Source organism: Ischnura elegans, chromosome 1 (assembly GCF_921293095.1).
Source record: "Ischnura elegans chromosome 1, ioIscEleg1.1, whole genome shotgun sequence".
Lineage (NCBI taxonomy): Eukaryota > Metazoa > Arthropoda > Insecta > Odonata > Coenagrionidae > Ischnura > Ischnura elegans.
This window is the reverse complement of record NC_060246.1, coordinates 132373827-132490061: the sequence shown is the minus strand read 5'-3', so window position 1 is coordinate 132490061 and position 116235 is coordinate 132373827. Positions and strand designations below refer to the sequence as shown.

The following is a 116235-nucleotide window of genomic DNA, read 5'->3' as shown; positions in this document are numbered from 1 at the left end:
AGAAGACTTTCGTTGTCTTTTATTTTTCCCTTCCACTTTCTGCACTATTTTATTAAATAGTGATTTCGGGTCCAATTGGATAGGATTGAACGACCCTATTGTAATCGATGACCTGTTCACAATTCATTGATGTGAAAGTTCACCATCAAGAGAAGTGCTAGTGACAACAATTGCAGTAAGTTGGAAATGTAAAGCAAACACAGTAGTTAGATTTCCACCCGAAGTGGCGTAGCGTTTAATCGCGCGGAAGCTGCGTGGGGTGGGCGGGCTAATTTTAGATTGGAAGGCTGTCGTCCTAAAAATACGGGAGAACAAAATTCAACTCCGTTCGGGGCGGAACTCTCCGATGATCCTGATCCCCACGTTACAGCTTTAATGTTTCCTAGTTATCTCTATCATCTTACATTTTAGTCTCTGCAGAAGAAGAGAGGAATAAGAGTTTAGCACCCGTGGCCAACCTATTTCGTGAGTTAACGTTTCAATAACAGCATAGATTACTGTAGTATCTTACTAACTATGGACGAAAGTTAACGGGTGCTCTGTTTTGATTTTAAACTAACCATAACAGTAGAAAATTTGAGGTGAAAACTGAGCGTACACCTGCAATTGTATATGGTGTTTATTCCTCATTGGTACATAGCTGGTTCGGCAGGCGGGGTGATGAAATAGCAGGAAAACGAAAGAATTTTCTGCAATATTCCAGTTATCCAGTAATTCCGCTTTCTTTACCTAATAAAGGAAAATAGTATAACGCGAGACCATCCCCCGAGCATAGTAAGTTATAAACGCTGTACGTGATGTTCAATCACTTTCATGCTCGGTCGTATCCAGCCTTAATTAATAAACTGACAAACATTAAATGCCCGATTATTTCGAGGCATTATGCCCTTCATAAATGTAAAAGCGAGGCGACTGAATTATGAATGAGACGTGCTTCCTCAAACAGCGCCCGTGTTAACATACGCAGTTTAAAGTATTTCAAATCATGGCGCGGCGGCAAGGGGGAATGGCGATATACGTAATTAAGCTGTACCTCAGATTGACACATTTGCCTCTCTTTCGGGGTATTGACTATTGAAATATACATCCAATATAAGTCCAAAAATGCGTCTCTGCATTCGCTACGTTTTCTATTCGATTTTTATTCTGTCATTGGGATTACTCCGGTTGCATAAAAAAATAAAATCAGGCGTAACGGCCACACCTCGCAAAAAAAGTGATTTTTTAAAGGTATTTACCAATTAAAATGAAATGAAAGCGTACATATCTTCGGTGTCTGAAATAATTTTTTCAAAGGAAATTTTTATCGATAGAATTGTGTGCGTGCATGAATTGACCAAGGAAAATTTCTTATTTTTGCTACTCGCCCCTGGATTTTAGGCAAAGTGCACTCGAGGGCGTGAATTCTCCAAATGTGTCGGCAGTCAGGAAATCGGCTAAAATTAATGAATATTATTTTCTGGAAATTTTTAGCAGAATAGAAAATGAAGAAAAACTATGAGACACATGTGCAGACACTGAAGTATCTCAAGTTTAACAGGATATGGTTGCTTAGAAGCAAAATTTGTCTGGACCAAATATCAACGAGCTTGAGCTAAGTACTGAATAAATGACGTCATCATTTAAGGGAATACATACTAAAGTGGCATACTATACACTAGTTTTCTAAAGATTCAATATGTTGTGTGGATAATTAATACAAAGGAAAAATGAAGGGAGAATTAAATATGAGGATTCACAGTTGGAAAAAAGAAAGAGGATTTAGTGACAAATGGAAAGAAATTGTATGATGGTTTGGGGACCAATACGGCCAGAGAATAATATTGCTGTGCTGTGTTTTATGTAAACATGAATTATATTTTTCTTGGGCAAATATCACATTATAACGTAATCATCAACATATAACAATCCAGAGATAGGTTTTATCCAGATAGGTTTTATGCAATTCAATTCTGGTTATTTATATGTATGTATTTCTGCATATAAAAATATAATTGGCAGTTATGTGAGAAATGGTATTTTACTTACAGGTAAAGATGTCCACTGATCAGCTAACCACTGGAAACTCAACTCCACAATCTAACATGCAGGTGTCAATTATTGAAACAAATAAAAACAGTAATTTAGGAAAAGTGGAGGGACAAGAGACTGCAGATCAGCATGAACTCATGAAGAAGCTTCAGGACCAACTTGTTCAGGTAATTTTGACAAAATTTTCCTTGGAAAAGGAATGCCATCTCGTGTATTGAAGCTGATGAATCTTTGAAAGTAAGGCTTTTTCAGGCAAGAGCTGAAAATGAGTCTCAAAAGAGGATTATGGAGTCTCACCTAATTCAGTTTCAAAAGGATAGGGATTCATGGCTGATTCGAGAGAAAGAAATGCTGGATGGGACTTCTTCACCAGCAGTTATGTTAAAGGAGGTTGGTGTAATATAATTATTCTTCCATTTCTCATGAATGACACACTTAATTAATTTTCAAATCATACTGAATATAAATCTGACAATAGAATAATGAAGAATATTTGAGAGACCCTGAATAAAACAATCACATATGAAGCTGTACATGAAGTACTTCTACCAACACCTTTACATCCCAAGAAATCTGAGGCATAAAAGAAAGCGCTAAGAAATCTCATTGTTTTTCTTTTCTAGCATCAACATATGATGTACCCCATCATACTGAAGAGCTTCAAATAATTTTATCTGTATACTGATAAAACTATTAATTTTATTTATGCAAATATCTAAAAATATTAGTAGGTACCTATACCACTCGGATTGAATAAATGTATTTGTAAAAATTCCTTCTATTGCTAGGGAGAACAAAGAGATGTCCAACAACTTGAATCTGCCTTAAAAAGCAACCAGGAGGAATTAAAAAATATCAAGGAAGACTTACAAAAGGCACAAGATAAGATTAAATCACTTGAATTATCATCAAAAGACTCAGGGAATACTGGAAGAGACCATAAACAAGGAAAACGACAAGGAGACAAGAATCCTCCCCCACCACCTCCTTCCGGTACAGAAGTAGAACAAGGTCTACGAAAAGATGTTGAAAAATTACGTGCTGCACTAACTACAGCAGTAGCACGCCTAAAAGACAAGACAATGCAAGCAACTTCCTTGGAACAACAAAATGTGCAGCTTCGAGCTCAGGTAAGTTGAAATGTAATGAATAGTAGCATGTTAGAATAAATTACAGAGTAACAATATCCATAATTTATCTAGAGGATAACTCAAATCAGCCGTATTTTATACTAAGACAAGCAATGATCTTATTGTCTCATGATGATTTTTCCTGATTTGGCATATGGGGAGGAACCCATGAACGAACCAGTTTGCTGGTGTGTTGTTATAACAAGGGAATACTTAATGGAAACAGACAGTAGCATTATTTGCAGTGATATTACAACTTGCTTATATATATTTTGCATTCATGAATAATTTTATTGATAAGAAAGTAAGTCTAAACGAATTGGGTGATTTACGAGTGAATTTAAAGCTCTGGAAATGGATTTCACCTCCAGCATTAGCTGCAAAATAAATGAAAACTTACCCCTTTACGTATCCCTTATCTCCTTAAATGAAGCATTAGCTACAATAGTATGAAAAATGTGAATGTTGCTTGAATTTCCCTGTTTGCAAGACTATAGAAAATTTGTAAGTCCCCATACTGCAGTGAAAACGGCACCGCACAATTTGTGGGAATACTTTTGAGTTTGACTATATGTACTTTTATCCTAACAAGATATATGAAGTCAAAAATATTATTTTAAAAAAATTAATAATTAAAAGACACCAAATAAGAGGAAGAATCACAGAGTGATGTAAAAGTTTTTGAGCACTAACCTACCCTACATATTTGCTTTTATTGTGTTTATGTATGTCTCACAAGCATTTTGCAAATTTCTTGTGATTCTATTGACTTATTTTCATTTAAGGGTAAAAATAAATATTAAGATTAATTTTTATTATCGCTGTCATTTAAACCATGAAGATCATAGCAAAGAAAAATGGCTATCATATATTGCTGGATCAAGGAGGGAAGAGGGGTGACCATCCCCCCCAGAACTTCGTAATAGAAAAAAATAATAGTTAATATGATATGCTTTCTTTCTAAGTTTTCACTTCACCAGTTATGGTATGCATTTTGGAAATTTGTGTGAGTTTGTTTGGAAATTCCATGTGTTTTTCTGAGGAGATTTATCCTTATTTTTTTAATGTGCAAACAATTAAGTCATCTTATACATTAGTGATTTCCCCAGCCTCGAAAACAATGTTTTTTCATATATGTGTCTTTGCATATAGTACATAGTATGTATACACAGTTGAATTAACATATAACGCATTGATTTTCTCATTTACACAGGTTATTTCTCTAAAAGAGGTGACCAGTATAACAAAAGATCTCCTGGGAATTCGAAATTCTGAAGTGGAACATCTTCGAGGGGAAATGGAGGCTGTGGAGGCAAAAATTCAGGCAGAAAGAGATCAGCGAGCCCAAGCCATCGAGCGAGTGGAGAGGGCAACACAATTAAATGCCAGTTTAAAGCGAGAATATGAAATTCAATTGAGCACTTTCAAGAAACTTCGTTCAAAATATGAAGAAAAGGTGAGGCTACTATTTTATCTTATATCCTACACTCTTAGAATGAACATTCCAAAGAACCAGCTAAATGTAGAAAATAATGCCAAGATGAATTTTTAAGTGACCCCCACATTACTAATATGAAGCAACAGTTAATGCTATTTGCAAATGCAATTGAAATACCTTAACCCTTTCACTGCTGCTCACACTCTTGAAACTTACCCATCACGTGTGGCGAAAGCACTGAGTGAAGGCAGGGATAAAGAAAAGGTATATTCAAGGTACCTATGCAGCCTGCTGTGTGAACGTACCAGGTATGTTCATGGCAGCGAAAGGGTTAAAATTTTTGAAAAAACATTTTTATGATCATCACACTCATTTTCTGAGAATATATATTCATAAACTATGGAATGGGAAATTTATGGATTGAAATTTCCAATTATAGATTAACCAATTATCAAACTTCTTTCTTCTTGGTAAACAGGATTTTGATTACGGAATGGACCTAAAATGAATTAACATCACTGACATGTAAAAATGACTATCTCATGTGTTAAAATAAAAATTATGACAATTTAGTTTGGAATTAATTTGTGCTACAGATATTAAAGATTTTAAACTAAATGAATAAGAATAAAATGAAATCATAATTCACTGAAGAGTCCAAAAGAGCAATATCATACTCTATTAAAATGTTTACTGTGAAATTAATGCTTGATTTCCAGATAGTATGTTATTCATTTATGCATTCAAACATTTTAGGTCATTAACAAACCCTTGAATTTTCACTTTCAGGTTGAATTACTAGCATCTGAAAATCGAAGATTGGTAGCGGAAGCTATGGCAGAAGGCAGACCTGGAGTGGTGTTGGATGTTGGGCCCCTCACTATAGACGATGAAGAAATGCCTCAGCACTGATTTAAACCCATATCTTCCTTGTTATTATAAGAAACCCCAACACAGAGAAAGGTATTAATGTTTTTCAGGGAATAATAAATTTTTTTAACAGTATATCCCACTTTAAATGTTGATATCTATGTATTATATATAAGGTGAGAGTGATATAAAGGATATTGCCATTTCATGAACTGAGAGCTATAGCAATGAAATTAACCCATTTGTAAAATGATGGGTTTTTCAGACTATATAAGTATGTTCAAACCAGGGGTGCCTAGTTATAAAAATATTGGGGGCCCATACTCTTGCCCCAGGAAATTTTATAAATAGTGAGTTTTAAAGTTTTTAAAAGCATTTTAGAAGAGTCATATGATCAACATTATAACCCTGAAAACTCGACTCTCGATAACTGGACCCTCTGGAGAAAACCAACAAGCCTGACATTTTTTCTTCACCACATAACAAATTTTTGAGAGGGCTCAGGCACCCTCAGGCCCAATGGAGTCCGCACCACTGGTATAAACTAACATTTACTTTTGCCCCCATAGGCAGCTTGGTTTAGTATCTGAATCTGATTTTATCCATTTTCATTTAATGTTTACTCCTCCTATATAGCTTTTTCACATAGCCAAAACTCATATGATAAAATCGAAAGATGATCCACAACTCGCAGCAAAAATTTCCTGTAACTATTGACAGACTTTAAAAATTTAGGTGTACTAGGAGGAGGACCACTTTTGCCATCTGTCTTAATCATGTTAAGAGGAATAAAAAGATATGGCACAAAACTCCATCTATAAGCATCCAAAATACTTTTTACACACATACGCATGGCTTAGGTTGTGGTACAGACGCAATGACCTAGAGTTATTCTCAGTTACTCAACAATTAATTGCCAACAAAGGAAAATCAAGTCCATCTAGGAGCTAGACAAAAATAACTTATACTTCCAGATTTCTCGTTTATAAGAAGCGCATTGGAACCCAGAGACAATGAGTTTATCACACACCTCCACACATTGACTTCTAGCATAATAATGGCAGCCATTGCACCACCCTTCAACTAGTCTTAGGCAAGCAAATTAATCCACTACACAATAAAAATGTTAGCTCCCAAAGGCTTCCACATGAGCCAGCTATCAAAGAAAGTGTTCCACACTCAATCTGTTCATGGAATTGGATGTATATCTATGGACCTAAAACATATGTAGTTCGGATGTCATTCAAGAAAATTAATGTTTCTCATTTCAAGATGCCAATAGTGGATCTTAACTAAACACGGAGTTTGAATTTCTCTGAAAAATACTGAAAAATGTAGTCATTGCTGAAATCAATTAATGAAGATTCACAAAATAGAATGGGCAGGGTGAGATCTAAGGCCTCAATCATGAAACAGAAAATGGTCTCCAATAGCAGCAACGTAGGGATTTTGTCATAAGTACAAAAGTATGTTGGTTTGCTGGAATGGGAGAATTCGCAATAGTGACCAACCGAAGCCTCTCAACTGGAAACCCTTTACAAGCACTCACTCAAATTGATAAAAATTTTGTTAGTGGGACGATCAGACCCTCAACTGTGATGAGAAGGAAATCTTTGATTTCGCAACTGGTCCACTTTTCTGGCCTAGGATTACCTAACTATTGCTCGTGCCTGAGCATTTTCTGCCTGATTATTGTTAGATTATTCTTGTCTTTTATTATCTCACTTTCATAGACTCAAAACACGACAGCAATCCGATCATCTAATAAACAAATAAATATAAACAACAAAACAAAAATCACGTGAATGCAAAACATTACCAATGTGACCAACACATACAAATGAACCCTTGTATTTAACAATTATAGAACAAGGAGTGAGTGTGGTATGTACAAGTGTGCGTGTTCATCAGTGATATCTCAACCAGAGCAACCTTAGCGAGACCCCTTGCAAAGTTTCCTTTACTTTGAGTGAATGTCTATTTCTCAACCAAAGCAAACTTAGCAAGGTCCCTTCAACCCTCTCAGAGTTTCCCTTGCGTTGAGTGAGTGTATGTGTCTCTCAACTGAAGAAACCTTAGCCAGGTACCTTCAACCCTCGCAAAGGTTTCCCCCGAGTTGAGTGTGGGTTTGTAAAGGGTTTCGGGTTGAGAGGCTGGGGTTGGTCTCCACTGTGAATTCTTCCATTCCAGCAAAGCAACACAGTATTTGTTTTGTACCTGTGGCATGATTCCTATATATGTTACAGCCATTGAAGATTGTTTCATGTTTAAAGAATCACAAGCACTGTCAAAACTGATGAATTTGTGTGCAGTAACCTGTAAGGTGCAAATCTAAATGCACTCACAACAAAATTCACTGCGAAATAATTATTTGACTCAACCAGTAGCAGATATACAATCTCCCAATTGCCGTTTAGGTATTCCACAACTAACACTGCCTAGTCATCGTAATTCCAAACAAATTTTATATGAGGTGGTTCACTGGACAAGGAGTTCAAGTCTCAAGACAACATTGTGGCACAGGAGATAACGCCACTCTAATTAAGCCACTATTGGAGACAGTTAATCATACTTAGCCATAACTGAATGGCATACATTTTCCAAATTGTCTCATGAAATTCAACAAGAAAATGATGGCATGATGACTCCATGGATAACCTGGTGCATCAGGCCACCAATCTGGAATTACACATCAAACCCTAGTCAAGTCAAATTATTTTCTTCACAGAAAATACTATCCTAACAATACTTATCATGCAGATTCAATGGTAACCATGGTGCACATATACTCCATAATTTATCTCTAAAATCTACTCATCTAGTAGCCCAACAATGCGAATCCACTCAGCTGGCAGTAGCCGGAGCATAAACGCTCACCTCTAATTCTCCAAGCTTCGGCAGCTGAGCAGATTCGTTTTGTTGGGCTACTAGATGAGCGGATTTGAATCGGTGGGCGATTGTTGAGAATTTGTGCAGTGGAGGTATCGAAATAGCGGCTGAAGTATGCACGAGCTTATGCCAGATAGTTGAACCTGTTGGCACAAAGAGACTCACAGGTGAAAATTGATGATACTCAAGTGATAAAGACAATTATGTTAAAAAACTTTCCTTGTTATAAACCATAATTTACAATTCGAAGTACACAATTTGTACATTTATCTTACAATTTCACTTGCCAATTCTTAGGCAAAAATATACCAACAATTCAACAACAACTGGGGATGAACAGAGTGGAGATTTGCGCATAAACAAGAATGGATAAATTAATTCATGGTGCTATGTACTATTTCAGCTCGATTAAACATTTTTGGTATTTCCTCGACAGAAGTGGTAAAAGGCCATTTGACCAGTGCTTTCTTTCAGCATTTGTGGCAAAAATAATCACTTCACCATCAAAAAAATACCAAACTAACAATTAAATTCCTCACTCAGTCAAGGTAACAATCTCGATTAGATTTAAGTTAAAGGTTCTTTTTTTCAAGCAACAGTGAATCTTTATTTTTACCATATGGTTTAACCATCAACAGATTAATGTAGCACCACATTATAGGAAAGAGGATGCAAAGAACAATGATTCAACCAAACTACAAAATGTAACTGATTATGTAATAATTTTCATGCTGGTTATTAACACGCTGGATATCAGCACTCAACGAAAGTAAAATGTGACTTTTACTGATACACTGTGATAGGTAATTTTAGAGGGTGAATCATTGCAGTCCACAACTTCTTACTGAATAGGATGCTATTGACTAAAAAAAAGAAATAATGCCATAAGATTGAATACTCAGGTTTACACAGAGCATCAAGTAACAACAACACTTTACGGGGTCATTAAACTGACCCAATATTACTCTGAACTCCCTTGCCCTATCAAAAAAAAGAGCTCTCAGGGTTACATTAATTTAAAAACCTCCATTATTTTCTCTCCCCACACTCTCTCAATTCATTTTAACATTTCCATTCACATATGAAAAACTGGCAGTATGATAGAATGAATATTTGGCATTTGTGTTTGGCTGACCTGCAGACCAGTCCTTAGCTGAGTAGAATTTTGATGGATAAATCAACAGATACTTGAAACAGCCTGCCTAATGCATGAAAACAGATGACTACAATTTTTAAGTACACCACAATCTGAAAACTGCACTCTTGACGAGATTAATTCTCAATAGTGGTGTTTCTGCATAACCAACGATCTTCTCACATTTCCATCGGCAGACTGGGATATGTAATCTAAGTATCATTATTGGCTGTAAATGAGTTGCTCTATTAGATTGGGACAGACTTCTCAAATTGGTAATTTTTTGAATGATAACCGTTGGTTAACAAATATCCCAAAACCCAGTCTACAACCATGTTAGTCTCCTGACCTTCAAAAAAACTCAATTCCCATCATCTCAACATAAGCAATCAAACGGTCAAACTCTATTGTTGCACTCAACAGACCCTTTAAAAATTCAGAGTCCAGCACAAATGCACTTGCTCATGTACATACACACAATCACACAAACATCCACAATTACACTCATTATACGCATTCATTCAGTCACGCAAAACAAATACTCTCACATCAACCTATTTTCCCCTCACTTCAGAGAGGGGTTAATAAAAAGGTGTCATACTTTACAAGGTTTCAATGGAATATGCATTCTGGGCACTTAGTAGTAGTGGCAATTTTTAACATCTTGCTAATTATCAGCATATTACAGAATCCTGAGTTCATATGACAATAATCATCATTCTTTCATCATAATTTGTAAACTGACTCTGAATAATAGTTTCTCTGTCACACACAGTTTTCGGTCATGGTATACACTAAAAAAATTTTCAGCTCCTTCAGTAGGGTATTTTTTTGCACCCATTATGTGCAATTATTATTGTTGATTCAGCGCACAGATATGCTGTCCTTGCAGAACTGTCTCAGCTCAAAATATTTCTTTTCTGGAAGAAAAAATAGAAATTTTGTAAGCATTTCATATAATAATCAAGGAGTAATACAATATATATATTACATTATTTGCCCTATGAGTAAATACATGAAATAAATTAGTACAAATCACAGTATAGATCTGTTCTAACAAGTACTTTGGGTTAGTTATGAAAATATGACCCCTGGCACATCTCTCATAATAATACAAACTCATTTTAGTCACGTTCATCAGAATTCACTTTTTCATGAATTTATTAAGTACTTAATGGATCAAGAGGAAGAAAATATGAGATTTTAAGAGCAAGTATGACAGTTAATGCATTAAAAATTCAATATGATGCTTACAAATGATAAAAATTTAATCCCAGTCAACCCACAGTTTTAAAATAGGTTCAACTTATGATAGGTTTGGCTCACGACCTCAGCTGACACTTAAAAAGCTAGAAGTTATACAGCTATGTAATTCTACACGTTGTTTGCTCACAAAAAAAACATGCACAGTGCTTCTATGCTAACATGCTTGTACAGTAACCTTTATTGAACCAATACAGAAACATGCACACAGAAAAAACATATTTAAATAATGTCTCCAGATGGCAGTTAAAAAATAAATTTACCTAAAAGAGAATTCAATCAGCATGAGATCTGAGTTCCTCTGGTGTAAGGCAAAACCAATCTGAATTCGTGATCACATTTGCTTTCCCATTATCAGTCAGTGGCTTATCTGGCTCTGTTGATCAACGCTTTTGATTCACACCAGCCTTGGCTGTGGAATAGAAAAACTTCCATCTTCCTGAAGCATACGTCTATTCCTTGAAAGAATAAAATAAGGAAAAAAACACACTTTTTTAGTGTTAGCTAACACAAACTATAACTTAACTACCCATTTTTTTTGGTTGCATTTTTAGGAAGGATGTGGCTGATTTGATCCATTTTCAAATGCTGTACAACCAAATGTTTCATGAAAAATTTAGCTAATTTTAGACGCAGCCCAAGGAAGAATGTTTGGGAAATGTGAGTGTTTCCCTTTTCCTTTTCAGCCCTTTTCCTTGAGTTATGACCCCAACAGTATGGACATAAAAAATATTGATGAATAATTTATAGTAAAGGTTTTTTTATTTTAATAAAAATAAAATTTTAAATAAAAAAATTTAAAATAAAATTTTATATTTTAAAGGTGAGACAGGAATTCAAAAACTTGACCTACCCAAGATTCAATGAGATTCAACATTCAGAACCAAGAATTGATACATACACATTACAGAATTAATACACATACATAATTTTTAACTGCATTTTAAAGCACTCCTTAAAGAAATGATTTAGTGCATATCAAATAAAGACTGTGCTACAGAAAATCTTGAGAATTATGACTTTCGGTGAAATATCAACCTTTATTACTGCGTTTAGAATACTGCATAGTGACTTAGTCGAAACAGTCCAGAAAATTGTGACTTTTCCAACTATCTTGCCACCAGCACACTGGTGATCCCATTCAGAATAGCAGCCATGGTAATGCGCATTGGAGCAAAATGATATAAACACCAATGTAAGAAATTTACAGTGACAACGTCTTTTACGTCAACTTGATTGAAGCAAACAGAAACTTACCAAATGTTCACACCAGCACCTCCATTTTATTCCCTTTCCGAAATATTTTTATTTGCCCTGGTTGTACCTCGGGCAGCCCCATGCACTTGAAGCTGAATAGTACAGTCTGCTGTCCAAAATTGGCTTCAAACCTAAAGCAAATATAGAATAATAACAATTATTCATTCATGGGAAAACACTATAAATGATGATTTTAAGTCAGGCATTTGATTCAAGGAGACTCACTCTGTACTGATGTTAACCTCTGGTGGTTTCCCCATTGCATTCTGTACCACTAAAAAGAGCTTAGTCACTATTTCTATCACATGTCCAGTCTGGAACACGAAGTCACCTTTTTTCTTGCCCATGTCACTCTGAAATAGGCATCCAGGAATGTTTTGGCTGCTCATCACTTCAGTAGCGGGGCTACTCTGCAAGCACACAACGAGAGGGAAAGCCGCAAGGGGTGCAAGGTAAGAAGCAGTAGCCTACCAAAAATACACGATTAACTCTAGCAGCATCTAAGTCTTGATTACAATGACAGCTTCCCTTCATGGTGCTTTAACAAAGACAAAGTACTTCAACTGAAAACTACCTTGGCAAATCTGACTACAAACACTACCACAAATACACAAATAGTGAAATTGTATTAGAGTTCATGTAAAGGAGGTAATATGCAGGCAAATTTGGTGAAAAAACTTCATTTAACTCTGCGATGCAATTTAAAAAAGTTCATGTTTGGTTACATACAATTAAATAATAAATAACATAAAAAAGTACGCAACAATCTGTGCTTTATGACATAAACTTACATTGATTTTTACCCATCAAATTCTTCAATAACAATTACAGATATAAAATTTAATAATGCTTCAAATGTAAGCACTATAATGTTGTTTGAATAAGATTCAATATATAATCAGAGGATGGAATCCAGAGTATACTTATTTGTATTTTGCAGAGCAAATCAGATGTGGAAACTGATTTAATGAGCATGATCAAGTCGTAACTTGATCATGTACCATAATTTTATTTAAAAACTATTAAAAAGTCATTCAGGGATGACAGCAAGAATAATTCAATAGATGAGTAAATTAGGGCTTCTTAGGTACCATAATCTCAACATAAAAAGATCTGCAATCAGAAATTATGAGCTAGAAAGACAGATCAAAAGAGCATAAAGGGGAAGAAAAAAGAGCCCGGAAGAATAGAAGATTTGAAGACCTAATGAGTTTTAGCAAAATGGAATGAGCAATCCTGAGGCATATATCAAACCATGAGTAAACACAGAGGTTTTTAGAAAAACCAATGAAAGAGAAGTACCTAGTTGATTGAGTAAATTTATACGAGGACACTATTAGCAAATGGAAGATGGCTCAGAATGGATCTATTAGTTTGCAATGTTTTGGAAATACCATTCTTTAAAACTAAAATACATAGGAAGTGTGCAGAAATGGGCTAGTCCAACATCAATTTTTAATACTGAAATACCAGAACTGGCTTCGGTGGTGGCAGGGTAAAGTCCTTGCCTTGCAAACCGAAGAGCACAGGTTCTAGTTCTGCCTAGGTGAATTGCCCCTATCCAGAGTATGTGTGTTGGAGATCTTCCTATGTTGTTGCTCATCAAATTCCCTGCTGTAAATGCCTTAAATTCACTGTTTTCAGGGCGGTGAAGATGAATTAAATAATAAATAAATAAAATTCTAATGAAATTTTCCTAGTTCAATGGCCAATATGTATTTTTCTCTTTCATTGGCCACTCATATCCTATTCATGAACTCAGTAATAACATAGAAATTCTCAATACTTTCACATATCAGGCCCACAAAAGGTATTGACATCACTATAGCCTGTTCCTACAAAACATAAAAAGTAAATTCACAGGACATGAGATTCTAGATACAACAATAGGTCAGATTAACAGCAACAAGATTCTAGCACACTGATGGGATGAGCCACTGATGAGCACAGTTTAAGTACAGCAATACAATTTACACCAGTATCAATAATTAACAGATACAGCAAAAAGACAAACCAACATTTTAGCACAAAATAATTAGCTATCAGGTATTGAATACAATTAAATACTCTACTCGAAATACCACATTACAGCGTTATTCAAACTAGCAATACTCTTTTATGGAATAGCTACTTATTATGCTTAATAAATACGCAACTGCCCTAAATGTAAGAAAACAATACCAAGATATTTAAAAATGAAATATCAGGCCAAAAGTAAAACATGATACATTCACAATTTATGCTATGGAAATGACATATAATTAGATAATTTATGTAGGTATCACAGTGGATGGAATTATTTTAATAAGAATATACTATTATTTTGATACTGAAAACATTTCACACTGCTCATTATATGTACTTACTGCTCTAACATGAAAAACTGCAACATCATCCAGAAAAGGACTCAAGGAGAGTCTGTAAATTTCAGCAGCAGGCACTCTATACTTTACTTGCAAAGTTCTTTGGTCTAAAATCAACATGGAGCTGGTGGAGAGGACAAACAAGATTGGCACAAACTGGAAGAAGAAAAAAGATTGAAGAATAAGTCAATACATACAGGAATATTCAAGTCATGTAAATGAACTTAAATAATTATTAAACAACTATGCAGTTTGATATTATGAATTTCAAATCCGCTACAGGATTGGTGGTAAAATCCACATTAATAGCCCTGGGAAAAAACTATTCCTGCCGCCTCACCATGCAACTTTTTGACCCAATAGTTGAGTTGCTATTCCGGAAAAGTTTTCAACAAATGATGTTACAGGCTATGCATCACTGTTGCATTGACTTCCTATGCTGTCAGAATCCTATTGGGTTTCAGCACACATATTACATGGTTAATATTTCAGTGAGAAGAGTGAGGTTAACTTTTAAAATGGCTTTGAAATATATATTTTATTTTGAATGCAGATTATCAGCAATTGGAGATATTTTCATTAGTAAATTATTTGTTTCAAGAAAAATCAGTTTGACTTAAATTGATTCATTCATTTTTAAGTTTTCACAGAAGAGCACATAATAATCTGCATTCTTATAAAACGAAATCATTCGAAGCCTCACTGTGATCAGCTAACCATCAAATATGTTTCTTTTACTAAGCCCTCCTTAATTACCACTTCGTTATGTACACTCTTGATAAGTTGCTAAGATTTGGAAGAACCTGAGAACTGACATGGTTCCCATGCTCTCTGGACCCAAGCATTTGGGGCCATAGCTGGTTCAACATGAATCATGTACCAGAAGAATAACCCTATGCCAGGTACACCTTGTGAGTTGACGAGGCAGATCCAGACCACACTCATTGTGAGTAACTGGCATAGCAGTTTCATATAAATTTACATCACAGGAAACTGTTTTTTAAAACGAATTTTGGGAATTAAATGATAATAACTACTTCAAATTTGTTAATAGTGACATAACCAAGAAATACACAAGTATTCCGCACGGAGAGAGGATTTTGCCACTAGGATCGCGTCAAAACCCAGCAACTAAAATTTGATCACTCAGATGGAATTAATGATTCGATTTCCAGCTCAAAATAACTAGTACATAGAGCACACATAATTTGAAATACACAGAGCCAGACATAGAGGAAGCACATCCGAGATTAATGTGCACACAAAAGGGTTTAAGAACTTACTTTCCCACTAGATCTTGTAATTTTGTGGATAATGTCTGCAAACACAACATACTGGTCATTTGTTTCCACACATATTTTCTTCCATTGCACATTTTGCCGTAATCTGACATAATCCCCAAGAAATGGATGAGATACGCTATAGAAAGAATAAAGAATAATTACAAAGTAAGAACAAAAGTTACAGATGAAAATGCACTGGCATTGACACAAACATATATAACTCTAAAAATGTTTAGTGAAGAATAACATATTTCCAGGGTAAATTAATTCAACAAAGGAAATAGGTTACATTAGCACTGTGAATCACGTTCCACTGTTGATGATGGGCACTTATAGCACCAAACTTTAAAACCAACTAAAACTGAAAAAGACTTTCAAACAATGTAGTAATGAAGGGTAACCCTAGTAACTGAGATATGGACGTGATACTCAAAAACATAAACCCCACACAATCAATAGCTGCTAAATATGAAGTTATTTATAGACTTTGGCTATTATATTTCTCTTAAAATTTCTGATGAATACTTGCAAAAAGTCTACAAAGGTGGTAGAGTTGAATCATGAAATTTGATAAAACCTAGTACTGTTGAAAAATAAATTATGCTCAGACCCTTGGAATATCTAAAATCACATAAAATGGAGCCCATACATAAAGAAGTTGAGGAAGCTTACTCTCTAATGACCAAACTTCGCCATACATGAGCCCGCTCTGGTGAACTTTTAATTGAACTTCAAACCAAGCTTACAACAGTAACATGTATTGTGTTAACAAAGTTATAACCATGTACAGGAAGGGAAAAAATGTTAGAAAGCATTAAGAAAATGAGCTACTATCCAAATTGACTGAGAAAACTACTACCTTCCTCTGTACCAGAGCCTGTCACCTCTGCCCACTTCTAAAGAATTCTTAGCCAGAGAATCTCAAATGAACATACCAATTCAACAATGTATTTCCTCGTTAATATAGTAAGCAGGTAAAGGTTTTTTTTGTCTCCTATTCATACATTCATGAAATTCATCAGTTTCATTATGAAATTTTAACCGTAATTTAGAATGTACATAGGAGATATTTTCTGAGACATGCCATTGGAGAGATGAGATCGTCTTCCTCCTTGGGCAATCCTTCTGTTCAAATACTCTAGAACTTTTGAAATTGTGGTCAAACTTATTGTGGGGATACTGAAGTCTCATAAATTGGAAGTAAGAATCAACCTAATATAGATATAATATATTAAATTAATTGCTCTCATGACTTGCGGGTTTCCACTTCATTTTTTAAGCTAAATGATGCCCTGAAGATGCCATCGGGTTTGCCAGAGAAACTGTCATTATCAGACAAGATACAATGTCATAGAAACCTGGAAATTATGAAAGAATCTATTTCTCATTGTAGAGGCCCTTGCAACTAATAAATTAGTTACCTATTAACGCTAAACTCTGCTCTGAATGTAATACCTAGAGTTCTTCCAGTCAAGATCATGAAAAACATCTCCAAAAATTGGCAAATGACATAATCCATAATAAGTAATTTTGCTATCAATGGACTTATGAGCCCTCCTAAATCACATTCCAACATGGGTGGGTACCTAGTGGCCACTAGAAACCACAGTAATACAGCGCTTGAGGCTCAGTTGCTGGAAAATTACTCGGTTGAGTCAAGGAAGAGTGCCTCCTCCATCATCTCATTGGTTTGCTTCCACCTCTTCTCCTGAGCCTCTAACCCCTTCACAGAATCTTTCTCTCTCAATCCACAATTTCTAAGAGAAGATACCCCTAGCTCAAGATGCGGAAGTTTAGCACTTACTATTCCGAATGTCAAAAAAATTATCTGTGGTTGACTTACTACCCTAAGAACTTGTTCTTATAGCCTGAGAAGAGGAATTTAGATGCTAAGGATAGATTTCTGCTCGTTCATTCGTGCACGACGATTATGTACACTACACATTGCATTTTAATCATCATCATCATCATCGAAACTAGCCACCAATAAGCCCCCACATTAAGCTTTTTCTTTGGCAATTTCAAGAAGTGAAGGAGGGGAAGGAGGCACGAGGTTCAACTGGAGATGAGTGAAACACAGAATGGGAGGGGAGAAAAAAACGGATCAGAGCTGTTGTAGCACAGAGAGGGGAAGGAAGAGGGTTGAATGGAAAAGTCAACATTGACTTGGATTTCGGTACAAGCAACATGGAGCTGAGGTTGGGAAATGGGAAGAGGGATTTCAGGGAGGAGTTTCCTTTTATTTGGAGCAACTTAAACACAGGATTGTCAAATCATGACAGATTTTTTGATAACCTCCAAAAGTCACTTTCAATCAACGAATCAATTTTCTCCCAATTATTTAATCTACCTGATAAAGTGATGAGTGAAATCTTGTTCTTTTTTTGCGACATTGGCCTTATTCATCTGGTCATCTACGACCATTAAAATGTCTAATTTCATTTTTCACCGTAACACTTTTCTTCCTCTATTATCTCCATTGTACTCATTATCACAAGACCATCAATACAGCTTAGATGACATTGAAATACATCTCGCCATGAGACCAACTTCATTATAAGTGGGACTCATTTCGTTATGCCTTAGTTAGAAGTGGAATTTTACGCAAGGCAAAAAGGCCTTTTGCGATGAGGAACAGCTTTCACTTCATTCAATGCTGAACATCTTTTTGCGTGGTTCATTGTAAGTGGGCTCCATTACATGCATAGTATCAAATGCCACATTATGACTAGAGTTTAAATTGTTAACATTAAAAGCTGAACAATTTACATTAAGCTATAAAGAAATTGCAGGCCTAAACTTACCTTCTAGGATAAGATGCCTTACGATCCTTGAATATAATACTAGCCGTGACCTTTTCCCTCATTCTGTTTCTTGCTGTTTGGTCAAATTTTAATCTGTATTTGTGACACTGAAATAAATTAAGAAATATTATAAAGCCAAAATATTTATGTGGAATTACACATGAGGGGTTTTACTCAACATTTACTCTGACAAAATGATACTATGAGAAAGTTTAAAACAACACTTAAAACACTCTGAGAAAGTTTTTGTCACATTAAACAGCATGAAGAGATAGTTTATAATCATTAGTATTGCCATACTTTTTATGTAAATTAAGATCATATAATGAAGGAATAAAGTCTTTTGTATATAATTATCGATAAATGGAAGTTTAAAGAAGTTAATGATTTTTTAGTGCAAAATCATTCAACTATTCATGGAAAAAATCAACCTACCTATTACATACCTATTTCTATCCGTAAATTAAAAACTTTATTGTATACTAAAGCGAATCTGTTCTATTCACTGATATTGCCCTCAATAGCAGATACAGACAATAGTTTATTGATTTAACTTAAAAATGGAAGGAGAAAGTATCCATATTCTAAAGGATGAAACATGAACACATTACATTGTTGCCTGATTGCAACTACTAAAGAAAGCATAAAATTACTGACTAAATCCCTGGGTACATGCACCCTTAATAAAAAATTCCAAACACATTTTTAAAAGATGAAAAATTTCATACCCTCCATTTGTGATGAACTCTTCTTAGAAGTAAGCTGGCATCTGCCAAACGACGTTGATGACTATGGGGCCAATCTCTACTTATCGGAGAATCAGAGGGCAGCTGGCATGATAATGTCAAAAGGAACTGCCTCCTCTTGAACCAAAAATATGAATTGAATTAGAATCATGAAATTATACTCCAAGTTAGAATTATTCTTAACTTAATCTAAACTCTTAATTACACCATTCATTAATAAATTCTTACCTTCCAAGATAGGTAGTGTTTTTGTATCACAGTCACAGCCCATTCCACTTGTTTTCTGTGTTTTAAAATTCTGTACTCCTCTCTTGCCTATTAATTAAAAGTAATTACATTTGTTAAAAATAAGAAAATCATTTCAAACACTGAGCTAGAAGCATCAAGTCAGATACTGCCCATAATTAGATGTGAATATGATGAGCTAGCAACTGTAGCCTTTTTTTGTGGTGATTTATATATATTAATGAAAAAAATTGAATAAAATGGAGCAGTTGAACTCCAACACCAGAACTTCATATAAATGAAGAATATTTTTGAAAAAAAATTGATAGCATAATAAAATGATAAACAGGGTTCCAGCCACAAAAATATAGCATTACATTAACAAAAATTTTGATACCAGTTCATCTATTTACATTTTACCAGATTCAAGAAAAACTCCTGCAATATTTGGATTAGGAAATTGTCTAAAATAACTCCAATAACTTATTTTTGGCTCCATGAATATCTTAAGGGGCCCTGAGAATATACTGTTTCATTAATCATGACTCATAAAACCACACCCAAAAAAGGCATTAAAAACAAGCCACAAAAACAAAAAATAGCCACAATTTAAAAAAATGGTGGCATTTTCACCAATTACATGGGTTGAAGTGAATTGTAAACCTCACCACTGTCACCGTATGGACATGATATCTAACACAAATCTTGGGCAAAAATTTGATAAAAGAAGAATTGTTCAACATATAAAGTTTGCCCTCCCTCATCCACCTCCTATGGGGGTGGGATGAAGATGCTTGGAGCAACATTGTAATGATATGCCCACTGAGAAATTGTATTTAATTTAATTTTTTTCCGTTACAACCACAACATTTTTTTTGCTGTAACAAAAGGATAATCAATCTCAGATGGATCTTTTTTCCATAAATATTATTACATATTTATCTTGGTAGGAGGTGGATATTCTGATTTCAAAATATGCATACTAATAGGTAATATTATCACAAATCAGCTGGAAATGTATTTGAAATCAACACTACCTATCTATGAGTGAAAAATGTGATTTCAATGGGTGATCAGTCAAATAACTTAGTTTGATACATTCTTCCAGCTTTGACTGCCAGATACTTGGAACAAATTCCAAAATTCACTCCAATACTATTTGTAATTTTACAAAAATTCAAGAAAGTTAAACCTGGAAAATGGGAGATATGAATAAAGGTGAAATTTACTGGTGTAAAAATACATCCTTCCCAATTAAAAATTAATTAGAGCATTCTACCATTTATCAGACCTTAATTAGTGCTATGACCTTTTTACATGTTAATTTTAACCACATAATGAGGTGATTCTAAAAAAGCTATTATTTACAAGAAAATCCTTTTGTCACAAATAACCAGGAAAAATATTTTGGTGAAGTTTAACAGAACACAGGTCAGCAACATTTTAAATGATAACTTCTCATACATTACTAGCAATACCATTAAATAAATATGGAATACATTAATTTAACAATAAGTATATGTTAATAGCTATCAAACAAACTACTGACCAAAATACAAAATTTAGCAATAATTGAACAATATAGTATAATTAATGCATACATGAGCATAAAAGAGACTGCAAAGCATACCATAAATAAAGTAATATGACCATAATTTTTTTAAAAACTACATGGTTGATTTCCATCATAAAAAAATTGGTGCAGTAAATAAACCAAAATAAGTGGTTAGTATAGGCCTAGATTTAATGCTGCAAGCAAAGATGACAAGTGTATTTGACAACAACATGATAAAGTTACGAACACTTAATATTTTAAATGTTCTGTGGACAAGATATCACTTGAGTGCATGATGTATGTTTTAACACCGCAAACTGGTTACCAATGATTACAACAATATTATACATATACAATACCTAGCCACAAAGCAATTTTTAATTTTAGATATCAGCTAAGACATTCTAATTAAAATGATCATTTTGGAAGTTTGATACAATATCGCTAGCATTAAACCTTAACCCACAAAAACCAGAGGGCTAAGCAATAAACAGTAAACACATTATACGAGGGCAATAATGCAACAATACTGTTACGTACCACTCTGCATAGACACCATAAGTTCTTTTTCCCTTTGATGTAGTTTCCAAAGTGGCATTCCTAATTTCAGTCATACCAAATAAAAACATAACATTACATAGTTTACCTAAGCACAAAACAAGACCCAGTTCAATTGAAAATCTAAATAATTCAGATATAGGTTAATAGAGAGTAATGGACCTTTAAGACACTATAAACAGATGGAATTTTGAATAAATGTGATTTTTGCTGGACAAATGTAGACTTATTAATAGCTAAATGATATACCTAAATGATATACAGTAAAACCTCTTTACATCGTAATGGAGGGGGCCAAAATTTGGGCAATTTGATGTATGGAGGTTCACTATAGAGAGGTTTTTGTGATAGGCACCATTTTATTAATAAACCATAATATTAATATATTTAAACATATATGCGTGCATTAGTGAACATATATATACAATTCAAGGATTACACAAAGGTAAAAGTAACTTGTTCAAGAGGGCTTTTTAGGAAAGAAATTAGTTATTGGGTTTGCTTAAACCTTTTTTAAAATCTCTTTCGATATAATGTTTTCAATTCTATTGAATACAATCATATTATGATCGCATTCCTCCATGCTTAATAAAAACCATTCAATTACGTCCAATGAATCCTCAACCTCTTTTTTTGGTGGGAACTGTAACTGATTCCTCATTACCAACATCTTCCTCTAAATCCATCTCTTCCTGTATCCTGCAATATATATACATCTTCACCCATGTCTTCCAACTCATGTGGGGAAGATATGAATAAATCATTATCAACATTTACAAAGTCTTCAAATGTTGAATTTGTGTCAACTATTTTGTTGATTTTATCGTACTCTGTAGGTTCATTCTCAAATATCTCACTTTCCTCATGTTTGCTACCACCCGTAATCCCAGCCTTGGTGAAGCATTTCTCAAAAATTGAAGATATTAATTCCTTCCACGAAAGGCACAGCCTGTGCATGGTCTGAAGGATGTTCCATGAGCACTTTCAATGTCGTTTTCACTATTCACTCTCCATAAAAAATAAATCACTAGCTGTTTTCGATAATGCCTTTTGACCAAAGAATTAATTCCCTGGTCTAAGGGTAAAGTACACAACTTCTATATTTCTTAACATAATTCCTTCATCCTCTTATTTCACTGCCCGCATTTTTTATTTGTGCAGCCTAGATATACAGTTTCTTCTGTTTTTCCTTGGTTGTTTAAAATAGATGTCAGGGTGAATGATGGTATTCCAAAGGTCACTGCTACATCTTTCTTCTGCCTGCCCTCGTCGATGGCTCGGAAAATTCCTCGGAATGTGGTAATGTCAAGCAGCCGCTTTGTTTTATTTGTCGAATCCATCATCAGCTTATAATTAATTAGGTAATTTTCGTATGTTTTCATAATTTATGGCAAATAATTGAAAATATTCCTAATAATATATTTTAGAAAATTGATTTATCATTCTTATAACGTATGCCTTGTTAAAGATTATAAAAAATAAATAAACACGTGACTATTGCAAAAAATAAACAAGAAATTGAGCGTGATTTTGAAAATTTCGTCGAATTCCCTTTCTCTAAAATACAATGCTCGTAGAGTTCTGTAGAAAAACTCTGTCGAGGGCACAAAGAAATGTTAGGTTGGCAAAACGACATGATTTTCCAGTGAGAATGCTGGGCGAACTACTTCAGGTTGCGGCGGCGACGGTAAAAAATTTCATTGCCCTACCGCATATCAGCTAATTAGCTGTCTCCTTCACCTAACACTGTCGCGCATGGATTGATGTTCGTTCAGTATTGCTAGAAATTGACATCCCGGACTCCCGATGGAAGAGTCAGATTTCGCGGCATAAATACGCAGGCAAGACATATGACTGTCGCTAAGCGCAATAACTTTTAAACTACGATCGTTACCGAAAGCATCGAAAAAATTACCAAGGCGGTAGTAAGAAAGTGCTACACCGGGAAATATGGGAATTAAATAATTGCAAAACTGTATTTGATTTATTTCAAGTCGCGGAAAATTCATGAAATATTTTCATTTTAGAAGCGGAAGTAGCAATGCGGTCGAGTAATTCTGTCTCCATGGATGGAAGTGAAGTTAGTTGAAATACTTCCGTCAGTAAGTGATTATAGGCTGCGCTGGTCGCCTCTTTTATTAATAGAACATAGTATGTAGGCACTTACAAGAAAATAAAGCCATCAGTAAAAGAAAGCGAGTGCTATCGCGCGATTTTGAGCATGATTCGAGAGAAAGCAATGCGTTCTGTCGTCATTTACTGTCACTTGAAATGATTAGGATAGTTCATTGCCTTTTTCTTATTTACTGTTAGGTATGCTCTCATATGGAACAAAATGGCACAAGCTAATGGTTAATGTGAAAATTACAGTATAGTAAAGGTGTAAAAGAAAAGAATAAGCATGAAACATTTATCGCTGAAAATGTCATTCCATGTTCGTTATCGCGGCTGCATTAATGGTCTTTAGTTGTCTCGGTATGAAATGCGGAGGTAGTTAGGCTGCCTGGGGGTGTCTCGTTGCTATGATATATAGAGGTTTTACGATATGAAGAGGTTCACTATAAAGAGGTTTGCCTATAAATTTACATGTAAATCTGACGGGACCAGAGGGTTGGTACGATGTATAGAGGTTTACGATGTAAAGAGGTTCACTACATAGAGGTTTTACTGTACATGGTAATACTAGAAGATTTATTTTGATAGCAGGAGAGGCTTTTACTCCTTAAAAAAGCAGGTTAACTGTTTTATGAAATGTAGTAAATGCAAGGTGTTGTAATGGTAATGCTTTCCAATCCCTCTAAGAAATTATGTCTTATTTCCTACAGCAATAAAATTGAGGAGACAGTTAGAGGGATTTCAAGTCTCTCCAAATTTCAGGAATATACAGTCTAATGTGTGTCCAATCCAATGAATCTTCAGAACCTTTATTCAACTGAGCCCCCATGTAATTTTTCCTGCCTGCTGCCTTGGGTGCAAGGGCTGTTTGCTCTCAAAATCAACCTCAAACCTTAAAAATTAGTAAATACATATAATTTTTCCATAAAAGTACTTAATGCAACAGAATGGAGAAAAGGATAAGGCTTCATAACCAATTTTAAAATGATAGTTTAAGTACATTTATCATCACATTTTACTAAAGTTAGAGTGATTGCATAGAATTGGAAGACGAGAAAATGAACAACAATAGAGATATTTTAATAAGATAATTATCCTTTTCTACAGTTCCTTGAAATGGTAGGATACTTATTTAAGCCCAATCACATACCATAGTTTACCAAAATTCAGAATTAGGCATTATTTTTAAGGCTTCAATAGAACACACAAACAATGTGCTAATGATGAACGATGCATTATTTTTCCTTAAACTAGGGAATTAATTATAGAAAAAGTGTCACAGCTTAGCTTGGGTATTCCTAAAGTTAAGAAGAAGGGGAGCTTAATGTAATATGAAAACATGATTCAGGAAAATGGGCAAATGCAAGGGATGTTGATGCCAATTCCAGGAGAGCAAACAAGGGGAGGAATTTCCATTTATGGTGGTGTTTTTGTGTCTTAAATAGTGCTGTACACTTAATTTTTTCTTTTATTTTGGTTGATGTAACAATTAAAAAGCATTTATAATTTTCATTATTTCAAGCAACCAGGGAAAAAGTGGGTTGCACGGTGTCACACATTGACTTCTTCCTCCTGTGCCACCAGTTCTCAAAGGTCATATCATTATTCCTAAATAATAGCCAGTTATACTAATATTCCTTAACAATGACTATTTTCATCAAATGGTAAAAGTTAAATATTTCTAGAAAAATTATAAAAAAACAGTGAGAACATTCAATGACAGATTACTGGCCAATTATGGCATTCATGCAAATAAGGAAAGAAAATCCAAAGTTTACCCTCCAACTTCTCCAAGCAGATGCAATAACAGTCTGACTGTGCTTCATCAAGAGGAACTGTCTTCTTCTCCTCCAACCTCTCCAAACCTTTTGTAACGATGTTGCCAAGTCTTCCAAGCGCTCTTTCCTGAACTCCTCCAATTCGAACACCTAAAAATGACATGGACCAGTACAAATGATTTGAGTAGATGTCAAAAGGAAAAATTCTACCCACTTTTCATTTTCAATTTCCTTGCCTTTCCCCAGAGTTCCAGTCAGATATTCTAAAATTCCTGACTTATTATACATGGAAAGCAATCAAACATGGTGATTTTATGAAAAAATACAGCAAGGCATACTGCGAACTTATGTCATGAAGTAGTAGCAGTAGTAGAAAATAAAATATTTTCAGATAAATTTCTGTCTTTCTTCTAAGCATCTGATGGCAAAATCATTTCCATGGCAATAACCTGATTTACCCGAAATTCCATGATATCAAGTCATGATATTTACATGACTTCCCTCACCACCATGAACCCTGATACAGAAAACATCCCTTGTTTACTTCCATTGGAAAAAGATAGGAGCTAAAATAATGCAATATACATATATCGGAGTTTTTGCACCATTATAATTTCACGATTTTTATTTATGTGCATGTGCTCAAACTATTTTATCACTTTAAAAATTCATTAGTGATTATCCTGAAATATGAAAGGCCAAGTTTTTAAAGGGAATTTACCACTACTGTTTTCGTAAAGCATCGAATTCCAAAACCAAAAATTATAATAAAATAAACTACAAGAGCTCTGTAGGAAGTGAACTTTCAACAATTACCAAACCCAAATTAGTTCTCAAATAATCATTTTATACTTTATATCCTGGAATGATGTGACCCTGCATACAAATATGCGGAGCAGAGTTGCCGACACTCGTATTATATTTACCTATTCAACTTAGCACTACACGTTAGGGCTCCTAGATTATGGTAAATAAAAGCTTCACTTAGCGGTATGAAAATGGACCAAAATTCAGTATATAAAGTCGGTAAAAAGATCTATTTTGCGATAAGAGCGGTAAAAAAAAAATCGTTGATTACAACATCCTTTTTCAAGAACAAAAATAAACTTTTATTGAGCCAAAAGCTCTTTGCCCTGAATATTTCTGAACCATTTGGCATCGTTGTTTATGTTACGGGAGCAAAGACCACATTCACATAATGCTCTAGTAAGTGGTGCAATAAGATGTGAGATATTTGAAACAATATTATAAAATTTGCATGCCGCAGACAATGCTAATTTGGACCATATGGACACATTTTCTTCTAAGCACCCTCTTGTTAATTAAAAGAGGGTTAACTGAAATTTTTACCAAATAAAATTTACATCAGCTTTGTTGAGCACATTAATACTTTACGTCATCACGGGTGAAAACAGCTCATTTGGAGAATATCTATAGAATTTAATTTTAAAGTCTGGTGTGGTACAATGCTATTGGGTTGAATTCACTAGTGTCAGCCTTTTCGAGGTGAAAATCCAAAGACATGACATGGAGTATGCCTTTGGTACATAAGTTTTTTGCAGTTCACAGAGGCACACAATGATGAGCATAGAATAACAGAATATCCATAAGAAAATTTATAAATCTCAAAGTGGTACTCACAGTTCTTGGGCATCTAATGAACAGCTTCGTGCGACCAAAAGCAAACTCTGACGCTGAAATAGGTAGAGTTCTCAGCAAATATGAAACACCTTCAGCAGCAGCACCACGCCAGCATGGCCAAGTATGAATAGACAACATCTTATAGCGCTGAAGGAATGACTCATAATTCTCACGATAACAGAAGCCCCACCTCCGTATTCTTGCAGTTTCAACCAACCTGCAATGATCAAATGAACTAATTAGAAAACACTAGACAAATCAAACTCATGGCACACATGCAGTATTCTTTCTTTCATGCAGAAAACTATGTTTTAGCATTCATATAAGAAAGCCATAATCTGATTATAATTCCCAATATGTAAAATTCACAAGTTTTAATGTAAGATATTAAGCCACTCATGACTGACTGTTTTTAATGCCCACCAAAGGCTTTTCCATTGGAAAATAGGTTCCTAATTTGAATTTTGTTCAATCAATATGGTAGGGAAAGTAAAATTCTTATAAAAGTGAATTATAATAGAGTAAAAGACAGTTTACAACTTAACTGTCTAAGAAATAACCAACATATTGCATCCAAAATAGACAATATTAGCTACACCATCTGAACTTACCCTAAATACCTAACTTGGTGAAGTACCAAAGCCATTTCAAATATTCGTGGTTGCTTCAATTCATTTGGTTTAATACACCTAATGTAATGAGGGTTTTTAGACTGGAGGTTGTTTATAAGTGCACCCATTGACACTTTAAACTGTGTTCCAGCAGTAGCAGGCCTCTTGAATGTAGTGCGCTTGGGGTTTCCTGAAGAATAGCAAAAATTCTAGATAAAAATTGAACTTAGACTGAACTAGAGAATGCAACTAAGAACAATAATTTCAAAATATTTTTGTATTCTAAATAGAATTTTACCATGATTTCATTAAACTGTGATTTTTATAAGTTAAAAATACATTTATTAAGTCCATTATATAATTATACACTTACCCATAAAAATAATAATTCATAAGAATTATCAAATATAATCATAAAAAATGCACATAATCAATAAATTTAATTAAAAATCAACATTAGATAAATGAAATGTGGAAATTATTTCCTTATCAGATTATTACCTTCAGGGAACAATACTTTGAGCAATGGATGTTCACACCGGTACATGGCAAGGGAAATGTCTCTGTGAATAATATCATTATTCTTGTCCACAAATCCAGATACATTGTATGTCACAGTTCCAGCATAGTGCTTCAATCTATTCAAAAGAAAGCATTTAGAAGAAATCACTTTTGAGAATAAATTGAATGGATAAACAAAATAAGTGTTCTTAAATTCAACTTATTTCAAAATAAACAACTAACAGGGCAAATTTACATATATGTATAATAAATATTTAATTAAATGTAATTTAATTTACTTCATTAAATCTGGAGAGACACGGTTATACCAGTATTACCTGTTAAAATTGATTGTTAGAGGCGTAACTTGGTGAAAGCGATTCATAATTAACATTAAAAAGAAGAACTTTGTGCTTTCACATTAACATTTATTCACGACCATGGTTTCAACGTTAGACGTCATCATCAGGTCTTTTCTCGCGGTCCGTAATCTTATTTCATCTGCTTTGGTGCGATACAATCCACCCTTTCAGCGATATTGTCTTTGCGCAGAGGCATGAAACGAGGGAATGGCATTTCAAGAGTGTAAGGACCAGTAAGGATAGTGAAGCCTTTCCAGCGATAGTGATGATGACGTCTAACATTGAAACCATGGTCGTGAATAAATATTAATGTGAAAGCACAAAGTTCTTCTTTTTAATGTTAAGTATTACCTGTGTTTAAAGTGAATCATTACCTACATTGAGGATTGCATAACTTGCTTTCCTGGAATCCAGAGTCATAATGTAGTAAGAAAATCGCTTATGATTCATCCATGTACTATGCACAGATGTACCACGAAACTTTGTGCTTTGCTCAAAGACACCTTTTTCTGTTACAGGTGACAGCTCTTTACAGTCAGGTACCTCATAATATTCTAAACGAGTAAAGGGTTTGGAATGTTTCTCAAACCAATTCATCACTTGACCAACATTATTGGATAATTTCCATATGTTTGGCTCTACCAGCTTGAGTTCGTCTGCTGATTCTCAAATGTTATCATTTCCAGAGGCAAAAAATTTTTTTGGAGCGTTTGCCATGGTCAATCATTTAAAATTCAAAATCAAGTAACATTTAGAGTTGCCATTATTGAGTAACTGTCTCTTCTCATTGGAATAGTAAAATTATGAAATCAATTACAAAAGATTCCCCTTTTTCCAAGACAGATATTTTGATTGATTAGAAAAATCTGAAAGTTTTAGAGCTTCTCACTAAAAGTAAGTTTCTTATCATTGTGATGGCCAAAAATTAGCTCAACAGCTTACTCTTATTTCAGAGTGAGAAGGTGTGCCATAAATGCAAATCCTACTATGACATGATGGGTCAGAGGCATGAAGTTTTGAGAGTTTCTTTCTGAATACAAAATGCCAAAAGAAATAAATGTCTTACTCAAAAAATATCCAAAATCAACTCAAAGAGTTTTGAAGGAAAGACGGATATTTTCTTTAACATTTTTACAAATAAATTAAGTTTCAAGAATGTACAGGCAAACCAATATTCTCTCATAAGTGACACGAAAAATGTGTCAAGTATCTTATGCTTCATTCACACAGAATAAATCTAAAGGAAATCAGTGCAATTATTTATATAAAATTAATGACCATTATTTCATGCAATTACTTCTCACCTGAAGCAATTATATGGCAAAGTGCTTCTATTTTCACTTTTTACAAAATTTCTGTGGTGCTGAGGAGCAGCTTCAAAGTGGGTGTGGCCAGCATAAGCATGTGCAATTCGAGCTAGAAAAGCTTCATCTAGTGACGGGAAGACAACTTGAGTACCAGTTTCCAGGCATTCTGCACCCCTTAAGCACTCTTCATCCAGGATGGATAAAATACCATGATTGTTCTGAATAAGTGAAAACATCCACATTTTAGAAGTGCAAAAATTCCAAAGAAAGACCAATTATAAAAATATTTGATTTGAAGTAACAATTAGTTAGATGCTCGCTGAAAACAAAAGATTGTACAATAAATTTTATGTGTTATAAAAAAATTACATGCAGGGAATATTCAAAGTATGCAGTGAATATAAAATTGAATTTTGAGTAAAGCTCTCATTCATGACTTATACGAGGGAAAACTTAAAAAGTAAGGTCTCCAATTTTTTTCATTGTTTATGACATTTATTTATATTGTCGGATAAATCATTGGAAAGGTCATGGCTTCAGCTATTTTTTGATGTAGTCACCCTGGTGCTCCATGAATTTTCTCATAATCACAATGAAATTTTGGATGCCATCGTCACAACAGCTTCTGTCCGCATAGCGAAAATAGGTGTTGATCTCCTCAAGCACCTAGTCACCAACTTCATCCCCCCTTGGTGTTTCTCCAGAGCAAGAAAAATGTGGAAATCGAAATCACTATGTGATAGAGTGCAAATAAGCACCTCTTTCCTCTTCAAAATGGTGCACAACTTCTTCCGCAGATTCCATGCTCTACACCTGGTGGTCTTTAGTGAGCTGTTAGGGGACCCACCCGGCAGTGTACGTTTGCGTGGCCGGAGAGGAACTTGTGGCACCACTGATGAATGTTTTCAACATCCATACATCTTTCACTGTAAACTTCAACCAATCGACGATAAATGTCGATAGGTGCCCCCTTTTTCCCAGTCAAAAATCGTATGACAGACCGCATTTCACATCTGGATGGAGACGTGAGGGGAAGCTCCATGGAGACAGCTGCAGCGCCAACAATGAGCGGTCGACAATAATTCGCAGCACTCAAGAGAAGTAGTGGAAGAAGTAAGGAACATGGTGGTGTTGTCAGATTGCGCGTAGCACTTCAAGTGGCCACACAACAACTTAGGAGACCTCATTTTTAAATTTACCCTCGTATTAACACAACAGCTGTGTAATTATTTACACTCATCCGTTCAAATAAAGTACTTGAGTATAATAATGACTGACTATGAAATGAGACTAGTAAAGTACTTTGGGTACAGCTTGGTTTGGAGGAGCACATGTGCAGTGCTTGAAAAGTGAATTCAGGAGCTATTTATTGCTGAATAAAAGATACCACATCACTATTAGCGCAAAACCATGGGCAAAAAGTATAGAAGACAAATTCACGGGCTGAGTAGTACAAGATGGTAGAATTTCAGCCTCGGTCTAAAGAAGATCTCTTTTAATGTTTTGGGTGTTTGATACAAGTTAAATCATGGGTAATATTTGACAGCTGAAAATTATATTATCAAAATTCAATGAATGTAACATTTACAGACATACAAACATACTGACATGATTAAAAGCAAATGTAAGTCACACGCATTGATTAAAAATGGAGATTGAAGAGACATTGCTGCATTGCCCAAGGGCAAAGCAGCTACTTGTGGGCCTTTGGAGCTTTTTTCTGTTATCTCCATGAAGTATACAGGAAAGAAAATATATGAATTAAATGTGAGTGCAAGTCTCAAGCTAAAAATTAAATTGTCAAGAAAAACAACTTAAGTTAATTGATTGTCAACCCCTTCCACTTTTTGTGCCACCTATATTAATACATATTGGGCCCCAAGCATATTAATTCACAACTAAACACAGGTATCATCATGTATCCAATAAAATATAAGTATAAGATGAGTTGGGGATTTGAACAAGAGGATTTAAATAAATTCCTAGTTACCTTTTCTATTAATTCACACACAGCTGAACTGCTCGCAAAGTCCACATGCTTCCATTCAAGTCCTTCTCGCACATATTCTTCCTGCTCTTCTCTCAAAGTCCACTCAGACACAACTTGTTGCAATTTCTCATTACAAAAATTAATAATAAATTGTTCAAAGCTGTTCTGTTCCAGCATTTCAAAACCATAAATGTCTAACAAACTGAGAATTCTTCTTTTACCATACCAACCAACCTGAAGAAAGGATTAAGTTGTATGCATTAGAGCTACGACATCAATGAAAAAGGACATCAAAAATTCTTATAAGGCAATATTTGCAACTGAAATTCTGTCCATTTTAGCAGGTTGATAACTGAGATTGCATGTGTGTATTACTACCACCTACAAATTTTAGTTGAACAAATCAATATGAAGTGGAGAAATTGAGCACTTAATGATGAAACAGACTAACTCATATGTATATCTTTCTGCAGGATTAAGAGAATGGAGGTAGAGAGCACTATGTGTAATATTTCAAAGCCTGCCATGTGAATGGCTGTGAAACATGTATGAATTTCCATGAGAAAAAAATTATCCATGACTGGGAATCGAACCAATGACCTTTGGCTTTCCAAGCCACTGTGCAGACCACTAGATGATCCAAATTACTTATCTCCCATGGCAATTTTTCCCAAAACTCAAAGGTCCGTGGACCGATTCCTGGTCCAGGGGAATTTTTTCTCATGGATATTCATGTACACAGAGAGCACTGTTAGAGAAGCTTCTATTGAGTTTTCACTACACACCAAGGGGATTGAGTTGTTTCACAAGGTGTGGAAATTAATGTTCTCAAGCAATTTAAGGAATAAAAAAATGAATCAAAGCAAATCCTTACCTTAGTCCCTTCATTGACGCGATTCACAAGCCAGGTGAAGAGACGACTATACAAGGCTTTACAAAGGGAATCCCTAGATGCAGTGGCTTCCACCGCACTTAAGTCAGCTATTAATGAGGTATCTGCTAATTGTTGTGGCTGGGATGTTTGCCCAGACACGTGATGATGGCTGAGGGAATGGAGGGAATGATGGCACTCCTTGCCCAGGCGTCTTGATGTCAACATGCTACTCACTAGGCCTTGGTCCGCACCGACTAACTCACACACTTCATACACCTCTGAAGGAGAAAATATGAGATAGGTGTAAATAGTCACAAAGATTAGATAGTAAACCAATAGAAATTTCCAACATTTGAGAATAATTTTTGATTACTTTCTCTTATTTTTAAGGCACATAAAATAATAAATAAAGGTTGCAGTTCTCTTGAATCTCAGATTTTTATCACATCATCAAAGGGCTTAATAATAAAACTGGGGACAATGCCAACTTGTACCAGGGATCAACATGCAAAAGTATCCCAGCAGAAAAGAGAAGTGCATTTTTTCTACATAGTCAAATAGTTACATGAAATGCAGCCGATGATAAATTGAAGGACAAATTGATTTTGTTTATGCATGTTATGAGAAGGCATATTACTTTGATTTTTATTTAATAAATAATAACATTTTATGACTTAAAATATGAGATGCCTCTCCTCACTTCTATGGGAATATGATGTAATAGAATTAAAATGAAATTAATACTTTCATTGTCATTGATACATAACATGCCATCAATCATGTATCTTCTTATATACATTGAGAGTTATAACCAAATTTTACCTAAAAACTGTAAAATTGACAGTGCTTAAATCAAAATGATTTTGATAGTGCAAACAGCAAGTCACTTCTAAACATCCAAATCTGACTGGGAAACTTAGCAAAATTTTAGCAATAACGTACTCAAGACCAACATTTTAAATACACAATTATTCCAGAAATACGTTTTGACAATAATTGGCTTCGGTGATTTTATTTTTGTGGATAATGCAGTAACATTACATAAAAGGTATAACCACACACACACACACCAATGTTCACAATAACACATTCCAAAATCTTGACTGATTAAAAATATTTGCAATGGAAGCACAAACATGGATCATATCATTTTAAGCATAGCAAATTAAACACTAAGTTAAAACAAAATGAAACAAAGATCTAATTACTAAATATTTTTTTAAAGCTGATTGGCTTCAGTGCAGTCATGCCATGAGAAAACAAATAATCAGGAATAAATAAAATCAGCAAATCAAAATGTTATAAAAAGAGCGAAAAACAAGATGAGATGTGAAATGAATTAAGGTGATCGTACCTCGTTCTGAATCATCACAACCTGCCCCCTGAGCCCTGGAGAGCAGGTGGGGAGGGAGGTGATGAGGGGAACCCCTCTCCCCGTCCCCTGAGCATGCTTTGGTCCCTGAGGAAGGTGGAGGAGTTGGCCCAACCACCACAGACATTGTGCGTTGCTTCAGAGTGCCACTAAGCTCACCATACTCTGTACCCAAGAGGTGGCAAACATCATACAGCTCTGGAAGGAATACCCAAAAGTTGGATCCTTCCTCACTACTCAGCATAAGCTTTCTCGTGTAAGGTGGATTCATATATTTTCGGGGCAAATCATTTTTAATTTCTGACTTACATCCCCTTCTCATTCAGAAAAGTTAACTTTTTAGGATAATCGAAATTCTTTTTCACAGCAATATGGTTTCAATGCCTATTCATTAATGATATCAATCCATTCAAATATTTAGTAATCATACCTTGAATCACACTACCTGACTTTGAGCCAGCTTTTCAGCTACTAAAAATGAGCCATACCTCGCAACATTAAAAAACATTGGCCTTTCTTTTTTCCACCAGTTTTTAGAGAAAAAATTTAGCCATTAAAACCATCATGGAAACAAATATAGGACTAAAAGGAATTTCAAGACAGTTTCATGATAACTTGTTCCTTCAATACCATCTTTATTGTACAATACTTCTCATTCATATGGCAATGAAATGTTTGACATAAACATTTTCAGGGCTGTATCCAAAAATGTGACAAAATATGGCATGAAATAAAGAATCTACTATGATAGATTTTGTAGATGGCTGGCCAAAAGAAAAGTAACACCAAGAATAAGGAATCAAAATCATTAAAAATGTATTGATTACAGATTTATTTTCTTAACTTCCAGCAATAGATGCTAATGAATGATCATCTAGAACCGGTGAAACAATTTTTAACAGACGATAAAATAGAATCTGTCAAATTTATGGCTTTCTACAATTTTTAATTAAGCACAGATACACCTCAGCTTACAAAAAAGTTACAATCTAAATATTTGGAGCAAAACTGATCTCTTCATAAGCCAGGTATGACAACTGTCCAGTACCTATAGCTATTAAGGCCTGTAACAGCCTAGTATCAAAAGATTAAGTTGCTAAAAGAGAGTTTTTAATGCTAACTTTCTTCATGTGCAAGGAAATTTGAAGTATAATCATCAGATATACGTCTTGAATTAAGATAATTTGTTATAAATTAAAGCATAATAACAACCTTTGAATACTACCTACGGCTTATGTTTTCTACTCTCCTGGTTAGTTATCCTTTTATCACAACAAAGTCTATGCACCAAAGTTCGCGAATAATTTACATTCTTCGATGCTGGTCCTATCAATTGTAATTAGTGCCAATAGATATTGAATGACAGATGCTAAGAAAGTATCAAAATGTATCCAATAATTCCCAACGTGAAGATTTGGATGAGGAATTTAGTAACAGTAATTTCTAAATGAACCTACTCATGAAAAAATGTCAACATTGACTTACTTCAATGGAGGGCCTGCCATTGAAAGATTTTTTTATAAGAAGGTTGAACACATTGAACAGATTACTTTTCTGAAGCAAGAAGAGGGAAATGACTCTTGGAAAAAAGCTTCCTTTAATTAGTGCATGTTTTACCAACTGACAACATTTGTTAATCAATTTACACACACACACACATTATGATGTAAAAGAAAATGACATTCCTTCATGTGACGATTTCATAAATTAATGAGGAATTTTGAATGAATTAATAAATGAGTGAAGTTCCACATAAAAAAACTGAATATCAGCCTCAAAATTTAATGCACGACAATGGAAATTTCCCCTAAAGATTAATAATGAAATCATGAAATAACACATGCAATTCAAGCAAACTGAATTTGTTTGGTTAAAGTGCAGCCACTAAGTATAGTTATTTTCTCAGAATGTCTATCAAAACAAAATGTGGGAACAGAAAGACAAAATTATGCTATAAATATGAAAACTCAGGGACACACTCACCATATTCATTGCTAATTGTACACCCCTCAGTGCCATCAATGTTGTTTGTAGGGATAAAAACAATATTACCTAGCTTAAGTACACAGGCTACTATTTGAAAGACATTGATTACTTCTTCTAGGGAAAATCCAAGTGTTTCAAGGGCCTTCTGGAAATATCAAAAGAGAAATTTCATCTTTTAGAAACTTCTGTGCAATAAATCACAATTATAAATTAATGAGAAATTAGCTGGCAAAATGATGTATTTGACATAAATATTTTCAGGGCAGATTGGTGCCTCTTGGTCAAATAAAAAAAGGCCACACATTCATGGATTTTATTGCACAAAAAGTAATATATATACATATGTATATACATATAAGCAAAATAACTATGCTATTTTGCTGCAATAACCCTTTAGTGATCAGTATGAATATAAAAACTAATAAGCACACATTTTTGACATAGATCACCTTGTCTATCAAATTGGTATGGTAAAGCCTATCTAAGGTGACCATCTCAATGACCAAAATATGGTTGCCACTCAAGGAAATTACCAATTTACAAAGAATGAGAAATTTGTACCACAGCATAAAGAAAAATTCGTTAAGTATACAACAAATGCTCAATATTCAACATAGTTTCAATAACCACATGTTGGTACTGCACTATATAAAATTATGTAATGCAAACTCAGGATGTATTAATTTAAATTCTACATTTAGCTTCCATCACATCAAATTCAAACCTATGCTCTTTTTCTAGGAAAAAAGATACAATTCTAAGACAATGTATGGGACCAAAATAATAGTCACTTAAATGAAAATCACACAGAAAAATACTATGCGAATATTGCTAGGCATGTACCTTGGTTACTTGGAAATCCCTTCGGTCATCAACTGTTTCCAATTGAAGGGCACGGCTGCTATGAAGAAAGGCATAGTTATCGACATTCCTCTGAAGTTTCAGTGATTCTAAAATAAGAAGGGGGTGGAAAGTTACAATTACAATGTCGCAATTATATTTTTAATTAATAGAAAAACAATGCATAAAAAATTACATCTGCAATATAAAATTGAGAGTATCTATGGCAATTTTACGCAGTTTTAATGGGACTCAAAAAATGATTTAAATTAACATATCATCATATGGAGATTGATCAAGCTATAGAGGTTGAGAATTTGGTTGCATGCTCATAAATTGTACTCAATTCATTTATATCCAAAAGCATTCACCTTAAGTTCACGACATTGATAGCAATTACATACATGAAATTTGAAATCAATTCTGCCATCCAAGTAGACACTCTGCATTGACATAATTTTATAAATGTAAATTTCATTCCAATTTTTCACTAAAAAAAGATTTTATCATTCAAAGATTATGCTTGGAGGTTAGGCTACGACCTATGAAAATAATATCCACAGAAAGCTTGATTACGATAAATCTGTCACAGTTTTTGATCCAAGAACAAGGAGTTGCAAAAACAGTTTAAGTAGAATTACAATAGATAATACCCTCAAGTCATATTTTTCAGCCATAAATGAAAGAGAATAGGAAATATTCTGACTTACTCAGTAGTTGAATGTCAGCACCTGTGAGTAGTTGGTAGAAAATGTGGAAGTTTCTTTCTCCCTGTGCTTGTTTTGTCACTCGCGACTGCAAAAAGAAAATAATTTTTTTTAGGATTTCAAACAGTAGCTAAAATTAATCAGGGAAATTTAACATGCCAAATTTTCACAGTAATGTCATATCACTTGTCACAAAATTTCATTGATTATATGGCAAGCAATCAGAGGATGGATATAAAAATGTCACTTCACAAATAGGCTTACTATACCAGATTTTTCATAAGGGTAACAGGAATAAAATCACCACAGCTCACACAGTAATTTTTATGTTTCCTCCTTCAAGTATCCATATCTATGTATTAATTAATGTAAAAAAATAAAAGTAACCAACATGGTCAGAGAGCCAATGCCATATATGTATGTGAAATATCTGATCATAAACTTATCAAAAATTATTTTATTTCATCCCTTTCCTCACCAAATATTAGCTTTAAATAAAAGTGATATGCCCCATATAATGTTTACATTATAGTTCAATGCATGGAAATGTGCAAAACATAAAGTTGTGTCGCACTATGAATTGGATTGTGATCATGCTTAGAGACTAACTAAAAATACATTAAGGAAAACTGAATATTTATACCTATATTCAACCTCTAATGGTATTAAAGAAGTTGAGAGATCATTAGGGATAATTTCATATAACTGGTTTGAGTTTCTAAGAGCCTGAGTTCAAATCACACGAGGGAAAGAAACTTTTCAGAAGTAACACGATCCTTACTTGAGCGGCCACAATGAGTTGCTGATGATCAGAACTAGTGACCTGCATCTAAATGCAAAATTCAGTTAAATGTCACACTCTGCTCAGGTACCAATGGGCAACATATAAATCGAAAAAGTTCCATTTCTCCCTCCAATAGCTGGAGGTGAGGACCAAAGGTGTATGTGGGTGCAGTGTTGGTCTCTTGCCACTATTTCCCTGAACTATGCTACCCTATTTCTGGAGGATTCCCTTCCCTAACAATGTCAATGTGAAAGGTAATCGCTTGATTGGTAAACGGTTGACAGGGGCAAATGATTGAGGACATGTGTTAACACAGGCAATGAATGGAGATGAGCAGATGAAACCCAGGTGTTGCCGACTCCTGGCAGGTCTCTATTCAAGGATACGATACATGTGTGGATAGCTTGTCAGTTTTTTTCAATTTTACCTCCTGTTTGAAGTAGGATAATGCTAATACTTATTTCACCCTCAGCTCAAAATCCGATCTCCTTTTATTTATTACACTGTTATAAAAGAATTCACAAGGAGGAGGATTTAAGCAAACTTTGACATAAGAAGAATAGTTTACTAACTGAAAATTAATCCTTATTAATAAAACGGTGCTCACCTTTTCCAGGAGGTCTGGTTGGAATAGAGAGGGAAGAATAATTTAACAGTGGAAATAAATATATTGTTAGTTGATAAATACTAATAAGAAAAGAAAAGCAATAAAAGTTTTCCAAAGATAGATCACTCAATCAAAGTTAATTCAGTCAAAACATTGGCATTTAAAGTTGTTCTGATTTTTAAAATTTATTTTAACTTTCGCCACTTATCAGAAAACCATTAAAACTCAATTATAAAATGAGAGTCCTTTTTATTGTATGCAAGAGCAAGATGGGGAATATAATTGCTTAAAGAAAGTAAAAAATACATCCCATACATTTATATAAGTCAACACACAATACAAATGAAGAATGAGGCCCATGGCTGAATTGATAAAGGCATTAATCATTAAAGTAAACGGTTTACTCCATTATTTTATGGGATATTGTGAGTGGAAAGACTGACAAATTTGCTTTCCGAGTAAATTAGCAATCGTTAAAAAAATTTAACAATGAAAAGTTAGCAATTTCAATAATATTAAGGAAAAAAATTATATACTGTTGAGGCAATAACATTTACTGAAAATACCGAGGATGTGAAATTTCACTCCACACATTCATATTTATGTGACTTTGGAAGCTACCAGTATTTAATGTATAATTCATTAAATATACTTACAATTTGTTATCGTCCCACCTAAAGGTTCTCCCTTGAAGTCAAATTCTACATCTAGGCACTTTCCCTGCAAAGATAATTAAATTTCATTTCAAATACGAATAAATTTTATTTTCACATGCTCATCATTAAATGAATAATTTTAAATTAAAAATATTTTTAACACATAAGGCATATCTGTAATAAGAATATACTAAGTATTACGGAATTTATTAAGGAATTACGAAGGTATATTAAGGTCTAATTTCAAGGTAATAGAAAATACTGCAGTAGCATTGATTCATGAAAACAGGTGTCACATTGAAAATGTTGCCATAGATAAAATTCTTTCAGATGAAAATATTTCCAAGTATGTTAAATATTGTGGTCAAAATCTATTTGTGTTCTGGCTTTTACAATCAATGCTATAAAAATAAAGGTATTGTCTCAACTTGCTCGGCAACACAAACACAGAGGGTCCAAGTTCATTTATCCTACAATAACGGCAACTCGCACAAGACGCGCACGTTGCCCCTACGCTCACATTCAGGATAACTAAGGGAACGGAGGTGAAGGGTAACAAAATGAGGAAGTATGTGATTGGAATACCAAGGAAAAGAAAAAGATGCGATAGTGACAGCTTTCAACCATAAATACTCAAAGTTATTGATAACTATTTGCAGCATAATCAATAACTTACTTATAGCAATACCAGCACCATTGTCAAATAAGCTCAATAAATAACCGAACGAAAAATCGCCATAAAAAGGAGTCCAAAAAGAAAAATTTTGCTGTTAATTGATCCGAACCTCGAATGAAAGCAACAGAAAACCACCCGTCCATTTGGGTTCTGGATTGTCATACTTCGCATTTATAAAATATTTCAATTTTCCCCATTAATAACGATACAGTAGGATAGGAAAAATATGATATTTTCAAAATGTAATTAATTTTCAGTAAATAATACTTCTTGCATGTGAAGGGCAATTTTTAGCCTACTCAGAGCATGGTAGCCAACTTGAAAAAACACTTGATCAGGGACACTATACATTTTTATGGGAAAACAAATTCACTTTTTCTAAGTTTTCCACGAAAAGCTGAGAAAATTATTTTATGAATACGCGAGTTCCTAAAAATTGCAATACGGTTGACATGCCATTACATAAATTATCGCAGTTTCAATAATTTATTTTTCAAATTCATGACTCATATACTGAGCGGGTAAAAACATTTCCTTCCGCACTCATCAATAAGATTTTCTACAATGATACTCATTACGAGTCACCTGTGCTGCCTTATCTTGTCCGTGACCTATGCGTTGCCATTTCCCCAAGAGTGCCACGGCTTCACTTCAAGAGCTATTCATAACGAAAAAAATGGCTCAGCAGATATCGCAGCATACTTTCGAAGTAACTAACGTCAGAAAGAAAAATACGAATTGCCATACGAAAACGACTATTAACTTTTTTCAAATAATTCCATTTGCTTTAAAGAAGCAAAAAAACGTATATTTCATAGTAAATAAAGCAATTATCAATCACTATGGGCACTATGGACAAAAACTTTACTAGCAAGGAAAACTTTCATCGAGAATCAGTTAAAAATAAATAGATTAAAATAAATAAATTCGTCTCAAGCGCTGCAGATATAGCAGTGTCTGTCGAATCTAAATGCCAATCAGGCTATTTGAAAATAATACACATGGGAAAAATCATAATGATCCAGGGTTAATTTAAAAAGTTGTAGGATAGGTTTAGTAAAGTGTTTCTGATCAATATACTGTCATACTATCTTAATAGTAAACATTTACTACACATACTCTTTTTCAAATGAGGTTCCAAATTAAGGATTTTTTTCAAAGCCAACAGTAACACACCTTTACCAAATAAGGTGTACTTCAGTTAATAATAACATGGAGCTGGTACTTAGAAAAAAGTCAAGTTAATAAACATTTTGAAGCTCACTCTATAAAAGACAGGAATAGAACGTAATTTAATAAACAATCTGCCTGAAAACACCCACTCGCATGAAGAGTTCGATAGCGGAAAAGGAAGTCGCGATTAAGAGTACTGAGCGAGATAATATTAAAAGGGCATATTCACAGAGGGATAAATTAATATATTTGATCATTCACCACATGAAAATCCAAGTTTTTCAATTGTACGAGCCTATAAATTACCCAACAGATGTAAATTTTACTTAATCAGAAAAGATGATGAAGACGCTTAAAGAGGTTCGCACTAAAACATAAATAAAATAATGTACGTATTTTGAAAAAGTATTTACTTTCAAAAATGACATTAGACACAAACTTTAGTGGGCACAGAATGTGGAATCTTCTGCTCATTTGTCATTGAAGTAATATTTTTTTCTCGGGAAGATTCACCCGAACGCAGTGATTCCAATGTGTTTTGGAAAGCAATTACTTGTTGATGAGCAAAAACTATTAAGGCAACTTTACAACGTTTTATTTTCACTTTTTTTCTATATGACAACACTTACATATTTTTACTTTTCTAAACTAATATTATAACTAAAAACATATAAGAACATTATATTGTAATTTTATTACCGTTCTTCATTTCTCGAACAAGTATTTTCATAAAAGCCTTTACAAACACTAGGATTTTCAAATAAAGTTCCCAGAAAATGTAGCGCGGCCCAATGGCTGTGGTAACATCAAGAGAGAAATTTTCCGTAATTTCTTGAAATTGAAAATCCGTTTGTTTCTCGAAGGGTTTTCTTAAGAGCTGATACTTTTTCGCCAACATGGGTTTTATCAGCATTACAGAAAACGCGAGGATCACAATATGGTTTCCAAGAAAAAAAATCGATCAAAAAACACGAAATGGAATTTCCATTTCGAAAATTGAAATCAAATGCGATCAACGGAGGCGATTCAGAACTCGTGAATCAATGGAACTATTCAGTGGAAGGGTTCACGTTCGCACGGCCCATGGAACTGTTCGTTGTGAAGCTATTCAAGGAACCTATGGAGCAGAATAAAAAACACGGAAAACTTCACAAAGTGCCTCCGAATTAAAGGCTATGAGTAAGCGGATATGAAGAGAAGAGGCAACAGCTCTTAACGTAAAAGATCCAAACATCAAGTCAACAGAAAGATAGGCCAATAATGAAATCCGTTTGCAGGTGTAAAAGAGAGGAAAGAGAACAAGCCAACGACGAGAGGAAACGTAAAATGAAACCGCAGACGACAATGATCAAATAGCAGACCCCCTGAGAGGATATAGTGAACTTCTTAATGAAGAGCGCGAGAAGAAAGGAATATCACATTGAGAACTCTAAGAGGAGGACAAATGGAGCTTAATAAGGGAAGAACTGAGCCGATGCAAATGAGAGGTATGCTTGGATGGCGGCGAAACGGTGACTTGACGAAAGATCGAGAAAGCAAACGGGAAAATCGGGAGGAGGTGGATGGTAAGAGGCTCCTTTCTCGTCACCATAGAGCTCCATTAGTGGATTAAAACGATGAAGCCGACAAGAAGGTGGAAGAAAATCGTCTATGCAGTGTGTGCCATAAGTTGCAGTTTCATGTTAACAGAGTTTAGAAATAAATCAAAATAAAAAAAACTTGAGCTGTTTTTCAGAGTTAGTACTGAAATTAGGAAAAGGCAGTGGAAGGTGGCGAAATTACCAGACATCCGGAGAAAAAAAGAGTTTAATTTTCACTTCGAAAACTATGTTTGAGCATTCCTTCGGTTTTACTGTGTTTTTTTAGAAACCATAACTGTTTATTATAAGCTAAACACATTTTTTATACACATTTTTCACGCGGTACTAAGTGAAACAATTTTTTTCTGCTTTATCTATACGCACTTGAAAGACCGACGTTTTTCTTCTCCCGTAAATACGCTACAGCTCAAGTGAGCTTCGAGGGATATCTATAAACTGCTAAAAACATCGCCACTTTCAATTGACTCAAAACATGGTTCAATACACTTTAATGTCAGTTACTCGGTCCATCATAAGGAACAAGACAGTTCATACCAGTATAAGCGTATCATCACACAGAATACCGAAGAACAAGACAGTTCCGACTTAAATCCTTCACGCTCTGGGGATAAGATGCAAGACTCGCTCAGCAGTTGCTTAGCCAACGAAAATTAATGAAGTACCTACAGTAGGTCGTGGAGACTGGGTCGTGGTTGGGTGAGGGGGATGAAGTTGATAGCACTCGGGTGGAAACGCAGAACGTGAGGGATAGAGATTAGGCGGGGGCGGAGAGGTGGCGAACCTGAATAGAGGTGGCCTTACGCGGGAGAAGAACCGCCCAGGAGCGGAGTGTAATGGTGCCGGGGGAAATAATTATGGGATCGAAGCGAGTTCATGTTTCTCGCCGCGACAGCAAAGAGCCGGATTCTCGTCACCATGCGTGAATCGTACAGAGACGCAAGAGACAGCTTTCGGTATTATTCGCCAAAGGTATAACTCTCCGACCACCCATGCCACCATGATGTACCCATGAACCATCAAAAGCGGATATCAATTTTGGGAGGTCCACCTAGATCATTATGATTCTGCCATCAGAAAAAGTGATAATTAGGATAAGGCAAATAAGTCAAATAAAAGTTCAAATGAAATTATCCAATAATGAAAAATTGCGATACGGTCAAGCTTGATTAGATATTGCCGGCGTAGGTGACGGTGGGCTAAAATCCTCGTCTACCAAACCGAAGGTCGAAGGTTTGAGGCCCGCCAGGGTAGGATGCCATATGTAGGGCACGGTTGTTTGTGATCGTATGAAGGTGTTTCAAGTTATATTCCTCCGCTGTAAAGGCCTTGAATGAGCTGTTTAGGGGGGATGAAGATAAATTTACAAAAATAAACAACGGTTTCGAATCCATGTTGCGTGATCAGTTTACAAAAGATGCCAACTTGAATAATAATCTTAAAGAAATGAGACCCTATAACCAAAACGGTTTTAAATATTATGCTTTTCTCACGATAGACAGTGTTGCAAAGCCTAAATATCACAAATTAAGCGAAGTTAGCTCTTATTCATCGATGCTTTCCCGCAGAAGTCGTTATAAGTTACCCTATGGAGAGTAAATTTTTGAAATTCCTGGGAGCGAAAGCAATTCGGAATACACTCCTAAGATGAGGCGTTAGATGAAGAGGTTGAGACATTTTATAGGGCAAATTTATAAATGTTTTCATATAGGCGCTATTCATAATTCACTGAGGAGCCAAATAGGATCGGGGGAGGGGGTGGGACGAGTTATCTAAGTCCCATGTGAGGGGGTGAGGGATTGGAGCGACGTCTAATAAAAATGGCCAAAAATGACTTATCTTTATTGAAAGTTTATCAACAACCCATTTTACACGTTTTTCTGAGAAAAGTCTACGCTGTCAACTGTAGTTGTAAATCTGTAGTGGGGGACGGGAGGGCTTTAGGTGAAGGCTATGATAGGGGTTGAAGATGATAGGGATCTAATAGAGGCTTACTTTTGTCCAAGTGGATTATAATCAGCCACTGACAGATAGCCACTACCTAGGAGTGAATTCAGCGAGTCCACAATCGGCCACTGCACACCAATCAATTTCTAATCTGCTTTGTAAGAATCAGTGCTTCAGGCCACGAGGGTTAGGATTCGGGCAAAAGAGTAAGAAAGAGGGAGAGAAGCCCGCCGGCGGTATTTTCGAGCAATCAACGAAAGACAAGCGGATGACGAAACAACATCCTAGTTAATGGGGGAGGAGGTATTGTACGCAAATTCAGACCGCTCGCACCCTAGACTTAACGTACATGAACCAACGCAACTCCGGGTGTAAAAAATCTGCCTTAAAATAAAACTGATGGTTTTAAAATCCCTTCCATTTCCGGTGTAGTGATTAAATAGTTTCAAAATGAGAAATTTATTATCTTTTTCAAGTAGCAATAGCTTAAGGCGTTACTTGATGGAACTCCTTCATGAATATCAGGAAAGAATAAAACTTTGCTACTTCCACGATACTTAATTCATTTGCAACCGCTTTCGATACAGCGTACCATATTCTGGCACCACAGGATACACTGTATCCAAACCGGTCGCAAGTGAATAAATTGTTGGGAAAGTAGCAAAGTTTTATTCTTTTCTGATTGTTTTTTTAATTAGCACTAACTATAGTACAGTAAACGGGAGACATGCAGTTAGGTGCCAGTAAAAACGTTTAAAAAATCGGTTAATAAGGCTTTTTAAAGTGCAATCCACCCTAACTTAGTTAGAAAGTAGTTATAGAATTTCAGATGCCTACAAAGTATGCTAGTAATTTACTAGGGATGAAGTTATTACTAAAACTAACTACATAATATAGACACCAGCAGGGTATCAATATCTATAGAGTTGTCTAAAATAAGAACTTTTTCGCCTTGTTTTTATCTTCGCTGATGACCCTATATCATGCACGAGGTTATCCAGGGCGTGTACAAAAATCACGTACAGTGTGACTGTTAAGCTCATCTAACTCCTCATGACAGCAATGAAATTTCTTTTAGAGACCCGAATATTTCCTAAGCATATGTGTAGTTATTTATAATAACCTCAAATAATAAAACTAATATAAAGTGACTAATGCAATAAGTTATTTGCTGTAGATAATGATTGATCTCTGTGACGCTGAGAACTAGCAACGGATAAAAAAGACTAACACATAGAATAAGAAATATTATTAGTCGTATTCGCAAAATCAAACAGGAAAAATTAACCGATACTAAAATATAAACCGACTGCCACTACTGCGAATAGTAACCAAAAACAAGCATGAAGCTCCAACTTCCGATACATATCATAAATCTATCTTCAGACCACCCTTGAGCAAATATTGTCGATGGATGTCAAACAGAGGAGCAAGATTTATTTGCAAAGCAAACAAACAAACATAGTTAGCATACCAAATGAATCAAGGTTAGAGTATACAATGAAAGCATACACAGCAGAAAGGCAACAGAAAATTTCACTCACGTCAAAGTAAGAATTTTTGCAACTGAGCAAAGATCTCAAAACCGTCCTTAAACTTGAGATTTCACATTATTTATTCTCCATGGGTACGCATATAAATTCCTCAGGTGTTATCAATGACTATATCATGAATATTTTATGATGATAATGAAATATATATCATGAAAATTTTTGTTCGTTGAATAGCCAATAAAAGCTATTTTTTTACATCTTAAACTAATAATGACACACATTTATTTTATAACATAAATACTACGAATTATTTATGTAAGTTTATAAACAATTGCACCCAAGCATCAATTTAAAGGTAGATGCACCTCAAACGAAAGTTTCGAAATTAGGATATTTCTCATCTCATCAACATAGTTTTCATTTGGACCGAATTTTCCCTCATACCTCACATTTTGCATACTACCCACCTTTTTCCGATTTCAACTCAGCCGATTCATAGGAAATATGCCGTAATTCGACCATATATTCGTATTGCATTCATTTACTGAAACATACTGCTGTAACAAATTATTCAACTATACGGGATGCACCAGAAATTGAAGTCATGACTTCCAAAATAAGAATTATTTGTTTCTAGGAGATTTTACTCGATCGATTTTAAGATCTAATTTTCAACCAGATTTTATGCCTTTTATGGATCACAAGCTTTTCCCTACTATAACTCATATGCTTCCCGGATAACATGCCGTCATTCCAAAGCCTATTCAAATTGCACACAGGAAATTCTATTCCCAAGAACTCAATAAATCAGTTCGTCCGACTACTCATCAATAATTCATAAATAAGGTTGTCGGTTTCCAATTTAGAGAAATTCCCTAGCTTCACTAACCTTTCCAGTACATAGATTTCATCTCACATCCAAAATCGATAGCATCTTCTTCCGATTTCTGTTACAGAAAAACTCGCATATGACGAACTTCATCGGACCATGGTTCTATTTTGTTATAAACGGGATTTCGTTATATCCATAAATTCACCACAGGATTCCCGGCTAATATTCCGTAAATTTTCTTTATTAAGAAAAACAACAGATCCATAACAATTTACCATCGTTCCTCCCTTTCCATCAAACGAATGTAGAGGGGAAATTTTCGAGATTAACAGTAGAACTATGTGGTGATGGCTACTCATGAGAAAAGCTTATGATAAAGAAAGGAACGATTAAGTAGCAAAGATGGCCGCCATTTCTTTACAAAAGAGGAAATAATTCCCCAAAGAACCAAATAATAGTTCGTAATAGTGGGGGTTCCGTATCATCCGAGCTCGTTATATGCGGAGAAATTATATCATAGGCGATCATTGGAAAGTCCAAGGGACCGGGGATTCACCTCGTTATAGGGGAGATTACGTTAAATGCGTGATCGTTATAAACGACTGCGTTTTATAGAAAAATGTATCATCATTCCCACATCAATTCGCGCAGGGATGTTTCGTAGGGGGAGGAGGCTACCAGGGAGTTAACTGCTCGGCGGACCCCGTCGAGATTGGAGTGGGGATTTAGAGTCGTCGTCGATGTATCCGCATTCTCCCCGCCTCAAGTTTCGTCCGACGAGGGCGCGTTGCCTCTCTCATTCTGAGAGAGATAGAGAGAGAGGGAGGAGGGAGTGGGATGAGAGAGCACATCCGCTGCGGGTTCAGGAGCCAAGTAGCACGCTCCGCCTCTCAAGACTCCGCTGATCTGCTCGGCCGAGCGTCTCGGGTTGCTTCAACCAGCCTCCCTCCCTGCATCATCGTGCTAATCCATTCCCCCCTTGCTCTCCCATTCCCTTTTGCCTCGTAACCCCCTCATCATCGGGAAAACCCATCGCATGCCACCTAAATGCATCAGGTGCCACTGGGAAGTCTTACCTAATTACCGAGAGAGAGGATGGTATCATTTCTTAGTCATCGCCCTCGATGAATGAGGCACTTAACCGATCGACGTGGAGTGCTTAGCTGAGCTGAGGAAGGGTGCACGAGGCAGAATGCACGGCAACATCAGCGACAGATCGAGGTGGGGAGTTTGGAAATATTTACCGAACGCGTAAATACACCAAGCAACAAATTTATCAAAAATGTCTGTAAACAGGTAGACAGAACTGGTTTCTGTTTGACTGGACAGCAAGAACATAGAAAAGAGTGGCTACACAACAACAATAACGGTATTTGCGTGTATTAAGATGGTAACTGATGCAATACACAGAGTACGAAAAACGAAAAATTAGAATTGTCTAATTTAAACAACAGTATCAGGATCTAATGAGAAAAATTGGCTTAATAAAAGTAAATTTAACATGTGTATAAGTACTATTAGGAAAGATATTTTTTTCAAAATATGAGCACTAAAACCATACTGCATGAAGGCCATGGCTTCGATTTTTATGATACTTAATCTACCGGACACGAGATTTTTTAGCTTTAACTTCAGCATAATAGATATGCTCATTCAGAGCAACATCAAGTCTTTGGTGATGGCTACGTAAATACGTTTGGTGCCAATGGGATTCACTATCCCGTAACATGTCGAGAAGTACTTATACAAGAGTGAATATGGGCTGAAGGGAGCATAATGAGTTCCCCTAAATATTTCCTCCAGTTCGGTGCTCATATAAACGGTCAACCACTAACGATCATCCCTGGCACTCCTATCAACGTTATCCGAGATTGGAATAAGGCCTCAGATTTCTCGAGCCTCGATAATGACGCAATTTTATGCCTCATCCCTGAGATGTTCAAATTATACCTCTATTAGAGAATTCTGCCAAGCCTGTATCGCGGAATACCCCAAACAGTCCAGACCGGAAATCTACAGTCCTTCCTGAATAAGGTTCCTGATTAAAATGAGTTTTCAAACTCGGTAGGAGCGGTTTTATTTCTCTGAAACTCCCCGAACTAAATGGAGAGCTTAGCAGAGAACTCAAGGGTACCACTCCATCTATAGTATGGCACAAAATCCGTGCCAAGTGGAAAAATTGGCTAACACCAAGCTGGAAATGATGTCAGGTCCATGCACCCAGGATCATCCTCCACTCTTCTTGCGTAAAAATGCCATTACAAAAACTATTCTTAAGATAATTTCCTAATGACTACAAAAATGAATTTATTCGCGTACACTGAGCAAAGATGCTCAACACATCCCAAAAAGTAAATTTGCACGATAATGAATATGGTAATCGGTACAAATTCCGTCGATCATTTTCACAGTTAAGGTTTCTATACGTATTTAAGAAAATATACTACCGATCTTCATAGGTACCCTCATAATGAGACATTGTGCCGAAACCGTGGTTAGTAAAAAACAAGAGTGGGATGTACGAAGTGAAGTTTCTTTCCTTATTCGACCATACTGTACGAATAACATAAGCCAATGCGCTTCCTCTGACTTGTGGATCAATGGCAACGTAGAGCGGATGTTTTGATGTTGCGTACCACAATTTTCTACAAAATTTCTGAGTGAAATATGGTAGGTAACAATGAAATATGGCAAAGATCGCTCACTCTATACTTTTTCTGTACCAATAAAAACATTGATTGTTGCAAACAATTTAAATTGTAATCATATTTCAACGCAGAAGATACTAAAAAAACTTTATTTTGCACACAAAGCTAATTACTCAGTAATAAAAGTGTAGTTAATAAATTCCGGTACGGTTATGGGATCAGTGAGGCATGTTTAGCATCCATGTCTCGGCCAGCCATGGGGTAAAATATTGGAAATTTAATGAAAGAGGTAAGATATTGGCACTAATATATTGGAAATACATTCAGTCTTGAATGATCGGTGGCGAACATGAGGTTGGTCATCCTTTTCCTTCCTTTCAAAATGAGACCTTAACGAGGTCGTCGTCAAGTGGATTATCGTGGTGGTGGACGGAAAGGGAAAAATTCCAGGAGATTATGGAAAAAAGCTTGTCTCCGTTAATTTACCCAGCGACGACAGAATATTTTGTTGCGCCATTTTAATAATGTAAGCATCAACCTTTTCATTCACTAAAATTATCACAAGCTGAAGGGGTGGGAGCAGAAAATAATACCACCTAAAAATTTCGTACCGATGGCAAAGTAATCGCACAAAACGGCAATAGACACATGGTGCTATTTCCTTTTAGCGTAATATGGACAATGATGTTTTTATTATGATTATACGGACAAGTATATTTACAAAGATTATAATATAGAGTAGTTTCAGTTTTAGAGCAACTGATATCCGAGTGAGACATCTTTCGTACTGTCCTACGGCACAAATATATACAGAGGGGACATTAGGTGGCTGTACCATAGGTTTCTCTGTAATGAAAAATGCGCACGGCGGCCATATTGAAAATAAGTAAAATTATGCTGTAAATTCAAACCAAGTAGTGCTAACGACTTACCATCCACCGAAAAAAGAGGGTTTAAAATTCAAAGTAGCCTAATTATTTCTTTACTAATATAGATAGAGCAAGGAACGCCAAATCGCACGCACAAATCCGGCAATTATTATGTAAATAACTGACAGTTTTGTTTTCTAAATCCGACCGACGACATCGAATCACACATTCCTTGGACCTGCGCCAATACCACAAGTTCTTATTAAACTTTTTCGACAATTTCATTTCGCATGAAAATAATACTCGAATATAAGTTTAGTTTCTTCGATCAGCAATGTAACTCAGAAAAAATATGAAATTACTTACCTTACAGGGTCTTTAGGGAAACTGAAGAAACTCAACTTTGCTTCCGTCATGCCCGCATTGTTTTTGCAGTTAATGGCTGAAAACCAAGCAAAACCTTTTCTTCTCGTCTTATTTTCCACTTCCTTCATTTTCCACGTTTCTTTAAAACACTAGCACACTACGTGAAAGTATTGAAGAGTGGAGGTATAAAAAAAAATTTGTGCGACAACACTCCACGCCAAGCGCGAATGATAGCAACGATAGCAACCAAATAGCAACTCAAGCCACGTTTCCTTATTTAGAACATGGTGAAATGCGCAATGAGCTGATTACCGCCTTCAGCCGTTTTGTCCTCTCTGTAGGGCCCTCAGAGTAATTACTCTGAGGTAGGGCCTACGGAGGGAGCTACGGTTCAATTTGTGTCCTGATAATAAAGATGTCACTTATAACATTGCACGCAATTGTTGTACGTACTAAAAATGAGATGAAGACATTAAGGTGATGGAGAACAACTTATCACTAGGAATAAATTTATACAAAAACATTTTCTGTGAAAGTATTAACTCTCAACTAATTTCATGACTCATGTTTGCGCAAAGACGAAAAAATACGTTTTGTAAAAAACTTTTTCGACCACTTACTCTGCTGTCTCATTCCTCCTCTGACATCCTCAGGGTGAGCGATACTGATGACTTTTCGCTTTTTATCGCTTTTTATCTTTATCGTTCTCATTAGGAATGATTTCACGCATGACTTTTCTGGCGCTGCTTTTTTAGTCCATGCATCACTGCCGTAAAGAGACGTACTATTTTCTATTATATTTTTCTGCTAGAAAAATCTCTTTAATACATCACTTTCTACGTTCTGGTCCCAGGAAATTATATTATCCTCTCAAGCCTCGCACTTTGATCCAGGAATAAGATAAAAATCTCTCAGAAGCCTTATTCGCGAGAAATTTTTATCAGGAAAAAACAGAACGTTTTGGGAGATAACAGTTTTCGACGAGTTTTCTAAGCTTGGGATCATCATTTTTCATTCCCAAAGTGGCCGCGGCTTTTCATATTTCATCGTTTTCTTCTCTCTCCTGCCCGCTCATTCTTCCCTCTCACGCAGCGGTGACGCTACTTCCTCGCCTCGGATCGCTATCCCATTTCGCACTCCCTCACATATTTTTTCTTCAATTTTTTGCGCGATTTTCTCGAGCCGGCCTTGCGTGAGCGGAGAAGTCCGTGCTCGCGGGGCGAAGCCAGTGCGCCTGCGCAACGGCAACACTACTACGAGCGTGGAGGAGGGGGGAGGGGTTGGCTGTAGTCAATGGTTACGGGGTACGAGGGGTGGAGTGGAAAGGAGAGCAAGACAGGAGGGACAGGGGAGGTAATCGTGCGGTGGTGGTCACGGTTGAATGAAAATACTTCAGCCACGATACTAATTTCTATCCGTAGAGTAAATATATACGGAGACCGCGGGACTTTTACCCTACGCATTAGTTTTTAGCATACGTTTATGCACTCTTCATTGCTCAAAAAGAGTGAGGCAGAGCGCATCACAAATACGACTATTTTCGTGCCATTTCATGTCGAGCCCTTCACCAGCTTTTACGGCACCATACTCACAAGCGTCTCAGTTTGATAAGAAAATTTCCAATTTTCAGTCAAGATAGTAAATATTTTGTAGCATTTCTGGGAGTTAATGAATGAAGCCTGAATCACACGGTAATTTTTTTCGTTCCTCAATTTTATAGCTCAAGCGATAGGTTTTTCAGGGATAAAAAAAAAGAACCCAGGACCCATCATTTTCTGAATCACACGGTCATTCCCACCATCCCTTTTTCCATCGCTTTTTCCGTATTAACAGCAGTCATTCAATCAAAAGCCAAGCGTGGCGTTACAAACCTCTTTAGCGCCCGTACGTTCTGATTGGCTCAAGGACGGCGCTAGCGATGGTACATCGAAGGAAAAAGGGATGGAATTGCCATCTCTCGAGCCATCGCGGAAAATGATCGCGTGAAAGCGCCATTTTTTCTGCTGGACCGGTCCCTCGGAAGGGATGGAAAAAATTATCGCGTTATTCAGGCGTAAGTCTTAGCAAAGAATAGAACTGCTGGAATGGCATCACATTAATCCGGGTTCATCGATATTTGACATTATCTTTAGATGCCGTTTTTAGCTCTTCATAAAATCACCACTCTGCTTGGTTTGTCATTACCCGAACTACAAAGGATCGCTTGGTATGAGGTTCTATTCTAAAAAACGAAATGTAGATACAACTCTCGCTATACGAGCCCATCACCATGGGGTTTCCCGCCAGTATTCAGAGAGGCAACTGGTTGTTTAGGCGATTTTCATCAAGAAATAGCTCGGCAAACACGAAAAGGCTAGCAGGGGAATATGTATTTCGACATAGTACAAGGGCATTGGGAAAGAAAGCCAACGGTTATCATCGGTGCATATAAGAGAAAGTATCAATGGGAGCCATGTTTTTGATGTCGCATCGAAATAACAATGTACCTACTTCGCTAAATGGCCTCACGGAAAAAAGATGACACTCCATCCAAAAGTCTTTACAACGACCGTGTTTTAAACCTGACTGAATGAGTGAAATGTCAGAATTGCAACTGCCATACAGGCTCAATTGTTCTCTTGTTAAAATAATGCGTTCAATTAAAAGGGTAGCAATACATTACTATTTCGTATCCTCAAAAATCTGGAGGAATGATCGACAGATTGTAAAAAGTAAAAACAGCCGAGATTTGAAATTAGTGGTGATCACCAGCGTAGCTCAATCATAGTCCCGAAGGAGTACGTAAGTCATTATGAATGCGGCGGGGGAGGAAAATGACTAAAAGAAATCGATGAGAATAAGTATGGAATTAGGCATTTGCCTTTCAGGTATTCACAATATGCTATGCAATTTATGAATGTACAATTCACTTCACCTCATAAAAGGGTAACACAAAGCTAAGCGAGCTAAAAATACGAATAATGAACGCCGCGGTTCAGTATAAATGGAAAAATGCAATAAGATACAATTGGAAATTTTAGAACTACCGTAAAAATTAACTACCACATATCAAAAATCAAACGCTTAATCATTATTTATTATAAAATAAACATATTAGCATAGGACCCAGCGATTACCTCTAAAATGAACACGGAGAACGAAGCAAGTAAAAAATTGGAATCGGACATGAAAGTTAGACAACTGTACGGACGTAAGCAACTGCTCATTGCAATGTTGGCAAGGATGGCAAAAATCACCCAAACGGAACTTTTTAACAAGACGAATGTCTAAATCGCCTTCAAATGAATGTTGATAGAAAGGGTAAATACTCTCGGTTGCATCATGTGTATGTGAACGCTCGAAAGGTCACGAAAATACACTTTGTTCACTCCACACTAACAGTATTCCGTCATCCGAATTTGAAGAATATTATTTCAAAGACTACTCATTCAATTTTAAAATAAATTCACCTACTCGGTGATTCAATCCGAATTTTGGTGGAGGGTCTCATAGGCGGATCAATGGGGGGGGGGCACGGGGGCACGTGCACCCCCCAGACCCTCAAAAATATCCAAGATTTTTAATACGGTCCCATTATCATTGCGTTCATTTTTTATTACGAGATATCCTTGTTCCCCCCCCCAGAAAGAAATCCTGGATCCGCCCCTGGAGGGTCTGACTCACCTCAGACCAAGGCACAGGCGTGAGACACCACATATTTAGAATAGAGCCGGCCCCCTTCCCTGATACACCACACGCTTTTAAGATCCGTGATTGCAGGTGTCATAAAGCTTCACACGTTCGTCAACTGGAGACCCTTCGGCGAGAGCTCTAGGAAATTACTGTTAACACTTAAAAAGCTTTCATGCAACCCGAACACACATAAATAAACTGCCTTTGATTATATGTAATTGATATCGATATAAAATATCTTCGAGATATTCATCTCAAAAGTAGGATGACGGAATTGGATCTGAGGTTTCCGCGGCGTTTCTCCGCATTGATAACGGTTGTCGGACGTTCCTCCAAAGTAGTGTAGTCTAAAGTCGCCCTTAGACAAGACTACGCGGAGGAACACCCGAAAGCCGTTACCAATGTAGGATGAGAGAATTTTAGACGGAAAGTAATGTTCTTCTTTCCTTCAAAATTGGCCAACATGAAAGCTCTAAGGAATTAAGCAAAACTTTTCCGGACTGCTCATTGTTTTTACTGGGAACATCAACAAAGCGTTTCCATGAAATAGCATCGTCATTCGGTCGTCTAGATACATACCTATTATATGCATAATTAGGTCGATATCTAATCGACATGTTTCTACGCATTGAAATGCGCAGTGAATTTTCGGAATTACAACCAGTGGACATTACAGAAAAGTTTTTATTTAATTTATTCAACATGTTTATCCACCACATATCGTCCAACACAGTCGAACGACAGTTCGATCGCATGCATACATCCCTCATGAATCTCAGAGGCTAATATCACATAGCTCTTGAGCGAGTCATGGAATGCGAAACGAAGTTGAGTCCCCTGCATAGAGCCGACCTACTTCGGATTCGTGCGCCAAATTTAATTCCTCCAGCATCTCGCATGGTTCTCGAGATAGAGAGAAAGAGAGTGAGCAAAGAGGCGGGATTTCTCGCGGCACACACGGTGGAGCGAATGGAAAACCGCGCGGCACTTACTCCTCGCGGCAGCGGATATGCTCGAGATCAAGGCAAGGGACTGGAAAGAGAGACGACGGCAGTTGCTTAGCCCACCGTTGTTTTCGCGACGACAAAGACGCCGAAACAAGTGCGGCACTTGAGATGCGAGGAATGAGAGCGAGCGAGAGAGACGGTTGTGAGGCAATCGGCAGAGGAGCGCGGCCACGCGGCTGGCGCGGCCACTAGAGGCTTCATTACCGAAGGCATTATGAGGGTGGAAGGCGGGCGGACGGCGGGACGGGGTCCACGGAGCGGCAAACGGACCCGCCTGCTCGCGCAGACAAAATGAAGGAAGGCCGAGGAATGGACGCCTACCTCGGTGAATTATTATAAAGCCATAGCGACTAGGGAACCTCTCCACATGATATGCGGTCTAGTTGCTTCACTAACTGCCGTATGCAGAACAGCGAATGATTGAATGTAGTGAGTTATTATGACTAACAATTAAAAGGCTTACTTATTATAAGATTTTAAGGCGGTATCGAGCAAAAAAATGTTTCTACGCGTATGAAGGATTTTCGAAAAGCGCGTGCAGCCACTCCACCTCACAACACTCAAGGATGAATGAAAGAAACTAGAGTTAAAAAATTAAAAATCCTACACTGTCTTCCATTTATTTATGCCCCAAATGGAGGAAAATATTGGCTGCAACAAATAAAAGCCATTATAATAATAAGAAAATATTGGGTTAGTTTAAAGAAAATGTACAAAAAATACAACGCTTCTCTGATAAAGGCAAGGGTATTTTTTTAAAGCAACACGGAACATTAAGGACTCCTGGAAAAACATGCTAAAATGCCACTTGAAAACCGATGCCATTAACAGGTGGAATACGCAGGAGTCGCACGAAAGGATGTTTTGGAGTTGAATGGATTTTATTACACCTTACCGAAACACGGAATATAATACTACGACAAACTTATGGCTTTGTATATGGAATATAATTACCTAACCAAATATCCTCCACAGACAGAAGCTCAAAGCGATAAATAAACAAGTATTCGAAGCAGACTATTCTTAAGCTTTACCCAATTAAGATTATAGTTACTCATTAGCTTAGCTCAAAGGAGTATGAAATCTTCTGCATTACAAAATACAGGACTGCCGGGCATGTAATGCCACATAGCAGTTCAAAGAGCTTCATTGTACAGCAATAGATAAAAACTACAAGAGGAAAAATAACAGAAACAACGAGAGTTAATATATTAATAAGTTACTATGTTCTAAAAAATCATTTCCATAATTAAATCAATTAATCACAAACGCCCGCTTTACTCTCCAGCAAGATAAAAGACATGATCCCGTAATGTTTTCTTTTTCTAATTTTTAGCGGCATTAATCTAGCATGTTTACGCTAATTTATACACCGATAAGTGACTTGTGATTTTCTCTATCTAGCATTATTCGTTGTCTCCCTCACTTGTTTCAAAATGCAAAAGTAATGCATGGCAACCGAAAGCGCCAACTACACCCATGAAATGCACGCGTTTATTGATTAGTCCAATGAATACCTCAAGAATAATACGTGTGGAGTTTAGAACGTCGAATAAAACCCATTCCCATTGAAATCTACGCTGGCACGCGGAAAAATTGAAAACTAATTGGGAAATTTCATGAGGAGTGAACTTAGCAGGAAAGGCTGACAAGTCAACCACAAACTTCGATATCCAACGAATGAGAGGATTTGAAGGGCGAGTCACCGATATCGATATGGAGCTTCACGCGACTTAGTGATATACGGGAACTATCTTTTCAACAACTCTTAATACTTCTATGTCCAACCGAAACGATAAGAAAGTGAGGGTTTAAATAGACTATCAGGCTAAGAATCCGTTTTTATTCACACACACAAAAATTATTGGATGAAGTACACCAATAAGCCAGCAATTATTGAATTCGGCGTCAAACGATATCTCAACAGTAAGCCTGTTAAATATCGTAATAATGAAAAGTTACAATTTTCTGCACAAGAAAATTTATTCTGACCATGGCTTCAATGTGTTGATACAACGCCGTGGAGAGATGATAGGCGTTAGAATCAATACAGAAATTCTAGTCGAAATAAATAACTGTTCTTTGAAGATCCACGTTTTCCCTCCATGAATTGCTACACTACCTGACATAATTGTAAAAATATCTCAAAACTTAGGCTCCCCCTGAAAAAATAGTAATATCCATATCAACTATCAAACTAATTTTTTATTACCACTGTAAATATTCTACAAGTAAACGAAAGTTTTCTCTTCCAACTAGAGATTTTGGTGAGCTACCCATAATTATGGTTGCGAAAATTTCAAGTATGCACTAGAACAGAAACCTCAATCTCTTTCATACAGACCAAGGCATAAAAATGAAGCTCCTGCCTGTAATTTTTTATATCAATTACCATGCTTTCTTGTGACATCCATGAGACAGAAATTCCTTCAGTATAAAATTACATATTTCTTTTGAAAGACTGGATAGAAAAAAGATAAGATCATGTACTCACGAATCTCGAAGAATTGTCGTTCCGGTACGTTTTGGCGTTTCCAAAAGCTGAAAATGAGTGAAAAAAAACATTTAGAAATATGGATATGACTTGATTCACGAGATAATTAAAATGTATACTAAATAATATAACATCAATGATGAATATAATAACTAGAAAAGGGTTTACACATTTGAGATATCGTTGGCTTGGCACTTCTCAGAAAAAGTTCACTAAAAATTAGTAAAATAATGCCTATCACAACATTTCTCAACAGCGGCCAGATAAAACTTACTACTCAGCATTATAAAACTTATTAAATAGATATTTTGTAGTTATAGATATTAGGAAAAAATAGATCATCATGAAAAAGGGCACTGCAACATCCAATAAGGCATTTCAGGCGACCCTTTTCAACCCAAAAATTATATAGATACAATGCAAACACGCCTATGATTACCGACTAATTTGGGATCATGTACCAAAACGCAATTCACAACGATCAAGCCAGTACTCTCATAGTTCATCGAAATATCACTTAACTCAGACGGATTGCATAGAACAGCGCCAAGATTACGAATATCCCAAAGCACCGAAAAATCATTTCAAAATGATGCGATACGAGTGATAAAAATGGTAAAAATGATAAAAGTTTCAAATAGCATTTGAGAATCTAGGACAGGTATATAGAGAAGACCACATGGATAGACAATCAACTTGACAATCAAATTTTATGTACAACTCATGCACTTTCGATGCTTACGGAGAATTTTCTTAGACGATGGGTAAAGAGAGCTTTGCTGGAAGATTATGGAACAGGGTTACGATGACTGCATACTGATTGAGGTAACGGATGTCAGGCAGAGGTGAGACTTATCCCAAGTAGAAAGGCACAACATAAAACTTGACAGATTGGCGAGAGGGTAGTATTAAAAGGACCAAAACTAGTTTAGCTCGCTTTCTTAAAAAGAAATATCATTAGGCTAAATTTTCCAAATCAAAATTGTATGAGGTAAGATATATAAGCTTTGTGGAAAAAAACTTTGTGTGTCGGGGGGTAGAAAGAGTGTATATGTGAAATTAAGAGTGAAACCTAAAATTTTGAGCGCCAAAATGATGTAAAATGAATTTCCAGGTATGTCATTTTTCAAAAATTTTCCCGAATCTATTGCCTAGGGGGGGATGGTTTGCCCCTGCTCTCCCAAAACATATCCCTAGATACGCCACTGCTGGGGATTATACTCCCCCACTAAATCCATCACAGCAAATGCGGTACGACATTTGACAGAAAGTAGCGCCTAATCCTGCATGCTAACAGATAGACGCGGAAAAGTTTTCAAGACAACGACTGCCATCTTAAGAAACTCAGAAGAACAATCAAAGGTTGATAAAACGAGCGATTGAAGTGAATTATGAAGAACAAATAAGTCATCAACTAAAACAACGGTGTGCTAACTAGCTGGCCTGAAACCAATCCAAACACAGCTCTGCCTTCGTTAGTGGTGATTCCATGGAGATGATTGATACTTCAGAACGGATGTCAAAAAAGCATTAAAATGTACTCAATAATAATATTTTCCGGGCATCAAAGACGTTAAGTACTCTCAAAAAGCATCAAAACTAGTTTGGAGTATTAATGATTAAAATATGGAGAGTTAAATACGAAATATTTTCAATCAAATTGATCAGTGCAAAAGATCGATTTTTTATGAAAGGAGAGTGATCACATTTTGAAATTCAGGAGTAATTTGAAAAACAATTATTACGAACAGTTGTTTGGCCAAAGAAGACTGTAAGAGTGAAAAACAGGTATGGTAAATATACTCAATCACTTCCGAGGAAAAAATATACCTTACAAAAGAATTGAGATAGGTGCATAAGATTCATTTTCACCGAAATCTCTCACAATACATAAAATGAAGGAGAAATTGAGAGGAAGTTGTAGATTCAGATCGCCATGAGGCGTTGAAGATAGCTTTAAATAAAAGCATATTGTACGTATGGCACAATTACGGGACGGAATGTGGCGAAACAATTAAATGCAGGCATTGTTGTTTAGTCAAATGAATGTCTTGGCAGAGAATAGGCGTGGTCGGTCAAGCTAAAATAATTGGAGAAGTTAGGATGAAAATAGTGAAAAGACGAACTAATGAGGTAAAATAAAAGATTAAGTTACAATCCTTGAAAGAATGGGGTCGCCAGTCCCCGCTATTCCACGCATTTAAATGCAGAGGAATATCCCGTAGCTTTTTTGCTTTAACTACTCTACGGACAGGGGTGCGCAGAGTTATTATGAAAAAATATGAAGAAATGGGGGAATGTATACGGTGCTGAATGCAAGGCACCATAAATAAGCATGCCAAGCAGAGGGCAGCGTTGAAAATTCATGAATAAAAAACAAGATCTCTAGGGAAAGGCAACTACTCAAATATAGAGTTTTAAACTTAAACAAAATCTCACGAACAGAAGATCGAACAATGCAGAGATATCCGTTTACCCCTTGGTTACAGAGAGCATGGATATTTTAAAACATTAAGGGATATCAAGAAACGGTTTTGAATTGGAACGTTTAAATTCTAACACCTGAAAAGTTCCTTTTAAAATTAATATTCATTCATGCGATTATATTCAACACATCCCTAGGCAAAGTCCACCTAAGTAATGCTTTCTGTTATCTTCTATTAATCTTACCCGCATGTATCACAACAATATACACTCGTAATCACTTCAATATTTATACTAATTGTTTCCATTAGATATCTTACAGGCAAAAAATATTTTAAAAAAGGTTGAAGAAACGGATGCCGTTAAAAGAATACGGATTCACTGTAAATGTAGTTTTATGGGAGTAATCCTATCCCCTCACACCATTATGGGCATCGAGATACTTGTGAATGATCCTTTCCAATCGATTGTCAGAAGTCTTTTCGCCATGACTCACCAAGTTAGACGGCCATGTTAATGACGGAGTTGGATTCTGGGGGGCGCTCGTGTAACTGGAGCGGGCGATAATTAAGTGTGCGGCCGTAAGGAAGCAGAAAACGCGAAGCAGGTCGGTACGAAGCGAAGGCAAAGTTGAAACATCAGCTCATTCCCGACGAAGGGGTGCGCGCCACAGTTCTCATTTTAATTCTCCCGATGGGGCAGCGAAGTTGGAAGTGTAATTCAGAGCACTCCTAGAACAATACTCGCGTTTCTCGCTCACGATAGCACCTTGTTTCTAGTGTTGCAACGTGTCATGAATTACGTAATTGCAGAGCAGAATGCACCAGCAGCGAATAAAAAAATAATAATAAGAGCTGCAGCAAATCAGGCTCAAAAGTCTTTCCATGAAAATAAACAAAGTTAAATCAAGAATGCATGACGAAAGCTAAAAAATAAAAAAAATTAGTAACTTAATTTTCGTACTTCAAAAGTAGCCAAATCGGACACGAAATGGTTAAAATAAGGACGATGAGTTCACCATTATTGAAGCCAAAAATATAAGCTACCTATTGAAAACAATCAGCGCATTGGAGTCTAGCGGTACTTTTGATGTGAGACTTCAAAGGAAAACATGGTGCTGCCACGAACCACGATTAGTGTGAAGGATGCACAAGCATCGCATGAAATAAAATGGACTGGAACGAATCTTTGTAAAGAAAATTTTGCGAATACACGAGGATAACTCATGCATCAACGAGAAAAAAATTGAGAATTGCGAAAACAAATTCGGCACCCCACCATTTTCGCACTTCAGAAATATCACGCGAAATCGACCAGCCCATCATTTCACTCTGAATTTTGCCCGTAATAGACTGCCGAATGAAAACTACTTAGAGCATCAGAGTTCATCGGAAATTTTGATGCGAGACTTGAAATTAAATAAGCGAAGCGCAAAAAACCCATTAGGGGACGAGCTCCGGACATAACGGAGTCTCGGCGAGGGAGCAGGGATCACAAGGGAACCCTTTTTTAAAACCCCTAATCGAAAGCGATCGATGCAGTTAGGAGGGAATATAGGATATTACCGACGCGCGGGTACACCCACGGACGGAGTCGGGAAGGGGTCAAAGTGGCTTGGCGGTCCTTTGAAGCTCTCTTAATGGTCAAGGTGATCAAGGACGACAAACTAGGTTAAGACTTTCGTCAGGGATCGGCGGTGTGAGATACGAGAAAAGCCCCAAGGCTAAAGCCGAAGAGTCAGAGAGGCAGGCGATGCTGCGCGGGGGGCGAGAAAGGGCTCCTTAACAACCCCCCCTTCCCACAGTGAATAATTACTGTTAAGGACGGCACAAAAACGGATGGAGAAAACCGACAAGGCGTTCACAAACGGAGAGCCATCAGCCATGCAACAACGGCCATCATCGTTGGTAACGCAAGTGGCATCGCAAAAAAAATTACACACAAGATGGATTCACAATATGAAGCTATTTGGAGAGAAACGAGTGAAAAAATCTATAATCAACCATTATCAATATTGGTGATCGGTTGAAGAAAATAAGATTGCACTTTTTCCACAAGTTTTACTTCGGTACTACGCTTTCACTCATGAAAAATGAGCTAGAAAGTTTTCTTTACATGGATCATTTATTTTATACAAAAACTTGTGCGAAATCTCTTGGATAAAAAAGGGAAAATAATCAAAGTGTATAGCTGAAAAGAAAATAGAATTTTTTCTTCCATTTTGAGAAGTACAGTCGTGTATAAAATTTGTGAAGCAGGCGTCAGAGCGATATCTTGTTCGGTGCAAAAATATGCGGTTAAATATTTATTTCCATGATGCACTTACGATGTCATTAACATAAATGAGAATTAAATTGAATGAATGAATAAAATTGAGCAGTATAAATAAATATGAGAGCTAACACTACTACAAATAAACGCGAGTGTCACTGGAACGGAATCATTACGAACTCCTACGTTCGGCCTAGACTCATTATTTTAACTGAATTCAGACAACGACAATGGGAATTACCAGATATATATTATACTAATATTTTCAAGCACAAAATACATTATTCCTTAGCACTGAGTCAACGCGAATTCGAAGACGATAACTTGAAATAGGAATGCAAAAAAGAAACTTACTAATTTATCCTCAAATATTAAAATCAAATAAAATAACAGCGAAAATGGCAAAACAAAAAAAAAAGCAACACAGGTTCCAATATCTGGTCTGCTTATCCTAATTCTTTAAAACTTATTCTTCACAAAAAATTGAGAAATATTAAGCTAACATACACTTTCCTCAACATGTGTTGTTATTTCGTGCATTAACACAATCGGTTTCCATCCATGTATAACTCAATCTCATTTACTTGCTACCAAAACATCATCTTCATGCGTCACCTATTGGCTAAAAAAATGTACATCGCACAGATCAAAGGATAGTGCTCTAAAACACTGATTGTTCTCACAAAATTAGAATATTTTAGCCTACATGAGGAAAGCAGCAAAAGACTACATTTTCACTAAAAGTTTTAAGGTAAGTCTTCAACACTCCTCAATGGCTCATAAAATTATGGTACATTAACTCATCTAGTACGATTGTCAAATGTTAGAGCTCGACGGCCTTCTCTTACGACTAGATCCATTGAAATATTTTAAATACAGTTTAGTAAAAAGAAAGTTTAGTAAAATGAAAATGATACATAACAGTGTGCCTGACATACCACAATATTCTTCCTCCACTTTATACCTTAAAAGCCATTAAAACAAATACACATCTTATATAAATACCATTCCATAACAACAGTTATAAACCGTATCGTATGACAGGACTTCATTCGTGGCTTTCCAGGGTACCTAAATCACCCAGAGATCAATATTTTCCCATTTTTTGAGACTACCTCACTCATAACTTCATCTGATGCCAAAGGCCAAAGGGACGCAGGTGCCACACCTACGTCAAAAACTCAAACGGACTCTAGAAAACCATTATTGGAAAAGTTTATGTTGCAGAAGCGGGGAAAATGGAAGCAGTGATATAGAAAAAACCCTTGCTTTTCAAAATCAGTATCGATGTATTCATGCGGAAATCGTTATTTCCTAAATAGATTTAAGAGGTCATTAGTAGTACCTACTTCAATACAATCACTCATTTTAAGAAGCATCGTAATTAGACTGAAAGTCAAATTAAATCCCAAACGTTTAGGTAATGCATAGACAAAGGGACTAATAGGAAACGTCTCGTAATACATAAGGAGTACTGTTGGAGTGTGATGGAAAAATAGTTTGAGGACTCTTGAGTTATTCTGGGTTCGAGTTCAGGAAAAGATATTTCATAGAAAGGATGGCTATTGCATGGCGGTTGAAAAATCTCCCTAAGCACAGACGACATGGTAGGGAAACGAGCTTACATTTACGAAGCAAGTGCTATCAACGAAAAGCTAAAAGATGTATGCTCACAACACTGACTTCGTATGTGACTTAATTGATTTAATTTTAAAAGTCTACATGAAATACTTGAAATAGGAGGCGATAGAGTGCAGTAGTGTTGGTACAGGAAGTCATTAAAGAAGGCTATTTCCAACGTAGTAAGACATTAAAAAAAAAAGAGGAATCATATGAACGGGACCTATTAAAACAGACTACCCGTAAAGCTTTTGAATAGCTTGGACAATAGGAATTGAAAATAATTTCAGCAAGACGAAATTGTAGTTCAAAATTACTTATGATTAAATGAGGCTTTCCCAGAAGCATTATATTTATTAACATTAGCCTTTGAATAAGTATCAAGTGGAACGTAGTAAAGATCCAAGGCTTAGGGAGTGACCTGGTTACTTCTTCAATCTGAATTAAGTCCAATTTTTGCTAAAAAATGGATGGGCGATGGGTAAATAATGCAGGTGATTGAGATACAATAAAAGAGAACTCAAAATAATCGAATGCAGATCCCATAAACTGCGCATGGGATCAGGGGAAGCTTAGCAGAAGATTCTCTAGGAACTCTTTACATGGCTGAGTACCCACGTAACAATGCGAAAAATACGAATAAGAGGAGATAGCATTTTAAAGAGCTTTATCTACCGCATGATATACCGGTAATTCATCTTCCAATCTCATACGAATTATTTGAGCTGAGAAAAAAATTCAAAGTTGTATGGGGAGGAGGTAACATGCGATTGTATTGCGTTCAGCATCATTGAGTCCGGTAGAAATCACAGACCGATATATAAACACTATTTTCTTCATGTGGCCTCACTTTAAAGGCCAGATTTTTAATGTTTAATAAATACTATTGGGATGATAACAACCGTATTAAACGAATTCTCCCGCTTTCGACCGCCAGTTTAACTAAACGTTATTCTAAACCTAAGTAGTTAAGAATAACGTCCTAAGTAGTTCAGAATAATGAGCTCCAGGTCCCTGGTTTACAATAAATTTTACATATTCCCAAGCTAAGGTTACGCCGATTGCGACGCCGACACCGAAAAGGAGTCCACGCAGCCCGCGGCGCCACCATCGCGATCGGCTCAGCGGAAAATAGAATATGCATCCTGAAGAGTTTAATCGGTACTAAATGAATATTCAATATATTAACCTCAATACATCTTTCGGTTCTTGGAATTTAATTTTTAATTATTATTGACTAATTAGCGCCACATGGAACATCGGAGAGGAAACAGGCGCTCGTCGTACGCTGAAAAAAATGCGCTGTCATTGAATTTTTTCCTTTTTCTTTAATATGGAAGGTTTAAATCTCTCTTCAATGGGTAATAAAATTACGGTGCATTACATTCATCTGGCACAATTGTCAAATGTTAGAGCTCCACATCTAGAATTCTTCTCAAAAGACTGGATCCACTGAAATATCTTTAATACAGTACAAGAAATGACACATAAAAGTGTGTCTAACTCCCATGTCTAATGGGAAACACAATGGCGCTCCCTCACCTTCGAGCAGCGGGCCGGCCTGCAGGAGGCGGTCCTTGATGACCTGGTGGGCGTTGCGCGGCGGGGGCGCGGAGGAAGACGACATGGAGGAAGAGGCGGCGGTCCCCGCGAGGTGCGGCGACGACAGGTGGTGCAGCTGGTGCGGGTGGTGGAGGCGCGACTGGTGATGGTGCAGCGTCTGGTGGTGGTGAAGGTGGAGGGACGGGTGGTGGTGCAGGTGGTGTGGCGCCGGGTGCGGCGAAGAGGTGAGCGGCGCCGACGAGGAGCCGGAGGAGGAGGTGGTGGAGGAGGAGGCGGCGATGGGGGCGGCGGAGGCAGGGGCGGCGGGTGCCGGGGGCGGAGGTTGTTGCTGCGACGAGGGCGGAGGGGGCGTGGAGGAGGATGCCCCTTGGAGGCCCGGGGGGGCGGTGGAAGTGGAGGAGGAGGCGAGGGCCACGTACTGCAGGAGGAGGCGGGCGGCCTCCGTCTTGCCCGCGCCGCTCTCGCCAGACAGCACCACGCACTGGTCTTCGTTGCGCTCCCGCAGCCAGCGACATGCCGTGTCCGCCACGGCGAATCTGAGAAGAAAGAAACAGATGACATGATCAGCGAGATTAAGACACACATTTCAATAGATAAATAATTATCCTAAATTTAACAAGAATACGGTGTGCTGCAATGTATTTTTATTTTTCATAACAAATTATTTCAAAAGACATCATTCACATATTTAAAGTGTTTTAACAACAAAAAAAAACTTGAAATAACGGGGGAAGAGTTAAATTACTTTAATTATTAATGAGAATTTACATTTTATTTAATCATGAGATTTTGTATTCCCGTTTGTTTTGTGTTTTTATTTTAATTGCCGACAAAATTTTTGTGCACCATCAGCATGAAAATTTCAGTGATGGTGATACTACCTTAGGTGCTTTCCATTATTATTAGCCCTGATGCAGGCGAATAATGAGAATAAGAGATTCAATAAAATGTCGGCATAATTCTGAAGAAAGGATTAATTACTTTAACAGATCAACACTCCAGAGAAAATTACTACATTTTTAGCAAGGCCAGACGAGGATGTACCACGGAGAAACGACGACGGCAATGTCATTTTAAAGAAATTTTCATAGTAAGCTCTTCTAATTGTATTTCGGGGAGAGTGGCAGAGGGTGCCTTATTTGCTCCGAGGATCGCGGGGACAATGTGTGGACTCCCGAGCAAACCCCATAAATTCTACAAGCGTGAGGCGGCCCAGGGAAAGAAATTGGTCTCCTTCCCCAGAATGAGTGAGTGACTTTCATATGCTTGACGCTTACTCCGGTGTGAGCTTTACTCTCACCAATCCAAACCAACCTAATGGTTTGAACAGATTGAGTGAGTAAATTGTACATACATAATCAATACAATCTTTAAAAATTGATGTCATGATTTATAAAACGGCACAATTTCACTTAGCAAAAACTGATGGCTATTGTAGCTTCAAAGATGTACAGAGAAAGTGGTTTGTCACTAGCGGAGAGGCCTTGGGGAGTTTTGGAAACTATGACATAAATTTAAACTGCAATGGAAATCAGAACTTTAGTTAAGGGTTTTGTAACCATGCTGGTATAGGAATGGAAAAATGGTAATTTTAAGTAGAAGATTAATGTTGTTAAGAAAACAAACTAACATAAAGTGTGTTGCAAGAGATTACAAGAGAATTTCAAAATAGCCAAATGCATGCACGGTTTTCCACAGCAAATACTCACAGGCGAAGCAAAGGAAAGAATTTGTGACTGTCAGTGAGGTCACTTGACAAATCAACACCAAAAAAACATAGGATTACAAAATCAGCCACTTTTGGAACAAGGCTTGGAATTTAAGGCAAAAATATAATGAGATTTCTTAATAAACGGTCATATAATACACGGACTATATCAGAAGAGGCGACAAATCAAGATTAATTAATCGATGTCACTCATCACCTCATATCCCGAATATACACAATGATTACTTTAATATTCCGATGACTATAAATAATAATGCAGAAATGGCAGAATAAATATCGTCCATTTCTTCAACTTTCAAATGAAGTTTGAGCAATAATTTCGAAACATTTCTTCTTAAAAATCCATTTGCTTAACCTTCTGATTACACCCTTGGAAACTTAAGGAAAACACCATGGCCGGCTCATTCACACTACCTAAATACCTCACAGCAAAATCACGGGTACGGGCGATTAGTAATGTTAAAGATATAGGTGACATCTATTTCGGTCATAAGTTTACGATTATTAATAGTGTTTCATCATCATTCTAATCCGTCTACATCCACATACCATTCCCCATATATTCCACTTCATTCAAAATAAAATTACTCGAAGGACGGTTGGGAACGAAAAATGAAGACATAGTTGACTGCTGCATTGACAAAAACAGAAATGAAAGTGATGACGAATCATCACAGAAAAAGCGAAAAATTATTATCCTTATACAAATTCAAAATAGTTCGTTTTCAAACAAGTATTGGAAATGGTCGGCCATTCCTAAATAATTGGAGGATTAGTTCAAGTTTTAATGACATCTCCACGTCAAAATATCACAAAGCTGAGCTCCTTACTCTCGCATTCTCGTTAAAATGAAATTTAGTAGAATAAGATTTTTTAAATTCAAACAGAGTGGAGTAACGACAGAAATTAAAAGTAAAATTATGAAAATATCCAACAGACCTGTAACGATAATGATTAAAAATACATTCGATAGCACGTAAAGAGGCGCAAGCAACCCTAAATGGAATTTGCAGCGAATTGCCTAAAGGTTTATGACTCGGCGGCAGACGGAACAAAAACACGAATATTCACATAACGGATGTAAAATTAGGTTAAAACCTCAAAATTTTAATCTAAGAAATAAGAGTCCTGCTCTACGAGGCAAAATTTTCTCCAAAGCGATATTTCACAGACTAAAAACAGTTCCTCATTCTAAATCGTAACTTTGTACATATATATTTTTAAACATTCTTTCCCCATTTATTTTTAATTTCGATTCTGTCTATTTAAAATATATAACTCTACTATCAAACAATTTCTACGCAACTAAATTAATCATTGATAAAATGTACCGCATAGCTAGTTAGTCTGAAAAATAGCGCAAAATATCGAGTGCTAAAAAGTTTACAAGAATTAATGATAGGAGGTAATAAGAATTCAAGATTGAGGATTTTTAGCAATTATGATGCGTTGAAGACGTCAGTCAAATTTTATTTCTCTTGCAGTATGTTCCTTCTGCCGAGAAATTCGGAAATGGTAACCAAGAAAGTAATCTCACATCCACATTATGAGGAAAATGTTAATTGTTTAATTCTGTACGACGAATGAAATATGCAGTGGCAATTACTGAAAAGTTCATTCATAAAATAGCATTCTAGATGAATGGGCAATACTCTAAACTTACATTGAACACAAAAGTTATCTTGTCCCAACCGAAATTTCGGCGGAGAATTTCACAAATACATTAATTGGAAAAATGGTTCAAGTGGTTGCGGAAGAGGTGCACAACGGCTGGAATTTATACTCCTGTGGGTTCCAAATTTACACCGAAGTGGACATTTTATTACATAATTAACATTAAAAAATAAAGACCTAGTCATTTACTTCATGAGACTAAATGAACTAATGAACATGATCATCAAGGGTAAAGTTAAAAAGAAAATTGCAAAGTGAGTCCTCATTTTAAATAACTAGTGCAGGCAATAAAGGATATAAAATAAAATAAATTCATTAATATAATAAAAAGGTAGGCCGATACCAGACTCAGTTACAAGTTGCGTCAAGTCCTTGAGAATTCGAAGGGTTGATAATGTGAGGCACTGTCCATGGAAGTGAGTCTTAAAAAAAACCACTCAACTCCAAATCTTGTAAAAAAATTTAAATGAAAAGTCCGAAACATAACCTATTATTTTCAAATTGCACTTTTTCCATAAAATAACCGCGAACCAATCAGCGGCGTACTTTACCGGTGTCACCCATAAGTAGAAGCGTGAAAAAATTCTACAACAAATGAAGGTCAAGGCAAATGATATTTTTACGCGGAAGTTAAGAGAGTAGCCTTTACTTGATACGATTTAAAATAAGCCAACAAAACCAGAGGACGATGCAAAAATAATTGATGGACAAAAAGCAGTGATTCGCTAGCTCTAAGAACACTCGGATATTATTAACCAGCGACAACTACACCTTAAAGGAAAATAAAAGATATAAACTAGTTGATTAGATAATGTCTGAGGTCATATCTCAGAGGTCACTGACACCACGTTCTCCGCACGCGTGAGCATGAAAAGATGCTTGAAGACACGCTTCGCGAGAAGCTGGGCGCTCGAGATGGAGAGCCTTTGCCGGAGGAGGAAGGCGCCTGAATTTTTCATGTGCTAAGCTGTTTCGCGTAAAAAGACTCCAAGGCGTCTTTTTCACACCCCACCCGCGGACACCAGTGTTATCGCATCTTCGGTTATTTTCTCTTTACAGTCTACCCAGACTGAAGTTTTGTTCGTTTGCGTCCTCACGCCAGGCCTTAAATAATAAACAGCCCCCTTTCAATAACCGTCAACAAGAAGAAAAAGGTATCGCTGAAAGAACTTCCCAAAGATATTAGCGTATGCACGCAGCGAACGACCTCACTGAGACATGATGTTGCAACTTGCTTGCGACTAAGATGAAGGTAACGAAAAAGCTGTGCATACCAGGAATCTCCACATCAAAGCACGAATTGTGTTGCTACAAACGATATGAGGACAAAGTGCAGGTTTTTTTTGGGGCACTAATTAGGTAACTATTATAATCACGAACTTCATAAGGATAACGGCTATTTATTTACGGGAATTTACGGGAACAGAGTCCGTTTGTGCGCTAGGCCTCGCAGCAACTAGCAGCATCCGTAACACAAGTTTTTCGACAACTGAGAGAAGAATTGGCAACAAATTCGAATAGGGATAGGCCCGGGCAAAAAGCATAGTGCGGGCAAGAAGAATAAGCGTTTTTTTTTCTTCACAAATTGCAAATAGATGGCGTCACGATACGCTTAGGCCGAGTCAGCTGATCTGTTTGGCAACGCCATAACAGTTAAAACGAAAAAGTACCGACGCAATAATTTAATGAAATTACCGACGTCGTTAAAGTGAATAAGTACCTACTCGTTTCGGAGGAAAAACTCAACTTTGATGAGACCACCATATATAACATGGACAAACAGGTGTGAAGAGCAGCACAACTACCACCATCAATAGTTTTATACAGTGAGTTGTATTATAAGCCCAAGGTTTGATTTCCAAAAGAGGTGCAGGAACGCCAGCGTGAGAAAAATGTATACATCAAAATTTAAAAAAAATTAATTTATGAGTTTTCACTAGATTTTATACTTGAAATATTATGGTAAATTATAGGATGGATGAATAATATTTCCCAAAATTTAAGGCCAACGATTTCCAAAACCCGTAAAAAACAAAACCAAGGGGTTTGCAGTGTATTGAAATAGCTTTTCGGCCAGGATCAGATTAAATATACGGATAAATAAATGTTTACATCATTTTAAAATAAAGTTATAAATTCACAGATTTCAGTTATAGTATTTTAACTTACAAGTCTTTATTGATTATCAAATCAAATTTTAGCGCCGGAGGGTTGTGAAACCTAACCTATTTGCCGCTCAGCACACATTAATTCAGATAGGTAGAAAAAAGATTACACTATACTTCGAAAAACTAATGCTACACATAGTATTCAGCTGAATTTAATGGAAAATCTAATTCAAATATCAGTTTACTCTTAGGCGGATTAAGGGGCGGATTAATTCAAACGCGATTTTCATCATTTTTTCTTCTGTTAATGCCTCCCCTCGAAAGTGTTTTTCGAGGTGTACTTTTATGCAACATTTTTCTGATAAACCGAGGATTTTGATAGCATTCTTAGCAAATTTTCAATAATATGTGGCGGAATAACAGTACTGTGCCAAAGGAATCGATGATCATGAGTAAGCCATTAACGAGAAATCATGGAGTAATGTTTCCACCATTAGTATAAAATTTTTACGTAGCTCTAACTCACTTGCCGCCCCCCGAGGCGCTTAAACAATAGACGAGACATTTAATACAAATATCAATACATTTTATATTTTATTATAAAAGTTATAAATATTTACAAATAAATAACTTTTATATTGAAATTTAGAGTATATTTCATATAGTAATTGTTGCGTGTAGTTTTTAAACCCAAATATTTAAAGGCCATTTGGGAGTCAGACCCTGGATGCCCCCCCAGAAAAAATCCTAGATCCACCCTTGAATTTATTTAAAAGTATTTTATGAGCAAAAAAATGAATGAAGCCGATTTTACCAAGAGATCATTATGGGTGACGTGTTGAAAAAAATAAAACACCACCGCTAAGGCATACATACAAATTTGACGAAGTAATAAGAAAAAAGACATGATTACGAACTAGAAATATTTCCACCACCAACTTCATTCAGAAGAGGAACTTTTAAAGGAATGGGGCATTCGATCAAGTTCCGTCAGTCCAGCAGCCCCAATTAGTAAACACCGATATTTTCTGGGCCGGGAGGACCCAACCATACGGGATGGGAGTGGTACGGGGGAAAACGGAAGGATTAGCGGAGGGAGTGGAGGGGGGATACGGGACGAAGGGAGGGGGTGGTGGATAGACGGAGAATACTTACATGTGGGGAGGTAGTTCTAGGAGACCGCGGCATCGGTATGCTTCGACCACGTCACACGAGTACAGCGCCAGATTCTTGTAAGGGTTCACCGACACCAGCACGTTCCCCACGTACGTCTGTGGACGAGCAAAGAGAAAGAAAGAGAAGCAGTTGAGTAAAGAACCCAGCGGTGAATCCTTTTTTTTTTCCTTCGACGTGACAAAAAAAATATAATCGTGAATTGAAGGCGGGGAAATCGAGCGTATCGAGGAATGAACAAAGTAAGGGGGAGAGATGTCGAAGAAGCACCCTGAGAGAAAATGGCAGAAAGTTAAAGCGATAATAAAGATTTCATCTGAAATTTTAGCCATTGGATTCAAGTTCGGGGTCACTTAGTACACATTGTTTCATCCCATCGATCGAAAGATTTATCTCAAATGCAAAATAGGATTTTCAGCCGACCGGATCTTAAATTACCTCAAATTCACTTGTTTATCACTTGGGTGACCCCAAAACAACATTGAAAATATTATTACCACCATGAAAATAGAAAAAAATACTAAAATTAGGGGAAAACTAAAACTAATGTAAAAATATAATGAGATAAGACACTTTCACATATTTTTATAAAATTAGTTTCGATTGAGCTGTTCAAAACATGGCTTTGAAAATTATTTGGAATCTTAGGGAGAGACGAAGGTTAAACACTGATAACTACCTCACTATGAAACAGATAATATGTAATCAAATAATCATGAATGGAAAGGCATTTTAAGCAGATAAGATCTAAAAATAAGCACTTTCTAAGAGCAGTTTTTGAAAAAGGCAAAAAGAATTTCACGAGAAAACAATCTTCTCTAATGGAAATAGGACCGTGTAAAAACTACAGTTCCCATTCACCGGAGAAGACCATGTAACAGGTAATGACAGGTCTTCACGATGAGAAAACTGGCTGCTAATTACTTTCCTTACAGATAAAACTGAAATGGACCACTGATTCCAAAATGATGCGACTCAATGCTATCAAACCATAATAGATGAAAAAACTCTGTGTATGTCCACAGTTTTTATTAGCGTATCGTTAAGCCGTTGATAAATGAAAAAAATTTAATGCTATGTTCTCTATGTGATCAATGCTATTAAACCATGATAAATGAAAAAATGAAAAAACTTTTGTATGTCCACAGTTTTTATTAGCGTATATTAAACAAATACATATACATATTTGTACCTGATGATGGCGAAGCCGATTCGCTGAAACGCGTCGTACGCTAATGAAAACTGTGGACACACACAAGGTTTTTTCATTTTTTTCATTTATCATGGTTTGATGGCATTGAGCATATAGAGAACATTGCATTTAAATTTTTTAATTTATCATTGCAATACGTTCCACAACATCACGCCGGAAACCCTTAATTACAGCTATAAAACCACTCAAAATTAAACTCTCGCGGGAGTGAAAGGCGAAGTCAAGACACACTGTGGCAACAAAAAGTAAATAAAAACTTCTTAAGCAGTAAATATCCTTTTTAAATATTTTCCTACCTTTCGATTGGAAAATACAACACATGTCAAAAAACAAAATGGGGATAATATTACATAAAAAGAAGAGCCATTAACGGTAAAAGGTCCATGCACTACCCCAATTCGAAAACGTTACGTAAATTCCTCAACAGATTGCATAAAAAAGCAGTGTATGTGAACAAGAAAATGTTTGCAAATTGTAAAATATTTTTATGACGTGCTTCATATAGATGCTAATATGTAATCTATTTGTTACAGGCTTTAATGAACAAAACAAAAAAAGTGGGTTGACGAAATATTCACCGCTGGGTTACATTTTAACATACATTTTAACTCGCATATACAATCGTTTTCCAGATTGTTGAACACATCACAGCGACTCTGTAAATAATAATTCGGGGATAATTAATCTATTGCATCGGCCATTCCATCAACGAAGTAACGATTCTACGAAATTTGTGGAAGTAAAATGAACCACAAAATTAAAAAAAAACAAGATAAATGACACTAAAAAACGAATTGGATAAAACTCTTAAAAAATCCAGTTTATATATATTTATAAATATTTATATAAGATTAATTTATAATAAATACCTTCAAATTAGTTAAAAAAGCGAGATTATTTACCTGACCTTCTTTTACGATGAACGCCATACATTTTGGTAATGCTAAATAAGATAATAGGCTTGAAATCACTAATTTTACTAAGGTTTCCTTTCATTTGTCATTGCTAATTTCTCATTATTTTCCTCATTGTCACACTACGTATACGAGACAGCTGAATCAACATTACTGCAACAACAACAACTACCAAAGAAGTCTAATCATATCCAAAAAACGTATCACAAATTTTAAGATAGCAAATGTAGGTGAAACCATGCATATTTAGCCTAAAATACATGCTCTTATAAAAATTAGCGAGAGTATGGCTCCATATTTAATCAATTGTCACATTCGACCAAAGGCATTTCCTGGACACAGTGCATTGATGAAGAGGCACTCAACTGCACAGTAAGTAAAGATTTCACAAATTCTAGCGGCTCTGCATAATCTCGAGGACTTGAAATGAAAAAGAAATGATTTTCGGAAAACTAATGTGCATAATTACATCTAGCTGTTTAAATACTTACCATTATATTGCTGGTGGAAAAAATACAACGCCATAAGAAAAAATATATGGGATAGGTCAACGGCTAAGCCTGACTAAAGTTACGGCCAAATATAAAAATTTCGGCCGACGAGTACTAGACATGTCAGACGGGATTTTTTGGGAAACTATTTCGACTACGATATTGATCAGAAGAATTAGAGAAGAGAGTAACATTTTATAAGGTCCGTCCATAATATCAGCAACATATTACAACTATTGCGGTTAGTTATATCGTAAAATACGTTTTCAATCTGAAATGAACACACTAGTTCAACTCAATTTCATTTCTTTTCATTGTTGGTCGATGACCGCTGAGTAGATGACCCAAATAGAATCCGATGAATCAAGCGCGATGGAGTGGAATTTTTCCATAATGAAATAAACATAAGCAATTTCCCACGATTACAATCGTGTAAAATTACATTTTTTTAATTTCAAGATGACACAAAGCTGGGGAGCGTTGTGTCGGTTGCTATTACGAGAATTTTAAGGAGAACAGGAGACAAAATCGCGTTGAACTGAAACAGTGATGCCATTTGGAACCACAGATTAGTCCCTCATACTTGAATTGAAGCATTCTGTCAGTTGCAGTATATCAATCGAAGTAGAAATGGTTTTTCGTAGTTGCTGTACCGGGATCTATTCATCTATTCTATAGCTGCAAATGTTCTATTGTATCTTATCCATGCAAATGCTCTGATCTATTCTATAGCTGAATCCCTACACAAATTCGCTTTTTAGGCTGGCACACTTCCTACCTAAATCGATATCACCAATTCTTGACCGATCACTCAAAATCCTTTGTTCTATAGCCCAGCTCACCATCGTATACTTCAAAATTTTAATGAATAAAACATTAAAAAAATAGGTAATCAAACTTACGAGCAGGAAGCCAATGGACAAGACACGATAATCATGTCATCCCTTTTTTAGTGGGGGTTCAATTGATTTTGTTCTTGATAAACGAAATACCACAGGATTTTAACACCAAAAGTAATTTATAATAAAGTGAAGCACATACAAAATAGCTAAGCATAGCAAAATTAAGCTGCGGAATGTATAGGTTTTACAGATTTTGGAGTCGCAGGAAACAGTAACATATATTTTGGCAACTCGTAATGGAGACAACCGATTAGATTAAACTTAAAAAAAAGTAATCGCTGCGTCGTACGGCACATGAGACTAGAATGAACAAATGAAATTTATACTCAAGAAATTTTCAAATAACAGCGAAAATCGACGAAATACTTCTAAAATTAAACATAAATAAGATCTCATTCTCTCAAGAAACGAATTTAAGTTACGAAGTTAAAAATTCTTTTGAAAACCTCCATTCCCATCTTTCAATAAACTTGAATATATTGGCAATACTTTCTGCCGCAAAATATGATGCGTCATTAAAATGAAATTTATGGAGGGAGGTGGTGGAACAAGCCTCTCACTTTGCGACTTCAAACGATTTTTCTTTAGACCAGTGGCCAGACAACATAAAATAACTAACCGCAACTGATACAGCCAACAAAACTTATTAGCATCAGGAAACTCCTCCGCCACTGAATGACATAAAAACTAGAATTTAACAAGCGTTTTCACATGTATTCATTAATTTTCGATTTCTAGATCATAATTATACAAGTTGCGTGTAACTGTAAAATAAAAATATTGCTTGTGAAATTTTATCTATACATACCTAATTTGATTTTTATTTCATCTCTGATATAATTTACTCCTCGTTCGGAAAATATAATAAAACTTCAACCGTCAGTGGAAAACGGATACCAACAGGAAGTACTAACATAATTACACACGATTCCTCATTTCGAAATCATGATTACCTTAGCTCTCAGTTAAGCAACAATAAAGGTTTAGACCACTCACGCCGACGGTCAATACCGAAATTTTCGTTACTGCATGTCTTTTTATCGCATTTCGCCACTAGTTTAAATTTTTTTATTCATTTATGCTGACTTTTTCGCGTTTATAAAATTTATTCGGGCGAAAATGAATGTTAAAATTCATAAAATTATGGAAATACAAAAGAAATCTGCTACTATGCGTGTAACATGAAAGTGGAGAGTGGCATAACAAAAACAGTGGAAAATTTGTTCAACGTTTACGCTATTACGACGATATTACCTAGGTCTCCCAACCTATATCGGAAGAAAACATTCAGCTATGCTTATGAAGAAGGCAATATACTAACTGTAATTTAAAATTAAAATGAGAGCTGGTGAACCTAAATCTGAGCAGCTTTCAAGCATCTGTGGCGGAATTACAATATCATATCAATGTAATAAAAACATAATATTATTTATTTCTCACAAGTAAATACAGCGTAATAAGTACGAACTGCGAAGAAAGGAGAATGGGTAGATAGAAACATATTCTATGAATCTGATAATTAACAGCGGGTAACATTTATAAGGTAGTTATAGAAGTTACATTTCCTTGAAGAATCACGACCATGAATGCTTGTATATTGTGCATATTATGCTGATCGGACCTAAACATTTTGAAGGAGAAATATAATTCGCTTACATTACTCTGAGATAAAACTTCGCGTTCCTTCGTCTGGAGAAAACTTGTAATAGGTACAAAAACCTAGATCAACCTCAGAATAATCACAAATGATGCAAAACGGGTCATCTTAAACATTAGGAATGTCTAAAGGGAAATAAATATATATCGTGAAACTAGGAATCCGGATGACGTGGGTTTTGAAATATCTCCAGGCTTACCAAGGAACACTGCACTGGTTTACTCAAGTCTAACGAAATTAGCAACAAGTTAAACTGATGAGCTGTAAACATTGCTTGCAATGCTTTTCTAGATAATGAGATTAATAAATGGCTAATTCTAATATATGGGCGGAATAAATTGCAATTTATATGGGTCCTTATTATAACCATATATTTTAATCGAAAAATCGATGCAAAGCACCAGTCGAGGTACTGCTGGCATTAGCTCCACATATATTGCAAGATATTTTGGCAGTATAAAAATAAAAGAAAATTAACTTTACTTTTAAATAATCATGCATAAACGGCAGAAAAATGATATGCATTTAGTACTTAGTGTACCGGGAAAAACCAATACCGTAATATACATTCCTTTATGAGATCTATTTACAGGACATACACAACAAACATGCCGTGAATAGATATGTGATATCACACAAAAAAGAAAAGGGTTTAGTAACATGTCCATTGGACATGTTACTAAACCCTTTTCTTTTTTGTCCAATATTGGAGATGAAGCAACACAAATTCTGTGATTTGGCGCTGAATTTTCTGTAAATTATTGAAAAATATAAAAAACAAAATAATTTAGTACAATTAACTTATTGAAAGGGAAAGTTAATTATTTTACATATAAATAGAAAAAACATTATATAGGGCCATTTGAGAAAAATTTCTTTCAGAGTTCATTCAGATGTTTCCCGCAACTTATAAACATGACATAATCAAGATAGCCTATTAAATTGGAGCGTCTAGTGAATTCCAAACTATCAGGGGCGTTAAGACCCAGGAGGCACAGCAGAAACTAACACGACTAAGGTGATAGGAGAAAACTTTTAATTAATGCATGGACCAGAATACATAACGCTTACAGTTTAGAGTTAAGTTCGCGTTCTATCCAGCTTTTCTTTAGTAAAATAAATACAAAACGCTCTAGTTTTTCTTGTTTAGGTATCAGCACTGAGATGCATATCTAGTCTCATAACACGATAACAAGTCAGGAGAAAGGCAGGATCCTATTTTGAAGCGTTTTTTCACCGTATTTCGAAAGATACGCAGCAGTAAACAACGAATAGATGCTGTACAATACGTGGAAACTCTTCTTTCAAGATACACGAAAAAATCGCTCCATAAAAGAATTTGACTTTTGACGTGCTCTAAATAAGGAAACGATGCCTACATAAAAAAAACAGGAACGTTTGTGAAACACGTCGTTGTGTCATGGAAAATAAACGCGAGGGAAGACCAGAAAACCCCGCTTATTTCCTGACAGAATTCGCGTTATATCCAGCTTTTTTTAGTGAAATAAATATAAAAACAGTGAGATATAGGTGGTCAAATGACCAAAGGATCGGTGGATGCCCGAAACTTAAAAAAAGGACAAGCTGCATAAAGGTGATTAATATCATCATTCATCACTATCATTTCACATAATATCCTTGATAAGTTAGATTTGCTCGCAATGGTATATCAATCGCAATCGCCCCGAACCGTCTCCTTCCCCACATCGAATTCCCCTCTATAGTTAGCCAAAAGGTCTGCTACTCATCGCCCTACCCATAAAGCCAGTTTTCCTCCTTTCACTTCTTCGCTTAGTCAAAACCCTTCCTCCTAATATCGCTGTACGGCACCATGACCCACGGTAAAACTGCCTCGGGAACTAATGATCCCAGGTAGCGCGGTGGATAAAAGTGAGCCACTCCTTTTCATTTTAACTAAGGCTTAACATAACATATGAATACAAAATAGCCACACTTCTCCGGAAATCGTTGTCGAGAAGTCGTTTTAAATAAAGCACTGAATAATACGAAATATTGGAATAATGTAAAAGGAGATACGTTCGCGTAGTATCTGCATATCTTTATTTTTCTAGTCGATATTATCCTAAGGGTTTATTGAACTGCGCACAAAAACGGCGTCCATGGTAGCCGGCAAAAATGTATGGAAAAGCTTCACCCAAAAAACTAAAAGCCTTGGCTGTGACTCATAATCTAAATAATGTTGTAATCCTTTACGGCAACTATTGCCGGCAGCAATGAAAATAGAATGCGCAAATCAAAGTTTCATTTCCATATCCAATAAGAATACATATTTCTGAATAATACAAAATCAAACAAACACAACGGTAAAAACCACAAAAAATATTTTATAAGAAAAACCATTAAAAGCTCCACATGCATGAAGCGAGGATGTAAAATCAGGTGGTATTTGTTCCATAATAAGAATAAGAAATAATATGCATAAATAGTACAGAAGTCAATGATATGTACTTAGGATGACCAGTCCCGTTAATACATAAAACTATCGACGTACAAACGAAAGTATTTACTAATAGAATAAAAAGGTACTTTTCAACAGTCTACAAAACCAAAATAAGGACAAACAGTATCTAAGAAACATATATACATAATGCATATCTTGGATTTGTGAGCTCTATTATTTTACACATACAAAGAAAGAAGATAAACTTTGAGAATTTAACAGGACAAGAAAATTCACTGTGACCCTAGTTTCAACACGTTGTGTTATCGTTAGGGAACTTTACAGAGATTCGGTCAAATTTATAGGTACCACTTGGTTTCAATACAATGTACATGAATGGGGGACGGGGAAAAATCCATGCACAATGTATTGAAGCAAGTGGAACATATTCATTCGACGGAATCTCAGTTAAGTTGCCTGATGATGAAGCAACGTGTTGAAACCTGTGTCGCGATAAATTTTCTTACCTACTGAAAATCGCAAAGTTTGTCGTTTTTTCCATCATGGAGAAATTTCACAAAGAAACCCTGGAACAGTTCGTTTTGTGAAATATTCCTGTTTACCATTCCGCTTGAAGGAACTTTTGCGTCCCACTCATCGGCAAACAAGAGTAGTAATTATGGTTAAATCGAGATTTAGCGGCACGACGAAGGGCCGTGGGATTACGGTTAATGCATTACTAGGATGATACAAGACCGCAGAATAACGAAAGCTGAGTGCCTTCCGCTGTTTTTTCTCGGGAAGAAGAGAGCAAAACTCACAGTAAGTTGTTAGTTCCTACTCATGCGGTTCAAAATACGGATTATGTGGCGTTTTGGAGGGATTCCAAAAATTTAAGGCCATTAATCGTAACTCTGGAGAATTCCAGTGTTTGCCACCATTTAATCTTACTGCCAGAGAGCAGGGAAAGTTAATCAACTTCATGTTTTTTAAGCAATCTTTATCAGTTACGTCAGAGACAGTTTTTAAAAGTATTCACGAAGACTAAAAATCACTTGGATAGAGCTAAAAACCAACGAAGAATATCCCAAAAAATAATGCTGCATTTTAATTCATTTAAGGAATCGAACAATAGCTTAAGACCGACGTGGAATAGCGTAAGGCTATCGAAGCCAACCGCGTTCTAAAATATATTAATAGTGATATTTAAATGATACTAATGGCACTATTTTGCACTGAATAATGTAAATCATAAAATAGTAGGAATGAAATTGAAAATACTGATTAAAGATACCTACTCAAGCTACCATTATCCTTCCCCATAGTGATACAGATAGCCTCAATAGCATATAGTTTAATGATGGAAATTTACTCAATGCAGTGTAAAAGAACAATCAAAGGAATGAAGGTAAGGAATTAGCCACGAGCAGCCACGAGGCCCATAATATCTTCATATTTTAATTTAAGCATCTCACAATCAATAACGATGCCTTGCATTTCAAAAGTGACTCGGGATTTCCCATGGTGAAAGAACGGATAACCCTATCAGCATGAACCCTGCCAGCACAAACACAGCGGGTCATATTCGTTTACGGGGAAAGGATTCAAAATGACAAGCAAATATTCATACGTAATAATGATAATAGCGCAAAAATTACATTTACACACAATATTTCAGAGTCTTAGACCGAGATACTTACTCAGATGCTGCATCTGAGTATCGCGGGGAAAGCGATCATTTAAAAAAATATTAACAGCGCATGAATTGATCACTTTTACCACTCGTAAAATACTACTTTATACTACTAGGGAGAGGCAAGACGAATGAATAAAGAGCTTGGTGAAGGGGGTAAGAGTCAGCAGCGGATTTCATATTCGCTAAATGAATTTTTGGAAACCGAAAAGAAAACGAAAGAGGCATGAAAGTTGAAAAAATACTCCAGCGAGTTAAGTATAGAATTTAGATAAACGTCGGAGGAGCTCTTTAAAACCCGAAGAGAAGAACACTAACGTTTACTAATATTCGGTATATATTTCATTCAAAGGAAAATCAAAAAGACACAACTGAGGTAATAAATTTACGCCAAACGCCCATTGGCATCATGCCAATTGGTAGCACCATAGGGTCCAAATGTCCAGCGGAATTTAATTTCAAAGCGAGCTATAAGCTAAAAGAGCACAACAAATTTTCAATGAAATACTTCCGCAGCTACGATTGTAATCAATCCTTTAATAAATTAGTTTTCTCATTAAATGAAAGCCAAATAAGATGTCATCTAGAGGAATTCGATACTACTATCGAAATCATTATCGCACGTATCGAAATAGATCGGTTACGCATAGGCAATCAGAGGTTGCAAAATAAGAAATGCTTTCTCACAACAGACAAATCCACTATTATTGGCCGAATAAATCCTCTCGATCCTCCTTCATTATTGTTTCTAATAATCCCATTAGCTTTAGGTTTTATTACGGAATTCTCACTGCAACAATCAGAATATTTAGTAAGTGAGATTAAACTCAATAAAATTAAAAACGGTGGCACAAAAAAGGAGGAACGTGCAAATGGTCCGAGGCTTCATACTATAAATCAAGCCATACACTAATTGACAGGGCTATCTAAAAATTCAAATTCATACTTAAGTCTCTACTGTCTACAGCCTGTTATATTTTTCCAGCCTTTATATCAACTCACCAACCTGTCTGTTTGTTTGTCTGTTTGTCTGGTACAAATCTTGTAACTCAAATTTGACTCACTTCCTGTGAAGCAAAAACGCTGAAATTTTGCACACTTCTTCATTTCCGATGACAATACATGAAAATATAACTTTTTTCCTCCAACCCCCCTTTAACCACCCCCCAGTCAACATATAGCCCCCAAAAACATGTTTTTGATCTAAGAAGTTCCAAATGGTCGATTTTCGTGTTTTGCGACCACAGTAAAAGTTATCCACTTTAGGCATATCCACATAGTAGGCATTTAAAAGCATAGGGGTGGCATTTTGAAACATAGGGGGCTTACCATTCACTGAAAATTTAATAAATATAGTGACTTTTTTAATACGTCACTTTTGGTTTTTCGGGGTCACTGAGTTTTTTTGCTTTGTGTCTTATATAAACGTTGCTCATCCCCTGTAATCTAAATATAAAGGCTGGTTTTTTAAAAAAAAATTTTTATAAGAGCTTATTTAAAAGAAAAAGGCCATGCACCAAATTTCCCACACACGTGCAGATGCAGATCTTTAATACATCCAGTCCCCTTTAATTCTTGCGCTGTATTTAAACCGTAAACGAGGATTTCATAGGTTCACAAACAGAGGTTGCGTTCATATCTGGATTTTTAATGGATATGGTCAAATTTAATAATAATATTTACTTTTAAAGATAACACTTAATTATTTTTACTTGACCGCTAAAACGAAAAAAACAATGGTAAATTTAAGCTCTCCCACTGGTTCCTCCATTTTCCATTCTAATCCGTCATTACAGAAAAATCAAACCATTCGCTTTCCCCCCTGTCCCTCGCTTACCCCCCCGTTATTCCATCTGTCACGACCGTAGGCATTCCAGTGCTCCTCATCAACGACCCCTCACTCCCCTTCTAATTTCCTTAACTTTAATTTCCGAATCCATCACCACAGAAAATTTCGATTGCCTTCCCATCCTCAAGTCATTCAATTCCCCAGTAAAATAAGGGATAATATAGGTATTTATTCATTTTTCAACTGTCCAATACTATTTTGTTTTGGATATGCAGTTGAGAGAATCAAGGTGTAGGCATGCATTCCATACGTGGTGTGTTTTTTTTTCACACGTCCACCTAAGAAATTTGATCGCTAGCCATTAGGCCTCGCTGATTCTATGAATTAGGGACAAATTATTCTTTTTAAACGAATCTATTGACTTATCAAATCTATTGAACCACTATAAATCTTGGTAAAAACCATTCCCGCTATTCCATTGGTAGCCTAGTTAAAATGAGTATTAATCAACCTTTATTATTAGTTAGCGAAAAATAATACAATCATACATAAAACTAAAATGCCGCAGTAAAAGCCTGAAAAATTGAATTCAAACTTAGAAAAAAACATATTAAAATTTATATATGAATATTTATATTTGCATGGGTGTGAAAACATTAACAACGGAGCGCTATGTTCTTCATTGAAATTTGGAAAACCTATGGGTTTTAGATGAAGGAAAGAAGAGAATTTATAGAAAATATATACATTTGTTGTCCATTTCCTAGTAAGATAGGAATAATTTATTCGTTTGCGAAACAGAATTATAAAATCTTTTGAACTTTTTTTTTTCAAATTACCACTGCAAAACTAACGTATAATTATTTTTTAATATACAGTTATGAAGAAGTTCTGAAGACATTTCCGTTTTTTATATCGAGAACTGATGGTCTCGCCAATTAGTACCCTGGCGAAACTGTTCCCAGCTACAGTCAACACATTCGGGAAGAACCGGAAAATATGGAGGGAAAATTTATTCATCTACTTCGCGGAAGCCAAAATACCAATTACAACGAAAACCAAAGTTAAACTACGGATAGTGACATAGCCAATAAGAGTGAGGAAATAGAGGTAGAGTGAGATAGATGAATGGTAGTCCAACCATTTCGATGCAAGAGAATTTGCGAGATAAAATATGCCAAACTCGCCCACAACAGACTAATACGATGAGCCAAAAACATTCTCGGGTGACTAAGTTCTTCGCATATGTGCTTAAGAACAAAAAAGCAGAAAGTGTAAAAAACGGTGAATTTACTAGACGACTTCAAGCTTAACGGAATGGAAACTTTTCTTCGCGGAGACAAGCGACGATAAAAAAACCTTCCAGTTATTCGATTGGTTGAATTTCGTATAATGATAGTATCAACGTAAAGAAACATAATGAAGTGGAATGTATGACGAGAGTTCAGATGTTCTTCCAAATTATAATATAATCTTTGTCGGACATCTTCGTAAATATAATCACGACTATTTTCTAATATCGTACTTTAGCACTTAATTTACGGAGACAACGATGCAATGAAAATAATATTTTAAGTAAAACCATCAAGTTAAAAGAAAAATTACATAGAAATTGCGATTCTAATACTTTGCGGTACAGTCAACTGGGTCATTTGAATAAGATAATGTAGTCATCCACGCATTGTGCACTTTTCAAAATGTTTATTCCTACACCACAGCTCACCATTATCACTAGCTACATACCGAAACCATTCCTCACCATTGCCACTAGCTGCGTAATCTATGCCTCCATACGCAACAAATAATTCTCAAATCATCTTTCCCATTAGTTAATGGGCGCTTAAAAAGTTTCGTCCGGAGGTACCGAGCTCCTTTAAATGAAATACATATCGTCCCTAAGTGCTGTTAGCTAGCAGACAAAATTAAAGGACATAGGATAAAAAAGTGAGAAATCTAATAGACACGAAGCATCTTGCTTTCATGCAGTTTTCATTTCCTAAAACCATGCACAAAAATTATAAAACTATTCTAATGAGCAATCACATTCAATTATATTTTGGCACTTAACTATAATGAGTTTGTTAAATAGCTGCGTGAAAATAAAGTGATTAGAGAATGTTCGAGATTACAACATATTAACATTTTAGCATACATGCTTTAAAATAATTCGATTTTTGAAAAAGAGAAAATATTTATAACGTAGAATATATTTTTCCATTTCCAGGCTCACAACTAAATTTAAAATTGGATTCCACCTTACTGACCAACAAAATCTCATCCCACGTTAGAAGTCACGTGAGAGAAGGTACTCCAGTTATTAGTACAGAGATTAAAAAAATGGCTAAAATTAGAGGATACAAACGCACTGCTAGGATAAAACGAGACAAGCTCAGACGGAGCGACCAATTACGGCAAAGAGTGTTGCACTCCACGGCGTCGAGGCGCTCACCTCATTCTAAATCAAAGAATCGATACGTTCGCATCGACGGCAGCCCAGTGTGAGCACAAGACTTCCATTGACAGCTCCAAGCACTCTCGCAGAGCAGAGTGACAGCGGATCCGATCCGCTCGACATCATCGAGGATGTTAGCAGAGGTTTCACTTTTTCATGCCGTCAGCGAACCTGTTGCAATTCCAAGAAGCAAAGCAGCCCTAATTGGCTGCAATCATTTTTGAGTGAAGCAGCGGTGAAGACTTCACTACTTTGCAAGCGGTTTGAAATACGATCCCAGCCACGGAAAAAAATCCAACATTTTCGCTACACAGGCCAATAGGGTAGTTACCTTCATCAAAGAAAACAAAATGCATTGATTGCTATTCGTTACCCACCATAAGAGTTTTCATAATATAAAAATTATTTGGTTTTAGAAATCCCAGTTTAAACGAATGGCAATGGTCAACTTTAACCTCATTTGAAAAAGGCCAGATTGGCGCCCTTGCGATTCCACTCCACGTGACGTCAAAGGGGCCTAGTTTCTACACGAGAGGATAGGAGTTTTAAATCGTCTGAGATTACCAATGCACGCATGAGTCACAGAGCTCAGGGAAACATCTCTTAATAATCACTTATTAAAATTGTCTAAGGTCGGAAAGTTTCCTTCGTTTGATAAGGTAGTAATAATCCATATTTATTCCAAGCGCTACCAGCTAGCAGGGTACTCTGCTACCTGCTAGCAGCCTGCGTCGTATCAGCGCTCAAGCCTCGCCTCAAGGTCACCTCACAGGGCGGCAGCGGGAACCAGAAATACGTCACACGGACTTTTCCCATCATTCCTACTTAGCCCTCGCGTTTTCGCGCGCTTGAAAATTTTCACTTTTCGTTTAATCGCGAAAAATAGATATCGAAATTCGAAAATGTAAGAGCGTGAAATGCGTACTCCAGAAGTAATAATCTTTCGATTTAGGCAATAAAAAAATAATAGGAAACCCCCCTATTCACACCTAACGCCTAGACATTTAGAAGATGATGACAGGCACAATTAAAAGTGTTTTTTGTCCTGTAAACAAGAGGTAGGAGCTCCTCCGTTAGCCATCTATGGCAAAGAAAACACTGCCCCATATTCACAACGAGTTACAGTGACAGTACTAAGAATGGGTGAAATTTAAATTAAGAAATGAAATTAAGCTTCTCTACGTCGAGCATTTGATTCGTGCCACTCTGTTTACATAGTATATTAATGCAACGGGAAACACTTGGGTAATAATAATATCAAAATAAAACATAGGCACTAAAGTGTTCTTAGAGATAAAGGAAAATTTCTCTTAATCCAATTTCGGACAGTACACAAATTTGTAGGAACATGTTTGATATTGTAACACATGTACGCCTTAAAGAATTTACTATCGATGAAACTAATTTCTACAATCCAAAGTAAGCTCACCTAAGTACGCATTTATTATATGATTAGCCATTTCGAATTTTCCCAAGGTTCACTTCATGATATATCACATGAATAATTAGGACGACGATCTATAGATGGCGTAAATACTGCGGAGGGCTTTCAAATTTGTAAATTTTTCTCGCTAGGGACCCAATTGCAAAGGTGCTCGAAATATCACTTCCCGATGCCTTGCGACACTGGGAAAATCGTAAATATCACTAAAAAGACTGAAGTGTTGCGTTTTACAACCAATAACTATCCTATGAATTAAATTTATGGATGAAGGCGGAATTTCCGTATTTAAACATTTTAAAAGAAACAGCTTCGTATTTTCCACAAAGCTTATTAATCACCGCCGTCGGTGTCAACAAAAATGTCTCACTTCCAAGGGGAGAGAGCCAACTGCCACTTGCAAAAATTTTGCTCGTGGTCAGGATGACTCTACCCACTCGAAATTGACAAATTGTTGATGAAATAGATCGGGGTAGTAAAAAAGCTGTGTGGAAACTACAAAGCAGTTTCTTTCCACTAACATACGATGATGATATGATACCACTAGATTTTATTGCAGATAAAATTAGTCGGCGTTATAACTCAATATCCAGCAATACCGACTTAGGATCGCTGCAGAAAATAATTTAGAAGCCGCAAATTACATCTAATATCACTGAAGCCCCATTGTATAACTCTCCCTAAAAAAAGATGCATGTTTTTGATTTGATGCCTTACCATAAACCCGTTTACTTGGTAACTTATGAATAAATATCAGAATTATATTGAAGCTTATCATTTCGCCAGATAACCTAATAATAGTTAACCAGTTTGTAATATGAGATACAAATATGCTGATCAAGTCACCAGAATGCTTCAGTCATTAAAAGCTTGGACTAGACTTTTCAAATAATAATGGTGTAGTTGATTTGATCGACCACTGCCATTTAAATGTCTGCTAACTTAAATTGAGGTTGGTATTTAATATTTAACATAGATAACAATAATTTCTTTAATCAACTTACCGGCTTTTATTACAACCGCCATCTGAGCTAAAATGAAAAAAAAATCGAACTAGATACCGAGAAAAATATTCTCTCCCGATGAATTTTATGATATCATAACATGAATTAAATAATGAGGGTGAAAGAATGTTTAAATGATAGATAGGTATTCATTTATTTGAGAATATTAACGTCTAAGCTCCGAGCAAAGTAGAAGTCATCAACGATAAAGTTCATGATTGCGCTGATAATGAAGCTACAGGGCAGGCTCTATCACACCGACAGATCAAGAAAATCACACCGAAAAATCAAGCAATTGGTGAACCGGGGGTACCGTCATCAAATGCACGAACGCGTTCGTATCACCGACGCCTGTAGGGAAGACACGTGTCCAATATCGACGCGGAGACGATTTATCTTCAAATGACACGTCCCCTCCGCGGCTCACCGCGCCCATTATGCAAGGGCGAGGGAAGAAGAGGAAAAGTGATGAGTCCGCGCTAAAACTGAGGGCCGCCGCGGGTGTAAATTAGGAGGCTAATCTTTAGGAAAGCTCACGGCGGCAGATCGTTCCGAGGGTAATGCGAGGGTTTGTGTGAGACGAAGGGGATGATGTGCTAAGGGTAAATGGAAAAGGAAGGGGGATAAGGGATAGGAGGGGAGGGAGAGGTGGAAATGACAGGAAGGAGTCGGGGAATTGGAGTCTTGGGATCTCCCTTGCTGCCCTCTGCCAGAGAAACTTTCAACGGCTAGAAATCGATCACAGATAAATAACGTAATTAATATACCGTGAGACATGCTCACTGAGCATGCGCAAAAGCTTCCATAATGAATAATTGGCCCAAATGCTAAATTGCGATTGTACCACGCGCAACTTATTTGAGTGTAGATGAAATTTTACAGCAGGGGTCGGCGACTTGCAGCCCTCTAGCGACCCCGAAATAGCCTTACGTAGCCCACAAAATATTATCTTTTATAATTGTAACAAATTAGATGATAAATTACATGGAATGGATTGTTTTAACGAAAATAGATTCATTGCAAAATTGATGGTTTAAGGCGTAACTTTGTGAAAGCGATTAATTTTGAAAAATGAAAGAGAAGAAACTGTTTTTTCACATGAAATATTTATTCTCACATTAACACGACCATGGTTTCAACGTAAGACGTCATCATCAGGTGAACTCTGCAGAGGTCTATTTATTCCAGTTACATTCCTCCCTCCTCCTCCAATAAATAGATGTGATGGACCTCAGTAGAGTTCAATTGATGATGACGTTTTTCGTTGAAACCATGGTCGTGTAAATGTGTGAATAAATATTTCATGTGAAAGCACAACGTTCCTTCTCTTTCATTTTTCATAGATTCATTGCAGCTTCCAGTGGAATAATTCTCCTCATGACCGCGACACATAATGTACATTTAGAGTTTATTTAAATTGAACGTATTATTGAACTTACGAATGCATTTCAATATTAAAATGCAACTTATTAGACTGAGGCTAGTTAGGCGATATGCTCTATATGCGTCAGGAATATGCAAAACCATGTTTATCACAATTATTAGAGGTTAAAATATACGATTCCCAAACTTTTAATGCCGAGTCTCGTGGAGTTGTCTAAAAAAATAGGCAATATTTTTTAAAATCATATTTTTTATCGAAATAAGGCATCGAGATAATAATTTCTTAACCCTTACACGGAAAGGAAGGATAATGGTTGAAAGGACAGCGGTTGATACAAGTCGATGCAACAGAATATTATCAATGCTGAGCATGGTTGAGAAATAATTGACAACTCTTCCGTAGTTGTTTCATTGCTACATTATCGATGTTAAATGGATCACCTCCGGGGTCGGAAAATGAGGCCATGTGCTCCTGTGAGCTTCGAGGGGAAGGGCTGTGGGAGTCTCTTCCATGCTTTATATTCTGATTCCTTTCTCCACTATAAACACCGCGAGGTCGTGTTGCTCGAAGCAACCACAGGTCCCCGAATGCGTCGATTTAGCGCTGGTTTCGCCTTAGTATTCGAATTCAGGCCCCTGCATCCCACTGCCGGCGCTTAAATTTCATAAGAATCGCACCAAAGTAGCCTTAGAACCATATTATATGATTCAGGCAATGTAAAAATCTCATCAACTGTGGCTTGAAATTACTAAATTAACGACCTATTTACAAGTATATATTTTTAAAACCAAATTTTTCCCGTCCCTTGCGGTCACTCCCATTTTAATATGCGGAACCTAACAATGAAAAGGTTGGCAATACTATGACAATACAATAATTACACAATTCATCTTCATACAATATGATCATAATTTCTTTATTTCAATTAATGGTTAGGAAACTTGCATATTAATGCTTTCCTTAACTACAATTTTTCGCTACAATGTCATATTGCTCACGTAAACAAAAAGATCAAATATACCAATGAATAGCAGTAGGCTTCAGTCCTCCATGCGTGTTACCATTTAACGAGTTTTTTGAATGCCATATTAAATTTATATACTATATTTTCTTTCATTTATCGAGGCCAAGAATATAGTTTACTTAGAAGGTTACACACCGTTTGGTATGCGAAACGGTAAGATGAGTAGTTTTTAAAGTTGATCCCTATCCATTCAGTTCTGGGGTAAGGCGGAAAGGGTATGGTATTTATTTAGGCTTCATAGGAAATGTGTAATAGGAAATAGAGGGATTGAGAGCATTATCACCAGGCTACATCACATTTTAATGTTGAAACGCTTTCCTTTCCTCAGATCTTAAACTATGAAAACGGAAGGCCTAAGCAATGGGAATGGTGACGTGTTTGGTTGGGAATATGTAAAATAGAACGAGATGTGGGAAGAATTTAGAGCAGAGAAATGTCGATTTGTATAAGAGCTTCCGAAAGTGGACCAGAAAGACTAAAACGAGGTAGGTGGCTAACCGAATAAAGGAGGAAGTGAAAGAATTAACATAAGTCTGAACAGAAGGGTCTACCCTCTAAACAAGATGCTACGGAAGGAAGAGCAGAGAATTACAAGAAGAAAATTGACGAATATGGAAGGAAGACTTGGAGGCTGAAGAAATTTTGACAGAACTGGAGATGGGTAGGCTAAATGTAAATGAACAAGGAAAAAAAGAGGGGTGAAAAATGAATCTACATAAGCATACGATATACGGGATAGGATAACGATGACGCAATAAACATGAACCAATAAATATCGACCAACCTGGGCCTAGATATGAAATGGATATAATTCTAGAGCCAACCGAGGTTGGGATGATTCCGTTGCCATCACCCTCAGTTCATTCAAAAACTCCATGAGAAAGGAAATGTGAGACAGACAATTAACCACCAGCTTATCGATTAGCAGATGGAAATAAGTAGGCTCTTTACTGAGCAGGCTATTACTGACAGGCTATTATTATAAGTAGGCAATTACTGACATAGACACCTTGGTGCATGAATAAGAAATGCATTTTCAATTTCCAGTATGAGAGTTGGTTTCGAAACGACTTTTTAAGCTTTGTCACGATGATTCATCAAAATTACCCTCAAATTAGGTTTTAAGAGAGACATATAAAAACCTGTTACAGATGTTGAAAGGGTGTTGTTAATGTATAATGCTTTACGATTATCAGATCTTGTGAAAAATGAAATGAAATATCCAAAAATGAAAACAAGTACGAAGACCTAAGCAATAACAATGGTAACATGTTTGCCTTGGAAAAACGTAAAATAGAATTAGAGTATCGAAAATAATACAGAGCTGACGAATGTATATTTAAATTGGAGACCCCAAAGGTGAACGGCCATAAATGCTAGTACGTATAAGGTTGATGCTGATACGTAGTATAACTGTGCCAAGATCATACCAAATATCACCACAAACCGCTAGGTTTTACCTGTTTCTTTGCCCGCGCGACAGTTAATGCAGTGCCTTACAACATATTCGCGATTGGGATACCAAATTTGTACCAAACACATTCCTCAATAGCTTTCAAAGTACTTCGCGCGTTTAAAAAAAAGCAGTCAACGCCGACGGACTTTTTTTATGCCTGTGATTATGTTAGTGTGGTGCCCCTTGCCATATTCGCGCGTGGGATTTCGAATTTTGGTCGAGCATCTTCTTGAATACCTTTGAAAAAGCGTATATTTTACCGTGTTGAAAAGCACTCTTCGACGATACTGCGGTGCATTGGAAGTAGTCAAAAAAGGCACCATGGGCACTTCTCTCAAATATGGCGAAAAGCAAACACATTAAATTATGTCCAGGTAAAGGAAAAAGAGGAGAAAATGGGAATCATGCTTTTATTTCGTCAAAATTGGTCATCTTTTTTGCCCATTGAGACACATGACAGTATCGGAGTGAAGTGTTCTATATCTATGAATTGTTGTAATATAATTGCAACCTCTCGCTAACATGGAAAAAAGTATTGTTCCAGCAGATAAAATTAGAAAAAGGGATTCATGAGGTATTGCTCGATCACTCTTTTGTAACAATAGGGTAGTTTCCTTCAAAAAAGAAAACGAAAGGCATTAATTGCGATTCATTACCCACCATTAGTGTATTCATAATATACAAATTATTTGTTTTTAGAAATACCAGTTTAGACGAATGTAAATGGTCAATTTTAACCTCTTTTGAAAAAGGCCAAATTGGCGCCCATGCGATGCCACTTCACGTTACGTCACAGGGGCCTAGATGCTATGCGAGTAGTCGGGAGTTTTACATCGTCTGAAATTACCAATGTATGCGTGAGGCACAGAGCTCAGGGAAACATGTCTTCATAATCACCTATTAAAATTGCATAGGGTCGGAAAGTTTCCTTCGTTTGATAGGGTATTAATAATCCTTATTTAAGCCAAGCGCTACCTGCTAGCAGGGTACTCTACGCTACCGCCATGCTCTGCAGCAAACAGCCTGCATCGTAGGGGCGTTCATAGCCTCGAACCCAGGTGGCCTCACACAGCAGCGGCGAGACGTCACACGGGCTTTTCCCAGCATTCATACTTAGCGTCGCGTTTTGGCGCGCTTGAAAATTTTCACTTTTCATTAAATCGTGAAAAATAGATATCGTCTTAAAAAATCTAAAAGCGTGAAATACGTACTCCAGGAGTAATAATCTTTCGATTTAGGCAATAAAAAATTATAGGAAACCACCTTATTGCATCACACTACAGCATCGATGCTCATTCTTTTACCAAGCTTTCAACACAAAGCCTGAAATATTAGGTTTTATGGATGCAATCGACGAAGTCTTCTCCACATGGTCATTTTTTCCATCCCTTTTGACAGATAACTTCAGCGATCTCTCGAGTGATTGAGGGTACAGCGAAACCTATGGAAAAAAAGGCCCGGAAAATGGCTGGGCGATCAAGAAAATGATGTCTTCAGAAATCATTTCGGATGTCCCTGAAAATCTATCGCTAGTTAACCATCAGAGCAACAGAATATGATAGAGAGATTCAAACTTAAGGTTGTTTATTTCCTATATTAACACTGAGTAGCGGATTTAATATTGGTCTCAGATTTTGGTTACTGCGCGCCCACCTTTACAGTTCTTCTACACCACATTCACAGTGAGGTAAGACCCTGGTTTCCAAGTACCGCCGTGTTATGCACGACGACATGATCACGCGCCAGTTGCCTTTACGAGAGCTCCGTGTTACTCATTTCCAATGGGAGGGGGTGCGATCACGCTGCGTGATCACGGAACCGCGTTCGATAGAACTTCCCTCTCTGCCAACTTGTGCGCGACGCAACTGCGCGGCGTCGTATCTGACATTGTAGTTTCCGACGTCGCGCAGTGTTGTCACGCATCCTTGCAAAGCATCTTCTCGGATTTACAATCACGCCGCCGAACATCGCGCTTCACGCATATAAGGATGCGTGTTTCTTGGAAACCAGGCTTTAAGCCAAGAAACTCGCATCCGTGGCTGAGTGATGCGCGGTTAGATCCATTAAAGGATTTGGCAAAGATGCTTGAAACTACTGTGCGACGACAGGAAACTAAATTGCCAGGCACGACTACAATGAGTACAGGGTATTTATGTGCAGTGATATCCCCCTCTCACCATCCGCGTAGGTTGGAAACCAGAGGCACGGCGCTCTTTTTACGGCAACCGGCGCGCAATCACGCCAACGCGCATCACGCAAGAGTTGCTGGAAAGCAGGGCTTTTTAAAGGGGAGACGGTGATAGGGAGAAGCAGTCGGTGGTTGCACCTACGTATATCTGGTCCCGCTTGAAGCGCTGGTGGAGGTTGGCGGCGAAAGCGTCCTCGGTGAGCGGCTCCAAGTGCACGGCGTCCCAGGCGCCCACCTCCTGCTCGAGGCAGACGACGTCGGGCGGGCGTCGGGGGCGCCGCGGCCGGCCCCCGCCCGTGCAGCATCGGCGTCGGTGGTGCGGCGGGGGCGAGGGCGGGGGGAGGGGCGGGGGCGGGGGCGGCGGGCTAGAAGCCATGCCTCGCCTCGCGCCCGCCCCCCTCTCCTCCCCCCTCCCCTCCCTCCCCCCCTTCCGCCACCGCCCAAGGCCGGCCCCACGCCACCACCCGCCGCACCCGCCGCACCCGCCGCTCCGGCCCTCCTCCTCCTGCAAACACACCAAAAACCCTTTGGTAAATGGAGCCCACCACCATCTGAAAGGGGCAATGAGATTGTAAAGGGTTGGTTAAGACATGAGGAGAGGGAGCCACTCCTTTGGGGGCTGATGCGAATGGACTAGGCTGTGCTCCGCGGTTGGAAGAGAGTCCCGTGCTTTTAAGGAGGCACCTTCACATCCAAGTACACTATTCATGACATGAAAATAAGGAAAGGGAATTTGGTGAGACCGCATCCAAAGAGACGTGTGTTGAGGGTCGTAAGCGGGGTTTTCATTATTCTTTGGGGCCACTACGTTACGAGGATAACAATTGCAAGGTCGGATATGAAGTAAAGATACTTTGCACTTCTCCAGATGGTCCTGATGATGCTGGAGTGCAGTGAAATATGTTGACTAATTTTTAAATAAATATTTATGTGGAAAAATGCAAAGTATCTTTAATTAATATCCTACAATGGACTTTTACGAAGCATCGGCCTCCACCATCCATTTCATTAATACCAGGGTACCTCACGGACATGCGCGAAAGGATAGGAAGGCCGTCAACCTCCAATTCACCACCAAGGATGCGGCCTCAACAATTCACTTGAGCCAAGATTTGTGGTCCAATATAAACGCTTTGATTTTTCAACGATGGTTTATTTAATTGCACAGCTAATTTCATCTATTATCTGTGTTTTAACTGAGAGAAGACATTAAAATTGTAACCAAAAGGTGTTGTACCAAATACAGCGGTCAAACTAAAAGTACAGTGAAATGTTGCGGAAAAGTACGCTTTTTGAATAGCGAGTCCACAAATCTTGCTCTCATTGGATCATAAAGTCATTGAGAGAAGATAATGGGCTCCAGTTTCAATGTTATCTTAATTATACGGTCAGTGAGTAATAATAAATATTCAACCTAAATAGAGGTCAAAACACCATATAAATACAAGTTTACGCGAACATTTACTAAACTAATGAAAATTGATAATATAAATAACTACATATTTCGTCACTGAATTGGAAGAATGTAATTAAAGGTAGAGAACTAAGGTAAGGCTTTAACTATAAAATTATTAATTGCTGTGAGAAAAATGTCACTATACCGAGAATCAATCCAAACCGAGGATCTTCCAGAGTGACTGCGCGGAACACTACGCTATCCAGGCTTCCCCATTTCCAAGGCAGTAAATTGCAGGGCGGAAAGCCGAAATCCAGTGGTTTGATACAATGGCCCAGGAGAATTTTTTTCCATAGCAATTAAATCAAAATTCACCGCCGTTCTGGCGGCAGGATATATACCCATAACCACACAATTTTCAGGGTTGAGATTTTAGAAATGTTATAGTCTTGAATTCCAACTTTTTTCATTAAAATGCAATAATTAGTACTATACAACGAATCATCATGAAAATAGAACATTATGAAAACCGTTAACATAATGCAAACCCTTCACTCACGGTTACCGGAAATATTTATTACCGTTTAATATAGATTTCGAAAAAACCATTACCTAGGCAAATATATAAATCGAATACTTCACTATGGAAAAAGTATACTTTAACTAATTTTTCAATTCATTTTCATTCAGGGAACATTTAAACAATCAATTCGAAAAATGATGGCGAGGAAAAGTCACCGTAGTCCTTTCAAAACAATGGATTTAAGGCTAAAATCCAAAATTTTCAAATCCATACCTTTTTTAATACCATTCAATATAAAATCATCATCTATTAAATGCGTAAAATACTGGTAGGTATTATGTTGACACCAGGATGACTCTTGTATTTGTTCCTTATTAATTGGGCAGAAGCAGGGGAGGTGGAGTGAGAGAGAAGCGGAGGGAGGGAGAGATGGTTCTCATACCCCCCATTCGCCCTCCCCCTGTCCCGCTCTATCCAACGTAACTTTCTCCCTCCTTTTCCTCCCTCCTCTTTCCACTAGGGAATACGGGAGGATGAGGAGGAGGAGTAACCGCGGGGTGCGAACGGAGGGTGGGAGGGGGGCACCCTTCTCGATTGACTCGCTAATGGAAAGGAACTGCTTAATGCGTCTCCTCGTATTACAATCCCGATGCGATTCCTGCCTTCATTACCGAGGAGGCGAGCGAGAGTGGAGCGGAGAACAAAAGTAAACGGAAATGTTCGCTCAATAGAAGGGCTGACGGAAGGGATGGGAGGAAAAGATAGGGAGACGTCTACTATCCCTCAGTGTAACCATGTTCCTCCGCTCATCGCGCTTCATCAGCTTTGCTCACATCGAGAGCGTACTCACGTGTGAGAGCACGGGAATTGAGGCAACGAAGACCGGCGAAGGTGTCAAATAATGATGACACCGAGAGAGAATGAAAGAATTCGCCTAAGTTTACATACTACACCCAAGATTCTCTCAACGCGCGATTTACGACGCCAGCCGTCAATAAGTATAAAAATTTAAAATGAAAAATGTGCTCCTTGGAGATATTTGAATATCTAAGCACTTATTAGTATTATATATTTATTAGTCCTGCATTAATCGGGGGGAAAAACAACTTCTTACAACTATCCGATCGGCAAAATATCTCTCTTATTTTATCGTTCCTCTTGGACCTTGAAACACGGTGAGGTTTCAAAATGGTTTCTCTGAGCCGCTTTGAAAGATATCCGTTCTTGCTAGCACGAGCAATCTAAGCCTCGCACGTCGCCTTTGAATCTACCGCGGCTCCCAGCCTAATTCCTCTATAAGCTGTTCCACCTTCTCTGTTCGCTCGTAACAGTTTTTTTTGGCAAATCGCGCAGCTTTCCTTTGTATTTAATTAAGTTCACGGACTAATTCTATCTGCGCCGGATTTGATATGCTAGCCGCGTATTCAAGGTGCGGTCCGAAGAGTGCGAGACAGTGCCACTATTTCCCTTGTTCCCTCAAAACCTTCCTGCAATACCTTTGACGCATCCTAGCGTCTTCAGAAATCAGGGATAAAAAAAAGGACGAAATGCATGTACAAAAAAAGACTACAGAGTATGAGTATAAAGAGGAACTACAAATTTATTATATGATTTCCACACGGTAGGTTCGAAGGGGTGATTGTTGGTCTTTTCTGACCTTTCTACTTCATTTCCTTCACATCTGAGGCAGGAAAGAGAATGAAGGATTGTAATTGCGGTTCTCTCCTCCGTTCTGTCACTAGCACTACCGGTAGTATTAATCGCGATTTCGAATCAGCAGCATGGAATGAAGTTTACCCTCCAAGTGGATCCATAGCGCACAAATGAATAACGTGTCAGCATGAAAGTTATATTTAAAACGTAAGATACTAAAAAATCATGTTATTTCAGTCCACGGAAAAAATATATATATATATAACCTCCGTGAGACAAGGACGATTATTCATACTCAATGCTTTATTTTAATTAAAAAATCATGGTTAATTGTATAAACGGGTTATAATATAAATAGAATTTTCGCAATATTGATTAATTCCAACGTCATACATTACGAAAAATCCTTAAACGATGCAAGCGCTCCAACGAAATCGAATAAAATAAAGCGACAACGGCATAATCTGGCTTCTTTATTTAGTTATTAGCGCATTAACTTCGTATTAGAACTCGCCATAAGGTATTTACATGGAAATGCTGCAACAGCAGGCTCTAGTGGCAGGAAAAACTCAAAGATTCAAAAAAATTAAGACATTATAAATGTAGTACCACCATAGAATGATGATGTTTAATAGGCTAAAGTATGAAACATATTAGCCTTATGAATACAGTCGTCGACGGAAAAATGAATGGGAAGAACGGCAAAAGAAGGCCTTGAAGGAGTTAAACATATGGAAAAAGTTATCAATAAGAAGGACATACGTAAAAAATGCACATACATGAAAATACTACAGAGTATGAGTATTAAGGGGAGAGCTTCGTCAAAATAATATCAAGGTTTTTGACTAATAACGATGATCTATTGAATTACCTTCACTGTTGTGTACCAACTCTAATTTCTTTTTGGAATGGATGGATGCTATCCTGGAAAGTGGATATTCAATCAATAAAAACAAACAGATAATTTTAATCATTCATCTGGAATATTGTAGTCGCGACGAAACGGACACAATCGTTTTTCATACCATCAACGTTTTGCCTTGACCGGGATACCAATTCCTCCGAATTAGTAGGTATCGAATCCTGGGCGAGACAAATGATTTTTCCTCAGAGAACATCAAAATTTCTGTGCACTTGCTTGGTTATCTCCTAGAATGATCGCAAAATTTCGAATGGCTTCCCTTTTTTCCGTAGCAGTGATAGAAGGACGACAAAACGATAGAGAGGGTGACACTTCGTCTAGATCATCAGAAGTAGACTACACCACTCGATCTACGATTTCTAGCCGACAGCGAGGAAGGTAGCAATGTCCAATTCATCTAAAACCTATCGTAAGCTCTCCGAGGTTGACTTCATGACTGATGCATGGCCTTAGCTGTTTATTTAATGAAGTACTTCTTTTTAAAGTCTGATTAATAAAATAAAAATTGTAGGCAGTTCTCCACAAGTAGTTTTACCTCACGACTGGACTAACAACATACACTAAGACAATTTCTCTGTGTCATGGGAAGGTGTAATATAATACCTTTTGTATTACCTTGGTGAAGATAATGCAAAATTAATCGTAAAAATGCCTTCAGGTGAAGATAACGCAAATGTATCAAAACGGGTCGTGAAATAAAAGTACTAGTGGAAAATTGCTAGTTATTCCTATGCCGGCCTCGGTGGCGGCGGGGTAACGTTCTCGCCTGACAAACAAGAGGTCGCGGGTTCGAGTCCCGCCTGAGTAGGTTTCCCCGGTCCAGGGCATGGTAGGTTGTGTAAGTTTACTTGTTAAATTTGTTGAACACCACGGTGTAAAATGGCCAATAAGAGCTGTATCCGGTGGTTTGACAATAAAATAAAAAATTCTATTTGTATGATAGAATTGCTCCAGATTAACCATTTCTAACTCAGATCTCCTTCTGGGAGAAATCAAATTGCAAGATTTTTCATTTTGAAAACTTGAAAATTTTGCACTCAACCCTAATTATAGCGGCAGCTGAATATTTCGTCATTACAATTTATAAAACAAATAATGCGCAGTTTGGATATTTACTAAATAGAGCATACAATGTATACATTTTTGATGTTGCTTAGAAGCAACATTGGGTTGTAATGGGTAAATCCTTAAAACACTCTCTATAATCACAGTCTGGGTCACAGAAGCTTAGTATGCTACGTTTACCTGCTATGAATGAGTCATCATTCCGGACTGTGATCTATAGGTACCTACAGATATTTCACCATTGTTTCGAGAGAGAGTGAGAAATCCTTTCGTTCCCAAACCAGAGATGAACGGAAAAGCGGTCGTCACACACACACACCCTCACTCTCCTGTACGCTTCAGGTGCCCACTTTACAGCGTGCTACAGCGGCTCCTCTTATCCGAGGACCTGCCCATTCACGATATTCACGTGGCGCGTCTCCGCTGCCTCTCCACCGGGCGAGACCATCTCTACATTCTCCTAACGCCGCCGATCGTTATACGCGGCTTCCTCACTACCAAGTGGTGGCACTCAACTTTCAATGCCAGCCGAGACCACCGGAAAGAGAATGGAATTCATTTGGCGGACCGCACAGCTTTAACGCAGAATTCCAGCTTCGTTAGTGAAGTCGGAACATTAAGGAGACGCATCACTCCCGCCCAAACTACCTTTCTCCGCGACGAATTTCTAGCTGAAAACTTACGAAATCGTCTGGAAGTTTTCGAAGTATATTGAGGAGACCGAACTCAAAACGTACCTGAGTCTAGGCTTTCAAATTTTTACCCCACTATTTTATCAAAATAAGCATTTATGTACTTAAAATAGTGGAACATCTTTTAAAAGGGCTTATCTGTACATTTACCCTTAAAATTTAAAAATTGTATCTTAAGTTCTAAACGAGTAGCGGTATTGATGCGCCCAATTATCCGAGTAGCTCGGCGAAGAAAGATTAAAGAGAATTGTGCCGAGAAAAAAACAAAAATCTGGAAAAGCATTATAAGACAGCAATTAGAGAGTGGTAAAAATTAAATGAAAGGTTTAACACAACAGCACGGTGGGAAAGATGAGCGAGGTAGCGAAGAGCGCGCGTAGAATTGAGTGCGACGTTACCAATCATGAGGAACCTGGTCACAATTAAAGTAAATCCACCATTATAATCCTCGAACGAAGTCGTCGAAGAGTAATTTTCCTAAATCATAATTCTGTGTACATCACAAGTGAGCCTCTAAATAATTTAAAAATCGAATGGCTTATAAGCCGTGAGCACGGATAAATGTTATCAAGCAAAAAGATATCAAACAAACAAACCGCGCGTTGGAATAATGAGTGTGCCAAATTTCCTCATTTATTTTCGGGATTTGGTCGCTATTTTCACCATTTCGCCTGGATATCGGAAGGGTGGTAACCTTGTGGATAAACGGCAGACCGATTGGGACCGAGTTGAAATCATCCCGGAGGATAACTTATGGCGCTCCCAACATAAATCTTCGCGGAGCGAAGTGTCAGAGGTCTTTCGGTTGAATTGAATTTCTACAAGGGATATATATTGGACATTTCATTTCTGGGTACCCATACGGCTATATATGAAAGTAAAAACATATTCTGCTACACGGACACTTATAAAATTTATCTGTATCATAGATTCAGATTTAGCCTTAATTCAACATCTTCGTTCGGGGTCCTTAATTGCTAAACCAGTGGATGGACCATGGATACGTCCTTGGATGCTCACGAAAAGCATTAGATTGGTCTTATTTTCAGCTAAAAACGTGTATAAACTACGCAGAAGACAGGAAAAATCACTTATAAAACTCATTTTTACCTGGAGTGGATTTCATTGCTAATCGCCACCATATACAGAAGGTGAGTAGGCGATCAGCAAACAACAAGTCAGATTAACTGCATATAATAATAAACAGGAACATCACGAGCAACATGGAAAAAGCCTCAGTTATATCAGGGATATGTGAATAAAAGGATGCAGGGATATTATGAACTTCGAAGAACAAAAAAAACTTCAGAGAATGCATAATAACAAAGAAGGGTGTAAGGAGGAAGAAAAAGTGAAATAGCATATGAAACTATTTAAGCACGGAAATTAAAGAGGGGAAGAAAAAATCCTCATTTAGGGATAAAAACCTCTTTAGCAAATAAGTAGGCTAAAAATAAAAAAATATAGAAATACGAAGAGCATATTACAGCAATGGATAGGGATAGCTCGGCACATTTTATCAAAAGGATAGGTCATTAGGAATAACAGAGTGCATATAGTAAAGTAGCGACTGGAGATTATAAGAAAACCAATTTCAAGTCCTTTGTTATTTATTTAAATGGAGAAAATACGCCGGGTAACACAAACAAACTATAACTACTCAATAAATGATGCATAAATATACGGGATATCCTTAGGATTTTTACAGATGATTCGGCATTATATGATATGAAAGACGGGACGAAAGATGGATGGGACATTTCTAGGTTCAGACAGAAGACGGAGCAGGCAACCGCAGCGGATGGAGAACCACTCAAGTGTTCCTACCCCCCCAGTAGGTTTGAATATGTGATTTTAGAGCTTACTCCGGACTAAGCCACAGGTGGGTGATTTTCACACGTTCAGGGAAATGAGTCCAGTTTCTTTTCCCGGACTAACTCACACCACAAGGATTCTTTGATGCAGGTTTAACGGTTAGAAATTCCGCTATGAGGAGGATTATTCAAATATTTGAACAAACAGATGAATGAAAATTCTATAAAGAGATACTCTTTCACCAATTATACCAGTGGATAACTTAGCATTCGACATGATTCACTAAGTCAACGGCAGTAAATTAAAAAAAAAAATAAAAAATTACTTTTTAATGACAGTAATGAGTGCCCAAAACACTTAAGACATTCAGGAAAAGCCAAAGGTGATCGATGAAAAAAAAAACATAGTATCAGATTGTAAAAATATGATTTTTTTAAATGAATATAATTTTTTTATAAAAAAAACAAGTTTTATTAAAAATTAGTAAATAAAGGCCCCTTAATAATTGAAAATCTCAAATGTTTGATGAGAAAAATAAGATAATTTTTAGAAGAGAATTTAATATACTTATAATGAACGAATAACGTGGTGCGCATGTAAGATTATATTCACTTTCGCTAAAGACAAAGATGCTATCTATTGGCCAGCAAGTATTAATTTAATAATCTTATATGCGTTCTACGTTTATGGTTTTTGATAACAGAAATGTTCTTCCAAACCTTATTGCTCTTTCTCATCAAACATATTCGGAATTTACGACTATTACGGGGCCAGAGGCCTTTATCACTTACTTATACAGGTATTTTTTTATAAATACTATTAATTTTTTTAATACCTGTGCTCCTAGTGGAAAACTCTGGAAAATATTAAAACTCAGGAAAGAAGAGAAACGAATCAAGAAAATCCATTTTTTCCGTTGAGTTCTGTGGTTAGTGCAGAGGAGGTAAGAGAAAAACTAATTAAAACGAAAGAAATGGTTAAAAATAACTTTCCTCATTGAGTTCGATAGCAACACTTAACCGATTTCATACTTTTTATTTCTTAACTGCAGGCAATACTCATATAAAACTTTGAAACCCTCATACTTCCCTATTATAGGTCAAATACCAAGATCAACTGTCGAGCCATGGTTCGCAGGGATCGCCTTACACGTAATTTAAGTACTAAGGGCTACTCGCAAAAACTTAAAAAAAATATGACTAAACACAAAAGCAATGCCCATGCTCCTCGCAAATTTCAAAGAAGACCGCAATACAGCAAGGGTTAGCGAATTAACGAGGAAATTCTAAGGCAACGCAAGGGTATGATAAGGGAAAACCCTTTCAATAGAGACAAAGGGGCGGTTTATACTGAGGTGAACAATATAATTGGTCTCACATGAGGGCTCGCGAGACGCTCGCATAGAATTTGTAAAGTCAAGAAATTTGGGGGGATGAGTTTGATGCGTCGCGGTGAATCCGGGGTTTTGACGTGGCGAGGGTTGACTGAGCGCCAGGCCACAAAAGAGATCCGATGATAAATTGCTCCGCGGTTGATTCTTCGGAGGCGGAACAAAAAATTGCGGGAACCGAGTGTCCATTTTTTGCTCCCTTTCTTAATCTCTCACTTTTCCACCACATTTCCCGCCGATAGCCAAGAATTTGACCTAACAAGTTGAGTTATAACCATAGCTTCAGTTTTTTTCTCCAACGCTTTTTGCGCTTCCTCGGCTCTAATAAGCAAGGATCACCTAATAAAAAGCAAGATGGATTTATATAAAGGGGATAAAAATAACTTCGGTCCGCATATTCATCCTTAAAACACTTCATAAGATGTTCTTAGCGGAAGGGTGAGTAAAATATAATGAACCACATGCAACAGCGATCGAGAGTGAAGCTAGTTTCCAAATATTGAGGAGCCATTCACGAGTATAGAACCCAAAGCTTTCATCCTTATAGAGCCTTACTGAATAGAAGACCCTTCTACACCACCCGTTTGTAGCAGTTTACGATCGACGAGGGCAAGGCGGGTATTATGGATCATGAAATAGCAAATGGGAGGGAAAAAAAAGGATTGACAGCCAAGGTTAACAACCTGGCGGCCCCCACGACAGCGAATCTCACGCCTGACGAGAAACAAAAGTGGGACTCTATCAAGGTGGTGATGGAATTTTGAAAAACTTAAAGGCAATCCTCACCTTGCTTCCCCTTCCAATGGTCCCCCATTACTACCACGCAGGGTGTGAGAAAAAGAGAACTCTATATAAAGGAGGTAAGGGGTGAGAAGAGAAGGGATATTAATAGAACACATTCTATAGGTAGCGTTTTCCGAGCTTTCTTCCGCTCTCTCCCTTTCTCCCCACCCCCGTATAATAGCAACCTTTTTTTTTATAACTTTTTTCCTTCTCTCTCTCGCTCTTTTTTGAGGCTTTTCCGTCCGAGCCACCCTACACGCTTGCGGGAAAAGAAGGGGCGAGAGAGAGAGTAGGTGTATTGGTATGTATGTGCCTTTTCCCCCTCCTCACACACACTTCCCTTCCCAAGGCCTGCTACCTTACAAGCGTGCAAGAGAAGGGAGTATGGGGAGTTGTAGGGCAATGGAATGGCTGAGGAGGAGGGGAGGATCGGGGTAAATGGAGGAGGGGGTGGAGGCAAAGGCCCCAGAGGAATTAGGCCAGGGAGAGGTGGAAAGTAAGGTGGGGGGGCAGGCTAGACTCACTCGCCCCCCCTCTCCCGAACCCTACTGAAATCACCGAATTCCCCCACCCTCACTGCTAGTCGCGGGGGTGGGGTTTGTGGGGTTCGGAGGTGGAGGAGCTGGGGAAGGGATTAAGTCACATGCGGCGGCGGCGGCGGTGGCGGCTTCGACACCGGGCTGCCTGGCCTCTGCCTGGCTTGGTGGGCGAGGGGGGATTGGAGGGGGGATGGGACGTAGAGGGTCCCCCGGAATACGAGAAAGGCTGCCTGCCTGGCTCTCTCTTTTCCTCGCGATGCCCCAACCCTCTTTCTCGCTCTTCCGTTCCCTTTTTTTATACATCCACTTCCTCTCTTCAAGACCCGTGAAGAAGAAGAAGACTTTCCGTCATCAAGGAGCACGCGCTCACACGAGCAAACTTGGGAAGAAGAGAGGCATATCCACACATACACACTAGTGTGACTCCAAGGGTCGGACGACTCTTGCTTGCCTCTGCCCGAAAGGAGACGAGAGTGATAAGAAAAGAGAGAGGGAATAAAAGAAAAGTCAGCAGCGACGTATGTGTGGGCATGTGTGGCCACACCCAGACATACTTCTTCCCTCAGGTTTGAATGGAGGATGTGAGGCTTCTACCTAACTGTCCGTCCCGTTGGTAGCTTGATTTTTGTTGCCACTTTTGTTTGTATCATAATAGGTTTTCAAAAATGTCCGCAGTAAGACGATGTGGGGTCAGAGCGATCCATTAATTCTCAATATGTTTCACACATACTTTAAAATCGCGAGGCATAGCATTGTAAATTACAGATCTCTTGGATTATACCATCAAATTTGTTGCCGGTTTACAGCTCTCACAATATTGTACTTTGATGCACCAAATTAATGGTAACAATGTGAATTTTAGCAACAAAAAAAAACAAACGAATAAAACGACATTCAGCCAAAATTCAGCCCTGAGGATGAGCCCCGAGTCAGAGCTCGAAACGTCGCGTTGGCTACAATGTAGACTTTAACCCAGAGGGAAACCCGAGAAAAATTTATCCACAGCCCAAACTATAGTATATTTCTCCGAGAAATTCCGATCGCTTCGCCCGTCAGTGACACGAGTGGCGACTTTTTTAAACCTCATTTAAAATGCGCAATGGGAGACAACATATCTAGAACCCTAGACCTGAGAATCCTCTCGTGCATTATTCGTGGGAGGAGGGGGTCAAAACTTGTAAAATGGAAAAGAGCGAAGAACCGAAAGTGTCGCTGCTTCTTCAGACGAGAGAATGCTCCGACAAAAAGAATGGGGGCGACTTCTGGCCGACAGCAGCGAGTCCTCCTTCGCCGCGAGGGACGACAACGGCGAAGCAGATCGAGACGTCAAAAAACAGCGACGTATTAAAGCAAGCAACGCCCTCGGGCGCACTGTTCGCGCATAACATACAAGGCATTGGAACGAATGCAAGGGCGCTATTGTCGAAGGGAACTGAGTGGGCGACAGGAGTCGACGCAAGAACACTCGCTCAATTCTTCGCGACGGGACGGATGGCAGTTGGCACAGACATGGACAGCCGTTTGGATTCAAATAGAACGTGAATTACGTGAGGAGTATAGTGGAGTGAAGAATTGACGGAAAAAGAAATCATTGCACTATTTCGGTCTTCGGGGTGAAGCCACGTCGAGTTGTAATGGTTCACATACCTGGCCGACGTTTCGGAGGCGGTGCAATATTCCATCTTCTGGGCACACCAAGCGATCAACCGATAACCATCAGTGGATCACTTGGAGTTCCCAGAGGATGGAGTGCTACATCGCCTCCAACACGACGGCCAGGTACCTGAACGATGACAACGCGACGCGGTTTCACCCTTAAGACAGAGACAGTGCAGTCATTAATTTTAACGCGGAAGCCTACCTTTTATAATAAAGATAAGTACTTGTGATAAGTAAGGAAGGACACAAGAAGAACATCGGTGAACTAAAACAACTATGACAGGACAGGAAACGTTGGAGGGCTACAAAGCATCTATCTTATGTTTTTAATACATTATACACTCGACAGAACGAGAATCGACGCGCCTGTTAAGCGCGCACTACTTTATTACCGCGTCGCGAGCAGGAATCAGTCTTCTATATGACTGATTCCTGGTTTGCAAGAATTGTTCGAGATTAATTCCATCATGGGGTAATACCGAACGTTCTTTACTTGATGATTGAGTCAGCTCTTGGTTACATACTTGAATGGCCCTCGAATGATTGAAGCTAACTCCACTGAACCTATTTCCACGGGAATAAAGCAAACAAAGATCTTTAAAACTCTCGACTATTGCTCCCACGCTATCATATTCGATATATAAAAAATGGATAAAAAAGTTGATAATTTTTTTTGCAGCCTTATTTATATTGTTTTGATCTTTTTTTTTTAGACAGTGCTGGTCCAATTGATCTATTTCATTAACGTTTATGGCCGACAACTTAGTGTACATGCTACAAAATAGCGCTCAGGAGCAAATAAATTATCACATGGTTCTCAGTTTTCCGCTTAACACAAAATTTAAAGAATTTGGGAAAATAAACAGTTTATATTAGATCCAATTTCTATTAATTTTTTCAGAGCTGCTTAAGTATATCTCACAATCTTCCATAGTGAGAAAGAGCTTTATCTTCTCAACTCCCCTTCCGCACAGCAATTCCATTCAGGGATAAAATGCAAGTCCTAATGATGCAAAAACTGAACTAAAATAAATATGGTTTAAATCACATTAATTTTGACCCGAACAACGTCAATGTAATGAAGGCAGGTTCTGCTTCAATGAAAGCCTAATATTAATTTTCAATGCGCATTGTACTCTATAGGATCTTGCGACAAGGAAGCAAATATTTGGTAGTTTGTAGTGAGGTTATGATGAAAACCACACAAAAATACGCATCACGAAAAATGGAGGATTAAATGCGTAATTCAGGACAGAAAGCTTTAAGTCTTCAACTCACGAACTTTTCTTCACGCGAAATCGATTATGAAAGCAAGCGATTGCGCGATATACATATCATTGTAAATGTGGAACGAGGTTTCAGGATTAACGATTTCTAGACTCGAGGGCAAAAGTTGAAAAACTCCACAATCGCGAAATAGCGGGCATAAATGATATTGCATCAATGCCTTGTATGGAATGGCGATGCATTCAAAACAACCAAAGTCTGCACAACCATTGATATATTAAGAGAACACTTAAGAATCTCAATGGAAAGTGGAGCTTAGCTTCTTCTAACGTAGCAAACTTTCAATATTTCCGCCGACGAAAAATGGCGTCCTTCAGAGGGCTGTTTACTCATAACATACAAGTATAGCAGAACGTCGATAATGTGGTTTCGTAGCCTCTGAAGACTCTTTTGGATGATAAAATCGACTGGATTCACGAAATGAATTGATTAAAAATAGCTAATGCATAACAAACTTCCTAAATATTGTCCATAATTCACTGTGATGATTAAATATTATTTAATAAATAAGAAGTTCATATGAGTCAAAGCATTGAGAATAGTAACACGCAGCAGTATCGATAAAAAAAACACATTAGACGAATAGTGTAATTTCATCCCCAAAAATCGAAACTGAATTAGCGATGTTGCAGTTTTCTAATGCCCGAATCATTGACACCATAATTCATGAAGATCGAAAAATCGAGTAAGTAAGAGACTCATATAAAAGACATATATGTATAACATATGTTCTCATCTGGAGATATTGTAACTATATTGCCAGAGGGAGATAGGGAGTCCGGAGTTTAACATAGCTTTTCTGAATACGGATTAATTTCAGTTTCGAGTCCAGAATCATTCAATTTTGGAGCAAGTCGCGCCGAGTACGAGTGGAGCATGCCACTGCACGAAGTGTCGTCGGTAACTGTGCGACTTATAGTAAAGAAAAGATTTAAAATCCGTATCCATTTCCATCTCCATCCATGAATATCTATTGCGTATCGCACCATAAACACAAGATTAGCTAATGAACTATAACCAGTCAAGGTATCTTTTTCAAGGTAATTCATAGGAATTTGAACGGCAATGCATTAATTGAAATCAATAACATACTTTGGAACTATCAGCATTAATTTTATCCATCCACATAAAACTGAAAGAAATGTATTAGAAAACTATAAATTTTGATGACTTCGTTTAACTCAATTCCCCTGAAATCAACTTTCTCGTTAGTATATAAATAGGACGTAACGTATCGTAATAACTCATCGCACAGAATAATATTTCTTCTTATTCCCTTTACAGTTGAAAACGTTAATTCATGATTCGTGATCCCTTATTTTCCATAAAATATTTCAGATTTTTAAATCCGGTTCCTTATTAACTCAACTGTGTTCATATTTAACTTGTGAGACTAAAAATACGTGCAGGAAGAAAGTCGCCTGGAAAAACGTCTTCCGGGGAGAATTTTCGATTTCAACGCATTTCAATGGCTTCTAAACTTTTTCTCCTGCAACTACTTATTACTACGCAACTCGGATACTTCCTGAAGCTACTCGTTTGTTTTGCAACCGGGAATATACTAGAATAACACAAAACAATGAAATTAACATTTGATAGCCCCAAGAGGAACTAACATTTCAATATGAAAAAGAAATCAGGCCACTTTTTCACGAAAAGGTAAGGAATTCAACATCCAAATCAATTTTTAGCATAAGGACTCTGGTTTATGCATGAATAATTTAAAATAGAAATTTGACATGGTTTATTCTTAAATACATGAGTCAACATCCTGATTATAAGAATTATGCATATACAAGATACCAAAAAAAATAAGATCAAATATGGAAACAAGAATTTTTCATTGCCCCAAAACACCACCATTATGCAAAGATCCAAACATTGTGTTTGTGTACCCTATGGTATTATACTATCTCAAAATTTAGTTTTTAAATGAGGGAGAATAAGCTGATAAAAACCTTAAGGGAAAATTCGATTATAATTCCTTAAAATAACGCAATTTGTTATTTATATATATAACTCTTTTCTCAAAAATCTACTACCATGTGAATCACATTGAGTTATCAACAGACTCCTATCGCACTCAAACGCAGACCCTAAAAGTCGATACCATGTTCTGACGGTTCTCCCCTAGGTACTTATGTAATATCCCAGTAGCTTCGCCGGGTGAATCATGGGCCGCTCTGCATGATGGGAAATTTGCGATGTAGCAGCTATAAAAACTCAACAGTCAACTCAACAGACCATTATATTAATTTTTGCAAATCTTAACGTTTAGAGTGCATGACAGGCGTGGACTAACATCTCGCTCTCTCACAAGCATACTAATTATCACTATTTCATAGCAAATAAAAATAACTTTGCTTCATCTATGGAAGTTATCATAATATGGAAGATGAATAAATACAAAAATTGATAGAAGCACTTTAATACATACATAACAGAGGGAATTCTGCCAAGCACTTAAAGAGAGCGAGTGAATCAAGTCTTGGGGATAACATATTGAAACCAAACAAATGGTAGATGCCTAGAAGATTCGGGCTTATAATTTATGCGACTTCTATATTCGGGAAAAAGAAAAAAATATGTAATAGAAAAATAAAAAGCTTTTGTCATGACACTGTCAGATCCAGTGGCTTGTAAGTTCCCCTGATAAACACTACTTGCCAAAAACCAAGGAAACCATACCGCACCGTGTAAATTCTCTCATCATCCGCGATATGCGTACTCTCACTGAAAGAATGCGATATACATATTCTTGAAAATGACACAATGATCAAAAGGGATATGCTTTGCAATTTTTAAGCTTGAGACGGTGTTGGAAAATTATGAAGCGAGCTCCATTTTGTTTCCAATGCATCATGTGATATGGAAAGGAAATGATTTGGAGACATTACGCCGACATTTAATTTTAGGGACACTTAAAATTGCCTATTTACTGATCTAAATTCCGAAATAAATGCCATAAAGAATCATGAAGTTTGATGAAAACTCACGAAAAAATCTAGTGTACACAGGCAATTATAGCTTCTCTTGGATGCATCAAATGACGTTACGATCAATGGGGATATTAATTCGTAATCAGGGAATTTACAATCAATTAAGTTTCTTGGTTAAACGGCAATAAAAATGCAACATAGATCTCAAATAAGTATTCTCATTAAATACGGTACTAAAAGCGGAAAATATCTTTTACTTGTAACCCCCATTCTGAAAGGTGCAGAATAAAAGAGCATAAATGGAATGCCCCGGGTCCATGGTGGTTACAATAGAAAAGTGAGAATGACAAAGGAATCTTTTTCCTGGTACGAATAAAAATCTGCATTTCAAGCGTCGCTCCCGAGCCACGTCTACCGGGGCGGACACAGGTGTGAATCGCCTAAGGCGCTCGTCCCTTCGAGCCACCGCCGCGCCGCCTGCCCCTCCGTTCGCGCGAGAAGAAGGTATCGCTGGCCGGCGCGGCACTTGACCGTGGGTCGCAGATGGCTCACACCCGCGGCCCTCCCAAGACGCCTTTATTGAGTTTGCCACACGTCCGACGGCGAGGGGAGGAGGTGGGAGGAAAGATGGGGTGTGAAAGCAGAGGAGAGGAGGGTAGGTTGGGGAGTCACCCTCCTTCGGCCGCTGAAATTTTCCACCTGGCTGCCCTCCTTTCGGGCCTCTCCTCGCGCCGGGCCGGCCGCAAACGCCGCCACCGTCGCCGCAGCCGCGTTTCGGCTTCGCGGGTCGGATGTCACTTGTCCACGCCGCAGAGTGAGTATGGAGAAGGAGAGGGATAATCGGCTCCTACGCTTGCGGCCAAGATAGAAAAGGCGAAATCTGAGATCACGCAACGGTTCCATTGGCTGTGTCCGACCATGACATTTACTGACAAGTTTTTTAATTTTGATAGAACATTTTCTTCACTTTAAAATCAACACTCACGAAGATAGGAACGTACTCATCTGGAGTTAAATAAAACCCATCTTGAAGTATGTTCACAACTATCTTTTATTCCACAATATTTTCCACATTAAGACCGAATTTGGGGCTTTAATGTCGCCCTCCACTTTAAGTTGATGGATAGACACCTTGAGCGGGTTTATTTATTCTGGGGCCCAAAGGGAAGCACGCTACCAAACCCTAAGAAAGACAACGGCGGCAAGGGGAATTTCTCCGACGGTAACTTCACAGATAACAAAACAAATAATTCACTCATCTCTTACGTAACGCAAGATAATGCATGGCTTAGGGCACATAGACATAGCTTTTGTGATTAATAGCAGGTTCAATATTCAAGCAGTCGGCTTGAATCCGTTAATCAAAAAGCCATAGTTCATTAACGAAACATTTAATTTCAATTACTTTGACTCGCATGAAAAATAAGCAATTCCTCCATATGTACTGAAATTCGTGAAAATTTTTATATCAAGAGAGTTCGTTTACAAGAACTCTCCCACCCCCTTCGATTATGTATAACGTAACCTATGCTTTAAAAAAATTGTGCGGTATTCATGAATGAAAAATTAGGGAATGGATGACAGAGATAACCGAATCAGGGAGGGGGAATTCAATAAAAATTAATGTTTTATTCCAAAAAAGATTAAAATTCCTTTTAAAACAATCACGGTCAAAACATCAATCCTTTTTGAAGATGTAAGCCACTGTAACATAAAAAAGTAATGCGTTGCGCTAGAGACGAGGAAAAAAAAACTTCAACAGCCTCAAATTGAGGATTAACCCAGCACATGCTTAAAAATCAATTTCCATATTTATAATGGCCATCAAGAACACAAAAAAAAATAAAGGGCCTAAGAATGGAAAAGGAACTGAGCCAGGGAATGAGTGAAAAAGGCTACGTTTGTTCCAAAAACCAAGTTCATGCAATTGTGGGGTTAAAAATCATTGAAGATGTTGCTTTAGATATTGGGAGGATAATATTTTAGCGATTGGTGTGAACACGAATAATTTGATAGAATAATTTAGCTCTAAAATCTTTAATGTCAATGGAGGACTTTCGATAAGTCTTTATAAATGCACTCTCGATCGATTGCACTGGAACACTCGAAAATGATTTTTAGATGCACACTCGCAGCTTGACGAACTTTCTTGATGAATTAGTATAGGTTTAATTCGTGTTGGACAAGTTGACTTTGTATGGGGCATGGAAAAGGTTAACGACCCTTCCTCGTATTCCCTCCACCAAGCCCGTCAATTTAGGGAACTACATCTCTATATAAATACTTTGGCGATCATCAGATAGCATTTAAAATCATTGAAAGGACATGAAAACTTCTAAACCAGGCAAATTAAATCTAAAAAAAATAGTCCACCGCGCCAGAGTTATCCTTATACCAAGACAACCAGTTTTCAGATAATAGAATTTTCTAGTCACAAATTTGTCAACTGAGCAACGCTGAAGGCTTTCGCTAGGACTGAAACCCAAGTTTAATGGTCTCACTCGAGAAAATGGGGTAATCCTGCTATCGCTCGGAATGAAAGCCTCATCGCCATTCTTAGTCTCTCTCCCTCCCAGTCAATCTCGGAGAGAGTGGACGTACAAAAGAGGAGGAGAGGGAATAAAAGGCTGAGGGAGTAGCGAGTGCATTGTGTGCTGCGGCGGGAGACGAGGAGATACGATGACAGCCGTAGTAGATCATCCATCGCCTCCCCCCTCAGCCGAATGGGAGGGAGGGGACAAAATGCTCTCCTCCCCCACGTGCGCGCACTTTAATGGTGCGCGGGCAATTAGAACGCGGGAGAGGAGGCGCGAACGAGAACCTCCGACGGATTTAGTTCCACTCTTTCCAAGAACTCACCGCAGCCGCCGAAGGTCTTCGGCCACACGGTGGTCTGAGGTGCCACTTACGCGGTTAGAAATAGATTGTGTCATTTTCTTTAACCTTATGTTGTTTAATGTTTTACGTAATAGAGATCATCAATTCCGCTCCACTACTTTTCTATCCCGGCCTATTACTCGTTAAAAAATTAAGCTCCCGTCTTGAATTTATCAAGGCGTTTATAGAGGACTGAATTCAACATTAACCTGTATCATAAACAATTTACCTCAGTATTGCCCCGGAGGTCAATGACACTTGTCGGAGTAGGGCTCTATTAACTTACGAACGTGTTTTTATAATTGAGAAAAATGATTAATTCACTGGGCACCAATAAAACTCTAATAATTTGTCGAAACTAGCCCCCGGAATGCTGATGAACACTGGATCATAATCGCAAACGCTAAAAAAACGTATTACATCACTTTAAATCATTCCCAGGCTAAAATAAAGGTGCTTTTATGGCGTCACAATCATATCGAAGAGGCTGAATCTTTCAGAAAATTTTATATTTAATTTAAAATTAGGAACTTCAACGGAGAAGTAACGCTTTATGCCGAGAATTGAATTTCCAACCCATCTACCGATTTCATGAATGAAATCGCTATTTCGTGATAAATGTAAAGGAACAACACTATAATATTCTACACGGGGAAAGTGCACGCTCGTCGGCAGATAATCTTCCCCACTACTACAAGAAGAACTTAATTTTTTTTCCAAACATGAAAAAAATCAAAACAAGCGTAAGTTCCAATGCTTTAGTACACACTACCTGATTGTCGCCAGAAGTTAAGTGGGTCTGAAAGGAAATTGCGGAGATTTACAAATGGATAACCTTCCCATTGCTTGGTCAGAATTTTGTCGAATTCTATCCAAGATATGAATGACCATCATACCCATTACCATACTTCAAATATTTCCATGAGCTTTGAGAAAAAAGATGAACATTTAAATAGACCAATTCACGACTCTTAAATAATGACTCTGATGTAGGTTTTCGCGGCGTTCAGGTTCGCAATTGGGGTAGACTTCCGGGTTCCGTCCGTGTAGTCATTTTGATAGCGACGTTGCGCCTATTGTGCTATAGGCGTCCTCAGGCCAGACTGAAGCGTCAATGGCCTGAGGATGCCTACAGCACAATTGGTGAAACTTCGTCATCAAAATAGCAGCACGGACGGAACCTAGACGTCTGCCCCTCTGCGAATCCTAAATACTGTGATAACCAACAATTTCATACTTATTCGATAAACAGTAACTAAAACCTCTTTTATACGTACATAGTACAGCCAATCAGCCAAATTAAAATCACAGAATACCTACACAACTGAGGAAAGATCGAAAATTGAATTATTAAAAAATCATCCTCATAGTAAGTAATTAATCACAATCACTATACGACGTTGAGTGCTTGGAATTACGTAATAGGGATGGGGAGCTTTACAAATAAATGCAGTCAAATAAGGATCATTAGCTTCACGAGATAGGAGCGACTGCCCACTGCCTAATACTGAATGAATCATTAGTGTACATAGAAAAGAAATAATAAGCTGTATTCTTTATACAGCTTGTTTACAAATTCAAGCGGTGTTACAAGATCGATATAATTCACACAATATAAAGCTAAGAACTCATGAAAGTCAAATATTTTTACCGTAAAATGCAAAATTTTAC

The 116235-nt window shown here is 37.2% G+C and overlaps 2 protein-coding genes across 3 annotated transcripts; one reads left to right on the top strand and one right to left on the bottom strand.

Moving 5' to 3' along the window:
• Window positions 1-293: 293 nt before the first annotated feature.
• Window positions 294-5604, top strand: LOC124170224 (golgin subfamily A member 2). 2 transcript variants are annotated; one of them, XM_046548933.1, is made up of 6 exons: window positions 294-465; window positions 2031-2198; window positions 2284-2421; window positions 2820-3161; window positions 4375-4617; window positions 5389-5604. In XM_046548933.1, exons 2-6 carry the CDS (start codon window positions 2037-2039, stop codon window positions 5509-5511), a joined length of 1008 nt encoding a protein of 335 aa, XP_046404889.1. In that variant the 5' UTR covers window positions 294-465; window positions 2031-2036; the 3' UTR covers window positions 5512-5604. The 2 variants fall into 2 exon arrangements, with proteins under 2 accessions (XP_046404889.1, XP_046404897.1); XM_046548941.1 differs by having other exon boundaries at window positions 295-465; window positions 2274-2421.
• Window positions 5605-8559: 2955 nt separating this feature from the next.
• On the bottom strand, window positions 8560-95400 carry LOC124164299 (unconventional myosin-Ia-like). The gene is made up of 27 exons (XM_046541589.1): window positions 95167-95400; window positions 72998-73113; window positions 66311-66867; window positions 58454-58500; window positions 39679-39742; window positions 39023-39036; window positions 37635-37719; window positions 36928-37034; window positions 36082-36229; window positions 34081-34296; window positions 32727-33004; window positions 31853-32086; window positions 29860-30080; window positions 28194-28330; window positions 27693-27882; window positions 27082-27298; window positions 25441-25590; window positions 21530-21589; window positions 19438-19524; window positions 19192-19326; window positions 18464-18570; window positions 15660-15795; window positions 14380-14532; window positions 12239-12423; window positions 12014-12144; window positions 11020-11214; window positions 8560-10413 (listed from the first exon to the last, which is right to left on the bottom strand). Exons 1-25 carry the CDS (start codon window positions 95398-95400, stop codon window positions 12021-12023), a joined length of 4002 nt encoding a protein of 1333 aa, XP_046397545.1. The 3' UTR covers window positions 8560-10413; window positions 11020-11214; window positions 12014-12020.
• Window positions 95401-116235: the final 20835 nt, after the last annotated feature.

What these genes read in the sequence shown, in the direction of transcription:
- LOC124170224 (XM_046548933.1), top strand. Translation starts at nt 2,037, where the DNA reads ATGTCCACTGATCAGCTAACCACTGGAAACTCAACTCCACAATCTAAC. An exon ending in CAGCAGTTATGTTAAAGGAG is followed by an intron (nt 2,422 to 2,819) that starts GTTGGTGTAATA and finishes TTCTATTGCTAG; the next exon opens with GGAGAACAAAGAGATGTCCA. An exon ending in ATGTGCAGCTTCGAGCTCAG is followed by an intron (nt 3,162 to 4,374) that starts GTAAGTTGAAAT and finishes TCATTTACACAG; the next exon opens with GTTATTTCTCTAAAAGAGGT.
- LOC124164299 (XM_046541589.1), bottom strand. Translation starts at nt 95,400, where the DNA reads ATGGCTTCTAGCCCGCCGCCCCCGCCCCCGCCCCTCCCCCCGCCCTCG. An exon ending in ACGACAATTCTTCGAGATTC is followed by an intron (nt 39,743 to 58,453) that starts GTGAGTACATGA and finishes TTATCTTTGCAG; the next exon opens with GGAAAGTGCCTAGATGTAGA. An exon ending in GAGTTCATCACAAATGGAGG is followed by an intron (nt 18,571 to 19,191) that starts GTATGAAATTTT and finishes AATTTATTTCAG; the next exon opens with TGTCACAAATACAGATTAAA.